At 43.3% G+C, this 144,179-nt stretch overlaps 3 protein-coding genes across 5 annotated transcripts; 2 read left to right on the top strand and 1 right to left on the bottom strand.

Moving 5' to 3' along the window:
• Nucleotides 1-27,210: 27,210 nt before the first annotated feature.
• On the bottom strand, nucleotides 27,211-56,875 carry cmpk2 (cytidine monophosphate (UMP-CMP) kinase 2, mitochondrial). Its single transcript, XM_041855489.2, has 5 exons — nucleotides 56,128-56,875; nucleotides 44,952-45,066; nucleotides 44,513-44,714; nucleotides 30,809-31,042; nucleotides 27,211-27,980 (listed from the first exon to the last, which is right to left on the bottom strand). Exons 1-5 carry the CDS (start codon nucleotides 56,713-56,715, stop codon nucleotides 27,860-27,862), a joined length of 1,260 nt encoding a protein of 419 aa, XP_041711423.1. The 5' UTR covers nucleotides 56,716-56,875; the 3' UTR covers nucleotides 27,211-27,859.
• Nucleotides 56,876-57,417: 542 nt separating this feature from the next.
• Nucleotides 57,418-60,364, top strand: LOC121544412 (radical S-adenosyl methionine domain-containing protein 2). The gene is made up of 6 exons (XM_041854349.2): nucleotides 57,418-57,820; nucleotides 57,969-58,130; nucleotides 58,596-58,825; nucleotides 58,955-59,104; nucleotides 59,430-59,462; nucleotides 59,767-60,364. Exons 1-6 carry the CDS (start codon nucleotides 57,535-57,537, stop codon nucleotides 59,929-59,931), a joined length of 1,026 nt encoding a protein of 341 aa, XP_041710283.1. The 5' UTR covers nucleotides 57,418-57,534; the 3' UTR covers nucleotides 59,932-60,364.
• A 5,875-nt stretch (nucleotides 60,365-66,239) lies between these two features.
• rnf144aa (ring finger protein 144aa) lies at nucleotides 66,240-138,210 on the top strand. 3 transcript variants are annotated; one of them, XM_041855488.2, is made up of 9 exons: nucleotides 66,240-66,667; nucleotides 66,902-67,125; nucleotides 111,019-111,169; nucleotides 116,601-116,705; nucleotides 126,235-126,295; nucleotides 128,539-128,758; nucleotides 131,664-131,811; nucleotides 132,442-132,531; nucleotides 135,946-138,210. In XM_041855488.2, the coding sequence occupies exons 3-9, from the start codon at nucleotides 111,035-111,037 to the stop codon at nucleotides 136,075-136,077; spliced, it is 891 nt and encodes a 296-aa protein (XP_041711422.1). In that variant the 5' UTR covers nucleotides 66,240-66,667; nucleotides 66,902-67,125; nucleotides 111,019-111,034; the 3' UTR covers nucleotides 136,078-138,210. The 3 variants fall into 3 exon arrangements, with proteins under 3 accessions (XP_041711422.1, XP_041711421.1, XP_045065126.1); XM_041855487.2 differs by having other exon boundaries at nucleotides 66,240-66,788; XM_045209191.1 differs by having other exon boundaries at nucleotides 66,240-67,125.
• Nucleotides 138,211-144,179: the final 5,969 nt, after the last annotated feature.

Raw genomic sequence — 144,179 nt, 5'->3', positions numbered from 1 at the left:
TAACATTGCAAAAATCAGAAATTTTCTGTCCAAAAATGATGCAGAAAAATTAATCCATGCATTTGTTACTTCTAGGTTAGACTACTGCAATGCTCTATTTTCCGGCTACCCGGATAAAGCACTAAATAAACTTCAGTTAGTGCTAAATACGGCTGCTAGAATCCTGACTAGAACCAAGAAATTTGATCATATTACTCCAGTGCTAGCTTCCCTACACTGGCTTCCTGTTAAGGCAAGGGCTGATTTCAAGGTTTTACTGTTAACCTATAAAGCGTTACATGGGCTTGCTCCTACCTATCTTTCCGAGTTGGTCCTGCCGTACATACCAATACGTACGCTACGGTCACAAGACGCAGGCCTCCTAATTGTCCCTAGAATTTCTAAGCAAACAGCGGGAGGCAGGGCTTTCTCCTATAGATCTCCATTTTTATGGAACAGTCTGCCTACCCATGTGAGAGACGCAGACTCGGTCTCAACCTTTAAGTCTTTACTGAAGACTTATCTCTTCAGTAGGTCATATGATTGAGTGTAGTCTGGCCCAGGAGTGTGAAGGTGAACGGAAAGGCTGGAGCAACGAACAGCCCTTGCTGTCTCTGCCGGGCCGGTTCCCCTCTCCACTGGGGTTCTCTGCCTCTAACCCTGTTGCAGGGGCTGAGTCACTGGCTTGCTGGTGCTCTTTCATGCCGTCCCTGGGAGGGGTGCGTCACTTGAGTGGGTTGAGTTACTGACGTGATCTTCCTGTCTGGGTTGGCGCCCCCCCTTGGTTTGTGCTGTGGTGGAGACCTCTGTGGGCTATACTCGGCCTTGTCTCAGGATTGTAAGTTGGTGGTTGGGGATATCCCTCTAGTGGTGCGGGGGCTGTGCTTTGGCGGAGTGGGTGGGGTTATATCCTTCCTGTTTGGCCCTGTCCGGGGGTTTCTTCGGATGGGGCCACAGTGTCTCCGGACCGCTCCTGTCTCAGCCTCCAGTATTTATGCTGCAGTAGTTTATGTGTCGGGGGGCTGGGGTTAGTTGGTTATACCTGGAGTACTTCTACTGTCTTATCCAGTGTCCTGTGTGAATTTAAGTATGCTCTCTCTAATTCTCTCGTTCTCTCTTTCTCTCTGAGAACCTGAGCCCTAGGACCATACGTCAGGACTACCGGGCATGATGACACCTTGCTGTCCCCAGTCCGCCTGGCCTTGCTGCTATTCCAGTTTCAACTGTTCTGCCTGCGGCTACGAAACCCCTACCTGTCCCAGACCTGCTGTTTTCAACTCTTTAATGATCGGCTATGAAAAGCCAACTGAGAGACCTGAGCCCTAGGACCATACGTCGGGACTACCGTCCGTGGTGACTCCTTGCTGTCCCCAGTCCGCCTGGCCTTGCTGCTATTCCAGTTTCAACTGTTCTGCCTGCGGTTATGGAACCCCTACCTGTCCCAGACCTGCTGTTTTCAACTCTTAATGATCGGCTATGAAAAGCCAACTGAGATTTATTCCTGATTATTATTTGACCATGCTTGTCACTTATGAACATTTTTGAACATCTTGGCATGGTTCTGTTATAATCTCCACCCGGCACAGCCAGAAGAGGACTGGCCACCCCTCATAGCCTGGTTCCTCTCTAGGTTTCTTCCTAGGCTTTCGCCTTTCTAGGGAGTTTTTCCTAGCCACCGTGCTTCTACACCTGCATTACTAGCTGTTTGGGGTTTTAGGCTGGGTTTCTGTACAGCACTTCGAGATATTAGCTGATGTAAGAAGGGCTATATAAAATAAAATTGATTGATTGATTGATTGATTGAATGTACCACAGCTTCGCGCTCGCCCGCTTTCTCTACATTGCGGGGAGTGGCGGCGAAGCTGTACCCTCTCACGCTGGCTAGACCAGACGTTGCAGAAGGGTTATGCCATCCAATTCCATCGGACCCCGCCCCCATTCAGGGGAGTGGTGGAGACGGTGATGAAAACGCCCGAAAAAGTGGCCGCTCTGGTGTCAGAGATTACGGAACTTTTGGCGAAGGAGGCGGTCACAGTAGTTCCCCAGGAGCAAAGGAACAAAGGACTATATTCGCCCTACTTCCTGGTGCCCAAAAAGACGGGGGGAATGAGGTCGATATTGGATTTACGCATTCTCAACGAGAGCGTAACCAATCGGCCCTTCCGAATGCTCACGACATAACGTCCACTGGAATGTGTCCAGATAGGAGACTTTTGTACAAGCATAGACCTGAAGGACGCATACTTTCATGTGCCGGTGCAGCCGCGTCACAGAAAGTTTCTGCGATTCGCCTTTCAAGTGGTGGCGTACGAATACACGAGGATGCCATTCGGGTATGCCCTGGCACCTCGCACGTTTTCCAAGTGTGTAGAGGCGGCATTGGAACCGTTGCGTCATCAGGGAATAAAGCTACTAGCCTACCTAGACGACCTACTGGTTCTCGCTCCGTGAGCAGAGCTGGCGTTCACACACACGACACAGACAGTGATTCATCTCACGCGTCTGGAGTTCGCTGTGAATTGGAAAAAGAGCGCGCCCTGGCCCAGTCATCAGATTGTCTACCTGGGGATACAGCTAGACACTGTAATGATGAGGGCTCGAATTTCGGACCCTCGAAGGGTAGCCTTGTTGCTATCCCTGAGAAAGTGTTGTCCGAATCACACGGTAACGGCGCTGTCAGTCATGTCACTCTTGGGTCTCATGTCATCAGCCCATTTCGTGGTTCCGCTGGGACTCCTGCGCATGCGCAGGATGCAGCGATGGTTCGCCCAACTAAGACTAGACCCAGTGCGTCAACGTCATCGGTTGGTGGTGGTTCCTCTCTCGCTAAGTGCAGATCTGAACTATTGGAGAGACCCACGCGTTCTCACGCACGGAGTCCCGATAGGCCAAGTGTCCTCCTACATTCCAGTGTTTACAGATGCCTCTCTGACTGGATGGGGAGGGACATGTCAGACCCAAGTGATAGGAGGGGTGTGGCCTCTTTCGAGTCGCCACATCAACCTCTTGGTGTTGGAAACGGTTCGACTGGTTCTGACCCACTTCGCATCTACCCTTCGGGGTCGCGATGTGCTGGTCTGGTCAGACAACCGGACCACAGTAGCCCACATAAATCACCAGGGAGAAGTCAGGTCTCCTGCTCTCCACCGGTCGGCTGAGGAATTGTGGCTGTGGGCTCACAAGCAACTTCGCTCATTGAGAGCAGCACACATTCCGGGCTACTTGAACGTAGGAGCAGACCTCATGTCTCGAGGATATCCCCGAGACGATGAGTGGCGTCTGCGTCCGGACATTGTTCTCCAAATTTGGGAACAGTTCGGGAGAGCCGAGGTGGACTTATTCGCGTCACGCGTGAACGCGCATTGTCCCCTATGGTTCTATCTGAGGGAACTGGACGAACCACCACTGGGATGGGACACGTTCGCGCACCAACCGTGGCCGAGAGTTCTTCTGTATGCATTCCCTCCGCTGTCCTGCATTCTCCCACTGTTAGCCAGGTTGAGATCAGGCGGGCTGTCAATAATATTGTTAGCCCCCAATCACTCAGGGGCTCCAAGGTTCGCGGAGATGAGTCAGATGTTGATTGCGCCACCTTGGCCAATTCCACATCGACGGGACGCGTTGTCTCAGGCGGGAGGCTCGATAGGGCGATTGCCCATAATCTGCCAACCACTGAAGGCTTGGCTCCTGAGAGGGACAGGCTAGAGCGCCGTGGGTTATCTGATTCAGTAATCAGGACCATACAGGGTTCACGTGCTAGTTCCACTTCCAGGGTGTATGCCAGTAAATGGAACGTTTTTTCACAATGGTGCATCACAGAGAATGTAGACCCCATGAACTGTCAGGTTGAGAGTGTTCTCTCTTTTCTGCAGTTTATGTTTGATAAGCAGTGATCGCTCGCCACCATTAAGGTGTTTGCAGCAGCGATTTCAGCTTGTCACGAGGGGTTTGGCAGAGACACTGTCTTCAGCCACCCTCTAGTGAAACGTTTCTTATTGGGAACGCGGCGGTTTAGGCCAATGCCTAGAGCCTCGCTTCCTCAGTGGGTTTTGGCTTTGGTACTCGAAGCGCTATGTAAGTCGCCGTTCGAGCCATTGAATCAAATACCCCTCAAGATGCTGTCTATGAAGACGGCACTGTTGCTCGCTTTGACTACTGCTAAGCGTGTTAGTGATTTGTGTGCTCTTTCGACGAGACCCGACTGCCTTGCCATAAATGGCGATTTGAGCAGAGCGGTGTTACGTCCTAACCCGGCATTTGTGCCGAAGGTTATTAAGAGCTCATATAGATCACAGACCGTGGAGCTGTGGGCTTTTTCTCCCCCTCCTCATGGGGAGAGGAGAGAGGAAAGGCTCCATCGCCTGTGCCCAGTGTGCGCTTTGGCGTGTTACGTTGAGCGCACATCAGTGATTAGGTCATCGCCTCAGCTGTTTGTGTGTCACGGTGCGGCTGCACTAGGTAGACCACTTTCAAAACAATGTCTGTCTCATTGGCTTTGTGAAGGCATTGAGACAGCTTATGAGGCAGCGGGGCGACAATTGCCTCAGGGTATAAGAGCCCACTCCACTCGTGGAGTAGCGGCTTCTACTGCCCTTTTCAGAGGAACAGGGGTAGAGGATATCTGTGCAGCGGCGTCGTGGTCGTCACGTCTCCATTTATCCGGTTCTATCTCTTGGATATGTCTTCTAACTCTTTGGCTCAGTCTGTACTCAGCGTAGCTGAAGGGAGGACTTGAGGTAAGAGAGAGGAATGCAGGACTGAAGAGACAGGTCTCTTTCAGGTCCGCTTCTGATAGAAGGACATATTTTAACATGACTCCTGACTGACATGTTCAGTACAGTAGAAGGCATATATTGATCTGCCCACCAGTGAATAACTGGGTTGAGGCGGAATGATGAGGGATAATAGTAGTAACCTTGGTTACGGTACTATTAGACCGGTCATGACAATTTTGACGGAATGTGACGTCATTTATCTGCTTGTTCAGATTAATATGAATCATGTTCTGGGATCTGCCCACTAATCTTTGGGGTTCCATTGATTGAGTGGGGCAGGCTACCGTGTACACAATGTAGAGTGACACTTTGTGTCATTCCATTAGTGGCCGGTATTGTTGTAACAGGATATTGAGGTATCATCTATCTGCTAGTACAGATTAGTATGGCCCGTATTCTGGTGATCTGCCCACTAGACATTGGTGTTGCCATTGGACTAGGTGGGGCGGGTTTGGACCGATGACGCAGTATATTGTGACACTTTGTATTGTGATACAGTGGTTACAGTATTGCGGGACTTGGTTGCAGCCATTGCTAGGCCTGACCTTTTCATTTTGATGGGAAGTGTTGGGCTCGGCAGGGAGTACATTTTGGAGCGTTGCGCTCCGCCTTAAATCAATAGGAGCAGAGCTCCCGTATGGAGCGGAGCTCCACGATATAGAACGATAGTTACCGGAGCGTAACTCCAGTTCAATGAGTGGAGCGGAGCCCCATAGGACTTAAGGTCCTGCCGACCCTCTCTAGTCTCGCTGAAGATAAATATCTCGGGAGGCTGATTGAGGGGAAGCGTCCCCTCTTATAGGGACACCTGTACTCCTATTGGCTGCAGGTGTGTGCATAATTTTGTCTCAGGCTGATGCTGCCTTAGGGCAGTGGGTAAACCGATAGGAGCAGAGCTCCCCTATGGGGCTCCGCTCCACTCATAGAACTGGAGTTACACTCCGGTAACTATCGTATTGTAGCTAGCTAGCTAGCTAAGTTAACGAGGGTTTAGTATGGAGGGAAGACTTGGAAAACCAGCAAGACTGGGAGGGAGTAGCGGAGGAGGGAGAGGCAGGTTGAGAACAGGGAAGGCACTCACTGGGAAAGAGGCCCTTGTTTGAGATGGGGTGAGGTCCGCCGAAGGGGAGCCAAGAGAGATCAATCTCCGAACTAAATAGCCAATATTGTAAACCGCTCACTGCATACTTTGAGATAGTCTATTTGATATACAGATTTGATTTATTTTACTCTGGCAGTTTTTTTGTTGCAGTTACAATAAAAGAGAATGACCTCTAACCATCTTCTCTCTCTCCATCCCTCTCTCCATGCAGGCCCACTTTCACTATGTGGTGGGGAGGTTTTTCTTGCTTAGCTGACAGAGATAGGAGATACAGGAGTCCACTCTGTTGCAAGTACCTTGGCTCTCCTCTATGCACAGTACTCTGGGGACTTCCTGCAGGTAACCATGACTTCTATCAACCACCCTCTGTATAGAACCAACATAGAAAGATGGTTCTATACAGAGGATGGTTCTATACTGAATGTGTACAAGTAGGTTAGGTAAGGGATTAAGTGAAAACCTATAGGAGGACAGCATAGGAGGAGTGCATTCGGAAAGTATTCAGATCCCTTGACTTTTTCGACATTTTGTTACGTTACAGCCTTATTCTAAAATGGATTAAATTGGGTTTTTTCCTCATCTATCTACAAACAATACCCCATAATGACAAAGCAAAAACTTGTTTTTAGAATTGATTGTGAATGTATAAACACTATACAACTGAATTACACATTTACAGAAGTATTCAGACCATTTACTCAGTACTTTGCTGAAGCACCTTTGGCAGTGATTACAGCCTCGATTCTTCTTGGGTATGACGCTACAAGCTTGGCACACCTGTATTTGGGGAGTTTCTCCCATTCCTCTCTGCAGATCCTCTCAAGCTCTGTCATGTTGGATGGGGAGCGTCGCTGCACAGCTATTTTCAGGTGTCTCCAGAGATGTTAGATTGGGTTCAAGTCCAGGCTCTAGCTGGGCCACTCAAGGACATTTAGAGACTTGTCCCGAGGCCACTCCTGCAATGCCTTGGCTGTGTGCTTAGGGTCATTGTCCTGTTGAAAGGTAAACCTTCGCCCCAGTCTGAGGTCCTGAGCGCTCTGGATCAGGTTTTCATCAAGGATCTCTCTGTACTTTGCTCTGTTCATCTTTCCCTCGATCCTGACTAGTCTCCCAGTCCCTGCCACTGAAAAACATCCCAACAGCATGATGCTGCCACCACCATGCTTCACCGTCGGGATGGTGCCAGGTTTCCTCCAGACATGACGCTTCTCATTCAGGTCAAAGAGTTAAATCTTGGTTTCATCAGACCAGAGAATCTTGTTTCTCATTGTCTGAGAATCCTTTAGGTGCCTTTTGGCAAACCCCAAGCGGGCTGTCATGTGCCTTTTACTGAGGAGTTGCTTCCGTCTGGCAACTCTACCATAAAGGCCTGATTGGTAGAGTGCTGCAGAGATGGTTGTCCTTCTGGAAGGTTTTCCCATCTCCACAGAGGAACTCTGGAGCTCCTTCAGAGTGACCATCAGGTTCTTGGTCACCTCCCTGACCAAGGCCCTTCTCCCCCGATTGCTCAGTTTGGCCGGGCGGCCAGCTCTAGGAAGAGTCTTGGTGGTTCCAAAATTCTTCCATTTAAGAATGATGAAGGTCACTGTGTTCTTGGGGACCTTCAATGCTGCAGACATGTTTTGGGCCCCTTTCCCAGATCTGTGCCTCGACACAATCCTGTCTCGGAGCTCTACGGACAATTCCTTCGACCTCATGGCTTGGTTTTTGCTCTGACATGCATTGTCAACTGTGGGACCTTATATAGACAGGTGCGTACCTTTCCAAATCATGTCCAATCAATTTAATTTACAACAGGTGGACTTCAATTAAGTTGTAGAAACATCTCAAGGATGATCAATGGAAACAGGATACACCTGAGCTCAATTTCGAGTCTCATAGCAAAGGGTTTGAATACTTATGTAAATAAGTTCTTTCTATTTTTTATGTTTAATGCATTTGCAAAAATTTCTAAAAACCTGTTTTCGCTTCGTCATTATGGGGCATTATGTGTAGATTGATGAGGAAATTGTTTTATTTAATCCTTTTTAGAATAAGGCTGTAATGTAACAAGAAAAAGTCAAGGGGTCTGAATACTTTCCGAATGCACTGTATGTATCCCTCCACCTTCCTCAGTGGAGTCCTGACCAGGGGAATCAAACTCCAATGTGTACAGTATGTACCTGTTGTTTTGGCGTAATTACCGGACCAGTGAGAGGAGGTGTTGATGACAGTGATGCATCCTGGTGTGATATCAACAAAAAGCCGCTGTGCCAACACAATGCCTGATGATGACAACCAGATAATATTCCTTCACTCTGGATCACTGTAAATACACACCTAGTCTCTCTCTCTGTGTATGTTTGTTGCACGTGAGAGAGTGAGTAATGGGTCAGTATATGCAAGTGTGTGTGTACAGTGTAGGATATACGTTTTGTGTATATGAGTCTACTCTGAGTCCGCATACACCCTCTATTACGTGTCTGTGTTTTGTTTTCACACACTTTTCTTGTGTGTGATTTACTGCAGTGTTTTGTGACATCCCTCACTCGTCTCCTCAGATATTTGGTGCTCCCCAGACCAGTTTTTTGAGGCAGGATGGACTACACTGTTCATCTGAGCTTGCCCCTCTACTCTGCACTCAGTGATGTCCAGTCCCCATACACACTCATGAAGTCGGTTAGTTCCCACACAGACACCTAGACACAACTGGGACGTTTGCGTAAATCATGCATTGATGTCACCTTCATAAAAATTTGAGCTACAAGGATTTTAAGTTGGGATTCAGCATTTCGACTTCATACTAAATCTAATTCCATCTTCTGTATCTTTCTGTCCTCTCTATAGATTTTGTCGATGCCCCATTGTAAGAACCTGGAGACCTTCACTGGTTCTGAGGGAGGTGACGTGGCCACCAACAGTGCCTGGGACATGTTCCAGCTGTCTGGAGAACAGCCGGACTGCCTCCACAGACAACTGCTGTAACTTCATCTTTAGCGTGTTAGCTCTGCCTCACCAGGGAGCCAAAGGTATGGCACCGCATTCCCAGAAGTCATGTATGACTGCTTAACATCCTTAAACTTGCTTATACTGTATGCTCATTTATGTGTTTCTTAACTAAAGGTCTAAGGAAGGTTTCTTATGGCTCAATAATACGAATGGTGTGGATTGTATACCTCTGCTCAGACCCACATAGTGACGTCTGCCATTCCATATTGAGGCAAACATGCAACAGCTTCGTGCCATTTTATCTTTCCTCGATTCCTTGCATCCTTTATCTGTGTCTACTTCTAAAACCCCATCAGAGGAGAGGACCCAAGGTTCCTCCCCTCAGACCTCCAATGGGCTTTGAGAAGGATGCGAGTAGAGGGGAAGTGAGGAGTTGAGCTGAGATGAATTGGGACAGAGCTCATGTCATTGTTTTAGGTGGAATCTTATGTTGAATGATACATTTTATCTGTTTGCACATATATCTTTGTTCTACTTGTGCTCTTTCCACAGATGGCTCTGGCTTGCTCATAACATCTGATCTGATGAGACTCCCGATACGATTTGACTCCTATATTACTGCCTGTACTCAATAAAACATCCAATCCCAAATTGAAATAATTTGACACTGTAATATGATAAACAATGGTAGCTCCCAATCAGACAGTTACTATAAAACAATTATGTTTTTCTCAGTTAAATGTTTGGTGAATGCATGCCGTTGCTTTGTCCTTAGTCCTTCTTTGAATGCTGTGTGTACCATGATGACACGTTAACCTGAGTTTAGCTGGTTAATCATATTCATTTCAGTTTACATTCTATTATTTGGCACTGGTTGCGTACTGTTAATGTAGCAGGTTCTCCCCTTCGGTGTCTCCATATAATTCAAATTCCCCATAATGCTGTGTGTGTGTGCCCTTGGGCTTAATAAATATCCTAAATATTGGATCCTGCCTTCATCTCAATTATTGCACGTTCTCTTAACTATCCCACTAGTCATTCCTTTCTTTCAATGTTATCATCATTATGCCATTGTTATGTGTGTACCCACATGTTATTCCCAACAATGGAGTCATTATATTTAGCTATATTAAATTATGTCCAGTACCTAGTGTATGATGAATGAACTTTTTAGATCACAGCCACATTATGCCCATAATCCACCTATTCTTTGATACATTGGGGTTAACTCCCTCATATCAAGCAAACACATACCAGACACTTTGTGGAAAGGTGAAGAAAAACAATTAGCTAGTGGTGGACTGTGGTGTTACTTACAGTGAGGGAAAAAAGTATTTGATCCCCTGCTGATTTTGTACGTTTGCCCACTGACAAAGAAATGATCCGTCTATAATTTTAATGGTAGGTTTATTTGAACAGTGAGAGACAGAATAACAACAACAAAATCCAGAAAAACGCATGTCAACATTTTTATGAATTGATTTGCATTTTAATGAGGGAAATAAGTATTTGACGCCTCTGCAAAACATGACTTAGTACTTGGTGGCAAAACCCTTGTTGGCCGTCACAGAGGTCAGACGTTTCTTGTAGTTGGCCACCAGGTTTGCACACACCTTCAGCTCCCTCCACAGATGTTCTATGGGATTAAGGTCTGGAGACTGGCTAGGCCACTCCAGGACCTTAATGTGCTCCTTCTTGAGCCACTCCTTTGTTGCCTTGGCCGTGTTTTGGGTCATTGTCATGCTGGAATACCCATCCACTACCCATTTGCAATGCCCTGGCTGAGGGAAGGAGGTTCTCACCCAAGATTTGACGGTACATGGCCCCGTCCATCGTCCCTTTGATGCGGTGAAGTTGTCCTGTCCCCTTAGCAGAAAAACACCCCCAAAGCATAATGTTTCCACCTCCATGTTTGACGGTGGGGATGGTGTTCTTGGGGTCATAGGCAACATTCCTCCTCCTCCAAACACGGCGAGTTGAGTTGATGCCAAAGAGCTTCATTTTGGTCTCATCTGACCACAACACTTTCACCCAGTTCTCCTCTGAATCATTCAGATGTTCATTGGCAAACTTCAGACGGGCATGTATATGTGCTTTCTTGAGCAGGGGGACCTTGCGGGCGCTGCAGGATTTCAGTCCTTCACGGCGTAGTGTGTTACCAATTGTTTTCTTGGTGCCTATCCCAGCTACCTTGAGATCATTGACAAGATCCTCCCATGTAGTTCTGGGCTGATTCCTCACCGTTCTCATGATCATTGCAACTCCACGAGGTGAGATCTTGCATGGAGCCCCAGGCAGAGGGAGATTGACAGTTATTTTGTGTTTCTTCCATTTGCGAATAATTGCACCAACTGTTGTCACCTTCTCACCAAGCTGTAGCCCATTCCAGCCTTGTGTAGGTCTACAATCTTGTCCCTGACATCCTTGGAGAGCTATTTGGTCTTGGCCATGGTGGAGAGTTTGGAGTCTGATTGATTGATTGCTTCTGTGGACAGGTGTCTTTTATACAGGTAACAAACTGAGATTAGGAGCACTCCCTCACTTAAGAGTGTGCTCCTAATCTCAGCTCGTTACCTGTATAAAAGACACATGGGAGCCAGAAATCTTTCTGATTGAGAGGGGGTCAAATACTTATTTCCCTCATTAAAATGCAAATCAATTTATAACATTTTTGACATGCGTTTCTCTGGATTTTTTTGTTGTTATTCTGTCTCTCACTGTTCAAATAAACCTACCATTAAAATTATAGACTGATCATTTCTTTGTCTGTGGGCAAACGTACAAAATCAGCAGGGGATCAAATACTTTTTTCCCTCACTGTAGCTATAGCCAACTGCCTGCTTTTCGTCTTACAGACGAACTAACGTTGCTGGCTAACAAGTAATTAGCTAGCTAGCTAACTTTAGCAAGTAGATTCCACTCAACTCAAGGTATAGTATAGCTATTTAATTTATTTCCCAATTATTTGGCTTATGTATCAAGTTGAAGCTGGGTTTTCCAAGTCATGTGGCGCTTACTGTTCAAGCCGGCTAGCAAGCTAAACAGACGGTTCTGAAGCTCTGAAGAAGTTCGGCCTGGCCCCTAAGACCCTAACAAACTTTTATAGATGCACAATTGAGAGCATCCTGTTGGGCTGTATCACCACCTGGTACGGCAACTGCACCACCCGCAATCGCAGGGCTCTCCAGAGGGTGGTGCAGTCTGCCCAACGCATCACCGGGGGCACACTGCCTGCCCTCCAGGACACCTACAGCACCCAATGTCACAGGATGGCCAAAAAGATCATCAAGGACATCAACCACCCAAGCCACGGCCTGTTTCTCCTGCTATCATCCAGAAGGTGAGGTCAATACAGGTGCATCAAAGCTGGGACCGAGAGACTGAAAAACAGCTTCTATCTCAAGGCCATCAGACTGTTAAATAGCCATCACTAGCCGGCTACCACCCGGTTACTCAACCCTGCACCTTAGAGGCTGCTGCCCTATATACATAGACATGGAATCACTGGTCACTTCAATAATGGAACACTACTCACTTTAATAATGTTTACATACTGCTTTACTCATCTCATATGTATATACTGTATTCTATTTTACTGTATTTTAGTCAATGCCACTCCGACATTGCTCGTCCTAATATTTATATATTTCTTAATTCCATTCTTTTACTTTTAGATTTGTGTGTATTGTTGTGAATTGTTAGATACTACTGCACTGTCGGAGCTAGGAACACAAGCATTTCGCTACACCCGCAATTACATCTGACAAAAATGTTTATGTGACCAATAAAATTTGATTTGATTTGATGTCATGCACCCAAGAAGACTCAACCAATCACACAACACTGGACTGGCCAAGGGCGAGCATTTGTTAGTTCGTCCATCACTCAAGTGTAAGTGACCAATCTAAGGTTTTTAGACATGCATCCGCCTCTAAGCCCGCCCCCACCAACCTGAGAAAAAAGATACATTGAAACTTGCGGATGAAAGAGTCACTGACAAAATGAGTTGGCATCTGCTGCAGCCTTCGCTGTAAAATGTAACAAGTCGCTGCGGTGCTTCGACCCTACAGTATCATAACATCTGGTGGTCTACTTTTCCCATAACAACTTGAATATCACCTGATGCATCCAAGTGAACTGAGATGACCTGTAAGACAATTAAAAATGAATCTACAATGTGCCTATGTAATGCATTATAATGCATTATGCACAGCTCATAGGGTGTTTTAATGCGCTTATATCCCATTATGAAGATGGTATTTGTAGGAAGTGCTGCCATGAATCCTTGGTGGGTGACAGGGCAGGCCACAATCTCCCATCCCATCCATCCACTTTGGATTTCCTTCCACTCTTTCTCATTTCCTAGGTGATTTCCTGAGCTGTCACTCTAGTTAGAAGAACTCAGTGAGAGGAAGAGTGGCTGAAGTGGTCAGAGCATGCCATGGCGTAGGGACAAGACATAGGGAGAGAGAGAGAGAGAAAATAAAGAAAAAGAGAGACAGAGGGGTGGTCTCAGCCAACATGTCCTCCCTGTCCGTGTGGCCGCACTCGTCTCTCGTTTCCCTCAGCGCTTTGGCCTTGCCAGGGCAGGCAGTAAATCCACTCTCTTTTGGCTGGGTGTTCCTGCTGACACTTTCATGAGCTCGCACAGCGGAGAGAGAGAAGAGAGAGAAAAGAGGAGAGAGAGGGGAATAGGAGAAAATTAAAGACAGAGAGAAAAAAAAGAGAGAGAATTGAGAGAAAGTGAAAAAGAGAGAAGAGACAGAGTATAGAAAAAAGGGAAAAGCGAGAAGAGAGAGAGTCACAGTGTGTCTTGGCCAGGAACGCGGTGTCAGATTCTCTGAGAGCAGTGTTGTCCCGGTGCAGTCAGTCAGTGTAACAGAGATGGGCCAATAGAACAGTGTGGTAGAGCGGAGTTGACTTTTCACATTACAATGTTGCACTGCACATATTCATCACACAAGTCAGCCAACTATTCCACTCTAGTGGTGCTTGTGATTGGGGAGCTCAGCCCTCGTATTGTCTTTGTACTTCTGTACCTCCTCACTCAGTCTCAATAATGTTATTGATATCATGGTTTGTGTGGGGTTCCCACTGACTCATAAGTAATGTGTAGGATAACCTTGTAATTATATCTCCAGCTTTTGTCTCTTACTCTTCTTAAGGGGGGACCTATGGGTCACAGTCTGTCAGGTGTTTTTGAGATTTGCCAGTTGGGGTGTCTTTTTTGGTGGAAGAGTTACTACAGTGGCTTTGAATGCATAATTTGAGAAATACTGTGAATGAATGGTTATTGGCAGTTGATTACAGTTATCTCAACAGGATGTAATGTATATGGAATGTTCAACATTGTATCCACATCATTCAGACACTATATTCTCATGTCAGGCTTCCAAACATAAAGGTAAATCAAAGTCAAAACCAATTGCGAGACAAACCTTATGTCCCTTGGTCATTGAGGTTTGAATAAAATCATAAAAACAAATTCCCACTTTTTCAAGCTTATCTAATCGCCATCATACTGTTCACCAATAGGTAGGTGCTGTGAGAGTACTTTATGCATGCAAATGCATATAATTCTTAGTTTGGAGGCAAACATTATCTCAGTATTTGAATTACCCCTCCACAAATACCCTTAAAACATTTCAAAACAACAAGTCATTAAAATAGGAGATTATCTTCTATTGCTATGCTCACAGGTTCCTTTAAATGACATGAGGAAGTATACACCCACAGGGGTGAGTAGAGTGTGTGGGAAGCCCATTTAACATCATTACCACTAGGTTACTCACACAAGATTCAATTGGCCTAAAACTTTCTGAACCAAAGTCAGAGTCCATGTAGTCCATGCACACTCTTAAAAATAGTTGGAACCAAATAAGGTTCTTGAGAGCGATACATTTACATTTACATTTTAGTCATTTAGCAGACGCTCTTATCCAGAGCGACTTACAGTAAGTGAGTGCATACATTATTTATTTTTTCATACTGGCCCCCCATGGGAATCGAACCCACAACCCTGGCATTGCAAACGCCATCCCTGCCGGCCAAACCCTCCCCTACCTTGGACGACACTGGGCCAATTGTGCGCTGATACCATTGGGGAATCATTTTAGGGTCTCTGAAGAACCATAAATCTCAAACCTATAAATGTTTCGGCCCTCCAGGACCGGTATTGAATAGTCCTACTGTAGGGTTTTACACCTTATTTGCATATTTCCCAGAGTGCCTTTCGATTGAATTTTAAAGTTACCAGTACCACCCATGACTGTGTTTTCATGGTTGTTGCATACAATCATTTTCAGTCTGTGGCCTTCACCAAGTGAGATCCTAATTTAATATGTTCTACAATACAATACAATACAATACAATACAATACAATACAATACAATACACTGAGTGTACAAAACATTAAGAACCCCCCCACCCCCCCATTCTTCAGGGCATGGACTCTACAAGGTGTCGAAAGCATTCCACAGGGATACTGGCCCATGTTGACTCCAATGCATCCCACAGTTGTGTCAAGTTGACTGGATGTCCTTTGGGTGGTGGACCATTCTTGATACACATGTGAAAAACCCAGCTGCGTTTCAGTCCTTGACACAAACCGGTGCGCCTGGTATTTACAACCATACCCCGTTCAAAGGCACTTAAAACTTTTGTCTTGCCCATTCACCCTCTGAATGGCACACACACAATCCATGTCTCAATTGTCTCAAAGCTTAAAAATCCATCTTTAACCTGTCTCATCTACATTTTACATTTTAGTCATTTTAGCAGACGATCTTATCCAGAGCGACTTACTGTTAGTGAGTGCATACATTTTTTCATACTGGTCTACACTGGTCTACACTGATTTACATTAATAAGGGATCATAGCTTTCATCTGGATTCACCTGGTCAGTCTATGTCATGGAAAGAGCAGGTGTCCTTAATGTTTTGTACATTCAGTGTACATATTTCATAAGGCCTTCTTTTGGGGGCCTAGGTTTACCCTAATACAGTGGCCTCAGGCCTGCAAGTCACATTATGCTGCCTTACAAAGCGATGTGTAATTCCTATTGGAATCCAGCCAGAGTGAGTATATCTAACATTTTGAATTCTTATTTACTGCAACCTGCGTTCAGAATGAAGATGGGAAGATTAAGATATGAGACTACCTTAAACATCTAAACTGGAACAACCATTTCAGTAACGGGTGCAATAAGTCCAAGTAACAAATTGGAATAGTTTAGAAAAAGTTATGTTATTTATATTTGAGTAGCATTAGATTAATTAATCAACCAATGTACATGCAGAAACATAGATATTGAAACAAACAATTCTAAAAATCAACCTGCAATAGAGCATGCTGGGAAATATGATGATGAGGGGCATGGTTTTGGTTCAACTCTGGTTATTAAAGAGATAATTCAGGATTTTGGCAATCTACTTCCCCAGAGTCAGATGAACTCGTAGATACCATTTGTATGTCTTTGTGTCGAGTATGAAGGAAGTTAGAGGTAGTTTCGCAAGCCAATGCTAACTAGGATTAGTGCAATGACTGGAAGTCTGAGTATCTGCATGCTAGCACCACTGAGAGTTACTTTAACTCTTGAATCAATACTAGAAATGTTACACTGAAAAATCTACACTAGTTAACAGTGGCGAATTTGTTGTGTGCTATGAAAGGGACACATCTGCAGGTTTCCATACATTTCAATAAACTTTAATAATTCTGAAGAACCGTAGATGCCACGTCAAGAACCCCACACTTAACTCAAAGGATCTTTATTGGGGAAGAGTTCTCCAAGGAACCTTCAGAGCTGAGGAAGAATCATTTAAGAATCACAATTTTTTTCAGTGTAAACACACAAAGTGGCTAGTAACTTCACCATCTTCTAAAAACCTTGGGCCCTGATTTTTCTTCTCAGGTAATTGTACACACACACACACCAATCTGATTCACCTTTCTCTTTCCCTAACACAACAATGAACCATCCCAGCCTGATATAGTAGTACAGCGCCTATAATATAAACATGATGCTGCATTATGCATTATTTCACAGTAGGATTAATCAGTGGGCTTGGCATGGGATAGCTCTGCCAGGAGACATCAGACAAACCCTGCCTGGCTGGCATTATACCCTGGAGAGCCAGCCGGTGAGAGAGGAAACGACTTGCCTCTGGTACACAATCTCCCACCGGAATCCATATTGATTACACCTGCCACGGGTGCGTGCAGTATCTCTGTAACTCTGACAGTGCACTGGCGAGGCGAGGTGGATAAACGCTCTATCACTGATGTTAGAGGATGTTTGGAAGGCAAGTTGGAGTTTTTTTTTTTTTTATGGGTGAACACTCTTTGTAGAGAGGTGTTATTGAAGTCCATGTGTTGGCTGTTGCATGAAAAGCTACTGTACTTATAAGATTTACAGTGTAAAACAGGTTTATAGCTCTTGTTTGTTATTCTAGGTTGTTTTTGGCTACAGGCTTATCTGAGAAAGAAATGGATTGACAGGACTCGCAGCAATGCACAGAGGGAGTTAGAGTCGGGGAGGTATATTTTTCTAGAACACCTAGAAGACCTCCAAGAGCTGTTCACTTCTTGACTGTTGCTTCTGAAAACCTGATGACTTATGTGTAGGGAAGAGAAGTGGGGGGAAACTGATGGAAAGCCTTTATTATTTTAACTAAGCTCCCAGATGTTAAAGCTAATGGGTATATAGAGCTGTTGATTATTGAGATGAACAACTATCAACTCAATATTTTTATAGGAGTGGTGAGAGGACTGTAAAGTGGGCAAACAGCTGCATTCTTGCGCAGGAGAGCCACAGAGCAGTGGTGTAAAGTACTTAGGTGAAAATAGTTCAGTAGTTTTTTGGGATATCTGTACTTCACTTTACTATTTATATTTTTTACAACTTTTACTTTTTTCTCCACTACTTTCCTAAAGAAAATAATGTACTTTTTAATCCATATATTTTCCCTGACACCCAAAAGTACTCGTTACATTTCGAATGCTCAAGCATAACAGCAAATGTTCCAATACACGCACCTATCAATATAACGCGTTGTCATCCCTACTGCCTCTGATCTGGCAGACTCACTAAACAAAAATACAGCGTTTGTAAATTATGTTTGAGTATGGTAGTGTGTCCCTGTCTGTCCGTAAAATTTTTTACAAAATAGAAAATTGTGGCGTCTGGTTTGCTTAAAGCTGCAATATATAACTTTTGTGGTGACCCGACCAAATTCACATAGAAATGTGTGTTATAGATCTGTCATTCTCATTGAAAGCAAGTCTAAGATGCAGTAGATCTGTTCTATGTGCGCTATTTATATGCTTCCCGTTCCTTAGTTTAATTTTTGCGTCTTTTACTTTCAGTTTTGTACACCAGCTTCAAACAGCTGAAAATACAATATTTCTGTTTATGGAAAATATATTTCACAGCGGTTTAGATGGTACAATCATTCTCTACACTATACTTTCTTGTTTTGTCACATAAACTGAAATTAGGTGAACTATTATAAGTTTAGCAACCAGGAAATGGCAGAGGGATTTCTGCATAGTGCATCTATTACTAGGTGACATTTACTTTTACTTGTCATTTTCTATTAAGTTATCTTTACTTTTACAATTGAGACAATTGAATACTTGTTCCACCACTGCCACAGAGTGAGCCAGCTAAATGGGTGAAGGGGAATCATACGGCTTAGTCAGGATAAGGAACTAGGATCTAGCAGTGGATTTATTTTTTACTACACAACCCTGGGGCTTCTCTCTCTCTCTCTCTCTCTCTCTCTCTCTCTCTCTCTCTCTCTCTCTCTCTCTCTCTCTCTCTCTCTCTCTCTCTCTCTCTCTTGCAGTTTCCACATTCTGCGACAAAGGCGGTGAGAGAGCGAGATGGAAATGTGATCTATACGCACAATCTCAGGTTATTTGGAATGAGAAATTGTACTCATGAAACATTTACATGTAGCTCAGCACCTCGGCAGCCAGTAAGCATGCTGCCCCACAGTATGTGAGTAATAGTGTAACAGTTAAGTATGAGTTTGATTATGTAGTGGAGTTTTGCTGTGTGGTCTTCGTAAAGTTGAGCAAACATTAGCTCTAGTCAATGATCCATATTAGGCAGTATTCTCTGGAGCTTTGTCACACTGTGCATTCAAATTTCTTCTCCTCTCTTCCTGAAATCAGAGTCTGGCCCCCCAACCACTGTGGTAGTATCTCTTTGGTAGCAATCATCAAAGACGAGTCTCTCCCCTGACACTTTTACAAGAATCTGAGATCAAGTTGCTCAACTTTTATTTATGTGTAGCAATGGATGTTTAAATATTTTCGCTATCTGAGAGCTTAGTTTGTTTTGACCTCGCCATCAGTTCTGTGACAGGGAGCACGAAACTCAAAACAGCGTGGCTTGTCTCACAGACACACAGAGAGAGAGAGAGAGAGAGAGAGAGAGAGAGAGAGAGAGAGAGAGAGAGAGAGAGAGAGAGAGAGAGAGAGAGAGAGAGAGAGAGAGAGAGAGAGAGAGAGAGAGAGAGAAAATGAAAAGGAGAAACACTATCCAAACAAGTAGCGAGCTCCTCTGATTCCTGGAGACGGGTGACACTGATGAAGTTGCCTAACCATTAATGGCACTGAAACAAAAATAAACCATCTCCAAGTATAAATCGACACACACATACAGCTGCGGAGGAGAGAAGTCGGCAGCGTTGTCTTTGATTTATCCCTCAGGGACAGGCAGGATGGTATGCATGTGTGGAAAGGAGAAAAAAAGTCCACAGCACACAAGGAACATTCTAAGCTCACCACAGGAAATCAATTTATTTGAGAGGGCAGCCCGTACTAAAAATAGGGAGTCCCTAACAATACGCAGAATTAATTGCCCAGATTTTGTAAAGAGAGTGAGAGAAGATGGAGAAGACTCCAGAGAGACAAAGTTTGTTCTACCATCTTGTTTTTGTGTCAGTGTTATGGAAATATTAGTCTAGTCGGCCTATCATGTTTTGGGTTTGTGTTTTTCTTATTGTCTGCCACTGTCAGAGCTCCGCTGAAGCTCAATCATCTTGCAGATATGATGACGAATAGTTGAAAACTGCCTTATTTGACAGGAAATGAGGATTTATCACGAGCCAGAGATGGCAATAGGCAATAAGTGTTTTGTCACACTCCTCTGAGCTATAACTGGGTTTCAGTGTGTGTGAGTGTGTGTGTGTGTGTGTGTGTTTGTGTGTGTGTGTGGATGTGGGTGGGTGTGTGTGTGTGTGTGTGTGTGGGTGTGGGTGTGTGTGTGTGTCTGTGTGTTTGTGTGTTTATGTCTTCCTGTCTATCTGTGTGCAAGCGTTTGTGTGTGTGTGAGCAGTGTGTGCATGTCTCTATGCATGTGTGTGTGTGAGGGAACGCTGTGTGTGTAGGGCTTAAAGTGGGCCGTTGTGCAGCTTTTAATGAGATCTCACAGCGTGTTTAAATATTTAACAATGCCTGATGTAGCCTCTCCAACAGCCGCCAGGGAAGCCAACCGGAGAGGTTTAATTCCATCACCCCACACCATCCATCCCCTCAAAATATGAAAACTAGACTAGACTATGTCTGGAAATGAGATTGGTATTTATCATATGCACCAACCCTCTACCTGAGAAATGATATGTACACAGAGCTTTAAGTAAAGTGATGAATTATGTATTCAGAAATGTCAAATTTGCTTTTTAAATTGAAAGACATTCAAATGTTGAGAAATGAAAAGAAGTTCACAGAAATTGTCCCTGAAAACGATCTACAGTGTTAGTACAATGTCATAAAGAGTCTGTATTGTAAAGTTCACTGAATATTCCCCTAAAAAAGACAGTTCACTGAATATTACCCTAAAATAACTATCTACCGTGTTAGTACAATGCCATAAAGAGTATGTATTGTAAAGTTAACAGAATATTCCCTTAAAAAGCACAGTTCACTGAATATTACCCTAAAAGGACTATCTACAGTGTTTGTACAATGTCATAAAGAGTCTGTATTGTAAAGTTAACAGAATATTCCCCTAAAAAGCACAGTTCACTGAATATTACCCTAAAAGGACTATCTACAGTGTTTGTACAATGTCATAAAGAGTCTGTATTGTAAAGTTAACAGAATATTCCCCTAAAAAGCACAGTTCACTGAATATTACCCTAAAAGGACTATCTACAGTGTTTGTACAATGTCATAAAGAGTCTGTAAAGTTAACAGAATATTCCCCTAAAAAGGACAGTTCACTGAATATTACCATAAAAGGACTATCTACAGTGTTAGTACAATGTCATAAAGAGTCTGTATTGTAAAGTTAACTGAATATTCCCATCAAAAGCACAGTTCACTGAATATTACCCTAAAAGGACTATCTACAGTGTTCGTACAATGTCATAAAGAGTCTGTATTGTAAAGTTAACTGACTATTCCCCTAAAAAGGACAGTTCACTGAATATTACCCTAAAAGTACTATCTACAGTGTTCGTACAATGTCATAAAGAGTCTGTATTGTAAAGTTCACTGAATATTACCCTAAAAGGACTATCTACAGTGTTTGTACAATGTCATAAAGAGTCTGTATTGTAAAGTTAACAGAATATTCCCCTAAAAAGCACAGTTCACTGAATATTACCCTAAAAGGACTATCTACAGTGTTAGTACAATGTCATAAAGAGTCTGTATTGTAAAGTTCACTGAATATTCCCCTAAAAAGCACAGTTCACTGAATATTACCCTAAAAGGACTATCTACAGTGTTGGTACAATGTCATAAAGAGTCTGTAAAGTTAACAGAATATTCCCCTAAAAAGGACAGTTCACTGAATATTACCATAAAAGGACTATCTACAGTGTTCGTACAATGTCATAAAGAGTCTGTATTGTAAAGTTAACTGAATATTCCCCTCAAAAGCACAGTTCACTGAATATTACCCTAAAAGGACTATCTACAGTGTTCGTACAATGTCATAAAGAGTCTGTATTGTAAAGTTAACTGACTATTCCCCTAAAAAGGACAGTTCACTGAATATTACCCTAAAAGTACTATCTACAGTGTTCGTACAATGTCATAAAGAGTCTGTATTGTAAAGTTCACTGAATATTCCCCTAAAAAGCACAGTTCACTGAATATTACCCTAAAAGAACTATCTACAGTGTTAGTACAATGTCATAAAGTCTGTATTGTAAAGTTAACTGAATATTCCCCTAAAAAGCACAGTTCACTGAATATTACCCTAAAATGACTATCTACAGTGTTCGTACAATGTCATAGTCTGTATTGTAAAGTTAACTGACTATTCCCCTAAAAAGAACAGTTCACTGAATATTACCCTAAAAGGACTATCTACAGTGTTCGTACAATGTCATAAAGAGTCTGTATTGTAAAGTTCACTGAATATTCCCCTAAAAAGCACAGTTCACTGAATATTACCCTAAAAGGACTATCTACAGTGTTAGTACAATGTCATAAAGTCTGTATTGTAAAGTTAACTGAATATTCCCCTAAAAAAGACAGTTCACTGAATATTACCCTAAAAGGACTATCTACAGTGTTCGTACAATGTCATAAAGAGTCTATAAATGTAAAGTACGACCAAAATCTAGAAAATCGAAGATAATTCTGTAATTTACAGTACAATACACACTTATTTTAATCCTTCTATCTCCTGTATACATCAATGTTAAAACACTGTCCCTTGATCAAATTAAACACATTCTTCACTGTTTTCCTCTCCAGATCGAAGTTTGGAGGAGCTCTCCCCCACTAATCCTCCACTGAGACGATGATGGTGCTGGGCCAGTGGCGGCTGCTGCCACCCTCCCACTGTATCTAGAGGGCAGAGCGGAGTAGGAGGGGGGAGAAAGGGGGAGGCAGGGCCTACCTGCCAGCTGGAGGATTCTGAGGAGGGCTGAAGGATTGTGCAGCCACTGAAGGCCCAAGGAATCTCCCCCTCCTTGTCCCAACCTCCCCTTACCCAGACAGACAGAACCCATCCCTGCCTGTCTGCACGGGCCAACTCGGCCCTACCACCACCACACGACTCAGTCTACATACCGCTTCATCTGGCAGCCAAGTCAAGCCCAGTGGAAGGGTCCATGCCAGGGCACCAGACTCCCCCCTCTCCCTCCCCTACTAACACCTCCATGCCCTCCCACTCCCCTCCCATCACTGCCCCATCCCTCCTCTCCACACCACGCTCATTATTCATGTTCTGAGGGACAGCTTTCATTTGATCTATTACTTAGAATGGGACCAGGGTTGCTGTGCTGCTGCGTCCCGCATGGATCTTTCATTATTTGACAGAGGTTTTTCTCCGGCTGGGTCTCTGTTGTGCTGATGAAATATTGAAGGGGGTAGTGTAGTGGAAAGCGTCCCCATGCTGAACTATACCTGTTCTTCTCAGACAGACCTCTGCTTCCTTTATCCAGAAGATGGGCACTGGGCTTTACTTTTATCTTGAACCTTCAGTGTGCTACACTCTTAGAAGTAAGGGTACGGGATTGCTCCCTGGGGTACAAAATGATCACAATACACACAATGTACCTTCAGAGGTACACGTAAAAACTCACATGGTACTGTTCAGTACCTTTTAAGGTACATGTGTGGATAAAGAGTATAATGGTACATTTTTGTACTCCATATTTTGAATATACAGTGGGGGAAAAAAGTATTTAGTCAGCCACCAATTGTGCAAGTTCTCCCACTTAAAAAGATGAGAGAGGCCTGTAATTTTCATCATAGGTACACGTCAACTATGACAGACAAAATGAGAAAAAATAATCCAGAAAATCACATTGTAGGATTTTTAATGAATTTATTTGCAGATTATGGTGGAAAATAAGTATTTGGTCAATAACAAAAGTTTCTCAGTACTTTGTTATATACCCTTTGTTGGCAATGACACAGGTCAAACGTTTTCTGTAAGTCTTCACAAGGTTTTCACACACTGTTGCTGGTATTTTGGCCCATTCCTCCATGCAGATCTCCTCTAGAGCAGTGATGTTTTGGGGCTGTCGCTGGGCAACACGGACTTTCAACTCCCTCCAAAGATTTTCTATGGGGTTGAGATCTGGAGACTGGCTAGGCCACTCCAGGACCTTGAAATGCTTCTTACGAAGCCACTCCTTCGTTGCCCGGGCGGTGTGTTTAGGATCATTGTCATGCTGAAAGACCCAGCCACGTTTCATCTTCAATGCCCTTGCTGATGGAAGGAGGTTTTCACTAAAAATCTCACGATACATGGCCCCATTCATTCTTTCCTTTACACGGATCAGTCGTCCTGGTCCCTTTGCAGAAAAAAAGCCCCAAAGCATGATGTTTCCACCCCCATGCTTCACAGTAGGTATGGTGTTCTTTGGATGCAACTCAGCATTCTTTGTCCTCCAAACACGACGAGTTGAGTTTTTACCAAAAAGTTCTATTTTGGTTTCATCTGACCATATGACATTCTCCCAATCCTCTTCTGGATCATCCAAATGCACTCTAGCAAACTTCAGACGGGCCTGGACATGTACTGGCTTAAGCAGGGGGACACATCTTGCACTGCAGGATTTGAGTCCCTGGCGGCGTAGTGTGTTACTGATGGTAGGCTTTGTTACTTTGGTCCCAGCTCTCTGCAGGTCATTCACTAGGTCCCCCCGTGTGGTTCTGGGATTTTTGCTCACCTTTCTTGTGATCATTTTGACCCCACGAGGGAGATTATCAGTGGTCTTGTATGTCTTCCATTTCCTAATAATTGCTCCCACAGTTGATTTCTTCAAACCAAGCTGCTTACCTATTGCAGATTCAGTCTTCCCAGCCTGGTGCAGGTCTACAATTTTGTTTCTGGTGTCCTTTGACAGCTCTTTGGTCTTGGCCATAGTGGAGTTTGGAGTGTGACTGTTTGAGGTTGTGGACAGGTGTCTTTTATACTGATAACAAGTTCAAACAGGTGCCATTAATACAGGTAATGAGTGGAGGACAGTGGAGCCTCTTAAAGAAGAAGTTACAGGTCTGTGAGAGCCAGAAATCTTGCTTGTTTGTAGGTGACCAAATACTTATTTTCCACCATAATTTGCAAATAAATTCATTAAAAATCCTACAATGTGATTTTCTGGATTTCTTTTTCTCAATTTGTCTGTCATAGTGGACGTGTACCTATGATGAAAATTACAGGCCTCTCTCATCTTTTTAAGTGGGAGAACTTGCACAATTGGTGGCTGACTAAATACTTTTTTTCCCCACTGTATACTGTAGATACAATCATCACACTCACTCTCAAAAAAAAGGGGTACAATGTGAAAGTACATTTCTGTTTCCCAGGGTACAAATGTATTTTGTGTACCCTCAATACCCTTAATACCCACCATAAGGTACAATTATTCATTTTTGTTACCTAAAACTAATGGCTTTATCACTGGGGTGGTACCCTAAAAAGGCACATTTGTACCATAATTATTATCATCATCATATTTTCCAACATGCTCTAGCAGGTAGATTTTTAGTGTTTTTGCATGTAGGCCTACATTGATTGATTGATTAATTAATCTTATGCTACACAAAGATAAATAACATCCATTTTTCTAAACAAATCCAATCAGTTAGTTCAATTTTTTGCACCCGTTATGGAAATGGTTGTTTCCGTTTAAATGGCTTAGGTAGTCTCCACTCAATGTTTCTAACCCTGACAGTCATTATGAATACAAGTTGTGGGTGAATATAAATTCCAACTGTTGGATATCCTAACTCTGGCTGTATTCCAATAGGAATTACAAATCACTTTGCAGGCCAGCATAATGTGACTTGCAGTTAGGGTTGCAAAATCCCAGTTGGAAAAGGGATAAGCAGTGTTGTACCAGTTTAAGTGGTCTATGGTAGAGGTAAATCTTTGCCACTTACAAGGAACAAATGGCTTTCTCACTGTGGTGGTACTATATAAAGGCAAAAAGGATGCTTTTGTACCTGTGGAGAAAGGTACTATCTGCGGTATGAACTGGGGTACAATTATGTATCTATAACTAAAAGTACAAAGGGGGTCCTTACAGGGTACCACCCTAATGGCAAGCGGTTGTACCCCTTTAGGAACAAATCTAAACCTATATTTCTGAAAGTGTACGTTTATGGACTGACAACGTCCCCTTGAATTTAGTTATTAACTTCTTTCTAAAACAAAAGGGACTTTTGTGTGATAATGTCATCTTGTTTGGATGTAACTTACATTGTATAGGACTTCTTTAAGCCTTGGTGTAGAACATTCAGTTACATCACTCTAGAATGTTCTGCAGCCAAGAATGACAAGAAATTACAACATCTAAGAAATATGTTAGACATCATGCTACTACCACATAACTATACAGTTCTGCCTTGAGCCTATGACACATGATGCCAAGAGATTGGCCTGTGGCATTACCGGCATCAGTCACTCTGCTTTCCTACCACAGAACTTTAGTGTACTCTTGAGACAGAAGCTACTGTGTTACTCAGTTTTACATTTTAGATTTAAAAGGAATGTCTATAAACATGAGCAGAGCTTTTTGTCTGAGTAACTGCTTAAATTTAAGAAACTTTTAGTCAGACTTACAGTAAACAATTGGAAACTGTTCCGTAGTAACGCCCTTGTGACATATAAAATGTCTGGAGGCTGATACACTTTCAGTACCTCAGGTTTTTACCCAAAGCAATGCAATTTTCACTCCTTGTAAAACCAATTGTTTTGGACTATACTGCACAGACTTGCCTTACTTGAATAATTTCAACAAACATTATATAATTCCCAGGAATATATGTTGCAAAATAATTCCTGATGTTAATATTAAAAATGATAGTATCTCTCCGGCCACTGAAAACACTGAATGCAGTAATTGGAAGAAGAGGTACGCTGCCGTTGCCTCTCTGCTGATGCATCACTGTAAAAGAGATGGGTCACTCTGTCTTCTCCGGCCCACAGCCTTGCCAAGCTCATAATTACTAAAACCTCAAATTAATCTTCCCATCACCGGCCAAATAAAGCTTCCTACAATATAAATGTGTTACTGTATAAGTGTGGGTGTGTGTGTGCATGGGTGATAGAGGGAGAGGGAGAGAGAGAGAGAGAGAGCGAGAGAGAGAGCGAGAGAGAGAGAGAGAGAAAAGGGAGAGAAGAAAGAGGGAGTGTTTGTGTTTTTGTGTACGTGTGTATATGTGTGTATGTGCATGAGTGCACAGTGTGCATTTTCATAAGCACATAATGTGCACTGCTTTCACTGCCTCATATGCAGTTATTTTCAGTGATACAATACATGGCATCTGTCACAGAGGTGAGGTGTGCTTTTCCAATAAACAGCTCACTCACTTACACTGTAGTTGCCAACTACTTGCATCAAAGCATCCGAGTACCTGTGCATAAAGAAAACACCCTTGACATTGCACTATATAATATTCCTTATATAAGACACTCGGTCAAGAACAGTCCAGAGACAGACTTCTGGTATATTCAACATGTTTCCTTTAATTTTAAATGGTACTCAAACAAATGAGTAGTGTTATTGTAATGTGAAATGGATCATATTGCTCTGTGTGTGTGTTTTAATCCCTGGGTCCATATAGCTACTTCAAAAGGAAAATGTAGAGTTAGCTGCTGGCCCATATGTTTGAATGAAATAGAAGTGACTGATGAATATACAAACCCTCCCTTTCATTTCCTGAATCTCAGGCCTAATAAAAATGGTTGTCACCGCGGGCTGTCTGGCTGTATATCCCTAAGTATCACTACTGACAGATCACAATAGCATTCATAATAACGTTCCTCCTCATCTCACTGATGGCAGTCATACATAATAGGACATGTTGTGACATGCCCTGGTCGGGGTCTTGGCTCTATCTGTGTGTGTTTGTGTGTGTGTGGGAGAGAGAGAGAGACTGTGTGCTACTGCGTGCATGCATACTTGTGTGTGTGAGTGTGTAGTACTGGCCCTTTGCCATATGAGGCTTATCCACAGTCCAGATACTCTACACCCTGCACTCTTCTCACTAGCCCTGCATCGGTGAAATCAATGGCACTCTACTACCACCTAGTGGAACACAACGGAACATCAGCCATCTGGGGCAAGACTGGGAGAGGAGAGGAGCTGTTTACAAGTGGCATTTTTCCCTAATTAAAAGTAGCACTTGTTGGAGCACTTGGTCTGGAGAAGGACTGGCATCCACAGTGACGCAGGCCGGGCCCTCAATCCGCTGGTAAGCCTCCTCGACTCTGCAGACAAAGAGAATAAGTAATTATGTCCCACAAATTAACACAGCACTTAAAAACTGGGTCAGTATTACTTTTGAGATGGTACACGAAATTAATTGTTTTTCCTGATCACATAACCTAACCAAACCAGGAAAAAGCTCAAACTCAGGGCCATAAGGATGAGTAATGCTATAATGCTATAAAATGATGATCACAATGGTTTTCGATTGTTGTATGAAAAATTTATACACTCACTAAAACTGTAAGTCGCTCTGGATAAGAGCGTCTGCTAAATGACAAAAAAATTTACAAATGTAATGTCAATTTTAGACCGCAAATTGCTATGCCTTTGCCTGGTCCATCCATATACTGTAATATATTTCACACAGTAAGTACCAAAACATATGGCAGCCATAGTGGACATTGAGAAATAGTATGAACGATGGTCTGGAAGATTAAAAAACAACAACTGACAGCACACAATCATTATTCCAGAGGTTTGGACAGGTGATGGACTGAGTCCCAGAGTCCAGACTGTCAACAGTGATCAACAGTTGTCTTCCTTGAGGATAATGACTGCTGGTTGAACATCTGGTGAGCCCATGTGGAAAGCATTCCTCCCAATTGACACCCTATTCCCTATATAGTGCACTACTTTTGACCAGAGCCGAATGGGCCCAGGTCAAAAGTAGTGCACTATGTAGGGAATAGGGTGCCATTTGGGACAAAGTCCATGATGTCAGTGGGGAGAATGAACGAAAGTTGCTATCGACCAGTCTGACTACTAGCAGTGCGTAATGGAGCAGACCAGCTCAGCAACTAATCACTTGTTCTTTCCTCATCAGATGGTTCCCCTCGGGATGGTAATTGATTGTTAAGTGTTTGATGGGTCAGACTAAGACGGAGGAGGACCTGATGACCTCACTCAATTAGGTACAGTAGTGTGTGTGTGTGTGTGTGTGTGTGTGTGGACATGTTTAACTATACTTGTGGGGACCAGAATAGTAAACAAACAAAAATGCGACCAACTGGGGACATTTTGTCGGTCCCCACAAGGAAAAGGGCTATTTCTAGGGGGTTTATGGTTAGAATTAGAAGTTAGGTTTAGGGTTAAGGAAAGTAGGATTTTGAATGGGAATCAATTGTGTGTCCCCACAAGATTGGTTAAACAAGACTGTGTGTGTGTGTGCAGATCACAGTTAGTGATGCTCATCTGACCACTTCAATTCAGCAGTGTGTAAGGTATGTTAATAAACCGCTGTAAAGTGTGTGTTCCCCACCTGTTTTACATACACCGAAAAAGTAGGTGCTATCAATACATTGGAGTAGAACGTGTAATATGTACTAATGTACACTACCGTTCAAATGTTTGGGGTCACTTAGAAATGTCCTTGTTTTCGAAAGAAAAGCAATTTTTTTGTCCATTAAAATAACATCAAATTGATCAGAAATACAGTGTAGACATTGTTAATGTTGTAAATGGCTATTGTAGTTGTAAATGGCTGATTTTTTATGGAATATCTACATAGGCGTAGAGGCCCATTATCAGCAACCATCAGTCCTGTGTTCCAATGGCACGTTGCGTTTGCTAATCCAAGTTCATCATTTTAAAAGGCTAATTGATCATAAGAAAACCCTTTTGCAATTATGTTAGCACAGATGAAAACTGTTGTGCTGATTAAAGAAGCAATAAAACTGGCCTTCTTGAGACTAGTTGAGTATCTGGAGCATCAGCAATTGTGGGTTCGATTACAGGCTCAAAATGGCCAGAAACAAATAACTTTCTTCTGAAACTGGCTCTAACCAGAATAGAAAGAGGAGTGGGAGGCCCCGGTGCACAACTGAGCAAGAGGACAAATACATTAGTGTCTAGTTTGAGAAACCGAGTCGCCTCTTCACTGTTGACGTTGAGACTGGTGTTTTGCGGGTACTATTTAATGAAGCTGCCAGTTGAGGACCTGTGAAGCTAGACACTCTAATGTATTTGTCCTCTTGCTCAGTTGTGCACCGGGGCCTCCCACTCCTCTTTCTATTCTGGTTAGAGCTAGTTTGCGCTGTTCTGTGAAGGGAGTAGTACACAGCGTTGTACGAGATCTTCAGTTTCTTGGTAATTTCTCGCATGGAATAGCCTTCATTTCTCAGAACAAGAATAGACTGACGAGTTTGAGAAGAAAGTTCTTTGTTTCTGGCCATTTTGAGCCTGTAATCGAACACACAATTGCTGATGCTCCAGATACTCAACTAGTCTCAAGAAGGCCAGTTTTATTGCTTCTTTAATCAGCACAACAGTTTTCAGCTGTGCTAACATAATTGCAAAAGGGTTTTCTAATGATCAATTAGCATTTTAAAATGATAAACTTGGATTAGCAAACACAACGTGCCATTGGAACACAGGACTGATGGTTGCTGATAATGGGCCTCTGTACGCCTATGTAGATATTCCATAAAAAATCAGCCGTTTCCAGCTACAATAGCCATTTACAACATTAACAATGTCTACACTGTATTTCTGATCAATTTGATGTTATTTTGATGGACAAAAAAAGTGTTTTTCTTTCGAAAACAAGGAAATTTGTAAGTGACCCCAAACTTTTGAACGGTAGTGTATATCTACTCACTTCAGTAGTGTAAGCTGTATCACATGCTCATACAGTGGTAAACTTGAAGTATAGTTTCGTCTGAATTTCAGTCATCGTACTTTTTTGGTCAAAGTAGAGGGGGGCTTGATGAAGGGGAGACACTGTAGGAAGGTTGGACACAGGGATCAAACCCCGGCCTCTGCGGTCGACATGTGTGCTTGAGACAGGTGTGTTCCCACTAGACCACAGGCTCTGCACAAGAAATCTTACTTCTGTCTGAACAGGTGATTGGCGTCCAGCTCCTCCTCCTCCCTGGTCTTGTCCTGACCTCTGACCTGTAGTCTCCTCATCCTCTCCTGTGGGCTAAGGCTGAGCAGCAGCACCAGGCTGGGCCTCAGCAGGTCCCCTGGCCAGCCATACACCTCACTGCCAGCCTGGGGCAGGTTACCCAGCTTACCACCCACCGCCGTGGCTATGGCATAGGCTGCTGTGCTGTGCCAGTACCTGGGAGGAATGGAGAGTTTAGGGAGATAGTGGGTTGTTGTGAGCCTCAAAGACCAGAGACTATGTCTGGTATACTGATGTTGTTTGGTGGTTTGTTCACAGCTATGTTTACCAACTTAAATTGAACATTTGAATCTTTCCTGTGCTTTTCCACTGGCATAGCCTACTAAGGCTATGTATTTGAGTTACACACACGATTCGTACTCTACAAATGGCCGTGTCCGAATACCCATTCTAAATAGTAGGCTGATTGGGTATGTGAAAATAGAACATTTTATAGTATGGGACATTTATAAAATTGAGTATGCCTTAAATGCCAGGATGTTATACTCTTTCTGGCTTTTCATCTAGTAGATTTCACTGCACACTATTGATGAAGAGAAACACCTTTTCAGACCCACATGTTTGATAACAGCTGATAATCACATACGAGGACGACTGTACCAAAATGAACGAATGGCGGGAAATAATGCAATTGCGCATTAGATGACCATTCTCAGTATGGGTGTCCCTAGTATGTTGATATTTGTTGCTTACTGCATACATCTATAGTAAACAGTATGTTCTAAATAGTATGTAGTATGGTTAGCAGTAGAGGCTCCTCAGAGGAGGAAGGGGAGGACCATCCTCCTCAGTGAATTTCAGAAAAATAAAATAGTGCAACATTTAAAAAAGGTTATCCTTTTTAGATAAAACTATACTACATATATTCACATGTCACCAAAAAAACTAATTAAAATACACTGTTTTGCAATGAAAGGTCTACAGTAGTCTCAACAGCACTCTCTAGGGTAGCACCATGGTGTAGCCGGAGGACAACTAGTTTCTGTCCTCCTCTGGGTACATTGACTTCAATACAAAAGGCTCATGGTTCTCACCCCCTTCCATAGACTTACACAGTAATTATGACAACTTCCGGAGGACGTCTTCCAACTTATCAGAGATCTTGCAGCATGAACTGGCATATCCACCCAATTAAAGGATGAGAGAATTAATCTAGTACTGAAAGCATAAGCTACAGCTAGCTAGCACTGCAGTGCATAAAATGTGGTGAATAGTTGACTCAAAGAGAGAGAAAGACAACAAATTTCTTCAAAAATGAAAGAGAAGCTGCAGAGAGAGAGCTATACACAGTATATTTCGACTGGTCGATCTCCAAGGCATTCCTAGTCGATCACCAAACATTTCTGTAAAAAACCCAACGATAAAGCCTGGTGTTTCAATTTTTTTTATTTGTTTTGCGCTGTTGGCAGTAGGTGCACTTGATTCAGCAGCCCTATCGCAGGGAAGGCAACGTGTTTCCATTTTGAACCATTCCATGTGTCTGAAGGTAGAACTTCGCCTATCCCTGGCAGGCCCAGATAGCATATCAAGTGCACCTATAGGCCTAACGCTGGCCAATCATGGCTCAGATCACCGTGTCTGCACAGTTTCTTTGAGCCATAGAGTAAAAAGAAGCCTTGAACGCACAGCAAAGTTGATACTGTGAGATTTCAAAACTTTTAAAATCATGACTAAAGACTAAACGAATACAGCAAAGAGCTGCTGTTTTTATGTGTCAATTAATGTTTAAGTTATTTTTCAGCAATTTCAACACCTTTATAAGCCATTTAAGCTTTATAAGCCACCAGCACTGCAGTTGCAATGACTGAGTATAGCAAAGTGTTCCGATAAGCTTGTGTTGTTATTATTAGTGGCTTGTGTCTTTTTTAATATCAAGGAATATTTCACTTTCTTTGGTCATAGGATTGACTGACCTTCATGTCTTAAAGTAATGATGGACTGTCGTTTCTCTTTGCTTATTTGAGCTGTTCTTGCCATAATATGGACTTGCTCTTTTACCAAATAGGGTTATCTTCTGTATACCAACCTTACCTTGTCACAACACAACTGATTGGCTCAAACGCATTAAGAAGGAAAGAAATTCCACAAATTAACTTTTAACAAGGCACAACTGTTAATTGAAATGCATTCCAGGTGACTACCTCATGAAGCTGGTTGAGAGAATGCCAAGAGTGTGCAAAGCTGTCATCAAGGGAAAGGGTGAAGAAGAATCTCAAATATAATATGTTTAACACTTTTTTGGTTACTACATGATTCCATATATGTTATTTCATAGTTTTGATGTCTTTACTATTATTCTACATTGTAGAAAATAGGAAAAATAAAGAAAAACCCTTGAATGAGTAGGTGTGTCCAAACGTTTGACTGGTACTGTATATTATGCTCACTTAGCTGTGCCTCACAAGTAATACAACAAATTATCTATTACCAGTGTGATCATATACCTACATTTTTTAAATATAATTTCAAAATGATCTGAGAAGAACAACATTGGCAGGGCAATTCAAGCATAGCCAATATGCAGTGATAATGTATTGGGCCTATAGCCTACTTCACAAACCTCATTGCTACAGAACTGTTTTTAATTGGGTAATGTTGCATAGGCTTACGTTTTTTAAGTAATGTTTTTTTTAAAAATCAGAGCGATAGATCTCGGCTTGCATTATGACTCAGAAAGTGATCTTGACTCAGAAAAGGTTGGTGACCACTGCTGTACACTGTACTGCGTAATTATAGCAGGTTTATTAACACGTTATTTCTAGTAGCTATGTTGACTATGACGTTAGCCAATTTGGTGACAATGATGTAGGCTGTGTGTAGCGGTTAGCGTTTATGGTATGAATGTTTGGTTTGGAGAGGTTTTTTCGCCTGGTCACAGACAGCTGTTGTGTCGTGCACTGAAGTCCACAAGCAAAGGGAAAAGGTGAGAGGAGGAGAGCGCGTAGATGCGAGAAGGAATTATACAAAGAGCAAAGTGATGATGCTGTTTGTATGTGGTTGCTATGAAAAAACTGTGTGTGCGGGTGATCAGGGGTGTGTGTATTCATTCCGCCGATTCTGTTGAAAGACTTTTCTTAAACGGAAGCAAACAAGAATAAAACGGGGATAGACCTACCTGAATTTGTCCAATAGAACTCTAGTTTTGGTTGCTTTTTGCAACATTTTGCAACTGTTTGGGCTAATGATTACACCCTAGATGTCACGACTTCCGCCGAGGCTGCCTCCCCTCCTTGTTCGGGCAGGTTTCGGCGTTCGTCGTCACCGGCTTACGAGCTACTGCCGATCCCATTCTCATCACTCCACTTGTCATGTCTTGTCTTGTCAATCACACACACCTGGTGCTCATTCCCCTAATTAGTATGTGTATAAGTGTTCCCTCTGTTCCCCTTGTCTTTGTGAGTGATTGTTTCATTGTGAGAGCGAGTAGCTCGGTAGTTATTGCCAAGGTGGAATATTTCCCTTGTGATAGTTTCGTTTTGACGCTGGGTGCGTTTTATTTATGTAAACGGAATAAACTCTGGACTTCGGTGTTTGACCTCCTGCGCCTGACTCCTTCATTCACACCTCATCACACTAGATCAGCTAGATGCAGGCAAGAGTGTGCAAGGTGGTATTGAATGTGTCACTGCCTGTCACCTAGGGCTGGGCGATATATGGCCTAAAAATCATATCTAGATTTTTTTAAACTTATGGGCGATTCATGATATATATCTACAATGTTTTTAAGTTTTCTTTAAATAAGTGTTGTACAATTACAGGTAAAATACACTGCATTTCAAACAGTCAGCAATAATCTAATGAATTCAGGGCTTGTGAAGTTATACCTAGGCTAAATATACTATATACATTTGAAGTCGGAAGTTTACATACACTTAGGTTGGAGTTATTAAAACTCGTTTTTCAACCACTCCACAAATGTCTTGTTAACAAACTATAGTTTTGGCAAGTCGGTTAGGACATTTACTTTGTGTATGACACAAGTAATTTTTCCAAAAATTGTTTACAGACAGATTATTTCACTTATAATTCACAGTATCACAATTCCAGTGGGTCAGAAGTTTACACACACTAAGTTGACTGTGCCTTTAAACAGCTTGGAAAATTCCAGAAAATGATGTCATGGCTTTAGAAGCTTCTGATAGGCTAATTTACATAATGTGAGTCAATTGGAGGTGTACCTGTCGATGTATTTCAAGACCTACCTTCAAATTCAGTGCCTCTTTGCTTGACATCATGGGAAAATCAAAAGGAATCAGCCAATACCTCTGGAAAAAAATTGTGGACCTCCACAAGTCTGGTTCATCCTTGGGAGCAATTTCCAAACGCCTGAAGGTACCACGTTCATCTGTACAAACAATAGTACGCAAGTATAAACACCATGGGACCACGCAGCCGTCATACCGCTCAGGAAGGAGACGCGTTCTGTCTCCTAGAGATGAATGTACTTTGGTGCGAAAAAAGTGCAAATCAATCCCAGAACAACAGCAAAGGACCTTGTGAAGATGCTGGAGGAAACAGGTACAAAAGTATCTATATCCACAGTAAAACGAGTCCTATATCTGTCATGAGCACTCTCTCTCCCTGGTAGCAACATTAATTGCATTCAATTATCTTCCACTCTGCTCACCTCCCTCTCTCTACTCAGCCTAACTAGCTCCACCTGCCCTGCTCTGCTCTTGTTACCTGGCCAGCTGCACTGCATTTCCCACTCACCATCCTCACCTTGCCTCACTCTGTTCTAATTACTCTGCCAGCTGAACTGCATTTCCCCACTACCTCTCCCAGTATATCAAGCCCTGGTTTTCAGCCAAGCCCTGTCAGATCGTCTTCAAACCCGGACCAGTAACCTGCCTGTCTGCGCTCTGACTCCTGTTTGTGATACCGATCCTTTCTTGACTGCCTCCTTGTTCTACTGCCCCGTCTATCCCAACCTGCCTTCTGGACCTCGACTACTCTCCGATCTTCAGCCCCTCCGGTAACTCGTTTCTGCCTTCTGTCTCTCACCACGATATTTGCCCAGCCCTGATCTGTACTTCTGCCTGCCATTCATATTGCTGTTGTGTGTGTGTGTTTCCCCAGGTCTCCGACCACCAGATGAGCGTGCCCAGACGTTTCACCACCCTCAGCCCGATACGCCGCTCCATCACTGGGGAACACACACACTAAGCACTTGGACTGGACACCCCCGGACATTTGGTGACCCCCGGAGCACAGGTACCCACAGGAGGACCCTGAAAGACCCCTGACACCCCTGGGACTCCTCTTCCCGCCTGTAACCTTGAATAAAGAACTCTGAATTTGAACTTGCGCTCTTGGGTCCTCTTCTGTTCGTGACAGAACGATCTGACCATCATGGACCCAGCGCACTCCCTGACCACGATGGAGGAAGAGCCAGAGAGGACTGCCCTACAGCGACTGGAACGCTCTGAGGGAGACATAAATCGGATGGCTGGCGACATCGCTTCCCTTCTCCAGCTATTCAACCAGCAGCAACAACAGTTCCAACTGCAGCAACAACAGCTAGCCCAAGCCCTGCAACTACTCTCAAGCCCGGCTACTCCACCTGCACCCCCCTGGTCCTTTTGTTCCTGTACCACCGATACTCCTTCATCCCTCCGCTGGAGGTCCCAATGCTGCAGGCCCGGCAGTGCTGCCACCAGATCCCCACGCTCCTGAACCAAGGATTGGGAACCCGGAACGTTTTGATGGCAACCAGAAGCAAGTAAGACCATTCTTGAGCAGCTGCCGAATCCAGTTTGCACTACAGCCCAGGACTTTCTCAACAGAGGGAGCCAAGGTGGGGTATGTCATCACACATCTCACCGGTCGAGCTCGGTTGTGGGGAACGGCGGAATTCGACCGGCAAACCCCAGCCTGTGCCTCCTTCAGTGCCTTTGAGGAGGAGATGTTAAAGGTCTTTGACCTAGGCTCGCCAACAGCCGAAGCGCCACAAGCTCTGCTCACCATCCGTCAGGGCAATCGGACAGTGGCAGACTTCTCCATTGACTTTCGTACCCTGGCCAGTCAAAGCTCGTTTAACCCAGAGGCACTGGTGCAAGCCTTCCTCCATAGCCTGGCGGACTATATCAAGGACGAGCTTGTTTCCCATGACCCGCCCTCAACGCTTGATGCCGCCATTGACCTTGCCGTTCGCATTGACCGCCGTATACAGACCCGGGAGGAGGGAGAAGGGCCGTCTCAGTCAACCTGCCATCCGTACTCGGGTCGATACCGCTTCTGTCCAGCCCCTGCCTGTCAAGTCCCATAGCCAACTCAATCAGCCTGAGCCCATGGAGATTGGCCGTGCCTCTCTGACTCCCGAGGAGCGTCGGCGCCGTCTAAGCTCCAACCTTTGCCTCTACTGTGGTGGCGAGAATCACCGTGTCGCTACTTGTCCGGCAAAAGCCGCAGCTCACCAGGTGTAGGGGAGATCCGGGTGAGCTCAACAAGCCTTCAGTCTCCCTCCATCCGAAAGACCCTGCTTCATCTCCGCCTTCAGCTTTCTGACAAGACTCATACATTGGCCGCCCTTGTGGATTCCGGAGCCGAAGCAAACATCATGGACCCTGAGCTTGCACAGCAACTGGGCGTGAACCATCATCAACTGACACAACCCATTCCTGCACGAGCCCTGGATGGGCATCATCTTGGCACTGTCACTCATATCTCCGCCCCTGTGACAATCCTGCTGTCAGGAAACCACCAGGAGTCCATCCAGTTTCACCTCCTACACTCACCTGGCCAACCACTCATTCTTGGATACCCGTGGCTCCGTCAGCACAACCCCCCACATCGACTGGGAGACAGGAACAGTCCGTGAGTGGGGAAGGAGTTGTCACCAGACCTGTTTAAGGGGGGCCACCCTGCCCGTTCACCGGGAAGGATCTAGCGCTACCTCCGACATATCCAATGTTCCGGCCTGTTACCACAGCCTGAAAGAGGTGTTCAACAAATCCAAGGCGACATCTCTACCCCCCACACAGACCCTATGACTGCGCGATTGATCTCCTGCCTGGCACAGCACCTCCCAAGGGTCGTCTGTATTCACTGTCAGCCCCGGAAAGAAAGGCCATGGAGGACTACATTAATGACTCTCTTGCCTCCGGGATAATTAGACCGTCGTCTTCCCCGCAGGAGCGGGATTCTTCTTTGTCGGCAAGAAGGACGGTTCTCTTCGTCCATGCATAGATTACCGGGGTCTGAACGACATCACGGTTAAGAATCGCTACCCACTGCCCTTACTTTCGTCTGCCTTCGAACTGCTGCAGGGAGCCACTGTATTCACTAAGCTGGACCTTCGCAATGCCTACCATCTGGTGCGGATGAGGGAGGGAGACGAATGGAAGACAGCGTTCAACACACCAACCGGCCACTATGAATATCTCGTCATGCCCTTCGGCCTCACCAATGCCCCAGCAGTTTTTCAAGCCCTAGTGAATGATATCCTCAGGGACATGCTAAATACGTTCGTATTTGTGTACCTTGACGATATTTTAATATTCTCAAAGACTCTGTCAGAACACACGCACCACGTCCGGTTGGTCCTGCGCCGCCTGCTGGAGAACTCTCTTTTCGTGAAGGCAGAGAAGTGCGAGTTCCATGCCAAGACCGTTTCATTCCTGGGGTATGTGGTGACCGAGGGCAGCATTCAGATGGATCTCACGAAGGTGTCGGCTGTCACTTCCTGGCCAGTTCCTGAGTCTCGGAAGAAGTTGCAACAGTTCCTGGGCTTTGCCAACTTTTATAGGAGATTCATCAGAAACTATAGCACAGTGGCTGCACCCCTCACGGCGCTAACCAGCACTAAACAACCGTACCAATGGACATCAGCTGCTGATAAGGCCTTCAATATCCTCAAGACATGTTTCACTTCTGCTCCCATCCTCCAGATGCCAGATGCAGCAAGGCAGTTTGTGGTGGAGGTAGATGCTTCGGACGTGGGAGTGGGTGCAGTGCTTTCTCAAAGAGCAGCTGAGGATGGCAAGATGCACCCCTGTGCCTTCTACTCCCGTCGGCTAACCCCTGCCGAATGCAACTACGACATTGGGAACCGCGAGCTGTTGGCTGTCAAGCTCGTCCTTGAAGAATGGCGGCACTGGTTAGAGGGGTCAAAGGAACCATTCGTAGTGTGGACAGACCACAAGAACCTGGAGTATATCCAAACAGCCAGGAGGCTGAACTCCCGTCAACAGCGGTGGTCTCTGTTCTTTACGCGCTTCAATTTCACGCTCTCCTACCGCCCGGGATCTCGCAACATCAAACCTGATGCTCTTTCCCGGATGTTTCAGAAGGACGAGACCACCGCCATGACAGCTCCCATTCTTCCCAGCCACTTGGTCGTAGCGGCCCTCACCTGGGAGATCGAGAAGCAGGTCATGGAGGCTCTTCGGGACCAGCCAGGTCCAAGCACCAGCGCCCCCAACCGTCTGTTTGTTCCAGCAAATCTCAGGTCACCTGTGATTCAGTGGGGGCACGAATCCCGTCTGGCCTGTCATCCCGGCATCACTCGCACCCTTCATCTGGTCCGCCAGCGGTTCTGGTGGCGGGGGATGAGACGGGATGTCCGAGAATTCATCCGAGCTTGTCCCACTTGTAACCGAAACAAGACTCCCAACCAGCCTCCTGCTGGGTTGCTGCAACCCCTACTCATACCCAAGAGGCCCTGGTCCCACGTTTCACTGGACTTTGTTACGGGCCTTCCGCCCTCTGACGGACACACAGTCATCCTTACCATTGTTGACCGCTTTAGTAAGATGACCCACTTCGTGCCCCTTCCCAAACTACCCTCTGCTAAAGAGACCTCCCAGGTGGTCCTGGAACATGTGTTTCGTATCCATGGCCTACCCCAGGATATAGTGTCAGACCCGGGGCCCGCAATTCTCAGCAACCTTTTGGAAGGAGTTCTGTCATCTCCTTGGGGCCACCGCCAGCCTATCGTCTGGATTCCACCCGCAGTCAAACGGCCAGACTGAACGCATGAACCAGGAGCTGGAGAAGGCACTGAGGTGTGTGGCTTCCCAAAATCCCCGGGCCTGGGCTCAACACCTGCTCTGGGTGGAATATGCCCATAATTCACTCACCAGTTCCTCCACCGGGCTCTCCCCCTTTCAGTGTGTCTACGGGTATCAACCTCCACTGTTTGCCAGCCAGGAGGCGGATGCCACCTGTCCGTCTGCTCTTGCGTATGCCCGCCGCTGCCGCCGCACTTGGGCCCAGGCTCGCACTGTGCTCCTGAAGTCTGGAACCAGCTACGCCGTCGGTGCCAACCGACGGAGGACCCCAGCACCTACTTACCGGGTTGGTCAGAAGGTCTGGCTGTCTGCCCGGGATCTGCCGCTGCGGGTTGTATCACGAAAGCTGGCCCCTCGCTTCATTGGTCCTTTTCCTGTGCAGAAAGTCATCAGTCCAACGGCGGTCCGACTTCAGTTGCCCGCTTCCATGCGGGTCCACCCCACCTTCCACGTCTCCAAGGTCAAGCCGGTCCATGAAAGTCCCCTGGTCCCTGCAGCTCCGGCGCCACCTCCTCCGCGCCTCGTAGATGGCGGTCCTGTCTTCACCGTCCGGCGGCTGCTCCGCTCTAGGCGAAGGGGTAGGGGTCTCCAGTACCTCGTTGATTGGGAGGGATATGGTCCAGAGGAGAGGACCTGGATCCCGGCCAGGAGGATAGTGGACCGGACCCTTATCACTGACTTCCACCGACTACATCCTGATCAGCCTGCAATCCGTAGGGGCCGTCCAAGAGGGGTTCCTAGCCGTCCGGCCCGCCCTGCTCCTGTCTCAGTGCCTGTCCTGTCTCCCGACCGTGACCCTCCAGCTCCTTCTGAGGATGAGGAGATTCACTCGGACCGCTCGGAGGAGTTCTGACCCGCCGCCTGCTCCCCTCCACCCTCCCGGCATGATGTTGTTCTTGGGACTTCTGGGGCCGTCCCTTGGAGGGGGGGTCCTGTCATGAGCACTCTCTCTCCCTGGTAGCAACATTAATTGCATTCAATTATCTTCCACTCTGCTCACCTCCCTCTCTCTACTCAGCCTAACTAGCTCCACCTGCCCTGCTCTGCTCTTGTTACCTGGCCAGCTGCACTGCATTTCCCACTCACCATCCTCACCTTGCCTCACTCTGTTCTAATTACTCTGCCAGCTGAACTGCATTTCCCCACTACCTCTCCCAGTATATCAAGCCCTGGTTTTCAGCCAAGCCCTGTCAGATCGTCTTCAAACCCGGACCAGTAACCTGCCTGTCTGCGCTCTGACTCCTGTTTGTGATACCGATCCTTTCTTGACTGCCTCCTTGTTCTACTGCCCCGTCTATCCCAACCTGCCTTCTGGACCTCGACTACTCTCCGATCTTCAGCCCCTCCGGTAACTCGTTTCTGCCTTCTGTCTCTCACCACGATATTTGCCCAGCCCTGATCTGTACTTCTGCCTGCCATTCATATTGCTGTTGTGTGTGTGTGTTCCCCCAGGTCTCCGACCACCAGATGAGCGTGCCCAGACGTTTCACCACCCTCAGCCCGATACGCCGCTCCATCACTGGGGAACACACACACTAAGCACTTGGACTGGACACCCCCGGACATTTGGTGACCCCCGAGCACAGGTACCCACAGGAGGACCCTGAAAGACCCCTGACACCCCTGGGACTCCTCTTCCCGCCTGTAACCTTGAATAAAGAACTCTGAATTTGAACTTGCGCTCTTGGGTCCTCTTCTGTTCGTGACAATATCGACAAAACCTGAAAGGCCGCTCAGCAAGGAAGAAGCCACTGCTCCAAAACCGCCATAAAAAAGACAGACTACGGTTTGCAACTGCACATGGGGACGAAGATCGTACTTTTTGGAGAAATGTCCTCTGGTCTGATGAAACAAAAATAGAACTGTTTGGCCATAATGACCATCGTTATGTTTGGAGGAAAAAGGGGGATGCTTGCAAACCAAAGATCACCATCCCAACCGTGAAGCACGGGGGTGGCAGCATCATGCTGTGGGGGTGCTTTGCTGCAGGAGGGACTGGTGCACTTCACAAAATAGATGCCATCATTAGGAAGGAAAATTATGTGGATATATTGAAGCAACATCTCAAGACATCAGTCAGGAAGTTAAAGCTTGGTCGCAAATGGGTCTTCCAAATGGACAGACCCCAAGCATACTTTAAAAGTTGTGGCAAAATGGCTTAAGGACAACAAAGTCAAGGTATTGGAGTGGCCATCACAAAGCCCTGACCTCAACCCTATAGAACACAACTGAAAAAGCGTGTGCGAGCAAGGAGGCCTACAAACCTGACTCAGTTACACCAGCTCTGTCAGGAGGAATGGGCCAAAATTCACCCAATTTACTGTGGGAAGCTTGTGGAAGGCTACGCGAAACGTTTGACCCAAGTTAAACAATTTAAAGGCAATGCTACCAAATAGTAATTTTGTGTATGTAAACTTCTGACCCACTGGGAATGTGATGAAAGAAATAAAAGCTGAAATAAATCATTCTCTCTACTATTATTCTGACATTTCACATTCTTAAAATAAAGTGGTGATCCTAACTGACCTAAGACAGGGAATTTTTACTAGGATTAAATGTCAGGAATTGTGGAAAAACTGAGTTTAAATGTATTTGGCTAAGGTGTATGTAAACTTCCGACTTCAACTGTATACAAAAGCATGTGGACACCCCATTAAATTAGTGGATTTGGCTATTTCAGCCACACCCGTTGCTGACAGGTGTATAAAATTGAGCACACAGCCATGCAATCTCCATAGACAAACAATGGCAGTAGAATGGACTTACTGAAGTGCTCAGTAACTTTCAACATGGCACCGTCATAGGATGCCACCTTTCCAACAAGTCAGTTCGTCAAATGTCTGCCCTGCTAGAGCTGCCCCGGTCAACTGTAAGTGCTGTTATTGTGAAGTGGAAACGTCTAGGAGCAACAGCGTCTCAGCCGCGAAGTGGTAGGCCACACAAGCTCACAGAATGGGACCGCCTAGTGCTAGCGCTTAAAATTTGTCTGTCCTCGGTTGCAACACTCACTACCGAGTTCCAAACTGCCTCTGGAAGCAACATCAGCACAATAAATGTTTGTCGGGAGCATCATGAAATGGGTTTCCATGGCCGAGCAGCCGTACACAAGCCTAAGATCACCATGTGCAATGCCAAGAACTTGACTGGCCTGCACAGAGCTCTGACCTCAACCCCATCGGACACCTTTTGGATGAATTGGAACGCCGACTGCGAGGCAGGCCTAATCACCCAACATTAGTGTCCGACCTCACTAATGCTCTTGTGGCTGAATGGAAGTAAGTCCCTGCAGCAATGTTCCAACATCTAGTGGAAAGCCTTCCCAGAAGAGTGGAGGCTGTTATAGCAGCAAAGAGGGGACCAACTCCATATTAATGCCCATGATTTTGGAATGAGATGTTCGACGAGCAGGAGTCCACATACTTTTGGTCATGTAGTGTATAAGCCTTCCACAACCATAAGACCCACTAATAATTGAATTATTTAATCAAAATAGTTTAACCAGCTTTTTCTTGCAATAATCACTGAGCTGGCTTTCAAGTCTGTTCATTCACTACTAATCACTACCTTCTTGTTGCAGGCATTAGGCTATAGAAAATGAACACAGGTCTCATCAACGATCTCTCAAGTCCACATGCTAGTGATTAGATAGTTAATCTTTATATTTCAAGTTTAGCCAACTTGGATCTATTTGCTAGCTAACAAGGTTGAACAGTTGAATTGTTATGAACACATCCTTCTGTATGTCTCCAACTGTTTGAAAAGCATGTTAGCCTGTCCACTATTTTCAGATGTTGAAATCAAGTGGCCTACCTTATTTCTCAGAATGAGAACGAGTTGCCAATTCCTTATATAATTGTGTTTTATGCTAATTGCACGTTTATAAAACAGACCAGACAGCTAGTAAAACAGTCTGTGGCTAAAATGCTGCTAGAGGTACCCCAATGCCGCGCGCGACAAACTGAGCATTCATTTTCCAGAATCAATGTTCATTGATTCTCTCATTTTAGTAGTGTCTGTTCTGCGCACAATTTCAGTAGTTGAGACATAAAAAGGGTATCGTTAGAAAAGTTAACTTCTCCTCTATTACAGTAAAATAATGTCTCAATGTGTTTTGGTCTCCATATGACCGATTCTGTTGGCCGAAACCTCAAATGCAAATAGCGAGTTGAAACCGCTTATCAGAGAGGAAGATGTGATCTCGATATATCGCCTTGATTACTTCAATTTGTCTCTCGGCATGTGCACCTACATTATGAACTTTCATTCGTAGGCTAGGTTGTAACAACCTCATGATGGGTATAGGGAAAATTCAAGTATCATGTAATAGCCTAAACCTATCAATGTTACATTGAGCTAGTGAATGGTGAATGGAATATGAATGACAGTCATCCAATATGCTGTAATAAATTAGAAATAAGGCCATGCTCATAAAAAAATGATTGTCCTCCCTCATCTTAAACAGCACCGACTGCCACTGATGGTTAGTACACAGTATGTAGTTTTAGTAAGTAGTAGGCAAGACAGATTTCAGACACAGCCATACATTCAGAAGGGGTGACATATCCCAACTCATCAAACTTGCTACAACACCAAAGCTATTTCATGCTGCCCTTACCTGTCTAAAATGACAGGTGCTTTCCTGGCCTCCTGGCCTATCTGTCCTGCTGTCAGGTAGTTCCCAAGGGCATAGAAGGCCCTGCGGATGAGGGGGGGCTCAGTGTCGAAGCGGGCCCTCCATGGGGACAGACACTGGGGAGGGGACCTCAGGAGAGTGGCCCCCAGTGCCTCCGTCAGGGACTCAGTCAGAGTGGTTTTACCTGAGCAGTAATGGGAATAGAGAGAAATTACAGAAGAGAAAATTGAAAGCATTGTAACTGACTGAAAGAGCATTCAGTATTGTATGACCTGATTACTGTGTCAGCATTCTGATGTGATTAATAGGAGCAGAAGTTTTTCCTGACCATGTGACGTGATCAGAAAGGAAAACTCCTGGCCGTATACAGTCGGCTACATCGAATTGGCAAGGACAATAGTGAAGTAGTGATGGTGTTAACCTGTAGCATCCAATCCCTCTATGACAATAACAGGAAAGGCTGTTTTCTCCTTAGACTCCAGTCGCTGGTCCACAAGCTCCAGCACAGCCTTGGACTCAGGGATGATGTCACCACACTACAGATGAAGAGCAAAGTAGATAGAGATGAGATAACGTTGTAGTTGCCCTGTTTGAATATCATGTTATTCCTTTGTCCACCACTGGAGTGTGACATTGCTAGGTTTTTGTTTTGTCTCTGACTGCACACAGTATATTAGGCCTATATAGTTTACTACAGTATGAGTCATAATACCCATAAAACCTAGCGGTCAAACACGTAAATGGTTCCAATAATTTTTTTGGGTTCCAACATTTAATCCATTGTGGATTTTAGAAACACTTCAAATAAGGGCTGTGTTTCGTGTAGGCTTACCCTGGCGTGACATTTTGATAACCGTGTAAATCCCTCTCGGACAAGGTGACATTTATCAATATATTCGCCTGTATTTACCCCCCAATAATGAAATGCTAATTAGCTACTAATGTGGCTATCATACAGAAATACAAATGCCTGTCTCAAGCTTCACGTCACTCACCAGGGCCATGATGATCTGGGCGAGACTGCTGAATCGAGACAAAGGTAAGAATCTCTGGATTAACTATCTAATGTTAGCTAAATTTAGTAATGAATAAATTGGCTAAAGTTGTTTAAATTGACCATTCTGTGAACTGTCTTGGGCAAGTTTTAAATTGAAAAAGCCTGTTATCTAGCTATCTAGCTCATGGTTAGCTAGTTAGCAACATTAGCCTGGCCGACCAAACATCTCTGGAGAGACCTGAAAAAAGCTGTGCAGCGATGTTCCCCATCCAACCCAACAGAGCTTGAGAGGATCTGCAGAGAAGAATGGGAGAAACTCCCCAAATACAGATCTAGTGTAATACAGTGCATTTGGAAAGTATTCAGACCCCTTGACTTTTTCCACATTTTGTTACGTTACAGCCTTATTCTAAAATGGATTAAATACATATTTTTCCTCCTCAATTTACACACAATACCCCATAAGGACAAAGCGAAAACAGATTTCTGACATTTTTGCAAATTTATAAAAAATACAAACAGAAATACCTTACTTACATAAGTATTCAGACCCTTTGCTATGAGATTCGAAATTGAGCTCAGGTACATCCTGTTTTCATTGATCATCCTTGAGATGTTTCTACGACTTGATTGGAGTCCACCTGTGGTAAATTCAATTGATTGAACATGATTTGGAAAGGCACACACCTGTCTATATAAAGGTCCCTCAGTTGACAGTGCATGTCAGAGCAAAAACCAAGCCATGAGGTCGAACGAATTGTCCGTAGAGCTCCGAGACAGAATTGTGTCGAGGCACAGAGCTGGGGAAGGACACCAAAACATGTCTGCAGCATTGAAAGTCCCCAAGAACACAGTGGCCTCCATCATTATTAAATGGAAGAAGTTTGGAACCACCAAGACTCTTCCTAGAGCTCGCCGCCCAGCCAAACTGAGCAATCGGGGGAGAAGGGCCTTGGTCAGGGAGGTGACCAAGAACCTGATAGTCACTCTGAAGGAGCTCCAGAGTTCCTCTGTGGAGATGGGATAATCTTCCAGATGAACAACCATCTGTGCAGCACTCCACCGATCAGGCCTTAATGGTAGACTGGGCAGACGGAAGCCACTCCTCAGTAAAAGGCACATGACAGCCCACTTGGAGTTTGCCAAAAGGCACCTAAAGACTCTTAGACCATGAGAAACAAGATTCTCTGGTCTGATGAAACCAAGATTGAACTCTTTGGCCTGAATGCCAAGCATCACGTCTGGAGGAAACCTGGCACCATCCTTACGGTGAAGCATGGTGGTGGCAGCATCATGCTGTGGGGATGTTTTTCAGCATCAGGGACTGGGAGACTGGCCCAGCCAGAGCCCGGACTTGAACCCGATCGAAAAGGCGGCAGGTAGCTTAGTGGGTAAGAGCGTTGTGCCAGTAACCGAAAGGTCGCTGGTTCTAATCCCTGAGCCGACTAGGTGAAAAATCTGTCGATGTGCCCTTAAGCAAGGCACTTAACCCTAATTGCTCCTGTAAGTCGCTCTGGATAAGAGCGTCTGCTAAATGACTAAAATGTAAATGTAATCTCTGGAGAGACCTGAAAATAGCTGTGCAGAGAAGAATGGGAGAAACTCCACAAATACAGGTGTGCCAAGCTTGTAGTGTCATACCCAAGAAGACTCAAGGCTGTAATCGCTGCCTAAGGTGCTTAAAAAAGTACTGAGTAAAGGGTCTGAATACTTTTGTAAATGTAATATTTCACGGGTCTCCTTGTATCCCAATGCCTTTGTTGCCCTGAGAGTTCTTCTCACACTCCCCGTGACAGTGGCAAGTGGAGAGCGCACATTCTCCAAGCTCAAACTCATAAAAAACTACCTGCGCTCTACTATAAATCATGAGAGACTCACCACCATATCAATTGAGCACGAGTTGTCTTACAAAATCAACCTCCAAGAAGCAGTGCATGCTTTTGCTGCCAGGAAGGACAGGCGAGTCAACTTGTCTTTGAATAAAAGGTAAGCGTTGATCATACACTCGCATAAATTCTATCACCAAGTAATTTGTAAGATTACTCAATTATTTATCACCTGTTACTTTGTATTTTTCAGATTTAAATAGACTACATCCTAATCTCTCTCTCTCTCTCTCTCTCTCGCTCTCTCTCTCTCAAATGATTTGATTTCAGGACCATGGACAGCTACCGAGAGAAAACATCACTGACTGCAATGCAGTAATGCAGCACCACAGCAGAGGAAAGAGGCCACTCTAGGCGGGCCACGAAATAAAGAAATGCTGAAACTGATGTTGGACAATCAAATTCGATATGTAAATAAATTAAATTAGTTAAGGCTGGGTCATTGACATAAAGCTTATTTTACACTGCTCCAGCGAAACGAGGCCCGCCATGCATTTATGAAAGTACTTCTTTCCAAAGCTCAAATGATCTCACTCTTTTTACAGTTGTACAGGAATATAAAATTATATGTTAAATAAAAGTGTTATTTTTATTGTAATTGTAACAATTGTGGGGTCGTGCCATGTGTGATAACAGGTGACATATTATTAGTAAGAAACTCGGTTTGCTACTATAGGCAGTTGGCTGCATAGTGATTGCAACATTGTAACTCTCCAACGCAGGGGTTAAAGTAAAATTCCCTTCTGCCCGGTAAGGGACCTCCTATATGTGACATTTATTTATGTGACAAAAAAATTTATGGGCCTAATCATAGAATTACATATATAATTGGAGCCTATTTCTTCCTATTCAAAAAAATAAGTGGTAGGCCTACCTGTTTGACAGACACAGTTATGATATCCATAGATGTCGGTATAGCCAAATCCTCCAATACTGTCGCAATATTTTCGCCGTTTATCAATTACAAACTGGCTAGCACATAATGACAACTCCACAAATACACGGCAACTATGGAACGCCGTTTGGGTCTTTGCATGTCAAAAAAGATACACGTCAAATAACACTATTTGACGTGTCAAACAAGCTTGTTGACCAATCAGGACCTGAATATGACTGCACGTCACATAACAATTTAACACGTTCATACATTTTTTACGTAGTTATTACACATTGATTACACTATCACTCATATTTCATATTTCACAATGACTCGTCGATACGTATGCTATGATGCTGGTAAAGTTTTGTCTCGCATACCTGCCCTTCCCCAAGCTCTGGACAGTGCTGGTCATAAAAAAAGCTAGCTAACGTTAGCTGATGGATGCAAACAATGTTCTTCCCCAAAAACATAGCAAAACGACAATCTGTTTCAATAGCTATAGTTAGCTAGCTAACTATTTAGCTAGGTGTCATCATCTAAAATACCCCTAATTTATTAAACTGTTCTTATTTGATTAATGGTGGTCAAACCCACCTATGTGAAGCTAGCCACAATAAGGATTAGCCACAATAGTGGAATTTGCGGTTAGCCCTCAAAATAAAAGTATGTAATTGACAGTGATGCAAATGAATACAAATAGTGGAATTATGCCATGGATCATGCTAAACAAGGTTGGATCGTTGTTATATAAATTCAACAAAATAAAATAATTTGTTAATTTGACAAAAATCTGTTGAAATCACACTGGATGTATTAGACTTTAGAATTGCATTGGGGGCATATTTATTTCACTGTATAGACTTATCTATGGATTATGGATCAATGACATGGGGTATCAGTCTACTCAGTGACACCCAGAGAACATTAGCGTCGTAGCTCTTATTGCGGGACTTTGAAACCACTGTGAATTGAGCCACATGTATTGTACCAGTCACCCTACTACAGTGGGGAGAACAAGTATTTGATACACTGCCGATTTTGCAGGTTTTCCTACTTACAAAGCATGTAGAGGTCTGTCATTTTTATCATAGGTACACTTCAACTGTGAGAGACGGAATCTAAAACAAAAATCCAGAAAATCACATTGTATGATTTTTAAGTAAACCATTTGCATTTTATTGCATGACATAAGTATTTGATACATCAGAAAAGCACAACTTAATACTTGGTACAGAAACCTTTGTTTGCAATTACAGAGATCATACGTTTCCTGTAGGTCTTGACCAGGTTTGCACACACTGCAGCAGGGATTTTGGCCCACTCCTCCATACAGACCTTCTCCAGATCCTTCAGGTTTCGGGGCTGTCGCTGGGCAATACAGACTTTCCGCTCCCTCCAAAGATTTTCTATTGGGTTCAGGTCTGGAGACTGGCTAGGCCACTCCAGGACCTTGAGATGCTTCTTACGGAGCCACTCCTTAGTTGCCCTGGCTGTGTGTTTCGGGTCGTTGTCATGCTGGAAGACCCAGCCACGACCCATCTTCAATGCTCTTACTGAGGGAAGGAGGTTGTTGGCCAAGATCTCGCGAAACATAGCCCCATCCATCCTCCCCTCAATACGGTGCAGTCGTCCTGTCCCCTTTGCAGAAAAGCATCCCCAAAGAATGATGTTTCCACCTCCATGCTTCACGGTTGGGATGGTGTTGTACTCATCCTTCTTCTTCCTCCAAACACGGCAAGTGGAGTTTAGACCAAAAAGCTATATTTTTGTCTCATCAGACCACATGACCTTCTCCCATTCCTCCTCTGGATCATCCAGATGGTCATTGGCAAACTTCAGACGGGCCTGGACATGCACTGGCTTGAGCAGGGGGACCTTGCGTGCGCTGCAGGATTTTAATCCATGACGGCATAGTGTGTTACTAATGGTTTTCTTTGAAACTGTGGTCCCAGCTCTCTTCAGGTCATTGACCAGGTCCTGCCGTGTAGTTCTGGGCTGATCCCTCACCTTCCTCATGATCATTGATGCCCCACGAGGTGAGATCTTGCATGGAGCCCCAGACCGAGGGTGATTGACCGTCATCTTGAACTTCTTCCATTTTCTAATAATTGCGCCAACAGTTGTTGCCTTCTCACCAAGCTGCTTGCCTATTGTCCTGTAGCCCATCCCAGCCTTGTGCAGGTCTACAATTTTATCCCTGATGTCCTTACACAGCTCTCTGGTCTTGGCCATTGTGGAGAGGTTGGAGTCTGTTTGATTGAGTTTGTGGACAGGTGTCTTTTATACAGGTAACAAGTTCAAACAGGTGCAGTTAATACAGGTAATGAGTGGAGAACAGGAGGGCTTCTTAAAGAAAAACTAACAGGTCTGTGAGAGCCGGAATTCTTACTGGTTGGTAGGTGATCAAATACTTATGTCATGCAATAAAATGCAAATTAATTACTTAAAAATCATACAATGTGATTTTCTGGATTTCTGTTTTAGATTCCGTCTCGCACAGTTGAAGTGTACCTATGATAAAAATTACAGACCTCTACATGCTTTGTAAGTAGGAAAACCTGCAAAATCGGCAGTGTATCAAATACATGTTCTCCCCACTGTATGTGTATTGAACACTATTCCAGAGGAAAAACAATATAACCTGGATGTTTTGCAAAAGCAGCAGCTACTCTTCCTGGGGTCCACACAAAACATGACATAATACAGAACATTAATAGACAAGAACAGCTCAAGGACAGAACTACATACATTTTTTTTAAAGGCACACGTAGCCTACATATCAATACATACACACAAACTATCTAGGTCAAATAGGGGAGAGGCGCTGTGCCGTGAGGTGTTGCTTTATCTCTGTTTTTTTAAACCAGGTTTGCTGTTTATTTGAGCAATATGAGATGGAACGGGGTTCCATGCAATAATGGCTCTATATAATACTGCACGCTTTCTTGAATTTGTTCTGGATTTGGGGACTGTGAAAAGACCCCTGGTGGCATGTCTGGTGGGATAAGTGTGTGTGTCAGAGGTGTGTGTAAGTTGACTATGCAAACAATTTGGGATTTTCAACACATTCATGTTTCTTATAAAAAGAAGAAGTGGTGCAGTCAGTCTCTCCTCAGCTCTTAGCCAAGAGAGACTGGCATGGATAGTATTCATATCAGCCCTCTGATTACAATGAAGAGCAAGACGTGCCGCTCTGTTCTGGGCCAGCTGCAGCTTAACTAGGTCTTTCCTTGCAGCACTGGACCACACGACTGGACAATAATCAAGATTAGACAAAACTAGAGCCTGCAGAACTTGCTTTTTGGAGTGTGGTGTCAAAAAAGCAGAGCGTCTCTTTATTACGGACAGACCTCTCCCCATCTTTACAACCATTGAATCTATATGTTTTGACCATGATAGTTTACAATCTAAGTAACGCCAAGTAATTGAGTCTCCTCAACTTGTTCAACAGCCACACCATTCATTACCAGATTCAGCTGAGGTCTAGAACTTAGGGAATGATTTGTACCAAATAAAATGCTCTTAGTTTTAGAGATGTTCAGGACCAGTTTATTAGTGGCCCCCCATTCCAAAACAGACTGCAGCTCTTTGTTAAGGGTTTCAGTGACTTCATTAGCTGCGGTTGCTGATGCGTATATGGTTGAATCATCAGCATACATGGACACACATGCTTTGTTTAATGCCAGTGGCAGGTCATTGGTAAAAATAGAAAAGAGTAGAGGGCCTAGAGAGCTGCCCTGTGGTACACCACACTTTACATGTTAGAGAAGCTTCCATTAAAGAAAACCCTTTGAGTTCTATTAGATAGATAGCTCTGAATCCACGATATGGCAGAGGTTGAAAAGCCATAACATATATGTTTTTTCAACAACAGGCTAATGTCAATAATATCAAAGGCAGCTCCCACAATCTTCTTATTATCAATTTCTTTCAACCAATCATCAGTCATTTGTGTCAGTGCAGTACATGTTGAGTGCCCTTCCCTATAAGCATGCTGAAAGTCTGGTGTTAATTTGTTTACAGAGAAATAGCATTGTATTTGGTCAAACACAATTTTTTCCAACAGTTTGCTAAGAGCTGGCAGCAAGATTATAGGTCTGCTGTTAGAACCAGTAAAGGCCGCTTTACCATTCTTGGGTAGTGGAATTACTTTGTCTTCCCTGACAAAGACATTCCTCTAGGCTCAGATTAAAGATATGACAGATATGAGTGGCTATAGAGTCAGCTACCATCCTCAGTGGCTTTCCATCTAAGTTGTCAATGCCAGGTTTGTCATTATTGATCGATAACAATAATTTTTCCACCTCTCCCACACTAACTTTATAAAATTCAAACTTGCAATGCTTTTCTTTCATTATTTGTTTTTTTATGCATGAACACGATGGCTCACTGCTCATTGTTGGCATTTCCTGCCTAAGTTTGCCCACATTGCCAATTAAGTAATCATTAAAATAACTGGCAACATCAAATGGTTTTGTGATGAATAAGCCATCTGATTCGATGAAAGATGGAGTTGAATTTGGCTTTCTGCCCATAATTTCATTTAAAGTACTCCAAAGTTTTTTTCCATCATTCTTTATATCATTGATCTTGGCTTCATACTACAGTTTCTTCTTCTTTTTGTTGAGTTTAGTCACATAATTTCTCAATTTGCAGTAAGTCAACCAGTCAGATGTGCACCCAGACTTATTAGCCACTCCTTTTGCCCCATCTCTTTCAACCATACAGTTTTTCAATTCCTCATCAATCCATGGAGCCTTAACAGTTCTAACAGTCAGTTTCCTAACAGGTGCATGTTTATCAATAATTGAAAGAAGCAATTTCATAAATTCATGTGCAGCGTCTGGATGCTCCTTATTAATCACATCAGACCAACAAATCTTTTTTACATTATCCACATATGAGTCACAGCAAAATCTTTTGTATGATCTCTTATACACTATTTTAGGCCCAGCTATTGGAACTTTGGCTTTCCTGGATATAGCCACTACATTGTGATCACTGCATCCAATGGGTACGGATACAGCATTAGAACAAAGTTCTACAGTATTAGTAAAAATGTGATCAATACATGTGGATGATCTTGTTCCTGTAGTATTTGTAAACACCCTGGTAGGTTGATTAATAACCTGAACCAGATTACAGGCACTGGTTACAGTAAGAAGCTTCCTCTTGAGTGGACAGCTTGATGAAAACCAGTCAATATTCAGGTCCCCAAGAAAGTAGACCTCTCTGTTTACATCACATACAATATCAAGCATTTCACACATATTATTTAGATACTGAATGTTCGCACTTGGTGGCCTATAGCAACACCCCAAAATAAAAGGCTTTAGATCTTCTCTAAGCATTACAGGTATATGGCCCTGAATATATTGTCAGCAACACCTCCCCCATAAGCATTTATGTCTCTTCTATAGATTTTATATTTTTGTATTGCTACTGCTGTATCATCAAATTAATTATCTAAGTGAGTCTCAGAAATGGCTAATATATAATATATAATATTAGCAAGTTATTGACTCATTTCTAAGGCTACATATATTAATATGGGCTATTTTCAGCTCTTTCCTGAGTAGCTTCTCAGCGATAGACATAATACTGAAAAGAGCAAACAAAGCAAGAGAAAAAAGTATATATTCAGCAGTCCATTAATCAATTGGTGTGTGTGTGTGTGTGTGTGTTTGTGCTGCGGGGTTGAAGCTACAAACCCATAGGCTTGGCTCTCTCATCCCTTCCAGGCTTCTGGGATGGAGGGTGGACAATGAGCCTGTCATAGCGGATGTAAGCAATGTCCCCACGCACTCTGGCAGCTTTCATGGCTGGGATAAGTTCTTTCCTCTTCTGGCGCACAGCTTCAGGATAGTCCTCGCTGAGAAAGATATACATTCCTCTCAAGTTCTTGGCTCTTTCCAGAACAGGTACCTTGTCCATGAACCTCAGGAACTTGACCACTATCGGCCTGGGCCTGTCACCTGGGCCGGTGGTGGGTTTTCCAGTCTAGTGGGCGCGCTCCACCTCAATCTTCCTGTAGTCCATCTTCAATTTCTCTGAGATAATTTCCCTCATTTTGTCCTCAGACTCCGTCCAGGTCTCATGTGGAGATTCTGCAATTCCGTCCACAACCATGTTGTTACGCCTTGATTGTCCCTCGAGATAGTCTGATTTATCCGTCATTGTTATCATGGATTCACACACAGAACTGATGTCCTCTCGCAATGACTTACAGATTGCTGTAATCTTGCCGTTCTCCTGTTTCAACTCATCGAGCTGACCCTGGGAGAACTGCAAACTGTTCTTTAGGTCCTGGACCTCTCTGGTCAGGTCGTCCATTCTTTTATTAGTCGAATCCACCAGTATTTGGACAAAGTACTTGAAGCTATTTTCTTATTGTTGTAACAACTGCTTGTAGAACTATTTTTGATCGTTTAAAAGATCCTTCACGTGTGATAGAGAAACACCACTGTCCTCGACAACGGTACTCCCGCCGGCTTTGGTCTTTGTCATGGTAGCTAGCAATGTATGTTACGCTGTTACTCCTCGCAGTTCCAGATAGGGCAGGTCACAGGGAAGATTGAAAACAACAAACAGCAGGGATCTAGACAGCCACAAACCCGGGTCAATCCGTAGTCCCAGCCACAATGGCTAACCGGGTTGTGTTCAAGCCCTCAAGAAAACCCTGTTAGCTTGATATGCTGCTAGCTAGTAGCTAGGCTAGCTGCAACGCCAAATAGCTCCTCAGACCCGTCCTTGGTCGGCAGGATCACTGGACAGAGACTAGCAATCCCAGCAACTGAAGCCAACTGTGTCGCACTGTAAGGCTGTGCAGTGCAATATGAATGTCAATACGCACAATAGGCTGACTGGGGAGGTGATTTCACACAGTCAGTCTGGCGATAAGAGCTACAATGCTAATATTTGCGTAAACTTTTCACAGTTGTGTTCTGTGGGTGTCAATTAGTAGACTGATAGCCTATTTCATTGCTACACATTCCAACCTTGTTTAACATTATCTAGTCTAAATGTTGCATGATTTCCCCAATTGTAACCTTCTGCGTCACTTTCAAATAGGGACTTTTATTTTGAAGGCAAACCGCAAATTCCACTATTGTGTCTAATCCTTATTGTGGTTATTTTCACAACACATAACCCGGTCAGGTCAAGCCTCACCAGCCAAATTACTGGCTGCTTATAACGTTAGCTTTGGGCAACAGGGTTATTAAGTAGCTGGCTAGCTAATTATTTTCATGAACTGAAGTTCAGGTTCAAGTGGCTACCTAGCTAATACTTACTCACATGGATTCCTAAATCATTGCTAAGAATATTGAAAATTACTGCAGTTTCTATTGGTCATTGTTTTCTGGCTAACGTTAGTTGCATTGGTCCTAGCTAGGTAACGTTACCAAGCTAAAGCTTGCTAGCTACCCTAGAAGTTGCTAATAACACCTGTATCAAAGATATTTGCAAACATTTTTGACCCTGCTCGTTTGATCCTGATCTTATTTCAAATGCTCACACAGACGTTTTCCCATTCGGTCGAACAAATAATGCATTATTACCAACACGCTATTGTAAACACATTGTTGGTGGCCGGTGTGTGCTTGTTTGCAGACTTATTTGTACAGCTTTGACAGTGCTACTGATCTTAGTGGTGGTGCTTGGCTTGCACATGCAAATTCAGCACACAACATTCTATAATATAATTGCATTATTTGACGTGTAAAATTAAAAGCTTATTTGATGTGTATCTTTTTTGACACGCAAAGAGCCAAACTGCGTTCCATAGGCAACATGTGTCAACTGATTTCAAACATTAAGGTGTCACTATTCAAACCTGTTGTAGAACTTTGTAGGCATCCTCAAAACTGTAGAACACGTCATCGTTGATGATGTTGAGAGTTGAAGGATGATGCTTTGGCTTTTCAGCAGGTACCACGCAGTATTTCTCCGATCCCACCACCCAACCGTTTTCTGTATTGGACCACAGGTGTTGCGACCACTGTCTGTCCTCTCCCCCGCACAAGTAGGAGCATACATAGACTGGGTCATTGCGAAGCAACTCGCCCAATACTCGTTCAGTCGCTGAGGACTTAGATGAGTCTTTTAGAAAATATCCTTTGATGACAGAATCTTTGACATTAGGCTGAAATGTGGACATTTCCAAAAGCGTACATTCTGAAGGTAACTCTTTGGATAGTTTGTTTTTCAGTCCTCCATAAAACTTTGCTCTTTCAATTATGTCATCGCTGTAGACATGGAGCGAGTAGCATCTTTCATCAGCGAGGACATTTCTGAACACTTGTGGCCCCTCGCTATGCTTGCCTTCTAGGGCGAAGTAGATGGGGTCAGATTTCGTATCGAACTCCACTGCAAACACATAAGAAGACCAATGGCCAAACCGCGACAATATGCGTCTTGCCATCTTGAGTCAAACCCCTAACTAAATGCATTTTCAGCTGAATCACAACTCATGTGCACGCCTGATTTTGGAAACTGAGGGAGAAACGAAACTTACCGCGCGCTTGACAAGCAAACCGAAACTTGAGCCATAATACCAGAAACGAAAGTGATGCAATGTGCACCTGCCAGTCTGAGATACAATGTGCCTATCATTATATGGCTGTTACATCCTGTCCCATGGCCTCACCTAATGAGTCAGCTAATTTGCTTGGCGCTATTATGGTATGACAGCCTATTCAAAGCGCAGGCTTTTTATAATAAGCACGTACGCATGTAGGCATGTAATAGGACTGAATTTGAATAAAGGCTTGTTTATATTTTATTTTCAAGATTTTAGAGCGCTGCAGTAATGTCCATTTGAGCCTAATTGCACCACCACTCATAGTCAACGTCTAGTTTTTATTTAGCCTACATTTGGTTGAGTTGTCAACAAACATGAATTCAATGTGAAATCGACAACCAAAAATACATTTCCTGGATTACTTTTTGCAATTCCAATCAGTTATCCACGTTGATTCAACATCATCACATTTAATTATTTGGTTGAAATGACGTGGAAACAACGTTGATTCAACCCGTTTTTGGCCTGTGGGAGGTCTATTCAACTTTGGAATGTTCGGTTTCCTTGTGTTCAAATGATGACGTTTTGATGATACATTTATAACGCCTGGAGCCGCTTTATTTATTGCGGAGTCAAGTTAGCCTGGCATCAGAAGTTTCAACAGGACAGGACAGGTGAAGACTAGTAATATTGCTCTCTACTCAAGTCGTGTTTGTGAAGATGTTCCTACAGCTCGGCATAAATTACCTCGAGTGCATATTTGCAACTGTACTGGCATGGATCCGTGGCACGTCACAGTTATCATCTACAGGAAAAGTAAATCCAGCTACAATCAAGGTGGTGCAAAAGACAGTATCTCAAGCTGCGGCAACTCCAAGAAGTGTCAATTATCATTTTACCCGACAGTGCAATTATAAGTGCGGTTTTTGTTTCCACACTGCAAAAACGTCTTTTGTCCTACCCATTGAGGAAGCAAAGAGAGGTTTACAGCTTCTGAAGGAATCAGGTAAATTTGGCCAAAGATGATATTTATGCTATTTCAAATCCCTATTTAAATTCACATTATATGCTATTACATTAGTATTAAAGCCTATTTGTTTCTAATGTAATATTTTATTCAGAGTTTAGAATTCAGAATTTCATTATTTTTGCAGGACTGGAAAAAATTAACTTTTCTGGCGGAGAGCCTTTCATACACGACAGAGGTGATTTCTTGGGGAAATTAGTCCAATACTGCAAACACGACCTCCAGCTTCCAAGTGTCAGTATTGTCAGCAATGGCAGCATGATTAGAGAGAAGTGGTTCCACACATATGGTAAGATGGTTTTCATTTTAGGTTCTGTGTTAAAAGAAAATATTTTAAGGCCGACCAACGTTACCCCGGTGATCGTCATTATATCAGAGATCACCCATAATAAATAAACAATCCTCATTATTCTCATGCGGTCAGGAAACAAAGTTCATTTTATTGACACTAGATGTCAGCACCGGGTTAGTTTTGATGTGAGGTCACAAAATGAAAACTCAGAGAAGCATTTCACATTTTTTATTTGAAATGCCTCGCAGTTGACTCCATAAAAAATGTAGGACTCATCATAAAAGGCATACGTTGATCATCAAATTGTTTTTAAAAACGACTAGTTTATATTTTTACCTCAAAAAATCGGAACTATCACATGTATGTCTGGATATGAATACATTTAGAATTCATTGGTGTTTCAAAATACAATTATTTGAGATTATGTCAGTTTTATTATCAAAACTCTCCTTGTCCTCACAGGCAAATACCTGGACATTCTGGCCATTTCCTGTGACAGCTTTGATGAGGACACCAACCACACTATTGGCAGAGCCCAGGGCAGGAAGAGCCACCTGGACAACCTCTTCAAGGTCCGGGAGTGGTGCCAGAAGTACAAAGTGGCGTTCAAAGTAAACTCTGTGATCAACACCTTCAATGTGGATGAAGACATGAGAGAAAAAATCACCGGACTCAACCCTGTACGCTGGAAGGTTAGGGTGTTCCAGTGCATTAACATTACTCACCAGTAATACTGTATCTGTAAATAGAGGTGTCTTCTCATACCATAGATAGTAGTAAGTGAGTTGTATGGCCTTGACTTCACTGTGTGTGCTGTATAGGTGTTCCAGTGTCTGCTGATCGATGGCGAGAACGCTGGGGAGAACAGTCTGAGGGAGGCAGAGAGGTTTGTCATCAGCGACCAGCAGTTTCAGGACTTCCTGGATAGGCACAGCAGCATCGGCTGCCTGGTACCAGAGTCCAATCAAAAGGTATGGGACTGGACTAAAGACGAAGACAACACAATATTATACTTTTGTGTTGTCAGTTATTGATATTATGATGGTTCAACAACTACTAGTCCATTTAAGTTGTTTCTGAATGCTATTAAGGTTCAAAGTACACTATTAGAAAAAAGGGTTCCAAAAGGGTTCTTCTGCTGTCCCCATAGGATAACCTTTTTTGGTTCCAGGTAGAACAGTTTTTGGTTCCAGGTAGAACCTTCTTTTGGGTTGCATGTAGAACCCTCTGTTGACAATATTGTAATACAAAATAGTTGTGACATTAACATGTTTCCTTGTTGTCTTATCTTGTCAGATGAGAGATTCCTACCTCATCCTGGATGAATATGTAAGTCCTTTTTATCAATATGTTATTTTACATGATACTCACTCTACATTCACAGGCTTTGAGAAGGGTGAAATGAGATGATGATTTGCAGATATTTTATATTTATTAGTATTAGATATGAAGTTTCATAGCAGTGATATTTTGATAATGGACTAGATTGTCAAGAGGCTCTTCTATGACCCGTTGGTAGCACTTTATAATAACTTTCATGATTAAGCCTTTATAAATGCTTATAAAATACTTTATAAATTATTCTACATGTTCTAAATGCTTATGAATTTGACGTTTTTATATGCTTTTTTAGATGCGTTTCCTGGATTGCAGAGAGGGGAGGAAAGATCCATCCAAGTCCATCCTTGATGTTGGCGTGGAAGAGGCCATTCAGTTCAGTGGCTTTGATGAGAAGATGTTCCTAAAGAGAGGAGGGAAATATGTGTGGAGCAAAGCTGACATGCGGCTAGAGTGGTGATCCACACATTATAATCAGTTATTGCTACACTCCTAAATGTATTTTTGTGTTTTTCTATTTTTAAAAAAAAGTTTCCGCCTTCATAACTGCACTTTACACTTAAATATTTATATGATATTCAAAAAGTGATGTTGGAATCTTTTACTGCTATACCTTGAGGCGTTTGTGTACCTTTAATTACTTGTAAAATCACACCGCACATCTACTCTACAGGGACAACTATTTAACCTCTCACTATCTCAGAGCATAATAATAACTTGCTTTTTGTGTGCCCAGTTTTGTTTGTTTCCTTATATGCCCTGTTATCCAAATTAGTTTACATTTTCTATTCACCAACCAAGAGGCTGATTTGCACTTTCATGTAGCATTTGGAGTTTAGCACTTTGAGTGAAATGTAAGGAATTTATGAATACAGTTATTACGATTTACAGTGTGTTACATCTCTCTCTGTTTGTAATGTATCTCAAATAAATACAAATTATGACATTGCATGATAAAGAATGATGTTTGTTAATCACAATCAATTTACAGTAAGCACATTTATTCAGTATCTGGATCACGTTTGTTGCCATACAACCATTCCAATTTTAAGTGGTGACTACTGTAGCTTAAAGTTAAGATGCTGGTGTTCTCCATCCATTTCAGTTTGCTGTTAATGTGGTAGTCCTACTGTAGCCTAAACATCCAGTAAATGTGTATTAGGATAACTCAAATCCCCACCCCTGAAAGGATTGCTCACTGGAGCACTATGAGGAGAGGTTCCCTTGGGACTGACATCATGTCTCTGTTTCCTACACTATGTTGTAATCATGTCTTGATCTTTGTCAAATCAGATCAGGAGATTCTCAATGGGACAATAGTCAGTCCCCTGATAAAACCTCATATCAAGCAGACCTAAAGGCCTACATCTGTTGGTACTGAAGCTGAATAAATGCATCAAGTAAAGATTCATTTTCTTTCCTTGTTTTCCTTTCTTCATGCTGTTCTTTCTGTTCTAAAACATTAGATATTTCCTTCCTTGCTAGTGTTATGCTGATCAATGTATTTGCCTGTGGGGCAAACTGCATAGAAGGTCAGCAACCCGGAGTCGCCTCTTCACTGTTGACGTTGAGACTGGTGTTTTGCGGGTACTATTTAATGAAGCTGCCAGTTGAGGACCTGTGAGGCGTCTGTTTCTCAAACTAGACACTCTAATGTATTTGTCCTCTTGCTCAGTTGTGCACCGGGGCCTCCCACTCCTCTTTCTATTCTGGTTAGAGACAGTTTGCGCTGTTCTGTGAAGGGAGTAGTATACAGTCGTGGTCAAAAGTTTTGAGAATGACACAAATCCTAATTTTCACAAAGTCTGCTGCCTCAGTTTTGATGATGGCAATTTGCATATACTCCAGAATGTCATGAAGAGTGATCAGATGAATTGCAATTAATTGCAAAGTCCCTCTTTGCCATGAAAATGAACTTAATCCCCAAAAAACATTTCCACTGCATTTCAGCCCTGCCACAAAAGGACCAGCTGCCATCATGTCAGTGATTCTCTCGTTAACACAGGTGAGAGTGTTGATGAGGACAAGGCTGGAGATCACTCTGTCATGCTGACTGAGTTAGAATAATAGACTGGAAGCTTTAAAAGGAGGGTGGTGCTTGAAATCATTGTTCTTCCTCTGTTAACCATGGTTACCTGCAAGGAAACACGTGCCGTCATCATTGCTTTGCACAAAAAGGGCTTAACAGGCAAGGATATTGCTGCTAGTAAGATTGCACCTAAAATCAACCATTTATCGGATCATCAACAACTTCAAGGAGAGAGGTTCAATTGTTGTGAAGAAGGCGTCAGGGCGCCCAAGAAAGTCCAGCAAGCTCCAGGACCGTCTCCTAAAGTTGATTCAGCTGCGGGGTCGGGGCACCACCAGTGCAGAGCTTGCTCAGGAATGGCAGCAGGCAGGTGTAAGTGCATCTGCACGCACAGTGAGGTGAAGACTTTTGGAGGATGGCCTGGTGTCAAGAAGGGCAGCAAAGAAGCCACTACTCTCCAGGAAAAACATCAGGGACAGGCTGATATTCTGCAAAAGGTACAGGGATTGAACTGCTGAGGACTGGGGTAAAGTCCTTTTCTCTGATGAATCCCCTTTCCGATTGTTTGGGGCATCCGGAAAACACCTTGTCCGGAGAAGACAAGGTGAGCGCTACCATCAGTCCTGTGTCATGCCAACAGTAAAGCATCCTGAGACCATTCATGTGTGGGGTTGCTTCTCAGCCAAGGGAGTGGGCTCACTCACATTTTTGCCTAAGAACACAGCCATCAATAAAGAATGATACCAACACATCCTCAGTGAGCAACTTCTCCCAACCATCCAAGAACAGTTTGGTGACGACCAATGCCTTTTCCAGCATGATGGAGCTCCTTGCCATAAGGCAAAAGTGATAACTCTGGGAACAAAACATTGAAATCTTGGGTCCATGGCCAGGAAACTCCCCAGACCTTAATCCCATTGAGAACTTGTGGTCGATCCTCAAGAGGCGGGTGGAAAAACAAACACCAACAAATTCTGCCAAACTCCAAGCATTTATTATGCAAGAATGGGCTGCCATCAGTCAGGATGTGGCCCAGAAGTTAATTGACAGCATGCCAGGGCGGATTGCAGAGGTCTTGAAAAAGAAGGGTCAACACTGCAAATATTGACTCTTTGCATAAACGTAATGTAATTGTCAATAAAAGCCTTTGACACTTATGGAATGCTTGTAATTATACTTCAGTAGACCATAGTAACATCTGACAAAAATATATCATAACACTGGGCAGCAGGTAGCATAGTGGTTAAGAGCATTGTGCCGGTAACTGAAAGGTCGCTGGTTCTAATCACAGAGCCATAGCCGACTAGGTGAAAAATCTGTCGATGTGCCCTTGAGCAAGGCACTTAACCCTAATTGCTCATGTACGTCACTTTGGATAAGAGTGTCTGCTAAATGACTAAAATGTAAGCAGCAAACTTTGCGAAGACCAATACTTGTGTCATTCTCAACACATTTGACCACGACTGTACAGCGTTGTACGACATCTTCAGTTTCTTGGCAATTTCTCGCATGGATAGCCTTCATTTCTCAGAACAATAATAGACTGACGAGTTTCAGAAGAAAGTTATTTGTTTCTGGCTATTTTGAGCCTGTAATCGAACCCACAATTGCTGATGCTCCAGATAATGAACTAGTCTCAAGAACGCCAGTTTTATTGCTTCTTTAATAAGAACAACAGTTTTCAGCTGTGCTAACATAATTGCAAAAGGGTTTTCAAATGATCAATTAGCCTTTTAAAATTATAAACTTGGATTAGCAAATACAACGTGCCATTGGAACACAGGACTGATGGTTGCTGATAATGGGCCTCTGTACGCCTATGTAGATATTCCATAAAAAATCAGCCGTTTCCAGCTACAATAGCCATTTACAACATTAACAATGTCTACACTGTATTTTTGATCAATTGGTGTTATTTTAATGGACAAAAAATTTGCTTTTCTTTCGAAAACAAGGACATTTCTAAGTGACCCCAAACTTTTGAACGGTAGTGTATATATATACAATACCAGTGAAAAGTTTGGACACTCCTACTCATTCCAGGGTTTTTCTTTATTTTTTCTATTTTCTACATCGTAGAATAATAGTGAAGACATCGAAACTATGAAATAACACATATGGGATCATGTAGTAACCAAAAACGTGTTAAACAAATCAAAATATACTTTATATTTGAGATTCTTCAAAGTAGCCACCCTTTGCCTTGATGACAGCTTTGCACACTCTTGGCATTCTCTCAACCAGCTTCATGAGGTATTCAACTGGAATACATTTCAATTAACAGGTGTGCCTTGTTAAAAGTTAATTTGTGGAATTTCTTTCCTTCTTAATGCGTTTGAGCCAATCAGTTGTGTTGTGACAGAAGAGAGCCCTATTTGGTAAAAGACCAAGTCCATATTATGGCAAGCTCAAATAAGCAAAGAGAAACTACAGTTCATCATTACTTTAAGACATGAAGGTCAGTCAATCCGGAAAATGTCAAGAAATTTGAATGTTCATGGTCAAATAGCTGCAAAGAAACCACTACTAAAGGACACCAATAATAAGAAGAGACTTGCTTGGGCCATCCCATCTGGTTTGCGCTTAGTGGGACTATCATTTGTTTTCAACAGGACAATGACCCAAAACACACCTCCATGGTGTGTAAGGCCTATTTGATCAAGAAGGAGAGTGATGGAGTGCTGCATCAGATGACCTGGCCTCCACAATCACCTGACCTCAACCCAATTGAGATGGTTTGGGATGAGTTGGACCGCAGACTTTAGGAAAAGAAGACAACAAGTGCTCAGCATATGTGGGAACTCCTTCAAGACTGTTGGAAAATTGTTCCTCATGAAGCTGGTTGAGACAATGCCAAGAGTGTGCAAAGCTGTCATCAAGGCAAAGGGTAGCTACTTGGAAGAATTTGTTTAACACTTTTTTGGTTACTACATGATTCAATGTCTTATTTCATAGTTGTGATGTCTTCACTATTATTCTACAATGTAGAAAATAGTAAAAATAAAGAAAAGCTCTTGAATGAGTAGGTGTGTCCAAACTTTTGACTGGTACTGTATATATACAGTGAGGGAAAAAAGTATTTGATCCCCTGCTGATTTTGTGCGTTTACCCACTGACAAAGACATGATCAGTCTATAATTTTAATGGTAGGTTCATTTGAACAGTGAGAGACAGAATAACAACAAAATAATCCAGAAAAACACATGTCAAAATGTTATAAATTGATTTGCATTTTAATGAGGGAAATAAGTATTTGACCCCTCTGCAAAACATGACTTAATACTTGGTGGCAAAACCCTTGTTGGCCGTCACAGAGGTCAGACGTTTCTTGTAGTTGGCCACCAGGTTTGCACACATCTCAGGAGGGATTTTGTTCCACTCCTCTTTGCAGATCTTCTCCAAGTCATTTAGATTTTGAGGCTGACGTTTTGCAACTCAAACCTTCAGCTCCCTCCACAGATTTTCTATGGGATTAAGGTCTGGAGACTGGCTAGGCCACTCCAGGACCTTAATGTGCTTCTTTTTGAGCCACTCCTTTGTTACCTTGGCTGTGTTTTTTGGGTCATTGTCATGCTGGAATACCCATCCACGACCCATTTTCAATGCCCTGGCTGAGGGAAGGAGGTTCTCACCCAAGATTTGACGGTACGTGGCCCAGTCCATCATCCCTTTGATGCAGTGAAGTTGTCATGTCCCCTTAGCAGAAAAACACCCCCAAAGCATAATGTTTCCACCTCTATGTTAGACGGTGGGGATGGTGTTCTTGGGGTCATAGGCAGCATTCCTCCTCCTCCAAACACGGCGAGTTGAGTTGATGCCAAAGAGCTCGATTTTGGTCTCATCTGACCACAACACTTTCACCCAGTTCTCCTCTGAATCATTCAGATGTTCATTGGCAAACTTCAGACGGCCCTGTAAATGTGCTTTCTTGAGCAGGGGGACCTTGCGGGCGCTGCAGGATTTCAGTCCTTCACGGCGTAGTGTGTTACCAATTGTTTTCTTGGTTACTATGGTCCCAGCTGCCTTGAGATCATTGACAAGATCCTCCCGTGTAGTTCTGGGATGATTCCTCACCGTTCTCATGATCATTGCAACTCCACGAGGTGAGATCTTGCATGGAGCCCCAGGCCGAGGGAGATTGACAGTTCTTTTGTGTTTCTTCCATTTGCGAATAATCGCACCAACTGTTGTCACCTTCTCACCAAGCTGCTTGGCGATGGTCTTGTAGCCCATTCCAGCCTTGTGTAGTTCTACAATCTTGTCCCTGACATCCTTGGAGAGCTCTTTGGTCTTGGCTATGGTGGAGAGTTTGGAATCTGATTGATTGATTGCTTCTGTGGACAGGAGCACTCCCTTTAAGAGTGTGTTCCTAATCTCAGCTCGTTACCTGTATAAAAGACACCTGGGAGGCAGAAATCTTTCTGATTGAGAGTGGGTCAAATACTTATTTCCCTCATTAAAATGCAAATCAATTTATAACATTTTTTGCATGCGTTTTTCTGGATTTTTTTGTTGTTATTCTGTCTCTCACTGTTCAAATAAAGCTACGATTAAAATTATAGACTGATCATTTATTTGTCAGTGGGCAAACGTACAAAATCAGCAGGGGATCAAATACTTTTTTCCCTCACTGTACCATTAGGGGAGCCTACACCCTACAAGTAGTAGGATGGGGTGGTGGGTTTTGGGAGACAGTGTATAGGTGCAGGGTTAGATGGTGGTGCAATTAAGTTTTTCCCATTCCCCTTTTCCCTTTTTGGGGGGAGGGACCGAAATGTGCAATGCGCTCGATCTGCGAAAGACAGCAATACGCAACACAGCGTCTAGTCTGCCGGAAAGACACACGAATAAGAAGAAGGAGAAGAAGAAGGAGAAGAAGAAGAAGAAGAAGAAGAAGAAGAAGAAGGAGAAGAAGAAGACAGCAGGAACGTTCACAGACAATTGGCGTCATTCCAGTGCGTCGGCTCACGAAAATCATGAAAACAACAATTAGCTTTTTGATCATAATTTAATTCAGCGTAGGGATAGGCATACGGTTAGCAGTGGGGTTAAGGTTAGGTTTAAAATCACATTTTAAGAAGATAAATTGTAGAAATGGGCGGAGTTTACGGCTTTGTGGCTGTGGTAACTAGTGACGATTTGTGTAGTGATGCAGGGCATTTTCAAGGTAGGCACATCACCTTGTGATATTTACAATATTATGTGCAGAGATAAGCTCGGTTTGTGTTATGTGAACAAACGGTTTCGAGGCTGGTAAATGGGGCGTTCTGGACGTTGCTCAGTTGCAAGTGAGTCCTCAGTATTTTCCTCATGCAGCTACTGTAGCTGTTAGTCGATAGTGCTTGTCAGCTGTGATTCTGCTTTCGTTACCCACGTAGTCGTCCTCTTAATTTCTTTCCAGGTGATACATGGTCGAATCCTTCTGATACATTCAAGGATTCATTTAGAAGGATGTCAGCCACCACCAAAAACGATACTCTGTAACCTGCCTTTCACTATGCCTCTCGAGTAGCAGCTGGCTATCAACCATCCACATCTTTCTAGGAGATAACCTTTCTAGTTCTGCTTTCATCGCTCCTGAAGTCATTTTCTAACCAAGAAGACTGCGCTGTCACAAAAGGCCAGGTAATATTTGTGTTTATTTCCAACATGTGCACCGAGTCATTCTGTTCACATGACAGTTCAGCCTGAGAACCCAATTCTGCGTTTCTCGTACAGGCGAGGCTACACTGTTTCTGTAACATTATCTTGTAACAAGCTGAGGGACTATTTTGAACGAATTTGCTTTGCAATATAGGCTTATATTGTTTTCACAATTCCAGCTGAAATAGCCCTCACCTTTTACATTGTACAGGTAGGTTACAGTACCATCCCGCTGGGCAAAAACTGGTTGAATCAACGTTGTTTCCACGTCATTTCATTGATTACGTTGAATCAATATGGAAAACTGATTGGATTTGTAAAAGGTCATCAACATAAGGGCATTTCATATTTATTTTCACCCAACTTTTAACCTAAATGACATGGTCATTTTTTTGTTGTTGACTTCACTTTGAATTCACGTTCGTTGACAACACAACTAGACGTTGAATTGACGTCTGTGCCCAGTGGGATACTCTTGGTGCAGGAAAATAGTGTTTAATAGTGTTGCAGCCTACTGTGGGGGTTTTGTTATAGAATTAGGCCTATTGAAAATTAACTGAGAGGATGCCAACATTAGGATTGGCTGTTGTTCTGGAATGACCTGTTGTCTAGCAAGCTGTTTTGCATTTGTCATTTGCTTGTCTTGTTGATACTCAGAGCTCTCCAATTTGTTTAGCCAATACTCTATTTGTTGATCCACTCAGGAGGTGACAGCTGTTATGATTTTATGAGCTGCTGCTCTCTGTTGTTGACACTGCAACCACATTATCATTATCCAAGTACAGGGCTCCTCAGCAACCATGCGACTGATACAGTGCTGATATCCGATAGGCTACTAGTGTTTTTGTTGAATATGATGCACAGCTAGGTGAACTCACACCCCACCCCACACCCCACCCTAAAACATTGTTGAGAGTCTAATATCCCCCTAGGTTATTGTTCTAGTGAGTGTCATCACCCAGAATAAGGTAACATTAAATGCTATGTAGTGATAATATAAAAATGAATATAAAATATTCTAGATAAAGTTATTCCATGATATTCTTCAAGGTAAACATACTGCAACACAACAAAAGATAATTGATGACACACAGTAATACAGCGGAGTTAATCTCAATATTAATCTCAACCTGTGTTGTTTAGACTGGATGACTGCTCTCTGTGGGCACCAAAAGGTCATATTGTGCCTTGCCATGGCATTTCCATTTAAAGCTACAATATCTAACTCTTTGGACGACCGACCAAATTCACATAGAAATGTGAGTTATAGATCTTTCATTCCTGTTGAAAGCAAGTCTAAGAAGAGGTAGATATGTTCTGTGTGTCATTTCTATGCTTCCCGTTCAGAAGTTTCATTTTTGCGTCTTTTACTTTCGGTTTTGTACACCAGCTTAAAACAGCTGAATATACATTATTTTTGGTTATGGAAAATATATTTCACAGTGGTTTAGATGGTAAAATGGTTCTCTACACAATGACTGCTTGTTTTTTCACATAAACTGAAATTAGGCAAACTATTAGAATTTTAGCAACCCGGAAATGGCGGAGCGATTTCTGCATAGTGAATCTTTAAATCAGCTAGGTAACCCCAGGGGTAAAGATTAGGCCTAGACATGAAACCCTGCTACTGAACAAAGAGCATGTCTGCACAGTCACTGTCAAGGCTGAGGACACATACAGTTATACAGTGGGGAGAACAAGTATTTGATACACTGCCGATTTTGCAGGTTTTCCTACTTACAAAGCATGTAGAGGTCTGTCATTTTTTATTATAGGTACACTTCAACTGTGAGAGACAGAATCTAAAACAAAAATCCAGAAAATCACATTTGTATGATTTTTAAGTAATTAATTAGCATTTTATTGCATGACATAAGTATTTGATCACCTACCAACCAGTAAGAATTCCGGCTCTCACAGACCTGTTAGTTTTTCTTTAAGAAGCCCTCCTGTTCTCCACTCATTACCTGTATAAACTGCACCTGTTTGAACTCGTTACCTGTATAAAAGACACCTGTCCACACACTCAATCAAACAGACTCCAACCTCTCCACAACGGCCAAGACCAGAGAGCTGTGAAAGGACATCAGGGATAAAATTGTAGACCTGCACAAGGCTGGGATGGGCTACAGGACAATAGGCAAGCAGCTTGGTTAGAAGGCAACAACTGTTGGCGCAATTATTAGAAAATGGAAGAAGTTCAAGATGACGGTCAATCACCCTCGGTCTGGGGCTCCATGCAAGATCTCACCTCGTGGGGCATCAATGATCATGAGGAAGGTGAGGGATCAGCCCAGAACTACACGGCAGGACCTGGTCAATGACCTGAAGAGAGCTGGGACCACAGTCTCAAAGAAAACCATTAGTAACACACTACGCCGTCATGGATTAAAATCCTGCAGTGCACGCAAGGTCCCCCTGCTCAAGCCAGCGCATGTCCAGGCCCGTCTGAAGTTAGCCAATGACCATCTGGACGATACAGAGGAGGAATGGGAGAAGGTCATGTGGTCTGATGAGACAAAAATAGAGCTTTTTGGTCTAAACTCCACTCGCCATGTTTCGAGGAAGAAGAAGGATGAGTACAACCCCAAGAACACCATCCCAACCTTGATGCATGGAGGTGGTAACATCATTCTTTGGGGATGCTTTTCTGCAAAGGGGACAGGACAACTGAACCGTATTGAGGGGAGGATGGATGGGGCCATGTATCGCGAGATCTTGGCCAACAACCTCCTTCCCTCATTAAGAGCATTGAAGATGGGCCTTCCAGCATGACAACGACCCAAAACACACAGCCAGGGCAACTAAGGAGTGGCTCCGTAAGAAGCATCTCAAGGTCCTGGAGTGGCCTAGCCAGTCTCCAGACCTGAACCCAATAGAAAATATTTGGAGGGAGCTGAAAGTCCGTATTGCCCAGCGACAGCCCTGAAACCTGAAGGATCTGGAGAAGGTCTGTATGGAGGAGTGGGCCAAAATCCCTGCTGCAGTGTGTGCAAACCTGGTCAAGACCTACAGGAAACATATGATCTCTGTAATTGCAAACAAAGGTTTCTGAACCAAATATTAAGTTCTGCTTTTGTGATGTATCAAATACTTATGTCATGCAATAAAATGCAAATTATTTACTTAAAAATCATACAATGTGATTTTCTGGATTTTTGTTTTAGATTCCATCTCTCACAGTTGAAGTGTACCTATGATAAAATTACAGACCTCTACATGTTTTGTAAGTAGGAAAACCTGCAAAATCGACAGTGTATCAAATACTTGTTCTCCCCACTGTACATGCCCATTTGTGACTGGTTTCAGGAAACTAGGCGTATGTCATGCGTCACTACGTCTCACAAGAGCCATTTGAACGTAAAATTATTTAAAAAATCAAAATGTGTTTCATAAATGCCTTCTGGAACATGATAACTTTCATGTGCCTTAATAACAAACGTGTATGCCATCTGTAAATACGAATACAATTGTTAAATTACGAGCCTAGTTGGTTTAGCCACAGAAAAAGACAGCAACCTTCCCGCTAGCCATGGTTGGCTGAGATAATGAGTGGGCTGGACATGCCGAGAGTTGAGTTCAGATTGGTCTGCCATGTAGCACGCTTTTGTCTATTTGAGCTAGTGAGTATGTGTAGGTAATCCTGTCTAACACAGCTTTAAAAAATATATAATGCGTAGTAGAACTGCATAAGTGTTGCTCTCCACTTTCTGGAGGACCGAGTTTTGAAATCAGTGGAATTAGAGTATGATAGCTAAGGAGATGGAGAAAACACCTGTCTCCGGATTACATCTTCAAACTAAGGGCAACCATGACATCCGTGACAGGGAGAAGCGTCCATCCATGTATACGGGTAAGATAGTCTAGCTAAAAGTGTACTGCTAGCTAGCTAACGTTAGCTGGCTGGCTCGCTAGCTAATGTTACGTGTATGATCTGTGTAATAATATTATTCGTATCTCAGAGCCATTTGCTTTGCTAGTTATAGCCTAATGTTAGCTAGCTAACATTGAACCTGGTTGGTTAGCTACCTGCAGATTCATGCAGGGTAGTAACGTCATGAGTTGGGATTATGTTTCATTGTTTACCTAGCTAGCTAGCTACATTTCTTAACAAAAGACTCCACTATGCAAGTAACCATTTCAATAGAATGTCACTGCGACAACTGTTGATAGACATAGCTGGTAAATTCGCTCTGGCTATCTCTTCCGATTTCAGAGCACTCTCTTCTGAGTGTGCCAGAGCGCAGAATAACTGACCGGTTGAATATGGCCAGTGTCAGTAAACGTTGGCAAAAAAGCGTAAATTGTTGCCAGCTGCACAGTTGCAGTCCCCAACGCTCTGGATAACATAAAAACAGCCTAACCAGCTCTGCTAGGGCGAGTAAAGTGATCAGTGAGCTGTTCTCTCATTTGTGTCTGGAAGTAGCTAGCAAGCTAGCCAATGTTAGCCAGTTAGCTTGGGTGCTTGACTGCTGTTTTAAGGACAGAATGCGCGGATCAGTCCTTAGAGATGGGTGGGGCTAAAGCTTAAGAGGGTGTGAACGATGCTGAATGGGTGTAGACAAAGAAGAGCTCTCCAGTGGGTACCAAAACATTGAAAGGCCATTTTCTCAAAAGTGAGGTTACAAGTTTATCAACTTTCACAGCAGATTTACTTTCCCATTGTTCCTCAACTGTAGTGTATGATAACCATTTTCTAGTTCTGTGTCTCTACTTTTATCCAATGTAAAAAAACACAATTTCAAATTTTGCTACATAAGATCGAGCCAGTCGGTCACATTTCTCTATCTCACCATCACTGCTCTTATCTAGCCCATACTCTACAATTGATTCTGTATCCTATCAAACACTTGAATGGTTAAGTGAATACAGCCTCGGAATGGTTAAGTGAATACAGCCTCGCAGGCAGGCAGACAGGCATGCAAGGTGATGGAGTTTCCATTTTTCTCATTCCTAATGGAATGAGGCAGGCATTCCCATCAGGGAACAAAACACATCCAGCTCCATGGCCAAAATATTTCTCGTCAAGAAAAAGGATTGTTCAGAGAAGAATGGTTGTATTGAAATCCATTCACTTAGTGACAAGCCACTCCCGGGGGAAATGGACCTGGATTTGCATGAGAGGAAGATGGATGTGTTTTTCAATGGATGTGATATGCTGGTTATGAGAGGCAAGCTGAGAACACAGTGTACCTGCCAGCCTCTTGGGAACACAGTCAACATTACACTCCTCAATCCATCAGAACTGGGAGTCCTGCCTCAAGCATCCACCTTTACCAGCAGAAAGCCCAGGTGAATGATACATTTAAACAGGCACGGCATGTACCTGGGTGTGGGGGTGTGTGTTATGTTGGTTCAAACAGCACAAGCCTCCTTTTACAAGTACATGGGCATTTCGCAATGTGTGTCTAAGCATTTTATGGTCGTTGACCTTGGCTTGGCATGTAACGTGAAAGGCTGTGGTTTTTAAAAGACTGCTGCTGAATGATTAGGTAATTTTCATGTAAAAGGACCCATGAGCACCAATGTGAAGTTTATAGGAACATATCACATTTGGTGTCAAATGAAAGCTAAAAGTCTATATTTTGGGGAAATTAAGGCATGGATACGTTTTTCAACCATTTTCCATCCTAAACATTTTTGAATATGCAAATGCTTTGATTTCTGGTCACACAGATGGAAAAGGGGTCTTTAAAAAACATCTACTAGGAAATGTCTAAAAGGTGTTAGAAATCAAAACACATTAATGTTTAAGTAAAGCCCCCTGCCAACTAATATTAATATTTAGTTTTGCTGAAATTATGTGCCTTCTGTAAATTTAACAAATATTTCACTAACTATTTAGCAGTCTTATGGCTTTGGGGTAGAAGCTCTTCAGGGTCCTGTTAGTTACAGACTTGGTGCATCGTTACCGCTTGCCGTACGGTAGCAGAGAGAACAGTCTATGACTTGGGTGGCTGGGTTGTTTGACCATTTTTAGGGCCTTCCTCTGACACCGCCTGGTATAGAGGTCCTGGATTGCAGGGAACTTGGCCCCAGTGATGTACTGGGCCGTGCGCACTACCCTCTGTAGCGCTTTGTGTTCGGATGCCAAGCAGTTGCCATACCAAGCGATGATGCAGCAAGTCAAGATGCTCTCAATGGTGCAGCTGTAGATATTTTTTAGGATCTGAGGGCCTATGACAAATCTTTTCAAATCTTCCTCCTGAGGGGTTGAGGAGTTGTCGTGCCTTCTTCACGACTCTGGGTGTGTGTGAGTACAATGATAATTCCTTAGTGATGTGGACACCGAAGAACTTGAAGCTCTCGTCCCGATCCACTACAGGCCCATCGATGTGGATGGAGGCATGCTCGGCCCTCTGTTTCCTCTAGTCCACTATCAGCTCCTTTGTCTTGCTGACGTTGAGGGAGAGGTTGTTGACCTGGCACCACACTGCCAGGTCACGGACTTCCTGTCTATAGGCTGTCTCATCGTCATCGGTGATCATGCCAACCACCGTTGTGCCGTCAACAAACGTAATGATGGTGTTGGTGTCGTGCGCGGCCACACAGTCGTGGGTGAACAGGGAGTACAGCAGGGGTCTAAGCACCCACCCCTGAGTAGCTCCGTGTTGAGGGTTAGCGTGGCGGATGGGTTGTTTCCTACCCTCACCACCTGGGGGGCGGCCCGTTAGGAAGTCCAGGATCAGGTTGCAGAGGTAGGTGTTCAGTCCCAGGGTCCTGAGCTAGTTAGTTGAACACTGAGCTATAGTCAATTCCTCTTGTCCAGGTGGGAGAGGGCAGTGTGGAGTTGAATAGAGATTGTGTCATCTGTAGATCTGTTGGGGCGAATTGGAGTGGGTCCAGGGTGTCTGGGATGATGGTGTTGATGTGAGCCATGACCAGCCTTTCAAAGCATTTCTTGGCTACAGATGTGAGTGCTATGGGGCGATAGTCATTTAGACAGGTTACCTTGGCGTTCTTGGACAAAGGGACTATGGTGGTCTGCTTGAAACATGTAGGTATTACAGACTGGGTCAGGAATACACTTTCCAGCTGGTTAGTGCATGCTCTGAGTCAGGTAATCTGTCTGGGCCCGTGGCCTTGTGAATGTTAACCTGTTTTAAAGGTCTTACTCACATCGGCTATGGAGAGCGAGATCACACAGTCGTCTGGAACAGCTAATGCTCTCATGCATGGTTCAGTGTTGCTTTCCTCAAAGCGAGCATAGCGTCACTGGGCAGCTCGTGGCTGGGTTTCCCTTTGTAATCCGTGATAGTTTGCAAGCCCTGCCACATCCGATGAGCGTCAGAGCCGGCGTAGTAGAATTCTATCTTAGTGCAGTATTGACGTTTTGACTGTTTGATGGCTCGCCGGAGGTCGTAGTGGGATTTCATATAAGTGTCCGGATTAGTGTCCCGCTCCTTGAAAGCAGCATCTCTAGCCTTTAGCTCAGTGCGGATGTTGCCTAAAACCCATGGCTTCTGGTTGGGATATGTATGTACAGTACGGCCACTGTGGGGATGACGTCGTCAATGCACTTATTAATGAAGCCGGTGACTGATGTAGGAAACTCCTAAATGTTATCAAATGAATCCCGGAACATATTCCAGTCTGTGCTAGCGAAACAGTCCTGTAGCTTAGCATCTCTACTGTACTGTACTGAACTCTACTCTACTTTTCTTTACTCTACTGTACTTTACTGTGCTCTATTGTACTCTACTGAACTCTACTGTGATGTTCAAACTTGTGAAACATACACTGAACAAAAATATACACACAACATGTAAAGTGTTGGTTCCATGTTTCATGAGCTAAAATAAAAGATTTCAGAAATTTTCCTTACACACAAAAAGCTTATTTATATCAAATTGTGTGCACAATTTTGTTTACATCCCTGTTAGTGAGCATTTATCCTTTGCCAAGATGATCCATCCACCTGACAGGTGTGGCATATCAAGAAGCTGATTTAATAGCATGATCATTACACAGGTGCACCTTGGTTACGGGACAATAAAAGGCCATGCTAAAATGTGCCGTTTTGTCAGTACGTCCAACCGGCCTCACAAACCGAAGATCACATGTAACCACGCCAGCCCAGGACCTCCACATCCGGCTTCTTCACCCTCTGGATCATCTGAAACCAGCCACCCGGATAGCTGAAGAAACTGTGGGTTTGCACAACCGAAGTATTTCTGCACAAACTGTCAGAAACCGTCCTCACCAGGGTCTTGACCTGACTGAAGTTAGGCATCATAACCGACTTCAGTGGGCAAATGCTCACCTTCAGTGGGCAAGTGCCCCATGGTGGCGGTGGGTTTATGGTATGGGCAGACATAAGCTACGGACAACGAACACAATTGTATTTTATCGATGGCATTTTGAATGCACAGAGATACTGTGACGAGATCCTGCGGCCCATTGTTGTGCCATACATCTGCCGCCATCACCTCATGTTTCAGCATGATAATGCACGGCCCCATGTCGCAAGGGTCTGTACACAATTCCTGGAAGCTGAAAATGTCCCAGTTCTTATAATATAATAATATAATATGCCATTTAGCAGACGCTTTTATCCAAAGCGACTTACAGTCATGCGTGCATACATTTTTTTGTGTATGGGTGGTCCCGGGGATCGAACCCACTACCTTGGCGTTACAAGCGCCGTGCTCTACCAGCTGAGCTACAGATGGCCTGTATACTCACCAGACATGTCACCTATTGAGCATGTCTGGGATGCTCTGGATCGATGTTTACGACAGCGTGTTCCAGTTCCCGCCAATATCCAGCAATTTCGCACAGCCATTGAAAAGGAGTGGGCCAAAATTCCACAGGCCACAATCAACAGCCTGATCAACTCTATGCGAAGGAGATGTGTTGCTCTGCATGAGGCAAATTGTGTTCACACCAGATACTGACTAGTTTTCTGATCCACGCCCCTACCTATTTGTTAAGGTATCTGTGACTATCAGATGCATATCTGTATTCCCAGTCATATGAAATCCATAGATTGGGGCCTAATGAATTTATTTCAATTGACTGATTTCCATATATGAACTGTAACCCAGTAAAATTAAATGTGGTCTTGTTTGGGGGTGGAGCTCATTAGAATAATAGCCAGTGTGTAGAATAATACCCAAACATGCAAAATAAGGATATTTTTCTACCTTTGTGTACCTATTCAGCATACATCACCATGAAGAATATGACATTCATAATTATCACGTTTTAGGAGAAGACCCAGATGCAGGCAGTGTAGAAGTAACAAAAGTTTATTACAAAAAAAAGGGGCAGGCAAACGATAGGTCAAGGGCAGGCAGACGTCAGTAATCCAGATCAGAGTCCAGGTACAGAACGGCAGGCAGTCTCAGGGTCAGGGCAAGCAGAGGTCAATAATCCAGGGTGGTGTGACAAGGTACAGAATGGCAGGCAGGCTCAGGGTCAGGGCAGGCAGAATGGTCAAAACCGGGAAAACTAGAAAACAGGAACTTGAGAAAGACAGGAGCAAGGGGAAAAACGCTGGTAGGCTTGATGAAACAAAACAAACTGGCAACAGACAAACAGAGAACACCGGTATAATTACACTGGGAAAGATGGGCAACACCTGGAGGGGGGTGGAGACAATCACAAAGACAGGTGAAACAGATCAGGGTGTGAATGATTTGGCGCCGGAGAAGATGGCTGCCTTTTTACAGCCCTCTAAGTAATTGTACTATTATGTGTGTTTTTCCACGTTCTTTGTAATTTCTTTTGTACATTGTTTCTTATAACCAAAAAGAGCTTCTGGATACCAGGACAGCGATTACTCACCTCGTATTGGACGAAGATTTTTTTCTTCAACAAGTCGGAAGCGAAGGATGTCCTACAGACACCCGACAAGGCCCAAATCCCCGTCATTCGCATGAGAAAGAGACTGAGATATCATGGACGTAGATCGGGGTGCCTTGTAAGGATCCGACGGCAAGCGAGTAAACTGCCTCTTCCATCAGTCCTATTAGCCGATGTTCAATCATTTGAGAATAAATTAGATGACCTAAGATTACGGTTATCCTACCAACGGAACATTAAAAACTGTAATATATTATGTTTCACCGAGTCGTGGCTGAACGAGGACATGGACAACATACAGCTAGCGGGCTATACGCTACATCAGCACGCTAGAACGGCTGACTCCGGTAAGACAAAGGTTGGCGGTCTGTGTATATTTGTAAACAACAGCTGGTGCACAAAATCAAATACTAAGGAAGTCTCTAGGTTTTGCTCGCCTGAGGTAGAGTATCTTATGATAAGCTGTAGACCACACTATTTACCAAGCGAGTTTTCATCTTTCATAGCTGTCTTTTTACCACCACAAACCAATGCTGGCATTAAGATTGCACTGAATGAGCTGTATAAAGCCATAAGTGAACAGGAAAACGCTCATCCAGATGCAGCGCTCCTAGTGGCCGGGGACTTTAACGCAGGGAAACTTAAATCAGTTCTACCTAATTTCTACCAGCATGTTAAATGTGCAACCAGAGGGAAAAAAAACTCTAGACCACCTTTACTCCACACACAGAGACGCATACAAAGCTGTCCCTCGCCCTCCATTTGGCAAATCTGACCATAACTCTATCCTCCTGATTCCTGCTTATAAGCAAAAACTAAAGCAGGAAGCACCAGTGACTCAGTTAATAAAAAAGTAGTCAGATGACGCAGATGCTACAGCTACAGGACTTTTGCTAGCACAGACTGGAACATGTTCCGGGATTCTTCAGATAGCATTGAGGAGTAAACCACATCAGTTACTGGCTTCATCAATAAGTGCATCGATGACGTCGTCCCCACAGTGACCGTACGTACATACCCCAACCAGAAGCCATGGATTACAGGCTTTCAAGGAGCGGGACTCTAACCCGGACGCTTATAAGAAATCCCGCTATGCCCTCAGACGAACCATCAAACAGGCAAAGAGTCAATACAGGACTAAGATTGAATCATACTACACTGGCTCTGACGCTCGTCGGATGTGGCAGGGCTGGAAAACTATTACAGACTACAAAGGGAAGCACAACCACTTCTATGCTCGCATTCGAGGCAAGCAACACTGAAGCATGCATGAGAGCACCAGCTGTTCCGGATGACTATGTGATCACGCTCTCCGTAGCTAATGTGAGTAAGACTTTTAAGCAGGTCAACATTCACAAGGCCGCAGGGCCAGATAGATTACCAGGACGTGTACTCCGAGCATGTGCTGACCAACTGGCAAGTGTCTTCACTGACATTTTCAACATGTCCCTAACTGAGTCTGTAAAACCAACATGTTTCAAGCAGACCACCATAGTCCCCGTGCCCAAGGACACTAAGATAACCTGCCTAAATGACTACCGACCCGTAGCACTGACGTCTGTAGCCATGAAGTGCTTTGAATGGCTGGTCACATCAACATCAACACCATTATCCCAGAAACCCTAGATCCACTCCAATTTGCATACCGCCCCAACAGATCCACAGATGATGCAATCTCTATTGCACTCCACACTGCCCTTTCCCACCTGGACAAGAGGAACACCTATGTGAGAATGCTATTAATTGACTACAGCTCAGCATTCAACACCATAGTGCCCTCAAAGCTCATCACTAAGCTAAGGATCCTGGGACTAAACACCTCCCTCTGCAACTGGATCCTGGACTTCCTGACGGGCCGCCCCCCGGTGGTAAGGGTAGGTAACAACATATCTGCCACACTGATTCTCAACACGGGGGCCCCTCAGGGGTGCGTTCTCAGTCCCCTCCTGTACTCCCTGTTCACCCATGACTGCATGGCCAGGCACGACTCCAACACAATCATTAAGTTTGCCGACGACACAACAGTTGTAGGCCGACAACGATGAGACAGCATATAGGGAGGAGGTCAGAGACCTGGCCGTGTGGTGCCAGGATAACATCCTCTCCCTCAATGTGACCAAGACAAAGGAGATGATTGTGGACTACAGGAAAAAAAAGAGGACTGAGCACCTCCTCATTCTCATCGACGGGGCTGTAGTGGAACAGGTTGAGAGCTTCAAGTTCCTTGGTGTCCACATAACCAACAAACTATCATGGTCCAAACACACCAAGACAGGCGTGAAGAGGGCACGACAAAGCCTATTTCCCCTCAGGAGACTGAAAATATTTGGCATGGGTCCTCAGATCCTCAAACAATTCTACAGCTGCACCATCGAGAGCATCCTGACTGGTTGCATCACCGCCTGGTATGGCAACTACTTGGCCTCCGACCGCAAGGCACTACAGAGGGTAGTGCGTACGGCCCAGTACATCACTGGGGCCAAGCTTCCTGCCATCCAGGACCTCTATACCAGGCAGTGTCAGAGGAAGGCCCTCAAAATTGTCAAAGACTCCAGCCACCCTAGTCATGGACTGTTCTCTCTGCTACCACATGGCAAGTGGTACTGGAGTGCCAAGTCTAGGTCCAAAAGACTTCTCAACAGCTTCTACCCCCAAGCCATAAGAATCCTGAACAGCTAATCATGGCTACCCGGACTATTTGCACTGCCCCTCCCCACCCCCACCCCATCTTTTTACGCTGCTGCTACTCTCTTAATTATTTAAGCATAGTCACTTTAACTCTACCCACATATTACCTCAACTACAGTGAGGGAAAAAAGTATTTGATCCCCTGCTGATTTTGTACATTTGCCCACTGACAAAGAAATGATCAGTCTATAATTTTAATGGTAGTTTTATTTGAACAGTGTGAGACAGAATAACAACAAAAAAATCCAGAAAAACGCATGTCAAAAATGTTATAAATTGATTTGCATTTTAATGAGGGAAATAAGTATTTGACCCCCTCTCAATCAGAAAGATTTCTGGCTCCCATGTGTCTTTTATACAGGTAACGAGCCTAGATTAGGAGCACACTCTTAAAGGGAGTGCTCCTAATCTCAGTTTTTTACCTGTATAAAAGACTCCTGTCCACAGAAGCAATCAATCAATCAGATTCCAAACTCTCCACCATGGCCAAGACCAAAGAGCTCTCCAAGGATGTCAGGGACAAGATTGTAGACCTACACAAGGCTGGAATGGGCTACAAGACCATCGCCAATCAGCTTGGCGAGAAGGTGACAACAGTTGGTGCGATTATTCGCAAATGGAAGAAACACAATAACTGTCAATCTACCTCGGCCTGGGGCTCCATGCAAAATCTCACCTGGTGGAGTTGCAATGATCATGAGAACGGTAAGGAATCAGCCCAGAACTACACGGGAGGATCTTGTCAATGATCTCAAGGCAGCTGGGACCATAGTCACCAAGAAAACAATTGGTAACACACTACGCCATGAAGGACTGAAATCCTGCAGCGCCCGCAAGGTCCCCCTGCTCAAGAAAGCACATATACAGGCTCGTCTGAAGTTTGCCAATGAACATCTGAATGATTCAGAGGAGAACTGTGTGAAAGTGTTGTGGTCAGATGAGACCAAAATCGAGCTCTTTGGCATCAACTCACCGTGTTTGGAGGAGTAGGAATGCTGCCTATGACCCCAAGAACACCATCATCGTCACTGTCAAACATGGAGGTGGAAACATTCTGCTAAAGGGACAGGACAACTTCATCGCATCAAAGGGACGATGGACGGGGCCATGTACTGTCAAATCTTGGGTGAGAACCTCCTTCCCTCAGCCAGGGCATTTAAAATGGGTCGTGTATGGGTATTCCAGCATGACAATTACCCAAAACACACGGCCAAGGCAACAAAGGAGTGGCTCAAGAAGAAGCACATTAAAAAAGATCCTGGAGTGGCCTAGCCAGTCTCCAGACCTTAATTCCATAGAAAATCTGTGGAGGGAGCTGAACGTTCGAGTTACCAAACGTCAGCCTCGAAACCTTAATGACTTGGAGAAGATCTGCAAAGAGGAGTGGAACAAAATCTTTCCTGAGATGTGTGCAAACCTGGTGGCCAACTACAAGAAACGTCTGACCTCTGTGATTGCCAGCAAGGGTTTTGCCACCAAGTACTAAGTCATGTTTTGCACAGTGGTCAAATACTTATTTCCCTCATTAAAATGCAAATCAATTTATAACATTTTTGACATGGTTTTTCTGGATTTTTTTGTTGTTATTCTGTCTCTCACTGTTCAAATAAACCTACCATTAAAAGTATAGACTGATCATGTCTTTATCACTGAGCAAACATACAAAATCAGCAGGGAATCAAATTATTTTTACCCGCATTGTACCTCAACTAGCCGGTGCTCCCGCACATTGACTCTGCACCGGTACCCCCCTAAATATAGCCTACCTACTGTTATTTTATTTTACTTCTGCTCTTTTTTTCTCAACACTTTTTTGTTGTTGTTTTATTTTACTTTTTTATTAAAAAAGAAATGCATTGTTGGTTTTAGGGCTCTATGTAAGCATTTCACTGTAATGTCTACACCTGTTGTATTCGACGCATGTGGCCAATAAAATTTGATTTGATTTGATAATTATGCCTTTCTGTATCGTACAGATCAAGGACCCATGATGTCATTCTGTTACCATCATTCTGTTAACGGGTGTTGATCTTTACTCACTGTAGTTCAATGACTAAAATATATATTTTTCTAACTCAAGCTGTCATATCATAGCTGACACCCCATTCTTTCTGCAGACATATTTGAATCGCGGTCACATAAAAAACTGACCAAGATTTTACTGTCATTCTGTTACCAAACTTCGCATCTGCACTGTTCCTCAATTAAGTGACAATTGTTACAAGTATTTGCTTGGCATACATTTTTAATTGAAAAAGTGAGTCTCATCATCACTCTGTGGAATTGCCCATTAGTTGCTCGGTGTCGAGAAGGGAACCTCTAATGGTGTTTTTGAATGAAGGAAGTCATGACTGCTGTACTTTAAAGCTGGAATCCATAGCGGAGAAACTGCCATGTCCGTTTGCAATATTACAACAAAGATGTTACAGCTTTAACTCAATCATAATTTATTGATCATCGTCACTAGATAAACATTAGGGCCTACTTTGCCATAGCCATAAGCAGAAAAACGATCTCTCCTCTGATAAGCTATTTCTATAAACAAATACCTTATCAATGTTATACATGACTGAGCTATTGTATTATGCTGAAGTTGTGGGTATGCTTGTATCATGCGCTGGACTACCCAATGGGAGTTTTTAAGGTTGCCACATTTGATCACGCTGCAATCACATAAGTATAGAGGGAGTAACTGAAAACACTGCTCCTCACGCCTTGACACAGAATTGGAATGCCATGAATCTGTTTAGTGCCATTGAACTTGTTAAACATTACAAGTTACTTGTGTAAGTAGCTCAGGCTGCTTGTGACTGCATGCACGACCATGCCAGAAATGTGACACACATTCAGTTTAAACAGAAGCGCTTACCGGCTAATAAATGCCTAATTACCTTCAGTTCCTCATTACCAGGGCCTAAAACAAACTTTTTTGCCCCAGCCAGGCTGAGTTGCTGCACAAGGTGGGATATAACGTTAGGATTCATATTTCTTTGTGCATTACCAGACATGAAACAAAACAGCAGAAATACTTAGAAAACAGCTACTGCAGCAATTATTTTGCTATAAATCACAACTCGCACATGTGCCTGCCTGTACTTGATTTAAAAAAAATCAAAAATGCTCGCACTGTAGAGTCCTGAGTGTGAACGCCAACATGGCTGGTGAATTAGACATTCTTACCCGCCAATGCCCAAATCTCCCCACATTTGTCAGGTGTTAATTTTAGGCCCTTGTACCTTGTAAATCCTGTAAGGCAGGCTGGGAGAGAAAGTTGGTGGCATAAATATCATACCACCTAAAAAATGCTAACATCCCCTGTTATTGGTAATGGTGAGAGGTTAGCATGTGTTGGGGGTATGATCTTTGTGCCTCTGTAACTTTCTCACTCATTACTTTTCACAATTCATTCATGATTATCCGTAATCATGGTAGCATCCACATTAATGTAGAAGTGTTCAGAAACAAAAGTGACTCCAAAATGACACTACATTATTTACCATAATCTGAAACACAACCAAAACAAACCGCAAATGCATCCAACAAGATTGTAGAGTCACAAGCTTGATGTTGTCATTCTGTGCTAGGAATATGGGACCAAATACTTTTGACTACTTTAATACACTATAAGTGAATTTGTCCAAATACTTATGACACCTTCAAAAAGTAAAGTGCTTTCATTTCAAACGGTAAAACAGATAAGTATGAAAATACCTTAAAATAAAAGGTGACATTCTGTACTGTCGCCTCATATGACACATTGGATCTCAAATCCAAAATACTGGAGTATAAACCCAAATTAAAAGATCTAGCTTTAGTGTCCAAATAAATACGTAGTAGAGTGTACACTTATACTGCTGCGGTCAAGTTTAAAGTAGTAGTACACCCTTACAATGGATACACGCTTCACACATTTTCAGTAGAACTACAAACCTGAACCTTTAGAACATGATGCCTGTATGCCTGGGCTTTGATTCTTGTGCGATTAAAGAAAAAGGCAATAGGCTTGCTTGGTAGGCAACGATAAAGAACCATTAGAGTGAGCAACATACCGTACACTTATGTAATTCCACTGGAGAAAAGAGAGAGTGCTTTGATTTAGATAAATGCATGCATTAGTCATAACCGCCCTTAAAGCCCACACTCCCTCCCTATTAAGTCAGTCACCATGGTGTTTTGTCTCTCCCTTTTTGATATGGTAAGTCAGAGACCTTGCTCTTTTGAGTGTACCCCTTACTTGAAGTGAGTGTTTTCTATCTATCTAGAGGCTCAATTGTGTCTTCCATTTGGTGCCTAGTGATTACGACCCGGGCCTTGTGTATATGTCAGAGTCTGTGGTCGACACCAGAGAGGGCCGCAGAACTAGTCTGGGCAAAGGGGGAGAGGAGAAGCACAATGTGCTGCTTCATCTTGTTTTCTTACTAGGATTCTGAAGGAGGGTGTGGGGAGATGTGAGCCAACATCCAGCATAAGGTCTTATGGCAGGCTGCCTGTCTAGCCCCATAGGGAAATCAAGTGGAAAGAGCGAGAGCGAGAGTAAAGTAAGGAGAAGTACATTTTTATCAATGTCAGACAACAACAAATGTGTTTCCACAGACTAGGTGAGCATGTTTAGCAGCCTATTTACCATTATGTGTCATAAGGCCTTTCGGTATGTACAACATTATCAATAGAGCTGGCATCCCTTTTTATGGACAATGGAATACAATCTGTGTTTGCATACAATCTGAAATACCTTTTACTCTCCCGTTGTGTTTACTGTGTGGTGAACTGCTAGGTAGTTCTTGACTCGGATGGCCTGGTGTGGCCTTGCTGGATCTCATTCAAGCCACATGGAAGTGTTTAGCAGGAGAGAGAGCTCAGTGAGACTCAGTGCCCACTCAGTCAGTCTGCCCACTGATTATCTGTGAAGTGTTGGGAAAATCAGAAAGTGCCTTAAAACGTGGCAGTCCCATGGTCCGGGTGTCGGGATGACACAAAGGACGTCTATATCTGGGACCTTGTCCTTTTGATAAAGAGAGCTTTCACTGTCACTGCATTTTGTTAGCAGTTAGAAGTTTTCAAATTCCTGTCAATTTACCAAACTGCATTACGCTCGAGAAAATAACCCTGTGCCATGCCCTTCGGATTAGACTCTGTCAGTGTCTCTCTCTCTCTGTCTCAGTGCCCCCTCCCTCCCACAGAGTGGCCATGAAGACACCATTGTCCAGTGCAGTATAGTCCTCTAGCTTCATCGGTCCTATGATTGAATGAGTGGTGCTTCTGTCTCTCTCTCCCTCTGTCTATCTCTCTATCTCACTCTGTCACTCTCTCTCTCTCTCTCTCTCTCTCTCTCTCTCTCTCTCCCACAATCTCTCTCACACTCTTTCTATTTATCTGTGTCTCTCTATATATAGCTGTGTCTCTCTGTGTTTCTCTTTGTCTCTCTCTCTCTGTGTTTCTCTGTGTCTCTCTCTCTCTCTCTCTCTCTCTCTCTCTCTCTCTGTGTCTCTCTCTATCTCTCTCTCTCTCTCTTATTCCCACTTTATCTGCACCCCCCCCCCTCTCTCCGCTTCCGCCCTATATAGCTCTCTCTGTTAGCTAGCTGGTGTCCCGCCTGCCCAGGCACTCGTGGAATGCAGGTGATGATGATGATGTAACCAGCTCTGTTCCTGTCTCTGTATCTAAGCCCAGGCAGAATGAGAGCCTCTCTCTCAGGAGCCCCTTAAAGGAAATATTCACCCATTTTGAATCTTATATTGTTTTTGTGCAGCTGAGCGCTGCTCTATCGCTCAGAGATTCATATTTACATGTGTATCTGAGGCCATTTCATGTTTTCAAGTGTATCTGAGCTATTAATTTCACATTTTCATGTGTATCTGAGCTATTCGCCGTTCACGCAGGCAGAAATACAGCCGGTATGAGTTTTACAGAAAGCATAAACTGTCATTCTGTTACCAAACTTTGCAACTGCACTGTTCTTCAAGTAAGTGTATTTCTGTAAAATGTTCAGTGGAAATTGTTAAAAGTAGTCCTTGTGCATAGATTTGTATGGTTTGTTTAACTTTGCAATCATTTGGTTTTTGTTTGACATACATTCAAAAGTTACAAATAAAGAGTGTCATGTCAATCCCTTACCGTTTTGCCAGGCAGCAATCTGCTGCACCATTGTGCCCTAGGCTTTTTGGTGCAATGGGAGAGAATGCACAGAACCTTCTTTAGTGTTGACATTGGTGTTAGAAAAAAAGAGTTAGATTTGACCTACACTATGCATCTCAAATACAGAGGTTCTGATTAGCTGGACCTAGTATGGTTATGTTTTACAGTGTAGTTGCTGCATGCATATTTCTGTACATTTTGTCTTTACCCAATTGTATGTTAAGTTATCTTGAATGATGCTGATATGTATTTTTGCCCTTGTAGATCCAGTCTCATCCAGCTATTTTCCCTAGTGTCAACGTATGGCCTAGCGTAGCTGTGGTGTATTGGCTTTTCCAGCCTGTGTGTGTGTGTGTTTGTGTGTGGATGTGTGTCCCAGGCCTCTGGGAGAGTGTGAGTCTGCTGACGTCCGAGGGACGCTGAGGACACTGAGTCTAGAGGCAAAGGGGTAAGCAAGGCCAGTCACACGCTATATGCTCTGGTCCATGGAGTGTGTGTGTGTGTGTGTGTGTGTGTGTGTGTGTGTGCACAGCAGTGGAGGCTCCTCAGAGGTGGAAGGGGAGGACCATCCTCCTCAGTGAATTTCATAAAAATTTAAATTGTAAAACATAAAAAAAGTTATCCTTTTTAGATATTTCTATACTAAATACAATCACGTCGCCGAACAATTTATTAAAACACACTATTTTGCAAAGAAGGTCTACAGTAGCCTCAACAGCACTCTATAGGGTAGCACCATGGTGTAGCCAGAGGACAGCTAGCTTCCATGCTCCTCTGGGTACATTGACTTCAATACAAAACCTAGGAGGCTCATGGTTCTCCCCCCCTTCCATAGACTTACACAGTAATTATGACAACTTCCGGAGGACGTCCTCCAGCCTATCAGAGCTCTTGAAGCATGAACTGACATGTTTTCCACCCAATCAAAGGATCAGAGAATGAATCTAGTACTGAAAGCATAAGCTACAGCTAGCTAGCACTGCAGTGTATAAAATGTGATGAGTAGTTGACTCAAAGAGAGAGAAAGACAATAGTTGAACAGTTTTGAACACATTCATTTATTCCAAAATGAAGGAGAAGCAAGAGAGAAAGCTAGAGAGAGTGTCATTTTTTTTCAGTTTCACTTACTTAGCTAGCAAATGCAGATAGCTAGTTTAGCCTACTGAAACACCCTGCTCAAACAGAGGGATGCTATGTTAGCTAGCTGACTTTGACTATCCAACACAACACTGGAACTCTTCCAAGTCAAGGTACGTTTTTGGTATTACTCATTTATTGCCACCGGGGCCCGCCGGTGTAACTGCTTACTGACTGTACACTAACGTTACTGCATGATTGTAGCGGGTTTACTAACGCGTTAGTTCTATTAGCTATGCTGACTATGACGTTACTTTAGCTAATATGGTGACATCGATGTAGGCTGTGTGTAGCGGTTTGGCTTGGAAAGGTTTTTTCGCCTGGTCACATACATTGAAGTCCTGAAGAGAAGGGACAAGGTGAGAGGAGGAGAGCGCATAGAAGGAATACAACGTGGCTGCTATGAAAGTGAACTGTGTTTACGCGTGATCAGGGGTGTATTCATTCCACATTTTGTTGAAGAACGTTTCGCAAACGGAAGCAAACGGAACAAAACAGGGATAAACATACCGAATTTATCCAATAGATACTCTCGTTTGCAGCTGTTGGACTAATGATTACACCCTATATCAGCTAGATGCAGGCATGAGTGTGCAAGGCGGTATTGAATGTCACTGTCTGTCGCCTCAAATTTGTCTCTCGACCTGTGTGCACCTACGTTGTGAACTTTCATAGGCTAGGTTGTAGCAACCTCATGATGGGTATAGGGATTATTACAGTATCATGTAGTAGCCTAAACCTATCACTGTTACATTGAACTGGGTGAATGGAATATGAATGAGAGTCATCCAATATGCTGTAATAGAAATAAGGCCATGCTCATGAGAAATTTTTTTTGTCCTCCCTCATCTTAAACAGCACTGACTGCCACTGGTGCACAGCTCTGTGTGTGAGAGCGTTCTGTGTTTGAGCATTGAGCACTGTGTGTGAACACACTATGTGCTAACCTGTGTGCGTGATGATTGACAAGGCATGTACAAGTCAACACAACATGGGTGAGCGGGCACTCAGGGCAGAAGCATTGTGACTGTGCCCACAGGGTTAAATGTGCATTAAGAATGAGTTAACAGTCATGGCAGGCCCTCTGATTGAGTCATGTAATGGAAAACAACATCTGGTTACAAAAGGCCCAAGAAAAGAACGGAAGTGAACCTATTTTATATACATTACCAGTGAAAAGTTTGGACACACTACTCATTCCAGTTTTAATTTAATTTAATTTTTTTATATTCTCTACATTGTAGAATAATAGTGAAGACATCAAAACTATGAAATAACACATATGGAATCATGTAGTAACCAAAAAAGTGTATTTTATATTTGAGATTCTTCAAATAGCCACCCTTTGCCTTGATGAGAGCTTTGCACACTCTTGGCATTCTCGCAACCAGCTTCATCTGGAATGCTTTTCCAACAGTCTTGAAGGAGTTCCCACATATGCTGCGCACTTGTTGGCTGCTTTTCCTTCACTCTGCGGTCCGACTCATCCCAAACCATCTCAATTGGGTTGAGTTCAGGGGATTCTGAAGGCCAGGTCATCTGATGCAGCACTCCATCACTCTACTTCTTGGTAAAATAGCCCTTACACAGCCTGGAGGTGTGTTGGGTCATTGTCCTGTTGAAAAACAAATGATAGTCCCACTAAGCCCAAACCAGATGTGATGGCGTATCACTGCAGATTTCTGTGGTAGCCATGCTGGTTAAGTGTGCCTTGAATTCTAAATAAATCACAGACAGTGTCAGCAGGAAACACCTCCTCCTCCATGCTTTACGGTGGGAAATACACATGCGTAGATCATCCGTTCACCCACATATATGTTGATTTTCACAACAGGTTGGTGCTAATTTGGTACAAAACATTTCCACCTTGTTTTTTATATTCTAGATGACAACAATCAGTAATAAGTAATGCAGCACATCTTTGGGTAAAAGCAATGGTGAAAGTTGACTGGAGATTGTGAGGGGGCGGTTCTAAATCCTCTTTGGGGCGGTACTAGGGCTGGGAATTGCCAGGGACCTCACGATACGATGTTATCACGATACTTTGGTGCCGACACGATATGTATTGCGATTCGATGTTCCAAACATATTGCTCACCAAATGTCTGCTGCAGAGGGACAAGAGAGAGCCATGATAACAAGTTTTGATCAATCATGGAAATAAAAGTGCAGTAAACAAATTGGCTCCCTATTTAAAAGAAGATGGAGAACAAGCTATGAAGGAACAATTCTGGAGTTTTGATACAGGTACAGCCAACTAGCGCAAAAATAATATTGCAATATTGTCTAAACGATATGAAAATAATATCCCGATATGTAACTGTATTTATCTTTTCCCCCATCACTAGGCGGTACCTTAGAAAGAGCTGGTTGGATAGAGTAATTTCATGCAAATGTATTAAATTATGCCCGTATGTAACTGCAAATGAGTTGTTCTTGTCAAACGTTATTTTTTCTTTAACATAATAACAAAACATATAAAAAGGCAATATGTGGTTTAAAATCCTTGGCATGTATCATTTCAAAGAAGAACAAACTTGATATTTGACATTCAATTGAATACCTGAAGTTCCACCAAAATGTCTGGATTCCATTGATTTTCTGTCTCTCATTATACAATCGTTTATGTGCTATAGTATAGTCTATTTGAGGGATAAAAAAAAACAATCAAAAGAGTTGAGTATCTTACTCAATTATGAAGCTGTTCAGAACTGTCAGAATCAGAACTGTATTTTTTACCTTTTTGTAATCAATTTTCATGACCATTGCTAATCAGTGTGGACCAATGTCAGTGTGTCACTGTGTTTGTGTCGACACAATGAAGATACTGTAGCAAGCCGATTCACTTTTTTTTCTTTCAAGGCAGTTGTTCTCCTTTCATTTCGTCGTGGTGGCTTTTCAAACGTTGCTTTTGAAATGAGTAATCTCGTCTACAGGTGCCCTCGTCCTACTCCAAATCAAAACAACCCAGGCCTTTGTTCAGTCTGTGGTTGTCATTCTCTCTCGGGCTGTGTGAAGTCATTTAGAATTCTCCAGCACTGAGTATGTTTACAGCATCCAAAATGCCTCTGTGGCAACAACACTGTTGTCAAGCTGACAGTTGTTGACATAGTAGTATGGATGAGTTCAAGAATAGCACTGACGGTACCAGTGCCTTCTAGATGAGGGGGTTTGTGTGTGTGTGTGTGTGCGCAAGACTGTTAGTGTGTGTGCTTAGTAAGCCACAGGGTATGGGGGGAAAATGCATTTTGAGCCACAGTTGCACAGTGCCAACCAAAACGAAGAGGGATTTCAATCAGACACAGCAGATGAATGATGGATCTTGTCCCTGCCTCCACCTTTTTGGGGATTGGAAAGGAATAAACGGAGCCCCACTTAAAGCTGCACAAAATCTCATGAATATTTACGGCGAGTCATTAAGCACTGCCTAAACCCCGGCTCGTTTTGCTAATGGAACATTAGGAGGCTTACCAAGGTGTAGAAACTGGACTGGGGCCTACTGCAGCATTCATTTACACCACCCCTTTCCTCCTCCCATCCCTCCCTCCTCTCTTCAGAATAGAGAAAACAGCACAAGGGCTGCACTGGGATGGTGACATACCCAATAGGCATGAGACTGGTTGTGTCCTAGTTACCCGGCCATGGCCACTGTCTGTCCATTGGCCTGTCTGAATGAATACCTCAATCTCAAACAGCACAATAGCCTAGAATACCCTTCCATAAAATCTACAACTCTACATTTGGACGGTGGTCTGTCTGATGCGTAACTCCTCCAGCCATGGAATAAATAGACCTCTACTGTCACACTCAACTAAGCATCCATTTCAGTCCCCCCGCAGCATCAAGGACAGAAGGCCAATTGTCAATGTCCAGGCAATACACACGGCATACATGTCATGTCAACTCCGAGATCCTCATCAAGAGAAAAGAGAGCGAGACCAAAATAAAGGACCCCTGGATCCCTCTGGGTAATGAATTTGGGTCTGTTGGCTGTGGCTGGAGATCGGTGGAGCGAGGCGAAGTGTGTGGCCTCCCGAGATCACGGGCGCTATATTACAGAAGCGTTTTGCTCTGACATGCACTGTCAACTGAGGGACCTTTATATAGACAGGTGTGTGGCTTTTCAAATAATGTCCAATCAATTGAATTTACCACAGGTGGACTCCAATCAAGTTGTAGAAACATCTCAAGGATGATAAATGGAAACAGGATGCACCTGAGCTACATTTCAGTCTCATAGCAAATGGTCTGAATACTTATGTAAATAAGGTATTTCTGTTTAGTTTTTTTATACATTTGCAAAAATTTCTAAAAATCTGTTTTCACTTTGTCATTATGGGGTATTGTGTATAGAATGCTGAGGATTTGTATTTATTTAATCCATTTTAGAATAAGGCTGTAACGTAACAAAATGTGGAAAAAGTAAAGGGGTCTGAATACTTTCCGAAGGCACTGTATGTCACTATAGCAGAAACAGTGTTCCATTCTTTGAATTCTCTTATTGTTTTCATAATGTTCTGTGTTGAATAATATGTGCCATTGTTGTGTGCCTTGAGCTTATGTTTGGGGGAGGGTGAGATGGGTTGAGGGATTGATTTATCACCACAGTAGCTATATTCCTCAATTCACATGTCAACGACCGCTTCGGAATGATGAGAAAGTCTATATAAAACCCAGCTGCATTTAGAACCAATACTGTCACAGTGGTGTTACTGTCGCACATTGCAATGTGCTGATCACCTGCTCCTATCCACAGTTGTCCACTCATTCTGAAACAGTGAATGCATGACTTCCATGGCAACCAGAAGTTAATGAGTCGCCGTGTTCTTGGCACAGGGCCAGGGGTGACCTTTACAGAGATGGACAGATTAGTTGCAGGTTGACACCACACCGAGTCCACCATATCGGCGGCCCTCGGCCCTAAGACCAGCCTGACACACACACACACACTCACTCACTCACTCACTCACTCACTCACTCACTCACTCACACGGATGCACACACGGCTGCATGGGAATAAGCCTGTACGTTGTGATGCATTTGATTGAACGCTCTCCTGATTTAGTTAATCTTCATCTGCTTGTATTGATGAACGAGTTAATATAGCATGGAGAGCTTTTAGCATGGTAAGCGCAAGGGGGATGCACCAGATCAACCTATGGAAATATATTGTGTTCTTTCTTTTCATTCTGGTGCGACTTGTAGCCTACAGTAGGTTGGTTCCTGTCAAAATGTATTGCGGTTGATGTAGTTGAGCGAACGTTTCATATTTAGTTTTGTAGTACACCCAGGCTTGAAATGAAGAGACATGTTTCATGTTGTAGCTGGGACATTTCCATTGGGATTATGATGTTTTAAATCCCTGATCTCTGCATATAATACATCCCTTGGCAAAGACAATGAAATAGCATTGACTTGTCCTCTGTCTAGCTTACAACATCAAGGATGTCATACTCTGACTGCCTCTCAGAGAAGGCGGCATTCCACTTCAATATGTCAACGCTGTTGACATCTTGTTCTCTTTTATGATTCCAAGATATTGCAGTGACTTGTGTATCCTTTCCCTATTCCAATACCTCTTTACAATACAATATGTAATTTATGGCAATTTCAGTTTTGTACACAACAGGAAAACTCACAGGAAATGTTCACAGCCATACATTGAAGTACATGCAGGCTTCAAATCATCTATTGTTGGTTTAATTAATTTGCAGATAGATATAGAATACACTGTCTGACTTCATAAGACTAGATAACTAGATAGACCCCCTCCCCTTGCTTGAAGGCCTTGACTGCGCGTGTTGTACACTGTATGGCCAGTGGGAGCTACACAGCAAGGTGACCCGGAAAACAGGCAGCGCCGGCGAATACCAGGTGACCCAGGAGACTGAGGATATTGGCAGATGGCCAGGGCTAGACGGAAAAACTGGACGCTAAGGAGACATTTTTTAAATTGTGTTTAACCAGGCAAGTCAATTAAGAACACATTCGTATTTACAATGACGGCCTGGCAAGAGGCAAAAAGCCAAGAGCAGGGGGCTGAGTAATGAAAGGACATTTTCCATGCTCGGTTTGAATTTTCGGTACTCGTAGCATAAAACAAGATTGAGATCTGAGCATGTATATGTTTTCATTTCGAGCTAGAAGAGAGGATAGATAAAATGCCAGTTTTTCTAAAATGGCCTTATAAATAACAATGTACCAGTGTTTGAGCCTGCGTGTTGCTAGTGATATCTACCCAACAGCACTGTAGAGACCACAATGGTGAGTTCGTCTCTGATTGGTGACAAAATGAAGGGCTGCATGATATAGAGTGAAGAACCTTCAGTGTAGAGCTTGTCACTTGTACATACTGTATATAGTATCACCATAGTCCAATACTGAGAGAAAAGTACAACGAATTAACTATTTTCTGGCGGCAAAGACAAAACAAGCTTTGTGCCAGTAATAAAACCCAATACGCAGGCTTGACTTTCTCTACATGGGTGGTGAAGCTCAACTTGTCATCCACACACACAAACTCCAAGATATTTGTACATTTTCCAAGGTAGTAATTACATGGTTTTCAGAGTGTTTAGTATTGGAAAATAACATGCATTTTGTTTTAGAGGAATTCGGAACAAGCTTAAAATCGTACAGATTCTATTGAATGACCTTTAAAGCTGTTTGAGCTTTTTCAAAAGCCGAAGTCAAACTGCTGCCACTTGAATAGAGAATAGTGTCATCCGCATAAACATGTACATCCGCTATCTGATTTCTACAACCTGGGGATTTCATTAAATTCTAGGGTGAGGTTAAAGATGCATGTTAAAGTGGGAGCAATGATGTCTGCAGCTAATTGTAGGCGGGGCTCTAGATCATCAGGGCCAGGGGATTTTTCAGGGCTCTATACACCTCTGAGACAGAGAAGGGCGAGAAGGAGAACCTGGAGAAGGACTGCTCTGGAGTGTCCGGTAATTTCACAGGGAGCTCATTTTGACCTTTTAACCCTAATCAATAAATGTTTTATTAAAAGAGTACAGAATAGAGGTTTCTCAGTTGCCACCTGAAGTCAACACAGGTTTAGGGAGCTGTGCATTTGCTTTGCACTGTAAACCTTTCATTACTTGCCAAAATCTGGAAGGATTATTCAGATTATCGGCAGTAGATTTGAGGTCTGGTACTGGTACTCCCTGTATATAGCTCCATTCTTGTGTATTTTATTGTATTTATCTTGTGTTAGTTACTATTTTAATTTTGCATTATTTTTAACTGCATCGTTGGGAAAGGTTTGTAAGCAAGCGTTTCACTGTAAAGTCTACACCAGTTGTATTCGGTGCATGTGATAAGTACAATTTGATATGAGGTAGTGGTCTGCTTTCAGCTTTCGTGTCATAGCCACACCATGAGTCCATCCAATCATCAGCTGAATCAGACCTTCTTGCTTTAGCCCAAATAGCATTCCGTTTCCTTATGATTTCAGCTAGGTCATCTGAGAATTACATGCAGACCACACCGCTTGCGTTGCGTGCACGAGTGTTGCAAAATAAATGTACACATGTTATTCAATCATTTCATCTGAACTGCTCGCGTGCGTCAACGAGTGTCTGCATAGCCAGGCGCTAAAATAAAACGTGGTTCTATTTTTTTATGCTTGACGCGCTGCAAGACCCGCCTCTCCCATCTCCTCATTGGTTTTTAGGAGCATATACCCATGTGGGTGATTGAAAGTCCAGTTGGTGGTGGTAATGCACCTTAAAGTTGGTTGCCAACTGACACAAAGTCCACAGAAGAAGAAGAAGACTACTATTACTACTACTACGACTACTACTACTACTACTACTACTACTACTGAAGGTGAGATTACTAGAAACGAACTAGGTTTCCCCTGTTATCTGTGGATTAAGTGTCGGAGTAGAGAACACAACATTATTTGTGACTCAAAATGGGTCATAATTCTACAAATATCCTGAAAAAAAGAACCTTGTGCATTTCAGCTAAAATAACAACCCAATGTTTATATTCCAGGACAAATTAGCTAGCAACAGCAAGCTAGCTAGCTAAATGTCCATGAATGTTTCATGTTTCATGTGTTTCGTCCCCAAACTAATATAGTTGGTTCAGAGTTCGTTTTGATATTTCAACCTGCGCTCGATGGCGCATGCGCGTGCCCGGTCTAGACAGCATGTTAAGGGCTGTCGCTGCCCTTAATTCTGTATTGTTTGAAAGGGGCACGCTTGTTGCAAATATCCTGGAACACTTTATGGAAGTAAGAAAATGCTAATTCAACATCAGGGATGAATTCAACTCTATTCCAGGAAATTTTGAAAACATCATGTAAAAAAACCCTGAGTATCAAACTGCTTCCAGTTTCTCTTCATGATGAAACATGGAGGTAGTTTAGGAATTTTACCATCCCTTACACAGGAAACAGCATAGTGATCACTTATATAATTAGCAACAACATCAGAAGCATTAAAACGATGTGGAGTGTTGATTAAAATGAGATAAATCAAAGATGATTTTAGAGGACAATTTGACACAAATGAGTGCCAAAGTTTATTCTACTTAGCTGTCTACAGCAGGGATGGGCAACTTTGATGGGGGTGGGGGCCACAAAAAATCTCAACTTATCTTGAGGGGCTGCAGTGGCTCGCGGGTCTGTGTACCCACATCCATAAGCACACATGCCGTCAGAACCGGCCCTAGCCCTTTGGGGGCCAGAAGTGGGGGCCATACGTTGCGAGCCAAACATTTTAGCGTCCCCCTCTTGAAAGTGAACAGATAAAAATAAAACTTTTTTAGAGTATATTTCCTGCAATTCTACACATTTTGCCATGGAGTGTAGAGAACATTTTGCAGTTTTAAAGCAAGTTTGCTGCAGTAGATTTAGCAATTGTTTTACTAACTTCATGCATGCAATTCTACTCATTTTGCCATGGGGCGGAGAAACAAATGCTGTAAATTTCCTGCAGTTCTACACATTTTGCCAGAGAAATGTTAGCATTTTTTTATATGATACACTACATGGCCAGTTCGTGAAATTTCTGCCCTGCCAGAGCTGCCCTGGTCAACTGTAAGTGCTATTATTGTGAAGTGGAAACATCTAGGAGCAACAACGGCTCAGCCGCAAAGTCGTAGGCCACACAAGCTCACAGAACGGGACTGAAGCGCGTAGTGCGTACAAATTGTCTGTCCTCGGTTGCAACACTCTGGAAGCAACGTCAGCACAATAACTATTCGTCGGGTGCTTCAGGAAATAGGTTTCCATGGCCAAGCAGTCACACACAAGCCTAAGATCACCATGCGCAATGCGTCGGCTGGAGTGGTGTAAAGCTTGCCGCCATTGGACTCTAGAGCAGTGGAAACGCGTTCTCTGGCGTGATGAGTCACACTTCACCATCTGGCAGTCCGACGGATGATTCTAGGTTTGCCAGGAGAACGCTACCTGCCCGAATGCGTAGTGCCAATTGTAAAGTTTGGTGGGGGAGGAATAATGGTTTGGGACTATTTTTCATGGTTCGGGCTAGGCCCCTTACTTCAGGTGAAGGGAAATCTTAACGCTACAGCATACAATGACATTCTAGACGATTCTGTGCTTCCAACTTTGTAGTAACAGTTTGGGGAAGGACCTTTCCTGTTTCAGCATGACAATGCCCCTGTGCACAAAGCGAGGTCCATACAGCAATGGTTTGTCAAGATCGGTGTGCAAGAACTTGTCTGGCCTGCACAGAGCCCTGATCTCAACCCCATCGAACCCCTTTGGATGAATTGGAACGCCGACTGCGACCTGTCCTAATCGCCCAACATCAGTGCCGACCTCACTAAAGCTCTTGTGGCTGAATGGAAGCAAGTCCCTGCAGCAATTTCCCAACATCTATTGGAAAGCCTTTCCAGAAGAGTGGAGGCTGTTATAGCAGCAAAGGGGGGGACCAACTCCATATTATTGCCCATGGTTTTGGAATGTTCGACAAGCAGTATATTTGAGTGAGATTGACTAACAAAATCAATGGGGTCCCCCCAGTTGGAAATTCAGACCCTGATTACTACAATTTTAGATAGTGTAGCCAGCTAACTTACCAATCTAAAAATGTTTAGCTGACGTCGGCTAATTGAGTGACTGTCAGTGACTGACATAACAAGAGAAAAACTGCTGATGCACAACCAAATTTCGAAATTGCATCTTGCATATTCTACTATTCTAACACTTCAACAGTAATTTGAGTACCTGACTGAGTTCCTTTTTTGGGAGGGGAATTGATCCTGGGGCCTACAAAAGGGGGGCCGCCAGTTGCCCATCCCTGGTCTAGAAGAAGGAGCGCAGCGAGGGCGGAACATGAGACAATGGCAGGCCCACTAAGCACGTCCATTAGAGGCCTCGATCTGACTCTAATCACCCTGTGGACAAAATCGTATTGTGATTGTTGGCCTAGCCTTTTAGCCTCAATTAGCCTGTTAGCCTAGCCAGTTAACCCTCTAGAGTCGATTGACACCCAGGTAGGTCAATCTTTAGTAACATAATACAAAAATTCCCATAAACATCTGTCAATTTAAGCTAGAGATATCAGTTTTTTTTCATTGGATGCATCTCAATCCACCGCATCCGCCGATGTTGGAATTCCGCAAGGTGGCAGAGCTGTACAGTGGCGTGTATTCATGGATGCCAAGGGAAGCCAGGCTTCCCCAAAAATTTACCAAGAAAAAAAGAAGAAAATCATATAAAATAATCTATCTTTCGTCTCTCTGTGTTACATAATTGTCCTTCAATTCGCAAGAGACTGAATGTATCTCACCGGAGAAAGCATCCGAGCGAGCAAAACAGCGCCCCTCTGTCTTTGTATGTGTAGGCCATCTATCTGATGCTGTCTGGTCCAAAAGACTATGACATTGTTGCCACCCATAGCATTGAATGCAAGGGAAGCCAGTGAGCATTTGGCCTCCCTTGATAAAAAAAGTATTAAAACAATAGCCCATTAGCGTTGAGCTAAACTGAGCGAGCTCAACTGTGAATGGTACTGGCGCACCCAAAAAAAGTGTCAAGGGAAGCCAGTTTGGATTTGGCGTCACTCCAATCACATTGCATCGAGAGCATATAGTGGGGAAAATAAGTATTTAGTCAGCCACCAATTGTGCAAGTTCTCCCACTTAAAAAGATGAGAGAGGCCTGTAATTTTCATCATAGGTACACGTCAACTATGACAGACAAAAAAAGGAAAAAAATCCAGAAAATCACATTGTAGGATTTTTTATGAATTTATTTGCAAATTATGGTGGAAAATAAGTATTTGGTCAATAACAAACGTTTCTCAATACTTTGTTATATACCCTTTGTTGGCAATGACACAGGTCAAACGTTTTCTGTAAGTCTTCACAAGGTTTTCACACACTGTTGCTGGTATTTTGGCCCATTCCTCCATGCAGATCTCGATCTAGAGCAGTGATGTTTTGGGGCTGTCGCTGGGCAACACGGACTTTCAACTCCCTCCAAAGATTTTCTATGGGGTTGAGATCTGGAGACTGGCTAGGCCACTCCAGGACCTTGAAATGCTTCTTACGAAGCCACTCCTTCGTTGCCCGGGCGGTGTGTTTGGGATCATTGTCATGCTGAAAGACCCAGCCACGTTTCATCTTCAATGCCCTTGCTGATGGAAGGAGGTTTTCACTCAAAATCTCACGATACATGGCCCCATTCATTCTTTCCTTTACACGGATCAGTCGTCCTGGTCCCTTTGCAGAAAAACAGCCCCAAAGCATGATGTTTCCACCCCCATGCTTCACAGTAGGTATGGTGTTCTTTGGATGCAACTCAACATTCTTTGTCCTCCAAACACGACGAGTTGAGTTTTTACCAAAAAGTTCTATTTTGGTTTCATCTGACCATATGACATTCTCCCAATCCTCTTCTGGATCATCCAAATGCACTCTAGCAAACTTCAGACGGGCCTGGACATGTACTGGCTTAAGCAGGGGGATACGTCTTGCACTGCAGGATTTGAGTCCCTGGCGGCGTAGTGTGTTACTGATGGTAGGCTTTGTTACTTTGGTCCCATCTCTCTGCAGGTCATTCACTACTTTCCTAATAATTGCTTCCACAGTTGATTTCTTCAAACCAAGCTGCTTACCTATTGCAGATTCAGTCTTCCCAGCCTGGTGCAGGTCTACAATTTTGTTTCTGGTGTCCTTTGACAGCTCTTTGGTCTTGGCCATAGTGGAGTTTGGAGTGTGACTGTTTGAGGTTATGGACAGGTGTCTTTTATACTGATAACAAGTTCAAACAGGTGCCATTATTACAAGTAACGAGTGGAGGACAGAGGAGCCTCTTAAAGAAGAAGTTACAGGTCTGTGAGAGCCACAAATCTTGCTTGTTTGTAGGTGACCAAATACTTATTTTCCACCATAATTTGCAAATAAATTCATACAAAATCCTACAATGTGATTTTCTGGAGAAAAAAAATCTCATTTTGTCTGTCATAGTTGACGTGTACCTATGATGAAAATTACAGGCCTCTCTCATCTTTTTAAGTGGGAGAACTTGCACAATTGGTGGCTGACTAAATACTTTTTTCCCCCACTGTACGTGGTTCTAAACTCTCCGTGGTTCTAAAACAATAGTTGTTTTGTGGTCTGAAAATGTTGGAAATATGAACATGCTTGACCATGCTGTAGGTCATGTAACTGGTTGTTACATACAATATGCTTTGTGGACTTCACTGGACAGTGGTTGCTCTCCAGTTTTGTGATGAAACAAAGGTGTGGTTGAATTTATTCTGCCACTGTGTCTTCTTATTGTCCCGGCCTTTAGGCCTATAAATCACGGTCGCAAGGCATATGAACTAACAGGTTATAGAGCAAACAACCCAGTTATCACACAGGTTGTAATATGTTCGTTTTTTCTCTGGCTTCCCCAGTGATTTTTACCCACGCACCGCTACTTGAGCAGTGTTTGTCAGACCATGAGACATCCCAAACAGTAGGTATTCTCACGAACGGTTTTTCACAAATACGATATTGTTCTCCGTTTTGCTCTACGACCACCAGAAGTGTCACGGGACCCGTCTGAAGGTAACTGGTTACCGTTTTTTTAATGAATGGAAGTATGAAGGTCATTTTGTGCCTACTCAAAAAAGGGGTTAAAGATTTCCTGAGCTATCTTAAATCTCCTAGATAAAGGACAAACACTTCAAAACCTTGTTTCTTATTATTTCTTTTTTGACTTGTCTTTTTTGCCATTTATGAATGTGTTATTCAATGCGTTTTTCTGGGCTATAGTAGTAAAGGCCAAATTCAATATTTTATCCAATTTCTTTTTGATATATATATTTTTGATACCTGAAGGGGTCCTACAATTCTAAATAAAATAACTAATTGATCCATAGTATGACCATCTTAAAACAATTCCATATGTCAGCTTAGAACCCCCCCACCCCAACGACTTAGACTTTTAAGAATTAACCTAGTTTAGCCTGTTAGCTTTGTTATTATAATTTTTTTGGTTTGGACTTTGGAAGGATTTTTGGACTCCTATTAGGTTGAGATCATAGTGTGTGTTTGGTGTTGAGGAACTTACAGTAAGTGAGAGCTTACAGAGGCTAAACGTTCAATGAGATTAGTGGCAGCATTTGGTTGGCCAGGATGTGGTTTGGCAGTTTGATTGGCTCAGCGGTCAGCCTCTATCTGTGCTTCATTGAAACAGTCCTTGGGCTTTACATTTGCATAGAGAGCAAAAAAAAAATATTTTCATAATTTCACTGTAGGCCTATTTGCATGATAAACCCAGAAACTATTTCCCTGAAGGTTACGTCATAACCATGGTTCCAACCATTTCAACTGCCATTCATTTCCCCTCTGGCTGAATGCACACCTTGAGTTGTTTCTTTTCACATCCCCTCCTCAGTGGAAGACGATGGATAATTCCCATCAGAATGACAGCTTTCCTTTGATGCACTGCGCCAGAGAGTTCAAATTAGTAGGAAACAAGCACTTTCAGCAGTAATTGTATCACATCTACAGGACCAGTCAAAAGTTTGGACACACCTACTCATTCCAGGCTCTTTCTTTATTTTTACTGTTTTCTACATTGTAGAATAATAGTGAAGACATCAACACTATGAAATAACACATATGGAATCATGTAGTAACCAAAAAAGTGTTAAACAAATTAAAATATATTTAGATTTTAGATTATTCAAAGTAGCCACCCTTTGCCTTGATGACAGCTTTGCACACTCTTGGCATTCTCTCAACCAGCTTCATGAGGTAGTCACCTGGAATGCATTTCAATTAACAGGTGTGCCTTGTTAAAAGTTAATTTGTGGAATTTCTTTCCTTCTTAATGAGTTTGAGCCAATCAGTTTTGTTGTGACAAGGTAGGGTTGGTATACAGTAGAGAGCCCTATTTGGTAAAAGACCAAGTCCATATTATGGCAAGAACAGCTCAAATAAGCAAAGAGAAATGACAGTCCATCATTACTTTAAGACATGAAGGTCAGTCAATCCTGAAAATTTCAAGAACTTTGAAAGTTTCTTCAAGTGCAGTCGCAAAAACCATCAAGCACTATGATGAAACTGGCTCTCATGAGGACCGCCACAGGAATGGCAGATCCAGAGTTACCTCTGCTGCAGAGGATAAGTTAATTAGAGTTACCAGCTTCAGATATTGCAGACCAAATAAATGCTTCACAGAGTTCAAGTAACAGACACATCTCAACATGAACTGTTCAGAGGAGACTGCGTGAATCAGACATTCATGGTCGAATTGCTGCAAAGAAACCACTACTAAAGGACACCAATAAGAAGAAGAGACTTGCTTGGGCCAAGAAACACGAGCAATGGACATTAAACCGGTGGAAATCTGTCCTTTGGTCTGATGAGTCCAAATTGGAGATTTTTGGTTCCAACCGCCGTGTCTTTGTGAGACGCGGAGTAGGTGAACGGATGATCTCTGCATGTATGGTTCCCACCGTGATGCAGCTGTCTATTTACCGCCACAAACCGATGCTGGCACTAAGACCGTACTCAATGATCTGTATAAGGCCATACCCAAACAAGAAAATGCTCATCCAGAGGTGGCACTCCTGGTTGCTAGGGACTTTAATGCAGGAAAACTTGAATCCGTTTTACCTAATTTCTACCATCATGTCACATGAGCAACCAGAGGAAAAAAAACTCTAGGCCACCTTTAGTCCACACACAGAGACGCGTACAAAGCTCTCTCTTGCCCTCCATTTGGCAAATCTGACCATAATTCTATCCTCCTGATTCCTGCTTACAAGCAAAAACTAAAGCAGGAAGTACCAGTGACTCGCTCAGAACGGAACTGGTCAGATGACACAGATGCTAAGCTAAGGACTGTTTTGCTAGCACAGACTGGAATTTGTTCCGGGATTCATCCGATGGCATTGAGGAGTATACCACATCAGTCACCGGCTTCATCAATAAGTGCATTGATGACATCATCCCCATATTGACCATACATGCATACCCCAACCAGAAGCCATGGATTACAGGCAACATCCGTACTGAGCTAAAGGGTAGAGCTGCCACTTTCAAGGAGCGGGACACTAACCCGGACACTTACAGTGCCTTGCAAAAGTATTCATCCCCCTTGGCATTTTTCCTATTTTGTTGCATTACAACCTGTAATTTAAATTGATTTTTATTTGGATTTCATGTAATGGACATATAGTCCAAGTTGGTGAAAAAATAAATAACGGAAAATTGGTGCGTGCATATGTATTCACCCTCTTTGCTATGAAGCTCCTATATAAGATCTGGTGCAACCAATTACCTTCAGAAGTCACATAATTAGTTAAATAAAGTCCACCTGTGTGCAATCTAAGTCACACATGATCTGCAACACAACTAAGCAAGGGGCACCACCAAGCAAGCGGCACCATGAAGACCAAGGAGCTCTCCAAACAGGTCAGGGACAAAGTTGTGGAGAAGTACAGATCAGGGTTGGGTTCTACAAACATATCAGAAACTTTGAACATCCCACGGAGCACCATTAAATCCATTATTAAAAAATGGAAAGAATATGGCACCACAACAAACCTGCCAAGAGAGGGCCGCCCACTAAAACTCACGGCCCAGGCAAGGAGGGCATTAATCAGAGAGGCAACAAAGAGACCAAAGATAACCCTGAAGGAGCTGCAAAGCTCCACAGCGGAGATTGGAGTATCTGACCATAGGACCACTTTAAGCCGTACACTCCACAGAGCTGGGCTTTAGAGAAGAGTGGCCAGAAAAAAGCCATTGCTTACAGATAAAAATAAGCAAACACGTTTGGTGTTCGCCAAAAGGCATGTGGGAGACTCCCCAAACATATGGAAGAAGGTGTTCGCAAAAGGCATGTGGGAGAAGGTACTCTGGTCAGATGAGACTAAAATTGAGCTATGTCTGGCGCAAACCCAACATCTCTCATCACCCCGAGAACACCATCCCCACAGTGAAGCATGGTGGTGGCAGCATCATGCTGTGGGATGTTTTTTATCGGCAGGGACTGGGAAACTGGTCAGAATTGAAGGAATGATGGATGGCGCTAAATACAGGGAAATTCTTGAGGGAAACCTGTTTCAGTCTTCCAGAGATTTGAGACTGGGACGGAGGTTCACCTTCCAGCAGGACAATGACCCTAAGCATACTGCTAAACAACACTCAAGTGGTTTAAGGGGAAACATTTAAATGTCTTGGAATGGCCTAGTCAAAGCCCAGACCTCAATCCAATTGAGAATCTGTGGTATGACTTAAAGATTGCTGTACACCAGCGGAACCCATCCAACTTGAAGGAGCTGGAGCAGTTTTGCCTTGAAGAATGGGCAAAAATCCCAGTGGCTAGATGTGCCAAGCTTATAGTGACATACCCCAAGAGACTTAATTGCTGCAAAAGGTGGCTCTACAAAGTATTGGATTAGTTATGCACGCTCAAGTTTTCTGTTTTTTTTTATTTATTTCTTGTTTGTTTCACAATAAAACATATTTTGCATCTTCAAATTGGTAGGCATGTTGTGTAAATCAAATGATACAAACCCCCCCAAAATACATTTTAATTCCAGGTTGTTAGGCAACAAAATAGGAAAAATGCCAAGGGGGGTGAATACTTTCGCAAGCCACTGTATAAGAAATCCCGATATGCCCTCCGATGAACCATCAAACAGGCAAAGCGTCAATACAGGGCTAAGATTTAATCCTATTACACCGGCTCTGGCGCTCGTCAAATGTGGCAGGGCTTGCAAACTATTACTGACTACAAAGGGAAGCCCAGCCGCAAGCTGCCCAGTGACACGAGCCTACCAGACGAGCTAAATTACTTCTATGCACGCTTCGAGGCAAGCAACACTGAAGCATGCATGAGAGCACCAGCTGTTCTGGACGACTGTGTGACCACGCTCTCCGTAGCCGATGTGAGTAAGAACTTTAATCCTGTCAACATTCACAAGGCCGCAGGGCCAGATGGATTACCAGGACATGTACTCAGAGCATGCGCTGACCAACTGGCAAGTGTCTTCACTGACATTTTCAACCTGACCCTGACTGAGTCTGTAATATCTACATGTTTCAAGCAGACCACCATAGTTCCTGTGCCCATGAACGCCAAGGTAACCTGCCTAAATGACTACCGACCTGTAGCACTCACATCTGTAGCCATGAAGTGCTTTGAAAGGCTGGTCATGGCTCACATCAACACCATAATCCCAGAAACCCTAGACCCACTCCAATTTGCAAACCGCCCCAACAGATCCACATATAATGCAATCTCTATTGCACTCCACACTGCCCTTTCCAACCTGAACAAAAGGAACACTTATGTGAGAATGCTGTTCATTGACTACAGCTCAGTGTTCAACACCAAAGTGCCCTCAAAGCTCATCACTAAGCTAAAGACCCTGAGACTAAACACCTCCCTCTGCAACTGGATCCTGGACTTCCTGACGGGCCGCTCCCTGCTGGTAAGGGTAGGCAACAACACATCTGCCATGCTGATCCTCATCCTCAGGGGTGCGTGCTCAGTCCCCTCCTGTACTCCCTGTTCACCCACGACTGCGTGGCCAAGCACAACTCCAACACCATCATTAAGTTTGCCGATGACACAACGGTGGTAGGCCTAATCACGGACAACGATGAGACAGCATATAGGGAGGAGGTCAGAGACCTGGCAGTGTGGTACCAGGACAACAACCTCTTCCTCAACGTGATCAAGACAAAGGAGCTGATCGTGGACTACAGGAAAACGAGGGTCGAGCACACCCCCATTCACATCGACAGGGCTGTAGTGGAGCAGGTCAAGAGCTTCAAGTTCCTTTGTGTCCACATCACCAACAAACTATCATGGTCCAAACACACCAAGGCAGTCGTGAAGAGGGCACGACAACGCCTATTCCCCCTCAGGAGACTGAAAAGATTTGACATGGGTCTTCAGATCCTCAAAGTTCTACAGCTCCACCATCGAGAGCATCCTGACTGGTTGCATCACCGCCTGGTATGGCAACTGCTCGCCATCCAATGTGCTACAGAGGGTAGTGCGTACAGCCTAGTACATCACTGGGGACAAGCTTCCTGCCATCCAGGACCTCTATACCAAGCGGTTTCAGAGGAAGGCCCTAAAAATTGTCAAAGACTGTTCTGTCTGATACCGCACGGGAAGCGGTACCGAAGTGCCACAGCTAGGACCAAAAGGCTCCTTAACAGCTTCTATCCCCAAGCCATAAGACTGCTGAACAGTTAATCAAATTACTACACTGACTATTTGCATTGATCCCCCCGCTGTTTATTATCTATGCATAGGCACTTTACCTCTACCTACATGTACATATTACCTCAATTACCTCGACTAAGCTCTACCCCACACATTGACTCGGTACCGGTACCCCCTGTATATATCCTCATTATTGTTATTTTATTGTGTTTTTTACTTTAGTTTATTTAGTAAATATTTTATTCACTCTTATTTTACTTAAAACTGCATTGTTGGTTAAGGGCTTGTAAGTAAGCATTTCAGGTAAGGTCTACAGTCGTGGTGAAAAGTATTGAGAATTACACACATATTAATTTTCACAGTCTGCTGCCTCAGTTTTTATGATGGCAATTTGCATATACTCCAGAATGTTATGAAGAGTGATTTGATTAACATGAAAAAAAACATTTTCCACTGCATTTTAGCCCTGCCACAAAAGGACCAGCTGAGATCATGTCAGTGATTCTCTCGTTAACACAGGTGAGTGTGTTGACGAGGACAAGGCTGGAGATCACTCTGTCATGCTGATTGAGTTAGAATTACAGACTGGAAGCTTTAAAAGGAGGGTGGTGCTTGAAATCATTGTTCTTCCTCTTAACCATGGTTACCTGCAAGGAAACACCTGCCGTCATCATTGCTTTGCACAAAAAGGGCTTCACAGGCAAGGATATTTCTGCTAGTAAGATTGCACCTAAATCAACCATTTATCGGATCATCAAGTACTTCAAGGAGAGAGGTTCAATTATTGTGAAGAAGGCTTCAGGGCGCCCAAGAAAGTCCAGCAAGTGCCAGGACCGTCTCCTAAAGTTGATTCAGCTGCGGGGTCGGGGCACCAGCAGTGCAGAGCTTGCTCAGGAATGGCAGTAGGCAGGTGTGACTGAGGATGGCCTGGTGTCAAGAAGGGCAGCGAGGAAGCCACTTCTCTCCAGGGAAAACATCAGGGACAGACTGATATTCTGAAAAAGGTACAGGGATTGGACTGCTGAGGACTGGGGTAAAGTCATTTTCTCTGATGAATCCCCTTTACGTTTGTTTGGGCCATCCGGAAAAAAGCTTGTCCGGAGAAGACAAGGTGAGCGCTACCATCAGTCCTGTGTCATGCCAACAGTAAAGCATCTTGAGATCATTCATGTGTAGGGTTGCTTCTCAGTCAAGGGAGTGGGCTCACTCACAATTTTGCCTAAGAACACAGCCATGAATAAAGAATGGTACCAACATATCCTCCGAGAGCAACTTCTCCCAACCATCCAAGAACAGTTTGGTGACGAGCTATGCCTTTTCCAGCATGATGGAGCACCTTGCCATAAGGCAAAAGTGATAACTAAGTGGCTTGGGGAACAAAACATCAACATTTTGGGTCCATGGCCAGGAAACTCCCCAGACCTTAATCCCATTGGGAACTTGTGGTCAATCCTCAAGAGGCGGGTGGACAAACAAAACCCCACAAATTCTAACAAACTCCAATCATTGATTATGCAAGAATGGGCTGCCATCAGTCAGGATGTGGCCCAAAAGTTAATTGACAGCATGCCAGGGCGGATTGCAGAGGTCTTGAAAAAGAAGGGTCAACACTACAAATATTGACTCTGCATAAACTTAATTTAATTGTCAATAAAAGCCTTTGACACTTATGGAATGCTTGTAATTATACTTCAGTATACCATAGTAACATCTGACAAAAATATCTAAAAACACTGAAGTAGCAAACTTTGTGAAGACCAATACTTTGTGAAGACCAAAATTCTCAAAACTTTTGACCACGACTGTACACTTGTTGTATTCGGCGCTTGTGACAAATACAATTTGATTTCATCTATAAGCCATTTTTGTAGGTCTATTTTCTTTGTGTTTCTTTTTTTTGTCCTTCAAAGGTTGAATTGTCCAGGGGCAGGTCATCAGAGTTGTGTTTAACAGTGCTTTGGTCTCTTTGAGAAAGAACCCCTATCCACTATCAAAGCCCCTGCTTTTCGCACAAACACACAAGGACTGCTCGTGACTTGGCCGTTTCACAAAAGGGAACCTGCATTTGGAGTGTGGAACACAGTAGAGTGCATCCGCTCCGGGAGGCAGCAGTCATGAGCATTCTCTCACATTAGCCTAGGTAGAGTATAAATAGACCTTACGCAATCCAGTTTAATATGACATTATGTAATTACAGAGAAAGCTGCTAGGTTCAAATGAGAGCCGTTCTTGACCAGTCTCCGTCTGCATCGCAGCCGAGTAGGCGTTTTAATATTGATATTAAGGAGCGAAGGCAGCGCGCAACGCATCAAGTTAATGCAGAGCTCGGCTTTTGTGTGGTCTCAATGGTAGGGTGCTTTGACAGACTGGGTGAGAAGGAAAGGCAGGCTTGACTAGGCCTATGTGATGAAGTGTTATGTGTTTCTGCATATCATAACTCGGGTCATGGACTATACATTTGAAGATGACCCATTTCCTCTGATGGAAGATGAATTGTGTAGAGACCGTAGGGAGACTGTAGTTCATTATGAACTGTACAGGATATGTCCACTTATAGATGGCCTACTTGGCTAGCTCCGCTCAGAAAGGACCACTGCTCCACTTTCCGTACAGCCCTACTCTCTACTGTACACATTCACTATCTAGGCTGCTCACGTAATATGTTATGGAAGAGTTCACTGCTGTACATGTATAGGCACAGAGATGCATTCTGTGCAGTTATAGGAACAGAATGATAGAACTGCCCTCAAACCCCCCGGGACACTACAACATGTAGACACACACACACACACACACAAAATCACACTCTGTTATCAGAATTCTGACCCCCTTATGTATTTGTGTTATTTTGTACAGGCTCTAACCACTGTTGCCAGGGGGCATATGTGGTCAGAAGCTTAGACCGCTACACCAGACTCTGTCACTCCCACTCTGTTTAGTTAATCTATAAAATAAGACTAGTAACTTCCTAGTCAGTAGCAGTGGTAGTAGTGGTTAACCATGTTCACTTACGGCACCCTGCGTATTGATTGGTGCCATAATGTGACCTGCCAGACATGCATTTCATAAAGCAGGGAGCCGAGATCATTCATTTGATGTGTTTCTCACTGAGCGATAATGGACCTCCTTGTAAATAATGCAGCGGTGGGAGCGCTCCCTTTCGCATTGCACCACCTTTTGTCAAGAAAATTCTGCTCTCTTTTCCTCTCCTCTGGCTCGCCTTATGAAACGCTCCTTTGTGCTCATTGACTCTCATTGTTAACCCCAGCCTAACCAATACAGAATACAGAGACTGGGGAAAGAACAAGGAGGAAGCTTTACAGTACTGTGATTGAGTGCGTGGTCTGTATTATGGCAGTCCATCTACCTGGTACTACTGTAACAGACAAAACAACCTCTTCAATGAGGCTCTAGCTGTAAAGACAGCCGTATAATGCACGTAGCATTTCATCAATTATATGGCTATCTGTAGTGCTAATGTGATTGCGCTTCCACTTGCTGCCATCTCAGCTGGCCCTGGCAGTTATTCACTGAGCAGCCAATGAGTCTTCTCTTGACACCTCTGGTCTGATTGGTGTCGAGTACTGGCTTTTAGAGCTCCTGGCTAGCCTCTCACTGCCTGTCCTGATGAAAGCAGGCCCTGTGTACTACGCTAATGGATAGAGGGAGGCTCTCCTCAAGCGCTCTCTCTCTCGTTCTCTTTCTCTTTGCCTCTCAACCTGGCTGCCTCCACTGAGCTGAAGGGAAGACCAGAGTCCACAAATCAAGGGGAATCACTTTTTAATTAGGAAGTGCACATTTCAGTTGCTTGCTATATCATTGGTATAATAATTTATCACATAATGATTCCCACAACTCTTCACCTGGTCTTTTGTCGCCCTGTCTTTTGTCTGGTAGACACAGGGTGGTTTTGGTGACTTCCCATGCAGCACGTTGACCTTGTTGACACAGCTACAATACCAGCACACTGTTCCTGTTGGCAACTCACACTGGAACAGTGTGTTGTCAGTCAGCCCCTAGCACAGATCAGGACACGTTCTCTCCCTGCAGCACATGTAGATAGTATTGGGCAGACGTTTACTCATTCTCAGCCCCCACAGCAGCCCCTCCTCCTTCCCTCCTACTCCACCTCCTTCCCCTTTTAGGTTTCTGAGGGGGAAGCTATTCTGATAGCTTTCACTTGTCTAAGCAGTGACTACTATCTATTTGGTCGGCCACTTCTCTCCCTCCTCCCTCCCCCCAGTTGCCTAGCAGCGATGGGAGATTTTGACAGTGTTGAAGTTGCCTGCATGGGGGCACTTCCTGTAAACACTCAGAGAGACATTAAGCCACTCTGTGCTCTCTCTCTCTCTCTCTCTTTCTCTGTCTCTCTATCTCTCTATCTCGCCTCCTCTGCTCTCAGCCAGGGTGGAAGAAAGGCAGTGAGAATCAGAGTTGAGGCTGCCCAAAATAAATCGCTTTCTCCAAATAGAAAGGAGATGACTGCAAAGGGAAAGTGTTATTTTAATACGACTGCTTTTATCATGTGGGGGAACAAGACGCTCGCTGCAGGACTGTCTGTTTTGAGATGTATTTATTTTAGGGCCCTATATAATCTGTTTTATTTTTTGACTGATTCCGTTTAGTGTTTGCCAAAATTCAATTTTCTCCGTTTAGTTTTTCCAGGTTTCCGTTTTCACCCGTTTTTTTCAGGTTTTCCCTCAAAATCACAATTGATTATAGAAAAATAATTAAATTGGATGTTCCAAGTCCACAACAAAGCTTAAACAACATCAGGAAAAAACTTTTGAGGTCTGGGAAAACAGATTTTTGGGTGTAGTTACTCTTTATTGTCGTTGCCTCTTCAGAAAGTTGCAGGAAATACGAATCACTGTTCATATCTTATAATAAACTTGGGCAAATGTAATACATTTAGGCGGAAGACACATTTCAGTTGAATCCATTCAGTTGTACAACTGACTAGGTATCCCCCTTTCCCTACATGTTCAATACATTTAGTTGATTCATTTTTTTATATTGTTGAATTCCGTTTTAATGTCTGGATTCTGTGATTCTGTCTGTGTTCTCCACATCGCGTATTTTTAAGGGTCCTACATTTATTCTCTGTCTGTGAGCATCCAGAACAGAAGGGGAATTATAGTAACTGACAAGGGACGTTTAGGCAAAGAGCTGGTGTCACTCTGCATTGGCCTGTATCTCTAATGTGTCCTCACTTGGACGCAACTCAGAAAGCCTTTTTGGCCAATGCATAATATCACAGCAAATAAGTGCACGTCTTGGACTTAGGGACAGATCATGTAGAAATGCTCATATTGAGCTAGTTTAATTCACACGTCGTGAATATCATGTCAGCTTCCTTTTGTTGTCTGTGAAATGACAAACATTAGCCAACCTGCATCTTTAACTCCTCTCTCTCGCTCTCTCATGCTCTATCAGCTCTGTGCCAGGCAAGATGACCACAGCCAGGTATCGGCCCACCTGGGACCTGGCCCTGGACCCCCTGGTCTCCTGCAAACTCTGCCTTGGAGAGTTCCCACTGGAGCAGATGACCACCATCACTCAGTGCCAATGTGTCTTCTGTACACTGGTGAGTGGCCTTTACAACATATTTTACACATCTTGTCCTCTGTATGCATTAGGGCTGTCACAGTAATTGTATAATTGTGTAACTGAAGTAAGTACGCCTGGTTTACGTCTAACAACCGATGATATAATGACATGAGAGGAGGCAAAACTAGCCCGTTTTTAGAATTTTGTGTTGTGGAACGAACAGCTGTCTGAAGATGGGACGGTTTGCATTCAAAAAGATGACATGTGCGATTGAATCCGTTTCCGCAGTAACATGGACTCCTGACAGCGTGATAAAAATGTGTTGCTTAGCAAGGTGTTGTAGCAAACGAAGAATCGGTTCCCTAGGCAATGCCCCAACCCCCCAGCCCCCCTCCCTGCAGCAGTAGCACATGCAGTCAAGAGTGGAGGAGAGGGGAAAATGTGCGTGAACCAGGCTTACTTTTACTTTGCTGCTTTTGGGTAAAGTTTGTCGACTTGAATATGAAGTTCATAAAAAAAATATGTATATATTTTTATATGCCAGGAGGCTGAAACTTGACCGCAAGTGAATATTCCAGAAATACAATAACCCAAAGCACACATCAAAATCCACAAAGAAATTGTTAATTGACCACAAAATCAACATTTTGCAATGGCCATCTCAGTCTCTGGACTTGAACCCCATTGAAAACGTGTGTTTTGAATTGAAGAGTGCAGTCTATTAGCACAGATTTTACATTTTAGTAATTTAGCAGACGCTCTTATCCAGAGCGACTTCCAATTAGTGAGCGCATACATTTTTCATACTGGCCCCCCGTGGGAATGAACGTGCAGATGAAGGATATCAAGGATCTGGAAAGATTCTGTATGGAGGAATGGTCTAAAAACCCTCCCAATGTGTTCTCCAATCTTATAAAACATTTTAGAAAAAGGCTCAGTGTCGTTATCCTCGCAAGGGGAGGGTGCTGGAGTATTAGAAACAGGGAATCCAATCATTTTGACCCGTATCTTTTTTTCTATTTAAACAAAATCTCCTTCTCTGAGCAATTGTATTAATTTAAAATATATACAGTGGGGAGAACAAGTATTTGATACACTGCCGATTTTGCAGGTTTTCCTACTTACAAAGGTCTGTAATTTGTATCATAGGTACACTTCAACTGTGAGAGACGGAATCTAAAACAAAAATCCAGAAAATCACATTGTATGATTTTTAAGTAATTAATTTGCATTTTATTGCATGACATACAGTGGGGGAAAAAAGTATTTAGTCAGCCACCAATTGTGCAAGTTCTCCCACTTAAAAAGATGAGAGAGGCCTGTCATTTTCATCATAGGTAGACGTCAACTATGACAGACAAATTGAGAAAAAAATTCCAGAAAATCACATTTTAGGATTTTTAATGAATTTATTTGCAAATTATGGTGGAAAATAAGTATTTGGTCACCTACAAACAAGCAAGATTTCTGGCTCTCACAGACCTGTAACTTCTTCTTTAAGAGGCTCCTCTGTCCTCCACTCGTTACCTGTATTAATGGCACCTGTTTGAACTTGTTATCAGTATAAAAGACACCTGTCCACAACCTCAAACAGTCACACTCCAAACTCCACTATGGCCAAGACCAAAGAGCTGTCAAAGGACACCAGAAACAAAATTGTAGACCTGCACCAGGCTGGGAAGACTGAATCTGCAATAGGTAAGCAGCTTGGTTTGAAGAAATCAACTGTGGGAGCAATTATTAGGAAATGGAAGACATACAAGACCACTGATAATCTCCCTCGATCTGGGGCTCCACGCAAGATCTCACCCCGTGGGGTCAAAATGATCACAAGAACGGTGAGCAAAAATCCCAAAACCACACGGGGGGACCTAGTGAATGACCTGCAGAGAGCTGGGACCAAAGTAACAAAGCCTACCATCAGTAACACACTACGCCGACAGGGACTCAAATCCTGCAGTGCCAGACGTGTCCCCCTGCTTAAGCCAGTACATGTCCAGGCCCGTCTGAAGTTTGCTAGAGTGCATTTGGATGATCCAGAAGAGGATTGGGAGAATGTCATATGGTCAGATGAAACCAAAATAGAACTTTTTGCTAAAAACTCAACTCGTCGTGTTTGGAGGACAAAGAATGCTGAGTTGCATCCAAAGAACACCATACCTACTGTGAAGCATGGGGGTGGAAACATCATGCTTTAGGGCTGTTTTTCTGCAAAGGGACCGGGACAACTGATCGGTGTAAAGGAAAGAATGAATGGGGCCATGTATCGTGAGATTTTGAGTGAAAACCTCCTTCCATCAGCAAGGGCATTGAAGATGAAACGTGGCTGGGTCTTTCAGCATGACAATGATCCCAAACACACCGCCCGGGCAACAAAGGAGTGGCTTCGTAAGAAGCATTTCAAGGTCCTGGAGTGGCCTAGCCAGTCTCCAGATCTCAACCCCATAGAAAATCTTTGGAGGGAGTTGAAAGTCTGTGTTGCCCAGCGACAGTCCCAAAACATCACTGCTCTAGAGGAGATCTGCATGGAGGAATGGGCCAAAATACCAGCAACAGTGTGTGAAAACCTTGTGAAGACTTACAGAAAACGTTTGACCTGTGTCATTGCCAACAAAGGGTATATAACAAAGTATTGAGAAACTTTTGTTATTGACCAAATACTTATTTTCCACCATAATTTGCAAATAAATTCATTAAAAATCCTACAATGTGATTTTCTGGATTTTTTTATCTCATTTTGTCTGTCATAGTTGACGTGTACCTATGATGAAAATTGCAGGCCTCTCTCATCTTTTTAAGTGGGAGAACTTGCACAATTGGTGGCTGACTAAATACTTATTTTCCTCACTGTAAGTATTTGATACATCACAAAAGCAGAACTTAATATTTGGTACAGAAACCTTTGTTTGCAATTACAGAGATCATACGTTTCCTGTAGGTCTTGACCAGGTTTGCACACACTGCAGCAGGGATTTTGGCCCACTCCTCCATACAGACCTTCTCCAGATCCTTCAGGTTTCGGGGCTGTCACTGGGCAATATGGACTTTCAGCTCCCTCCAAAGATTTTCTATTGGGTTCAGGTCTGGAGACTGGCTAGGCCACTCCAGGACCTTGAGATGCTTCTTACGGAGCCACTCCTTAGTTGCCCTGGCTGTGTGTTTCTGGTCGTTGTCATGCTGGAAGACCCAGCCATCACCCATCTTCAATGCTCTTACTGAGGGAAGGAGGTTGTTGGCCAAGATCTCGCGATACATGGCCCCATCCATCCTCCCCTCAATACGGTGAAGTGGTACTGTCCCCTTTGCAGAAAAGCATCCCCAAAGAATGATGTTTCCACCGCCATGCTTCACGGTTGGGATGGTGTTCTTGGGGTTGTACTCATCCTTCTTCTTCCTCCAAACACGGCGAGTGGAGTTTAGACCAAAAAGCTCTATTTTTGTCTCATCAGACCACATGACCTTCTCCCATTCCTCCTCTGGATCATCCAGATGGTCATTGGCAAACTTCAGACGGGCCTGGACATGCGCTGGCTTGAGCAGGGGGACCTTGCGTGCGCTGCAGGATTTTAATCCATGACGGCGTAGTGTGTTACTAATGGTTTTCTTTGAGACTGTGGTCCCAGCTCGCTTCAGGTCATTGACCAGGTCCTGCCGTGTAGTTCTGGGCTGATCCCTCACCTTCCTCATGATCATTGATGCCCCTTGAGGTGAGATCTTGCATGGAGCCCCAGACCGAGGGTGATTGACCGTCATCTTGAACTTCTTCCATTTTCTAATAATTGCGCCAACAGTTGTTGCCTTCTCACCAAGCTGCTTGCCTATTGTTCTGTAGCCCATCCCAGCCTTGTGCAGGTCTACAATTTTATCCCTGATGTCCTTACACAGCTCTCTGTTCTTTGCCATTGTGGAGAGGTTGGAGTCTGTTTGATTGAGTGTGTGGACAGGTGTCTTTTATACAGGTAACGAGTTCAAACAGGTGCAGTTAATACAGGTAATGAGTGGAGAACAGGAGGGCTTCTTTAAAAAAAACTAACAGGTCTGTGAGAGCCGGAATTCTTACTGGTTGGTAGGTGATCAAATACTTATGTCATGCAATAAAATGCAAATTAATTACTTAAAAATCATACAATGTGATTTTCTGGATTTTTGTTTTAGATTCCGTCTCTCACAGTTGAAGTGTACCTATGATAAAAATTACAGACCTCTACATGCTTTGTAAGTAGGAAAACCTGCAAAATCGGCAGTGTATCAAATACTTGTTCTCCCCACTGTGTGTATGTTATATATATATATATATATATATATATATATATATATATATATATATATATATATAAGAATATGCATACAATATACTGTAGCTCAGTATTTGTATTATTTATTTTATGCAGTCTTTTTTGCTCATCTTTATCAAGGGATCCAATAATTCCTCACCCCACTGTACCTCACATACCTAGTTAATACCCAGATCTAGGACCTATTGAGAGTGAGCGACTCCTACACACGTCAGTCCATGGGAAGCCTACCAGGGTCAAACACTGAAACCTCACTGCGACTTTAAATCCCTTCTCGACTTCCTGATCTTGCTATTTTGTTTAGATTGTATGTACAGAAATATAACTTGTATCTTCCAATGTTTACATGTCATTAAACTACACTGAACTACATTTCTCCTACAGTCAATCTGGACTGTTGTCCGGTTGCATGAATTCAGAGGAGAGGCAAATGGACATTTGACCTGCCAAGCAAGCTGATACCACCGCCACGACTCTCCCAACATGGGAAACACCTAAACATGCTTAAAAACTCGGCATCATCCAGCCCCTTTTATCCCCAACCTTAATATTATTCACGCTATTTGTCTTGGCACTTAGTGTTTTTGGAGAGTGGAAGAAATTCAAAACCTGAAAAACCATTTTCTTTTCCAAAGCATAAAAATTGAGAGGCATAAAAAGTCAACTCGGTGACAAATATCAGGTGTGCTGTTCTTGTGGCCTATTTGAACAGTGAAGCATCACACCAATAACAAGTTCTGATAATACCGTTCCTGTTCACTGGAGCTCAGTCAGAGCTATGAAAGAGCAATGGCTTTTAGTTTGGGAGTAAACTAACATTTACTGCAGTTGCTTATAGGGAATGGGCTGGATTTGTAGCAAGCTTACATCTTGTAGCTGAGAGGAACCTTAGTTTAGAAGTCCCTCTATCGCTGTCTCATTAATGATAAAAGGCTTTCATTAGGATGTTATGTGGTTAGCATGCTCCTCTTCTGCTAACCAGACACTGTAAATAAAGAAATAGATAGCAGAATGAATAGTCAATGCCAAAAGCAGAGAACATCTACTACGGGGTTCAGAGAGGGAGAGGCACATTGGAGGTTGTTGTCGCGCCACACAATATGCCTACACATTTTCTGATTGACTGCGTGGCCATAGAATGAGGTCAATGTTATGCTCTTCTTTTTCTTTCAGTGCCTGAAGCAGTATGTGGAACTCCTGATCAAAGAGGGCCTTGAAACTGCTATTAGCTGTCCAGACTCTGCCTGTCCAAAACGAGGACACTTACTGGAAAATGAGGTATTATTTCCAACAATTTGTATTGATTGAGGGAAAGATACAATTATGATATTGATACATTGAATGAAAAACAGTCAAATGCATTGTACCATCATACTTCAGTTTGCGCTTATTTCCAGTGAACAGTTGCTTAATTTTAAGAAAACCTTTGATGTTACATCAGAACGTGTACACACGCACATGTTCAGAATTTAGCCAAGGCAGCTAATTCTATAAGGTGTATTTTTATCTGTTTTTTAAATCTAATTTTACTGCTGGCATGAGTTACTTGATGTGGAATGGAGTTCCATGTAGTCATGGCTCTATGTAGTATTGTGCGCCTCCCATAGTCTGTTCTTCACTTGGGGACTGTGAAGAGACCTCTGGTGGCATGTCTTGTGGGGTATGCATGGGTATCCCGAGTGGCGCAGTGGTCTAAGGCACTGCATCGCAGTGCTAGCTGTGCCACTAGAGATCCTGGTTCGAGTCCAGGCTCTGTCGCAGCCGGCCGCGACCGGGAGACCCATGGGCGGCATACAATTGGTCCAGCGTCGTCCAAGGTAGGGGAGGGTTTGGCCGGCAGGGATGTGGGTTCGTTTCCCACGGGGGGCCAGTATGAAAAAAAATGTCATCGCTCTGGATAAGAGCGTCTGCTAAATGACTAAAATTTAAAATGTATCCGAGCTGTGTGCCAGTAGTTCAAACAGACACCTTGGTTCATTCAACATGTCAATACCTCTCACAAATACAAGTAGTGATGAAGTCAGTCTCTCCTCCACTTTGAGCCAGGAGAGATTGACATGCATATTATTGTTAGCTCTCTTTGTATATCTAAGGGCCAGCCGTGCTGCCCTGTTCTGAGCCAATTGCAATTTTCCTAAGTCCCTCTTTGTGGCACCTGACCACAACACTGAACGGTAGTCCAGCTGCGACAAAACTAGGGCCTGTAGGACCTACCTTGTTGATAGTGCTGTTAAGAATGCAGAGCAGCGCTTTATTATAGACAGACTTCTCCCCATCCTAGCTACTGTTGTATCAATATGTTTTAACCATGACAGTTTACAATCCAGGGTTACTCCAAGCAATTTAGTCTCCTCAACTTGCTCAATTTCCAGATTATTCATTACAAGATTTAGTTGAGGTTTAGGGTTTAGTGAATGATTTGCCCCAAATACAATGCTTTTAGTTTTTGAAATAACTAACTTATTCCTTGCCACCCATTCTGAAACTAACTGCAGCTCTTTGTTAAGTGTTGCTGACATTTCAGTCGCAGTGGTAGCTGATGTGTATATTGTTGAGTCATCTGCATACATAGACACACTGGCTTTACTCAAAGTGGCATGTCGATTTAAAAAAGTAAGGGGCCTAGGCAGCTGCCCGGGGGAATTCCTGATTCTACCTGGATTTTGTTGGGAAGGCTTCCATTAAAGAACACCATCTGTGTTCTGTTAGACAGGTAACTCTTTATCCACAATATAGAAGGGGGTGTAAAGCCATAACACATACGTATTTCCAGCAACAGACTATGATCGATAATGTCAAAAGTCGCACTGAAGTCTAAAAAAACAGCCCCCGCAATATTTTTATCATCAATTTCTCTCAGCCAATCATCAGTCATTAGTGTAAGTGCTGTGCTTGTTGTGTATTTATGTGTGTGTGTGTGTGTGTGTGTGTGTATATATATATATATATGTGGGGAGAACAAGTATTTTGCAGGTTTTCCTACTTACAAAGCATGTAGAGGTCTGTAATTTTGATCATAGGTACACTTCAACTGTGAGAGATGGAATCTAAAACAAAACTCCAGAAAATCACATTGTATGATTTTTAAGTAATTAATTTGCATTTTATTGCATGACATAAGTATTTGATCACCTACCAACCAGTAAGAATTCCGGCTCTCACAGACCTGTTAGTTTTTCTTTAAGAAGCCCTCCTGTTCTCCACTCATTACCTGTATTAACTGCACCTGTTTGAACTCGTTACCTGTATAAAAGACACCTGTCCACACACTCAATCAAACAGACTCCAACCTCTCCACAATGGCCAAGACCAGAGAGCTGTGTAAGGACATCAGGGATAAAATGGTAGACCTGCACAAGGCTGGGATGGGCTACAGGACAATAGGCAAGCAGCTTGGTGAGAAGGCAACAACTGTTGGCGCAATTATTAGAAAATGGAAGAAGTTCAAGATGACGGTCAATCACCCTCGGTCTGGGGCTCCATGCAAGATCTCACCTCGTGGGGCATCAATGATCATGAGGAAGGTGAGTGATCAGCCCAGAACTACACGGCAGGACCTGGTCAATGACCTGAAGCGAGCTGGGACCACAGTCGCCGTGTTTGGAGGAAGAAGAAGGATGAGTACAACCCCAAGAACACCATCCCAACCGTGAAGCATGGAGGTGGAAACATCATTCTTTGGGGATGCTTTTCTGCAAAGGGGACAGGACGACTGCACCGTATTGAGGGGAGGATGATGGGGCCATGTATCGTGAGATCTTGGCCAACAACCTCCTTCCCTCAGTAAGAGCATTGAAGATGGGTCATGGCTGGGTCTTCCAGCATGACAACGACCCGAAACACACAGCCAGGGCAACTAAGGAGTGGCTCCGTAAGAAGTATCTCAAGGTCCTGGAGTGGCCTAGCCAGTCTCCAGACCTGAACCCAATAGAAAACCTTTGGAGGGAGCTGAAAGTCCATATTGCCCAGCGACAGCCCCGAAACCTGAAGGATCTGGAGAAGGTCTGTATGGAGGAGTGGGCCAAAATCCCTGCTGCAGTGTGTGCAAACCTGGTCAAGACCTACAGGAAACGTATGATCTCTGTAATTGCAAACAAAGGTTTCTGTACCAAATATTAAGTTCTGCTTTTCTGATGTATCAAATACTTATGTCATGCAATAAAATGCAAATTAATTACTTAAAAATCATACAATGTGTTTTTCTGGATTTTTGTTTTAGATTCCGTCTCTCACAGTTGAAGTGTACCTATGATAAAAATGACAGACCTCTACATGCTTTGTAAGTAGGAAAACCTGCAAAATCGGCAGTGTATCAAATACTTGTTCTCCCCACTGTATATGCAAGAAAAATAAAAAAATATATATAGGGATTGGAAGTGATGCAGACAATTACATTGATGGAAGTTACAATCTATCTGCAATATTAAAGCTGATCTACCCCCTAAAAAAATATAAAAAATAAAGTGCTGTGCTTGTTGAATGTCCTTCCCTATAAGCGTGCTGAAAGTCTGTTGTCAATTTTATCTTGTCAAACACAATGTTTTCCAAAAGTTTACTAAGGGTTGGTAACAGGCTTATTGGTTGGCAATTTGAGACATTTAAGGGGCTTTACTATTCTTAGGTAGGGGAATAACTTTTGCTTCCCTCCAGGCCTGAGGGCACACACTTTCTAGTAGGCTTAAATTGAAGATGTGGCAATATCGTCCGCTATTATCCTCAGTAATCTTCCATCCAAGTTGTCAGACCCCGGTGGCTTGTCATTGTTGATCGACAATAATATATTTTTCCCCTCTTCCATACTTACTTTACGGAATTCAAAATTACAATGCTTGTCTTTCATAATTTAGTCAGATATACTTGGATGTGTAGTGCCAGCGTTTGTTGCTGGCATGTCATGCCTTAGTTTGCTAATCTTGCCAATGAAAAAAATCATTAAAGTAGTTGGCAATATCACTGGGTTTTGTGATGAATGAGCCATCTGATTCAATGAATGATGGAGCGGAGTTTGCCCTTTTGCCCAAAATTTCATTTAAGGTGCTCCAAAGTTATTTACTATCATTCTTTATGTCATTTATCTTTGTTTCATAGTGGATTTTCTTCTTCTTTTTATCCAGTTTAGTCACATGATTTCTCAATTTGCAGTAAGTTTGCCAATCGGTTGTACAGCCAGACCTATTTTGCCATCTCTTTTACTTCATCCCTCTCAACCATACAATGTTTTAATTCCTCATCAATCCACGGGGATTTAACAGTTTTTACAGTCATTTTCTTAATGGGTGCATGCTTATTAGTAACTGGGATAAGCAATTTCATATGTGTAAAGTGCAGTGTCTGGTTGCTCGTCATTACTCACCACGGACCAACAAATATATCAACAACAAAGGAATCACTACAAAACGTATTGTATGACCTCTTATACACAATATTAGGCCCAGCCTTTGGAACTTTGGTTTTCCTAGATATGGCTACTATATTGTGATCACTACATCCAATGGATTTGGATACAGCTTTCAAACTAATTTCTGCAACATTTGTAAATATATGATCAATACATGTTGATGATTTCATTCCTGTACTGTTTGTACTACCCTGGTAGGTTGATTGATTACCTGAACCAGGTTGCAGTCACTAGTTACAGTTTGAAGCTTTCTCTTGAGTGGGCAGCCTGATGAAAGCCAGTCAAGTATACCTCTCTATTGATATCACATATATTATCAAGCATTTCACACATGTTATCCAGATACTGACTGTTAGCACTTGGTGGTCTATAGCAGCTTCCCACCAGAATGGGCTTTAGGTGAGGCAGGTGAACCTGTAGCCATATTACTTCAACAGTATTTAACATGAGATCCTCTCTAAGCTTTACAGGAATGTGGTTCTGAATATAGACCGCAAAACCGCCCCCGTTGGCGTTTCTGTCTTTTCTGTAAATGTTATAACCTTGTATTGCTACCACTGTATCATCAAAGGTTTTATCTAAATGAGTTTCAGAGATTGTCAGAATATGAATGTCATCTGTTACTAGCAAATTATTGATTTCATGAACCTTGTTTCTTAAGCGACATATGTTAATGTGGGCTATTTTTAACACTTTTCTGGGATGCTTGATTATTTTTCTTGCTTTACTGGGAAGCTTAGAAGAGGTAGACATACTCCGGTTATTTTTATTAGTGCAGGGTGAGCTGCACACAGTGGACTTCCTACTTGGGCACACCACCTCAGTGCTAACAGTATTACTCTGGTTCATAGGCATATGATTACTGCATACAATAGCTGTAGGATCAGCAGAGGCATTCCGGGCAGTAAAGGGACATAAATTAGGTTATCTACATTGTGTCTTCCAACGTCCCTAGGATAATATACATTTGCTGAATCGTTATGACAACTCAGCGACACAATGGTAGGGATTAAATGAGCTGGACTTGGGTCATTGATAAGTAATTGTCTCAACGCAGCCTTATAATGCGGTGAAAGGATCCAGGAACCCATATTATTTGGGTGGATCCTATCCTCCTTATAATACGAGGTTTGTTTCCAGAAGGTATCGGAATTGCATGTATACCATCAGATCATCAAGGAAAACCATGTGACCAAAGCCCCTCAACTTCACCATTCTTTGGTAAAGCCTTAAGGGGAGCAGTAGTGGCCACAGAAGGATGTTCTGGGTGTCGTTGTGGCGAATGAAGAACAGAAAGGGGTGGTCGGCTTTGAAGGTGTGTACTTTAGGTTTCCAAAAAGAAGAGAATAAGTCATATTATACAAACATGCTAGCGGTGATGGAAGTGGCCTCGGTGCAATGCTCATTCACCTCTACAAAGGAGTTTTTCACCACTGGCAGTTTCTAAATCTACCTCACTTTGAACCTGATCTTCTCTGTTATTGTCCTCCTCAAATTTCTCTCTCCACTTGCCCTTGAAGTAGATTGCATTGCATTCACCAACACTAGTTTTGTTAAAGAGTTGAAAGTCCCCTCTCCCATTAGGTTCTTCATTTTCCCCTCTGTCTATTTCTCCACCCAGCTGTATACGTACCCCCTTGCAGCCTCGGCACTGTAGTACTTCTTGGTTTCACTGAGGAAAGCCTCAGCAGACTGCTCTCCTTACGGGCAGTTGGCCAGGCTCTGGGCGTATGGGGCTCCATCTTTGTTCAGCACAGTCAGATGATCCTCATCAATCTACAGACAATACCCCATAATGACAAAGCAAAAATAGGTTTTTAGAAATTGTTGCAAATTTATAAATAAATCAAAACTGAAATATCATATTTACACAAGTATTTTGACCCTTTACTCAGTACTTTGTTGAAGCACCTTCGGCAACGATTACAGCCTCAAGTCTTCTTTGGTATGACGCTACAAGCTTGGCACACCTGTATTTGGGCAGTTTCTTCCATTCTTCTCTGCAGATCCCCTCAACCTCTGTCAGGTGTGGTCCCTGTAGCTCAGCTGGTAGAGCACGGCGCTTGAAACGCCAAGGTAGTGGGTTCGATCCCCGGGACCACCCATACACAAAAAAAATAATAATTATGCACGCATGACTGTAAGTCGCTTTGGATAAAAGCGTCTGCTAAATGGCATATTATTATTATTATTATTATTATTATTATTATTATAGGTTGGATGGGGAGTGTCGCTGCACAGCTATTTTCAGGTCTCTCCATAGATGTTCGATCGGGTTCAAATCCGGGCTCTGGCTGGGCCACTCAAGGACATTCAGAGACTTGTCCCGAAGCCACTCCTGCGTTGTCTTGGCTGTGTGCTTAGGGTCGTTGTTCTGTTGGAAGGTTAACCGTCGCCCCAGTCTGAGGTCCTGAGTGCTCTGGAGTATATTTTCATCAAGGATCTCTCTGTACTTTGCTCCGTTCATCTTTCCCTCGATCCTGACTAGTCTCCCAGTCCCTGCCACTGAAAAACATCCCCACAGCATGATGCTGCCACCACCATGCTTCACTGTAGGGATAGAGCCAGGTTTCCTCCAGACGTGACGCTTGGCTTTCAGGCCAAAGAGTTCAATCTTGGTTTCATCAGACCAGAGAATCTTGTTTCTCATGGTTTGAGAGTCCTTTAGGTGCCTTTTGGCAAACTTCAAGCGGGCTGTCGTGCCTTTTACTGAGGAGTGGCTTCTGTCTGGCCACTCTACCATAAAGGCCTGATTAGTGGAGTGCTGCAGAGATGGTTGTCCTTCTGGAAGGTCCTCCCATCTCCACAGAGGAACTCTGGACCTCTGTCAGCGTGACCATTGGGTTCTTGATCACCTCCCTGATCAAGGCCCTTCTCCCCCGATTGCTCAGTTTGGCCGGGCGGCCAGCTCTAGGAAGAGTCTTGGTGGTTCCAAACTTCTTCCCTTTAAGAATGATTGATTGAAGCCATTGTGTTCTTGGGGACCTTCAATGCTGCAAAAATATGTTGGTACCCTTCCCCAGATCTATGCCTCGACACAATCCTGTCTCGGAGCTCTATGGACAATTCCTTCGACCTCATGGCTTGGTCTTTGCTCTGACATACACTGTCAACTGTGGGACCTTATATAGACAGGTGTGTGCCTTTCCAAGTCATGTCCAATCAATTGGATTTACCACAGGTGGACTCCAATCAAGTTGTAGAAACATCTCAAGGATGATCAATGGAAGTAGGATGCACCTGAGCTCAATTTCGAGTCTCATAGTAAATAAGGTATTTCTGTTTTTAAAATGTCTAAAAACCTATTTTTACTGTCATTATGGGGTATTGTGTGTAGATTGATGAGGAAAAAAATACATTTAATCAATTTTAGAGTAAGACTGTAACGTGACAAAATGTGGAAAAAGTCAAGAGGTCTGAATACTTTCCGAATGCACTGTAGGTAAATATAAAATTACAAAATATATAAGTGTTTTCTTTCTTCCATATATACACAGTTAGTACAGTAAGTAAGGTAGTTATTTACACATGCGGGGGAAGTGGAAAGTTCCACTTTAAAGGGATAGTTCACCCACATTACAGAAATAGTTAGTCTCTTTACCTTTAAACTTAGTTACTTCTGCTGCAGAGGATAAGTTTATTAGAGTTAACTGCACCTCAGATTGTATCCCAAATAAATTCTTTACAGGGTTCTTGTAACAGACACATCTCAACATCAACTGTTCAGAGGAGACTGCGTGAATCAGGCCTTCGTGGCCTTTTTGCTGCAAAGAAACTACTACTAAGGGACACCAATAATAAGAAGAGACCTGCTTGGGCCAAGAAACACGAGCAATGGACATTAGACCGGTGGAAATCTGTCCTTTGGTCTGATGAGTCCGAATTTGAGATTTTTGGTTCCAACCGCCGTGTCTTTGTGAGACGCAGAGTAGGAGATACGGATGATTTCCGCGTGTGTGGTTCCCACCATTCCCGTATGGATGAGGAGGTGTGATGGTGTGAGGGTGCTTTGCTTGTGACACTGTCAGTGATTTATTTAGATAATTCAAGGCACACTTAACCAGCATGGCTACCACAGCATTCTGCAGCAATACGCCCTCCCATCTGGTTTGCGCTTAGTGGGACTATCATTTGTTTTTTAACAGGACAATGACCCAAAACACACCTCCAGGCTGTGTAAGGGCTATTTGACCAAGAAGCAGAGTGATGGAGTGCTGCATCAGATGACCTGGCCTCCACAATCACCTGACCTCAACCCAATTGAGATGGTTTAGGATGCGTTGGACCTCAGAGTGTAGGAAAAGCAGCCAACAAGTGCTCAGCATATGTGGGAACTCCTTCAAGACTGTTGGAAAAGCATTCCTCATGAAGCTGGTTGAGAGAATGCCTAGAGTGTGCAAAGCTGTCTTCAAGGCAAAGGGTGGCTACTTTGAAGAATCTAAAATCTTTTTTGGTTACTATATGATTCCATATGTGTTATTTCATAGTTGTGATGTCTTCACTATTATTCTACAATGTAGAAAATAGTACAAATAAATAAAAACCCAAACTTTTGACTGGAACTGTGCTTATTTACTTTTATTGATATTTAGACCTTTTGAACATGTTCAATTACTATGAACATATCGGTAAGGTATGTGATTTATTTAGATGAAAGAAATCTCTTAAAATGTCATCAAGGACCTCCACATCCATTCCAGAGACCTCTGAGGCTGCAGAAGGACAGTATTTTTAATTGGGGTCCCTTGCCGAGCAGACATTAGCCCTCTCTGTGATGATCGCTCTCCACCTTCCTCTCCTTCCCCACACACCAGTCTGGCCTAGCGCCGTCTCAGCACTGGCCCCTCTTCTAGACGTGTCAGCGTGTTTATACAGAGTGGATGGGACCTGCTCGTCTGCATCCTTCCCCGATTGAGGTCAATCCGAGGGCACTGCGCCTCACCTCTCAAGGCAGTTTGCTTGATAGACTCACTCTCTCTCTGTCTCGCAGGCCGGCGGCACGGCTGTATGTTTCCAATCAATCAAAGTCACTGGCCTTTAATGGGACCCGGCTTGTCACACAAGTCAGAGACGAGGCATCTCTCATCCAGTCACTGTGACAGCTACGTCTTTGACTCATAATTGACTTTTCTCACACTCAAACCCCCCCACCCCCAAATGTTATTTTCATCGTTGCATAATGACTACATTTAACCTTCAGTATACATAGCCAGTATGCATATATTCCTCTCACGGAACATGTGTATAAAACAGGTGGGCTAGTCCGAATTATGCTGAAATTGAGTGAGGTTTTGGGATTGATCATCTTCAGACTGTAGTGTGGCTGAAAGCATCATGTCCTGTATTCGTTTGGTAAGCTATCACTAGCACATTATGTTCCTAACTCTTTCTCCTTTCTTTCACCTGCAGATTGAGTGCATAGTGGCTACAGAGATTATGCAGAGATACAAGAAGCTGCAGTTTGAGAGGGGTAAGTGGGAGAGTAACCGCACTGACAGCCTCACTGGTCATAGACGTGTGTGTGTGTGTGTGTGTGTGTGTGTGTGTGTGTGTGTGTGTGTGTGTGTGTGTGTGTGTGTGTGTGTGTGTCATATAGGTAATTGAGCCCGACCTGGCTCCCTTGTCTCCCCGCACCATTTAGTATTTATTAGGGATCCCAATTAGCTGCTGCCAAGGCGGAAGCTACTCTTCCTGGGGTCCAATATCAAATTGACCTGGAGGACAATGACAGCCCTCTACCTTATCGTGTTCTGATTTAGCCTAAATCCTGTATCAATCCTAATCATAGTTTAACACGGCCACCATCAAAGATGCATGAGGGGAAAACCTTTTCAGGTACATTAAAAGTGATGTTAATCATAACCTACAATGTGTCTGGCTGGGGAGTATATATTTGTATGTCTAATGTCTGAATATCCTCTCTCAAAGCCTTTCATCTTTGGTCCCAGTGTTCAGTTATGAATTCATCATCTGTGGTCTGTCTGTATATGTTTTTATACCATTCGAATGTGAGCGATGTCGTAAAAGTCTCACTGAGGGGAGTGTAATGGGGTGCCTTTCTGCTGTGAATGGCGTAGGGCAGGGCAGTATACCATATTTTACTATATACCGGTATTGATGCACAAACCGGTTTGGGTTTTTACTTGACCATGTACTTAGTCAGAGCAAAAGTAGCTAGCTAGCAGATACTGCCTGGTACCAGTGCTGGTGTAGGCCTAGATCAGCATGTTGTTTGTGCAACGGTATATTCTAAATAAGAGAGGAATAGGCGAAGCATGGACATTTTAGCTACATCAAAGCAACAGTAAGAGACCATTTTTTATATAACATTAATTAGGGTCCACTGGGAAACACTGACCAACACTTTAGTTCCTTCCCTGTCCCAATAGCCCTCCCTAGCTTTTTCATTAGTCGTCATGTCAAACAACACTATTCAGTGCCCACTATATTCCAACTTTTGGTTGAAGTTTCATTGAACAGTATAAAGCAATCAGAATAGACAAAGGCCCATTTAAAAACACAACGTATGTGTTGCCACCCTAGGGTCATGCACTACTCATAAAGCATATTTAGAGCTTTTATTATTAACAAACCACAAATACCATAAAAAATGTGAAAGATATTGTGATATGATATGTGCTAATCTGTGATATGGGGTTCCCAGTTCCCCCGCTAACCTCAGCCAGACTTGCACACCCACTCTATATGGCATGTGTCTTGAAGGTACTCCACCCACCCAAACGCACACGCAAAGGCACACACACACACACACACATTGGACACACAGGGATGGAGAGTCACAGAGCCAGAGCAGCACAGACAGCAGGACAGGAGGGCAAGGGGGCTGCCATTTTGGTTCAAGAGCAACAGACTGGGGAACATGCGAGAGTCAATAGAACAGGGGGCTGCCATTTTGGTTCAAGAGCAACAGACTGGGGAACATGCGAGAGTCAATAGAACAGGGGGCTGCCATTTTGGTTCAAGAGCAACAGACTGGGGAACATGCGAGAGTCAATAGAACAGGGGGCTGCCATTTTGGTTCAAGAGCAACAGACTGAGGAACATGCGAGAGTCAATAGAACAGAGCCATGTGATGGCAAGCAGTGTGTGTTAGTCATTTGGAAAGGATGGTTGGACTTGTTTTGTAGCGACAGACCAAACATTGAGCGTTTGCCAGCTTTCTTTATTTGGGAGAAGCACATTTTAATAGGGTGATTGGAGAAAAATATACGTTTATTTAGCTGCTGTGTTAGGGAACACCAACTGAAAGGGATTTATATCTGTCTGTGTGTGCATATGTCAAATGACACATGATTGTGAGTTTGTGTGTGTTCACGTCAGTCACAATTGCGCTTGTGAGAGTGTGCGATGGTATGTGCATAGGTCAAAAGCATGAAAGAAAAAGATAAGATAAGAAATATTTTATTAATAGATATGAAAAAAGACAACAATCAACAGTAAAGTAGTAAAAACGACATAGCAAAAACATCAAATCAACAATCCATGTACAATAATCATATCTTCAATATCCATCTGTAATCTGTGCAAAAGGCCATTGCAAATGAGTAAATGTGTGTGTTAACACAGGCATAGGTACTACAATGACCTCGTGACCTCATGTCACCTCATGACCTGTCACCATGCTTTGGAAGCAGTCACCATGCCACTTCTACAGTACTGTTGGTGGTAACACCTGGTTTTGTGCCACCACAGAGGTGCTTCTGGACCCGTGCCGGACGTGGTGCCCGTCGTCGTCGTGCCAGGCAGTGTGCCAACTGAAGGAGATGGAGGTGGCGCTGCCCCAGCTGGTGCAGTGTGCCGTGTGCACCCTGGAGTTCTGCTCTGCCTGCAAGGCTAACTGGCACCCCGGGCAGGTCTGCTCACCCCAGGAGAACAACCTGCCCATCACCGCTTTCCTACCCGGAGAGACCAGGTATGGAACTGGACTGTCTCCTCTTCCTTCATCATATCAATCACTTCCTCTCCTCCCCATCACTTCCTTGATATCCGTAGAGACCAGGTATAAATAGAGCTGGAGTTTTTCCTCATCTTCTTCCTCCTCTGTCTTCACCGTCTCAATCACTCTCTCCTCCCCATCACCTCCTCAAGCAAGTTGAAAGAGGTTAGACTCTGTGACCATTGAATGACATTTCATCCCAAAAAGCATACAGTCTTATTCAATCAATGAGGGTAACTGGCTTTCCGCAATAAGTCACACTGTAAACATTGCATTGTTGAGACTATAAACTCATACGTTTGACAGGAATAATGTCCTTATCCTGGAAACCCTGGTGCCATTATCCATACACACACGTACACTCACACACACATGCACGAGCACCCACACACAACACACACACACACACACACAAACAGCTCGTAGTTGTTTTCTCTTAGTGTTGTTGCTCTCACCCCTCTACTGAGGACACTGTGAGGACACAGCCTCTGGTCCCCGTGGGAACCTGTATTTACCACCCTGGATACCAGCCTAGCTACCGCTGTGTTGATATCTCCATGAAGCCAGCTGCTCTCATGCATAACCATCTAGTCACTAGTCATCTAATACCTTCTAGTGCATATTTAATATGACTGAGTGTATTGGCTGGTGATAGAGCTGGGACCCACTGGGTCAGATAAGGCTAGCCGGGGTTGACCAAGGTCACAGAGGAAGTCATAATATGTCAATATAAGGAGCCAATAGAAGTAATGGCCGTAACTATTGCCAACCTGCATTTGGACTATTCATCTACTTAAACTATAGAATGTGGTGGCCCAGTGGTAAAGCTACACTACATGACCAAAAGTATGTAGACACCTGCTTGTCGAACATCTCATTCCAAAATCATGGGCATTAATATGGAGTTGGTCCCCCCTTTGCTGCTATAACAGCCTCCACTCTTCTGGGAAGGCTTTCCACTAGATGTTGGAACATTGCTGCAGGGACTTGCTTCCATTCAGCCACGAGCCAAACCCAGATTCGTCCGTCAGACTGCCAGATGGTGAAGCGTGATTATAACTCCAGAGAACGTGTTTCCCCATGCTCCATAGTCCAATGGCGGCGAGCGTTACACCACTCCAGCTGATGCTTGGCAATGCGCATGGTGATCTTAGGCTTGTGTGCGGCTGCTCGGCCATGGAAACCCATTTCATGAAGCTCCCGACGAACAGTTCTTGTGCTGACGTTGCTTCCAGAGGCAGTTTGGAACAGTAGTGAGTGTTGCAACCTAGGACAGACTGTTTTTACGCGCTACACACTTCAGCACTCTGCAGTCCCGTTCTGTGAGCTTGTATGGTCTACCACTTCCAGCACTTCCAGTTGACCGGGGCAGCTCTAACAGGGCAGAAATTTGACGAACTGACTTGTTGGAAAGGTGGCATCCTATGACGGTGCCATGTTAAAAGTCACTGAGCTCTTCAGTAAGGCCATTCTACTACCTATGTTTGTCTATGGAGATTGCCTGGCTGTGTGCTCGATTTTATACACCTGTCAGCAACGGGTGTGGCGGAAATACCCGAATCCACTAATTTAAAGGGGTGTCCACATACTTTTGTATATGTTGTGTATCTATATGTAAAGCGAGAGAGAGGGTTGTGGAGTTGTCATCAGATGTCACGAAAGGCCCCAGTGGTTTAAAGGGAAAGTTCAGGATTTTACAACTTAATGTTAGATGGTTCCTCACCTTGAAAGTAGTCTGTGGGCCAGAAGAAACTGTAATCCATAGTTCGGTTTTCTCTAAACAGCCACAACAAACTTCATCTATCTTGAGCCATGGATTACAGTTTTTCCTGGCCCATAGAGTACTTTTAAGGTGAGGAACCATCTAACATCATTGTAAAATCCTGAACTTCTCCTTTAAATTCTGCAGCCTCCTCTCTCTCTCTCTCTCTCTCTCTCCCAACGTCAGGACTCCAAGTATGGCTTGGATGTTTCTTACTACGATTACTGCACTTATCTAAACAACGAGCTCTGGAGTACGTCCTTCTAACTCCCCTTCAAGAGTGTGGAAGTGAAATTAGAGTCTCTTAATTCGAATGGACTCCACGTACACTATTAGCCCGATCTGCACCCAGCTGACATATGCAGCAATTACCGCAAAGGGCAAATGTATTACTCCGTGGACCATTCCCATTTTGCACGGATCTTGCTGCCATTTTGCTGATAAGATTTTTTGTTTGTTTCTCTCCCTTGCCATTCCTCTAACGTAACAGCCAGCATTCAGGAGAAGGTATTTTACCTTCTGATCTTTAGTCTGTATTCCATTACATTCAGGCCTCTATCCCTTTCCTTCCAGAGTAAAAGCTAGAATCCGAAAGTCCTGTTTTGTTACAAAATGGCTGCCAGGGTATCAAATGAAGTAGGACGTGAGAGGTGTGCCATAATTCACTCTGGCCAGATGCGATCAATAGCCGGAGAATTGGCTCAGAAAATGAATGGGCTTGTTCTCTGTCCGCCTCTTTGAGACTTGAGAGGACAGCCGACAGCATCACCTGCTCTCCTTTCTGGCCTTCAAGTGTCAGCAGCACTCAGGAAAAAACAAGAAAAGGACACAGAAGACCTGCCTTTAAGATGAAAAGAACAAAGAAAAGCCTGAAAGAAAGGCAGAGACTAGCACACTTCACATTTCTCATTTCGTTTGCATTGCAAGTGTTAGGAGAAAATGCTGTTGATGTTTATTGCAAGCTTAGATCTATTGTACAGTCACAAAGGCAGTTCAAGCTCTGTGGCATGGTGAACTGTATGAGTGGATATTCTCTGGTGGCATTCTGGATCTCTGTCTTTGCTCATTTTTTCAACCGTAACACACTGAACATTGCTCTCTCTCACCGTGTCTCCTCAGCTCCTTCTACAAGAGTGACGATGACGATGGTCCCATCAAGCGCTGTCCCAAGTGTAAGGTGTACATCGAGAGGGATGAGGGCTGTGCCCAGATGATGTGCAAGAACTGCAAACATGCCTTCTGCTGGTACTGTCTGGAGTCACTGGACGTGAGTAGAGAACCTTGTCACACGCACACGCACCCCTTTCTGGTGGTACTTTCTGGAGCCCCTGGATATGAGTGGAACGTAGTCCCAATGTTTGCCTAAAACTCATAACTGCTGCTGCAACATGTTCTTATAGAATAATACATGTTTATCTTTGCAAAGGAGTTTTAATTTCCTTTTCAGTATGTTGGACCTGACTTCAATACAGCAGTCTGAAATATGCATAGAATTCACTCTGTGCATATTTCTCAAGTCTGGTGTTAGAAATGTGAGCAGTGATCCAATGTGTTATCAGGGAATAACAGCACTGCAGGAGGTGTGATAAGGCTGTAGGCTGATGTATTTCCAAATCCAAACACGTTTTTATGATGTTTGATACAAGACAATGGAACTGAAACTGAGGGGTTTTATCTGTGCTTGTAGGAAGCTAGGAGGCTTTACTGGCAGTGTCTTAAGTAAATCCTAATTGCAGACCACAGGCGATTTAGACCGCACTGGTAATTTAAAAGCAATTTTCTCCCAGCAGCTGCTCCTATCTCTCAGTATTAATGATAGATCATTCTTCTCCCTCTCCCCCTCTTTCTGTGCATGTGTGTGCATGTGTCCCTTTGTATGCATGTGTGTGTGATACAGGATGACTTCCTCCTGATTCACTATGACAAAGGGCCCTGTCGAAACAAACTGGGCCACTCCAGGGCGTCTGTCATCTGGCACAGAACACAGGTGAGTAAAGTTAGTGTGCCCACTTTTCTCCTTTGTCTCACTCTCACACTCACTCACTAACTCACTCACTCACTCACACCTACACACACACACACACACACACACAGGACTTCCCCTTTGTCTGCAGAATGTGCCAGGGCACATGCACACACTTTTCCCCTCACTCAAACACTTCCACACACACACACATACACGCATACAGACACACACATGTTCAACGTGAATAAACATGGATGGTGCTCTGTGAAAACACTAGTCGGTAGGAGAGCACAGCTTGGTCGACGTGCTCTGGGTGTTGGCCCATTTATTGTTCGTTTTCCAGCATTACTTTCTTATTGTTGATTTCCTTCTGTGTATAATATGTGAACATTTGCCCGTCACTTATGAGTTATAGTAATGCTTTTACTTTGGTACAATCTCTACAGCAAAACATGTGACACAGGCTGCTCAATATTATCTTGTGGTACTGGTAAGATATTCTGTTACAACATACATAATGCATGCCATACAGTGGGGAAAGAAAGTATTTAGTCAGACACCAATTGTGCAAGTTCTCCCACTTAAAAAGATGAGAGAGACCTGTAATTTTCATCATAGGTACACGTCAACTATGACTAATTTTTTTCTCCAGAAAATCACATTGTAGGATTTTTAATGAATTTATTTGCAAATTATGGTGGAAAATAAGTATTTGGTCACCTACAAACAAGCAAGATTTCTGGCTCTCACAGACCTGTAACTTCTTCTTTAAGAGGCTCCTCTGTCCTCCACTCGTTACCTGTATTAATGGCACCTGTTTGAACTTGTTATCAGTATAAAAGACACCTGTCCACAACCTCAAACAGTCACACTCCAAACTCCACTATGGCCAAGACCAAAGAGCTGTCAAAGGACACCAGAAACAAAATTGTAGACCTGCACCAGGCTGGGAAGACTGAATCTACAATAGGTAAGCAGCTTGGTTTGAAGAAATCAACTGTGGGAGCAATTATTAGGAAATGGAAGACATACAAGACCACTGATAATCTCCCTCGATCTGGGGCTCCACGCAAGATCTCACCCCATGGGGTCAAAATGATCACAAGAACGGTGAGCAAAAATCCCAGAACCACACGGGGGGACCTAGTGAATGACCTGCAGAGAGCTGGGACCAAAGTAACAAAGCCTACCATCAGTAACACACTACGCCGCCAGGGACTCAAATCCTGCAGTGCCAGACGTGTCCCCCTGCTTAAGCCAGTACATGTCCAGGCCCGTCTGAAGTTTGCTAGAGTGCATTTGGATGATCCAGAAGAGGATTGGGAGAATGTCATATGGTCAGATGAAACCAAAATAGAAACTTTTGGTAAAAACTCAACTCGTTGTGTTTGGAGGACAAAGAATGCTGAGTTGCATCCAAAGAACACCATACCTACTGTGAAGCATGGGGGTGGAAACATCATGCTTTGGGGCTGTTTTTCTGCAAAGGGACCAGGACGACTGATCCGTGTAAAGGAAAGAATGAATGGGGCCATGTATCGTGAGATTTTGAGTGAAAACCTCCTTCCATCAGCAAGGGCATTGAAGATGAAACGTGGCTGGGTCTTTCAGCATGACAATGATCCCAAACACACCGCCCGGGCAACGAAGGAGTGGCTTCGTAAGAAGCATTTCAAGGTCCTGGAGTGGCCTAGCCAGTCTCCAGATCTCAACCCCATAGAACATCTTTGGAGGGAGTTGAAAGTCCGTGTTGCCCAGCGACAGCCCCAAAACATCACTGCTCTAGAGGAGATCTGCATGGAGGAATGGGCCAAAATACCAGCAACAGTGTGTGAAAACCTTGTGAAGACTTACAGAAAACGTTTGACCTGTGTCATTGCCAACAAAGGGTATATAACAAAGTATTGAGAAACTTTTGTTATTGACCAAATACTTATTTTCCACCATCATTTGCAAATAAATTCATAAAAAATCCTACAATGTGATTTTCTGGATTTTTTTCCCTCATTTTGTCTGTCATAGTTGACGTGTACCTATGATGAAAATTACAGGCCTCTCTCATCTTTTTCCCCACTGTACATTGCGAAATAAAGAGTCAATTCATCTTTTAGAATTCTGATTCTAATAATGAATGAAAATATTGATTAGATGCTATATTTTCTTGTTCACCCAGTCATCACCCAGTCATTGTTCAGCTCTAGCTATCTTCCAGCACATATCTATTCATAGACAAGCACATTTCCCGTGTTTAACAGTGTTGTGAACGCTAGCGTACACACTGACATCTGTTGCCCAGTGGGACAGGCTGAGTCATTTGAACATGATTACAGCTTGTGGTACTGCACCTCCTGTATCCAGCCCATGCAACCTCACTGCTCCCCAAGACCTTAAAAAGCCAGGTCTCTCTCTTTAGCTCCTCATGAATGCATAACACATACATAAAGGACCCAGGGCCCTTATACGCAAAAGGAGTACTGATCTAGGATCAGGTCCTCCCTGTCCATGTAATCTTATTAATTATGGAAAAAACAGATCCTAGATCGGCACTCCTACTCAGACATTTTATGAATAAAGGCCCAAATATATTAGGGCAAATTCTGCCTTTATGAAAGCTCAGCCTCTGTGTGTTCTGTTTTTGCCTCTGTTTCTGATTTCAAATCAGTTTTGAGATTGGAGCTGAGGGGGTTGTATCCACTAGGGATGCCATAGGAGGAATGAAGGTCACCTCTCTCTATGCTTACTGTTCTCAGACCAGACATTGTCTATTATATATGGTAGCTTTGTCAGGGTTTGTTGATCTGAGCAAATAGGATATCATGTTAATATAGGTATACCGGTGCAACTAAAGGTTCATGGGGTGCTCGTCTGGGTAAATAATGTGATTACTAAGACCTCCAAAAAGAGGGAAGTAAACAGAAATACCAGAGAATGGATCCCAACAACAGTATGTATCTATGCATGGAGCTATTTTATTAAAAAGTCTTTGGCCTGCCCCAGGGTGATCCCCAAAATGACTCTCCTCCTGCTCTGACACGGGCAGAAGGCCATTAAGTTATTCTAAGAAGGCAGTATTGTGTGTAATTGCTACTTTCGAATGCCATTTTGTAGCTGAGGAGATGTTTCTGCTCGTATATGATGCCCCCATGTGGTGAGATGGGTGACTTGCACTACAAAGATAGAAAATAACTCACACGGATTATGATCAAGCCAAACAAGAGAACAAGTTTTGAGAATGAAAACTGATTTGGTGTGTATTATCTTGTTAAGGGATCTCTCATATGCTAGTCCTCTTTTCAAAGTACTTTCTATATAGTGCCATACGTGTTCTTCCTCATTGATATTTTTGCAATGTAGCTGAACGAACACTGTCTTATTTGCTGTTGCCTCTGTTGTCTTGTTGCAGTCTCTTACTCTATCCTCTCTCTCTTTCCCAAGGTGGTGGGGATCTTCGCTGGCTTCGGCCTTCTCCTGCTGGTGGCCTCCCCCTTTCTCCTCCTGGCCACGCCCTTTGTCCTCTGCTGTAAGTGCAAGTGCAGCAAAGGGGACGACGACCCCCTGCCCACCTAAACCCCGTCTCACTCTTCCAAGCAGGTGGGCGAGGAGTCGCCCACCATGGGTCATCTTTCTTTTTTGTCCCTTTCTTCTGTTTCCTCCCTCCAAGCTTCTAGCGATGCTTCATTTAACGGGGCTGGGGCCTAGCTGCGTTGTCTCGGCCCAGCCGCGTCCCGATCCATCTCGCTCCACACGGTGGGAGAGGAGGAGTTGAGTTGACCCTGTGCCCCCTGGCCTGGTGGAAGATGGGGTCACGGAGGTCAGACTTTGAGGAGGACAACGATGCCCCTCTCTGTGGTTTGGGGGCATGTGTACTGTAGCAGGGCCACTCTGAGGCGTTGAGGCGAGCTACAGACAGTGGTGTGGTACAGAACAGAAGAAGAGGAGGACGTTTTATGAAGAGAAGACTGATAAAGACATGATGATGTCTGGATCCTCTCGTCGGGGACATTTTCATGCAGGAGCCGCTAATATCGGAGGACCTTTCACCTTAACTAGTTCCAGACGAGTGTCTGTTTTTTTTGGGTTTGTTGAACACAAAGCTTTCCCCCCTCTACTCTCTCTTTTTAGCTCTCAACATACAGGAAATAGCACTGGAGTTACATGTTGACAAACGTTTTGTGTTTACTCTGTTTGCACATTAAAGACACTCCGTTTGTCGCTTTAGGAACCGGGGCGGGAGGTGGGAGGTTTTCTGTCTCTCACTCCCGTGTACAGCACGTTCTCTTGGTGATGTCAGTGTTTTTGTAATCTTTTGCTCTGTTCCCACTATCAGCAAGAAGTTATTATTTTTACAAAATGGATTTGAACTCCTATATGTGTCTATTTGAGAGGGTGTCCCAAACTCCCTCTCACGGCCCAAAAAGAGGACTCCTGGCCCTGTATTCACGAAGTGTCTCAGAGTAGGAGTGCTGATCTAGGCAAGACAAAACTGATCCTAGATCAGCACTCCTACTTTAAGACACTGTGAATATGGGCCCTGAACATTAGTGTCCCCATCCACACAGACGTGAGCAAACCATTTGGAACTGGTTCTGACTTGTGTTGTCGAATGGAATAATATAGATGTCATGCCGTTCATTCAAAAATATGTCCATTGTCCAATTCCGTCCTTGTGAAAGCACACTTAAATAATGAATTTGTTTAATGCATCACAGTCAGTCATTAAAACCTGTCTATTGTCAGGTAGAACATAGGAAATTAATTTATGTCTCTGATACAAAGATGTCCTTTCATATTATCTATATCACATTGATGTTGGTCATATATCCAACTACTGTAATGAATAATAATCCTATACAATGTTTTTTTATTGTGTGAACCAGTGGCAAACTTGCATAATGTTAGTGGTATTGTTGTCAATGTTTTCGTTGGGAGCAAGTCGAGAGCTCTCACTACATGCAGCTACTGCAACCTTTGCAGGGATATAAAAATGTCAAGAACTTCACTAGACTGTTTTGGACACGTCCGAAAACTGCTCTACACATCACTGTATCTATGCAAGTTTGTACATTTCCAATCTTACTAGGTCTTGCTAATAGTGTGGTCATATCAAGTGGTCCAGTATGTTATACCAGATTCCATGTGCCATTATCACATCACAATGTAGAATTTCACAAAAGGGTGGTTGACTTACATCAGATTTCATTTTAGGATTTTATTTTATCTATCAGGGAAGCCATACATTATTTCATCACCATCATTTTCCCTTAAGTTGTTCCATCAGAACTTGTGGTGAGGAGGCGTGTACTGTAGCTACACCATTTCTCACTCTGTAACCCATTTAAACTCAAGATATCAGTCATTGTCATTCTGCCATCAATAAGCCACTTTGGAACACAAACAGAAAAGCCTGGGTGTCAGTCTGTTTCTGCTCTCTTGCCAACTCCTTATGGAATTGTCAGGCAAAACTGTCTGAACAATTACAATGGATTAGGAAAAAAGCACAAACAAATCTGGGAACAGGCTACATACAGAATACTGAGATACTCTTCTCAGAAATCCCTGATTTTAATTTTGCTCTTCCATATTGGTCTCCATGTAGCATTCAAAGAGGGGGCATGGCAGTTACTGGAACTAGCATTAGCCATTCACCTCTACCTCATGGTAGCCACCACAAACAAATAAAATATTAGCCTTAACTTTTAAGTACCTCGCCTGTAGCCTCATCATTTTCTGCTAACCGTTAATGCATGCAAGTAGTCAAAGCCTGTATTTTTAAAGCATTTCAGTTTAGCTAATTTACCCTCATTTTCTGCCAGTAGGGAATATGAAGGTCCCAACTGAACATGTGGATCACTGAGCTGACCATGTTTTTGTATGACATTCGGGCCAAGCAAGTCTTGTGGGTGGCGATAGAGAGTAAGTGAATAGTTTCAAGCATTTAAGGATTTGTAAAGTAAAAGCGGAGATCTTATGTCCCTATGGCATGGGCCAGTTACAGGCATACGCGACATAAGCCAATCAGGGTCTCAACTTACTATTGAGAGTAAGAATAGTAGAGTACGCCAGGTGCAATTTCGGAATTTGGTTGTGCATTAGCAGTTTTTCTCTTATGTCAGTCACTGATAGTCATTCAATTAGCCATGTCAGTTAACCATTTTCAGAGTGGTAGTTATTCTGGCCATCTATCTAAACTTGTAGTAATCATGGCCGCATACCGACCGGGCACGCATGGCACATGCCCAGGGGCCCTGACCTCCAGGGGGCCCCCATTTGATTTTGTTAGTCATTCTCACTCTGAAATCATATTAACATGGAATAAGTCATTGCAAAATTTGTAGAATTGCAGAAATTTGCTTTAAAACGGCAAACATTTATCTCCACCCCATGACAAAATGGGTAGAATTGCAGGAAATTAGCTGTAAAACTGAAATGTTTTCTCTCCAACCCATAGCAAAATATGTAGAATTGCAGAAAATCTTGCTTTAAAGGTCCAATGCAGCCAATTCTATCTCAATTTCAAATAACTTCTGTGATTGTTTTAAATAAAAATGGTTAAAAAAATTAACTTAGCTAAGAGCAATTTCTCAGACAACAATTTTGCTAGGACTGTCTGGGAGTGGTCTGAGTGGGGAGGGGAAAACTGAAAAGTAGCTGTTATTGGCAAAAAGGTTTGGAACTCTCTTTCTTGTTGGTCGGTCTATTAACCACTTTGGAACACAAAGTGGTTCCAGGCTGTATCACAACCGGCCGTGATTGGGAGTCCCATAGGGCGGCGCACAATTGGCCCAGCGTCGTCCGGGTTTGGCCAGTGTAGGCCGTCATTGTAAATAAGAATTTGTTCTTAACTGACTTGCCTAGTTAAATAAAGGTAAAATAAAAAAATAAATACAAACTAATTTACAGCATGGTGATGTCACCATGGAAGGCCAAAACACCATTCCACGAAAACAGGCTGAAATGTCAGACAGTCTATTCAAACAGCTTATACACTAAAAGGGAATTATCATCATGTTCACAATTTCACAGTATTATCCCAACCTCATAGTGTGGAAACACTCAAGTACTGTTAAAGCTTCAGCCAGGCATTCTAAATGAGTGTTCTCCCAATTTCTGATTGGAGGGTTGGCTACAGAAAACAATTACTTGCTCTATGGATACAAAGAGCATTTAAACCTGTCCAACAATGTTATAAATTCCACCGAAGACAATGACAACAGGTCAGCCAGGTCTGAGTTCATGTAGGCTAATACATCTTTTAGATCTAGCCTAGGCTACTTCAACATGAACTAGTCACAATCTGCTACAACTAGAATTGGGATTATTTACTTAAATATTTAGACCTGAGAACTACAATACAACAAAAACAGTAGCTAAATGGAATAGATGACCTATTCTGATTAAAATCATTGTGGGAAGTTAGTTATATCGAGGTATTCAGTCATAGGCATTCAGCCATTCAGCTAGCTAGCTAACGTTAGCATAACTAAAATAACTTATCTAAAGAAACGCCTGGGAACGTGCTTATGGTTGAACTTTCTGTATGTTTTCCTTCAAAATCGTTGCTCAAAGCTGCGCGCAGAGAGGATTTTTTGAATGCACTGAACTTCACGTTTTTGACTGCACTGGGCCTTTAAAAAATTAAAAATAAAATCTGCACCCCATGGAAAAATATATAGAATTGCAGGAAATTCTCCATCGTTAAGACGGGGGCCACTAAAATGTTTTGCCGCTAGGTGGGGGTCCCCCAATCAAATCTCGCTTAGGGCCCCAAAAGGCTAGAGCCGGCCCTGCCTATGGCAGGGGGATGTTCATGTTGGAAGTTGAGCTTTCTTTGAATACTGTACAGTATGACGGTGTACTATTGTTTTTGTTTTCAAGATGCTGTATGTTCATTAAATATTGTAGTTCTTTCTGGAAATGTGTAAAGCTGTCACAGACACTTTTGTTGTCCTTATTAAAGTGGTTCAGGGATCGTAATTATAAGAAATCTAGCCTCTATTTCCAGGCTTCCTCATAACTCAGAAACTTGGGAGGATGGCATTGCGAGACTATAGGAAATGTACACTTGAGAAGTGGAAACAAGTTCTCATCATCCATTTGGTTTAGAGGGGCTTTGAGCTGAGAGTCTTGAATGTTTGTCACAAAGTCCTCTGACTCAACTGATTTTGCCAGTTTTTTCATAATGGTTGCACAGTATATAATTCAAACTCCAATGACTCGTACAGTCATTAGTGTTGTTATCATCATTCAGCATTATGCAGCAAAGGGACAAAAAAACGTTTAATAGACTCCATTCACCTCGAGGTGAGACCAAGCCTGTTGCACAATTATCTTCTATGGCTTGAAACTATTTTTGTCATTTAGCAGACGCTCTTATCCAGAGCAACTTATAGTTAGTGCATACATTTTTCATACTGGCCCCCCATGGGAATCAAACCCACAACCCTGGTGTTGCAAGCGCCATGCTCTACCAACTGAGCTACAGGAGGCCCAAACTTATTTTGCTCTGTTCACACTTTTGGGTTTCAACCTGTTATATCAGAACATGACGTTGCTCTTGTTTTTAACATTACATGTTGTACTCTCTACCATTGCTATGTGTTTTTAGGGAGTCCGAAACAACGTGTGCACAAAATGTCTGAAGGTTTCGGTCATGACGTACCCTTTATCCTGGATTTTAAGTTTGCCTTTCCACACTTACCATACTTAGATTGCCTTTGTGTTATACTCTTTCTGTTGGCTTTGATGCAGTAAATCATACACTAATGACTTATATTTGTGTTAACTGTGGAAGGGAAGGATTCATATTTCCAACTTTTCAAAAGATGTAACCTTGTAAATTGGCATGTGTGGACAGCCTTGGATAAACACAACATTGTACTTCTCCCTTGTATCTACTGTTCCACTAACACTGTGACATGGAATAAATGTGGTTGTTTTTTGTGACTTGCCTCTCCTCTGGACATAAATGCTGTAAGCATTTTAACATTAATTCACACTATAGGTCAACCTGAATCGTGCTGTGCAGGCTCAGATATTTTCTTTTCGCATGGTCCTTTCCAGCATGTTTCCAGCAACTATGGTGGATGTGTGTCCAGCCCAGTACAGCTTGGCTCAGTTTGGCCGTATGGTGTGACTAAGGCAATACGTCTCACTAGTCCTCATCATCGGTTCCAAGAACATGAGACTTTCATGTGTAAGTGTGCCCTCTGGTGTTGAAAGATGGTATGTTCATATCTCAGCCAACACTTGATAGGATATTATTGTCTTTCCAGTCAGCGCTCGGGTCAAGTAAATGTCACTGAATAGAGCTGTGCAAATGGATTGTGAGTATGTGAACAAGATCCATCAATGTGTTGGTCTTATTTGAAGACAGCCCGACAATACGTTTTTTGGGGGGTCCGATTCCGATTTTTGGGGGATATATCTCCCAATATACTGTTTTACTGCAGGGAAATGGAAAAAGTGTAATTTTTCCACACTTATTCTCACAAATTGCCATCCAAAAGAGCAATTGTCCAATAACTATGCTAATATTGATTTCATACCTTGTGACAATTACACCATGAAAATGATTCCCTCCTATTTTTTTAATATCGGTTGTCGGTGGAGTTATCGGCCGATACCGATATAGCGTTAAAAGGCCAATATAGGTCGATAATATCGGTCGGGCACTAATTTAATGTTGCTATGCTTCCAAGGGATCCTTTTTATTTGAGAGAGAGAGACATTCAATCAAGTCTATTCATAGTGTAGCTGATTACCTTATTTTCTTCTCTTCTTGTTGTCCTCTTTGCACAGAGACAGATTCTTAGAAAAAGCAAAGGCTACCGAGATCTAGAATAGTCAACATACATTTTCTGATACTATTTAATAAATAAACACTGTACCATTCATAGAAATGTAATATGTTTGTGTGGTACCATTCACAATGTTGTTTTGGTCTCAAACTATTTTCGTATATACAGTGGGGAAAAAAAGTATTTAGTCAGCCACCAATTGTGCAAGTTCTCCCGCTTAAAAAGATGAGAGAGGCCTGTAATTTTCATCATAGGTACACGTCAACTATGACAGACAAATTGAGGGAAGAAAATCACATTGTAGGATTTTTTATGAATTTATTAGCAAATTATGGTGGAAAATAAGTATTTGGTCACCTACAAACAAGCAAGATTTCTGGCTCTCACAGACCTGTAACTTCTTCTTTAAGAGGCTCCTCTGTCCTCTACTCGTTATCTGTATTAATGGCATCTCTTTGAACTTGTTATCAGTATAAAAGACACCTGTCCACAACCTCAAACAGTCACACTCCAAACTCCACTATGGCCAAGACCAAAGAGCTGTCAAAGGACACCAGAAACAAAATTGTAGACCTGCACCAGGCTGGGAATACTGAATCTGCAATAGGTAAGCAGCTTGGTTTGAAGAAATCAACTGTGGGAGCAATTATTAGGAAATGGAAGACATACAAGACCACTAATAATCTCCCTCGATCTGGGGCTCCACGCAAGATCTCACCCCGTGGGGTCAAAATGATCACAAGAACGGTGAGCAAAAATCCCAGAACCACACGGGGGGACCTAGTGAATGACCTGCAGAGAGCTGGGACCAAAGTAACAAAGCCTACCATCAGTAACACACTACGCCGCCAGGGACTCAAATCCTGCAGTGCAAGACGTGTCCCCCTGCTTAAGCCAGTACATGTCCAGGCCCGTCTGAAGTTTGCTAGAGTGCATTTGGATGATCCAGAAGAGGATTGGGAGAATGTCATATGGTCAGATGAAACCAAAATATAACTTTTTGCTAAAAACTCAACTCGTCGTGTTTGGAGGACAAAGAATGCTGAGTTGCATCCAAAGAACACCATACCTACTGTGAAGCATGGGGGGTGGAAACATCATGCTTTGGGGCTGTTTTTCTGCAAAGGGACCAGGACGACTGATCCGTGTAAAGGAAAGAATGAATGGGGCCATGTATCGTGAGATTTTGAGTGAAAACCTCCTTCCATCAGCAAGGGCATTGAAGATGAAACGTGGCTGGGTCTTTCAGCATGACAATGATCCCAAACACACCGCCCGGGCAACGAAGGAGTGGCTTCATAAGAAGCATTTCAAGGTCCTAGAGTGGCCTAGCCAGTCTCCAGATCTCAACCCCATAGAAAATATTTGGAGGGAGTTGAAAGTCCGTGTTGCCCAGCGACAGCCCCAAAACATCACTGCTCTAGAGGAGATCTGCATGGAGGAATGGGCCAAAATGCCAGCAACAGTGTGTGAAAACCTTGTGAAGACTTACAGAAAACGTTTGACCTGTCTCATTGCCAACAAAAGGTATATAACAAAGTATTGAGAAACTTTTGTTATTGACCAAATACTTATTTTCCACCATAATTTGCAAATAAATTCATTAAAAATCCTACAATGTGATTTTCTGGATTTTTTTTCCTCATTTTGTCTGTCATAGTTGACGTGTACCTATGATGAAAATTACAGGCCTCTCTCATCTTTTTAAGTGGGAGAACTTGCACAATTGGTGGCTGACTAAATACTTTTTTCCCCCACTGTAGCTTTGGGGTTCAATATATACAGTGTTGAATGTATGGCGCCGATGATAACTGCAACATACAAGAAGCTATAGAATACATGCTCACTAAAGCTATTGAAAAGCCTTCTGCA

Source organism: Coregonus clupeaformis, chromosome 29, assembly GCF_020615455.1.
Source record: "Coregonus clupeaformis isolate EN_2021a chromosome 29, ASM2061545v1, whole genome shotgun sequence".
NCBI lineage: Eukaryota > Metazoa > Chordata > Actinopteri > Salmoniformes > Salmonidae > Coregonus > Coregonus clupeaformis.
Note: the sequence above shows the minus strand (reverse complement) of the source record. Positions and strands in the feature narration are given on the sequence as shown.

What these genes read in the sequence shown, in the direction of transcription:
- cmpk2 (XM_041855489.2), bottom strand. Translation starts at nt 56,715, where the DNA reads ATGGCAAGACGCATATTGTCGCGGTTTGGCCATTGGTCTTCTTATGTG. An exon ending in AGAGGGATTGGATGCTACAG is followed by an intron (nt 44,715 to 44,951) that starts GTTAACACCATC and finishes ATTACTGCTCAG; the next exon opens with GTAAAACCACTCTGACTGAG. An exon ending in AATCACCTGTTCAGACAGAA is followed by an intron (nt 27,981 to 30,808) that starts GTAAGATTTCTT and finishes CTTTGTCTGCAG; the next exon opens with AGTCGAGGAGGCTTACCAGC.
- LOC121544412 (XM_041854349.2), top strand. Translation starts at nt 57,535, where the DNA reads ATGTTCCTACAGCTCGGCATAAATTACCTCGAGTGCATATTTGCAACT. An exon ending in TCAACCCTGTACGCTGGAAG is followed by an intron (nt 58,826 to 58,954) that starts GTTAGGGTGTTC and finishes TGTGCTGTATAG; the next exon opens with GTGTTCCAGTGTCTGCTGAT. An exon ending in ACCTCATCCTGGATGAATAT is followed by an intron (nt 59,463 to 59,766) that starts GTAAGTCCTTTT and finishes ATGCTTTTTTAG; the next exon opens with ATGCGTTTCCTGGATTGCAG.
- rnf144aa (XM_041855488.2), top strand. Translation starts at nt 111,035, where the DNA reads ATGACCACAGCCAGGTATCGGCCCACCTGGGACCTGGCCCTGGACCCC. An exon ending in ACTGTCTGGAGTCACTGGAC is followed by an intron (nt 131,812 to 132,441) that starts GTGAGTAGAGAA and finishes TGTGTGATACAG; the next exon opens with GATGACTTCCTCCTGATTCA. An exon ending in TCATCTGGCACAGAACACAG is followed by an intron (nt 132,532 to 135,945) that starts GTGAGTAAAGTT and finishes CTCTTTCCCAAG; the next exon opens with GTGGTGGGGATCTTCGCTGG.